Raw genomic sequence first — 144,179 nt, forward strand, 5'->3', positions numbered from 1 at the left:
AAGGAGAGGGTGAGGTAAAAGAAAGAGAAGACATTCAAAGACGAAAATGTAGCAAGTATTTCAAGGAGGAAGAGAATAGGAAAGAGGGAAGAAGGTATTGAGATGGGAAAGGGGAGGAGGAATTCTGATGAAGGGGTAACAAAGAAGAAGAGACAAAGAAGAAGAGAAATGAATGCTCCTTTTGTCTGACAGTACAGGGGATCTCAAGGCTAACAAAGATTTGTTTATTTGGTTTTGCTTTTAAAACACGTACCGACATGATCGATGATCGATTTAATATCTTATCACGGCTATGATCGCTGTTAAGAGAGAGAGAAAAAAAAAACCACAAGAAAATGAATTAATTGATAACTTCACGTACTAGTAATCATCGAGTACGTAAGTTCTGCGCGTGACTTTCGTCTGTGTGTGTACGTTTTCATGATACGCGTGCGTGTATAGTACTTATCGCTCGTAAACTATCGGGTCCAGTGAATCGATGCTGTTAAAAGGTGCTCGTACAACCCACTCTCATCTTTTGGTGCCTTCACATTGACATCATCTATAACAATGCGGAGAGCTGTGGAAACAAATATTTTTGCCCTTTTAACTTTCTTCGTCTTGCCACAGTCTTTAATCTTATACACAATATGCGTAAAGATGAATTATCAAAGACAGGTATACTATTTTGGCAGACCATGTAACTTGTTCATGTTGTCGATGACAAAGTATTGTCAGTGGCAGTAATTCTAACGGCGGGGGTTACCTGTGGGTGAACGGAGGGGCCACCGATATATCGATCTAAATCGCATGATTGTATCGAGGTAGGGATGTATCGTTACAAAGCGTCAACCCAACAAAAGATTGCACAAGACTATAGTGTTGTCCTTTTGCGGAGTCAGCAGGAAAGTTCTCAGAAAAAAAAAAGTTAGGAAATCTGTATATGACTATTGTATTTGTCATAATAGACAAAACGAGTTCTTGATTGGCAGTGGCCTTGATACACAAAAGTGTACTATGATCATTTCATCGCTTGTAGGACTGTAATCTGATTAGATTGAGATTCATGCTCATTCTTCTTTCTTAAATATTTGTCTCGTTAAATCTGGATATGCTCATGACAATGAAAAATATTCATCGTATTTTGTCTTGACAGAAGAGAATATATTTTAGATACCGAAACTTTGCCGCTAAAGCAAAAAGGAATTGATTCATATTGATAAGTCTCTTGTCATGTAAAACAATTAGCTCAATTGTCATCTATGGGGAAAACAATCTAAAGGAAGGACCTACAAATGAGTGCAATGAATGCATGGGCTCATTCCAAAAACAGCAGCAGACCATAATTCTCCAAATTCTCTCTTCCTGAAATCAAACCTTGATGAATTATTCATTTTGTAAAGTCTAGTCACCTTTCTACTGATTTGCTGTACTCGTCATTGTTGTCCACTCATTCCTCGGGGCAGAGAAGGCAGTAGTAATGAAACTATCGTAGACAACAGACCATATACGTCATTCGAACATACGACAATTGCGACGCTTATCTACGCCGCGTCATTGGCCAATATGACGTTGAAGCACGGCCCGAATGAAACCGTATTTTATGCTATCTGTATCGGGTAAAAACGGACAAGGGTAGACGAAGGGAGAGAGTACCACATCGTCTAGTTTACCCTTTATATCAGGGTTGAGGAATCCTTAGAGTTAGCTCTGACCAGCGATCCGGAAAGGTAGAAGAAACCCAAACACAGATTTGGTGACCTGCACTTTGGTCAAAATTTATCATAAGCATGATAAAAGAAATAAGCGTTTCGGATGCCGTCTTGAATTTCTATGAGCATGTTTTTGTCTTTGAAATTGCAAATTGAGTACCAGCTACATGCTTATGGGATAATGCCTAATTTTCATGTGTCATGAATTATTTATGTATCTTTGTGTATGTTTCTGCCATTATTACAGTATATGGATCATAATCGGGTTTTTTTCAGTAGGCCTACATACCGTATACGAAGTGCGTCAAGTGCGGGCAAAAAGAAGCTTAATGAATTTTTCAGGAACCCGTAAAGAAGGACATTCTTTTTTTATTGCATCTGATTGACAATTGCCTTCATCGACATAAAGAAACACCGATTATTCAGTATCTGGGTAATTGTCATGGTAGAAAATCATAGATGTACAAACTCGGGTGGGATTCGAACCCATGACCTGATTGCTAGATTGGCAACATATCCACTGGACTACCGAGCCTTCGCACGATAGCCAATGATGGCTCTTATCCCTTTAAACGCGGGTCCAGCATATCTATAGGGATTGATGATTCTCGCTTCGAATGGTTTCTTTTAGGCTGAAACTGATTGACAACTGCCCTCCATCGATAAAGGAAAAATTGTCAATTAGTTGCACTAATAAGAAAAACGTCTAAATAAAAGAAGCATTAATTAGCATAAAGACAAACTTGTTCGAAGGAAATTTTGTACAAAAGTAGTAACTGCATTTTTGAAGTATTCGATACCAAAACTCACAAATCGATCAATCTCTCGTGATATCACTGTCTAGGAGCATGTGTAGTGCACAAAGACAGTTCTGTTATGTAGGTCTACAGCTTGTACAGGGAGGATGATGTGATAGAATAGTATGTCCACTCCTAGCTTCATCGAAATACAGTAGTAAATTGAAAAAGAACAGAAAGTTTATGAACGATGATGAAGCAAGTGAAAAGTCAGCAAAATCAGTGATGACAACAAATCTAAAAATTGTCATTGAAATCTTCCAACAGAGATATCACATGACTGACTCACTGGGCCTCTTACTTCCCTAACATGTATTGCATGTCCCTACTGGAAAGAACACAGTGTCCCATAATGTGTTCACAGTGTGTTCACAGTGTGTTCACAGTACGTTCACATAGTCGACTATGTGAAAACGCTCGAATTTAACAGTGTGACAATTATTTCACACTGTGGTGTGGTTTTCACAAAGTGCTAATGTATAGTAATGCTTTGTTTCACACTGTGAATTGACGACTCACATTGTGTTAGATTTCACACTGTGTTCACACACTGTGGGACACTGTGTTTACACACAGTGGGACACTGCGTTCTTTCCAGCACGGGTGTCTTACACATAGTATTAGAAAGAAAACAATTTCTCTTTACTTCATCCCATCTCGGTGCTCCAAAATTTTGCTTCGTAGTTTGCTTTGCCTTAAAGTTAAGCAGAGGACAAAGTCAATGACGTAGGTGTCATGTGATTGAGATGACCAATCAAAGAATCCCATTCACTAGTCAAATAATATTTCATGCAGTCGTAAGATTTCTGCCACACTTGGTGAAGATTTTCAATTATTTGTGGCTTCTTGATTACAGTTTATCATGAGGGAGGAAACCGTATAAGTTTAAGCATCTATAACTACAACGTAACTATAAGTGCGTGGTCTCAACAGATTCTGACTCATCTGCTTTGTGAATGTCACAAGAAATGGTGAATTTTTCATGATGCAGAATTCTATAAGAACAAAATAGCGTTAATTCATGAAAGTTTCAACCGCTAGCATGTAACGCAGAGCAATGGGAAAAACAAACCGACAAACTACCTCTTGTCGAGACTATTTTCCCAGAAAGTGTTTATTGACAGATTTTCTACAAGTTTTTCCAAACCAACGAGTGCTGTGAAATTTGTGGAAATCCATGATGCCCTTGCCGCTAAGGTCTTATAATCACTGCCCATGCAGCACACATGACTCAACCTCCAGTAAGAAAGTACACTTTTGTTCACGCCATACACTGCACGTAGTTATCTTGTTAAGTCTTTCAGGCTTGTGGGCTGCGAAGGAAATAGACAGTACAGGAGCTGCTAATATCTTCCCCCTTTATATGTTATGTGCATGTAAGCGTCTCGCTTTCTTGAAGCACGCGTGCTCTTCATCACAATACATATTAGATAACCATTTTTCGTGGCTCTTGAAATGACAGACATGTCCATACAGGCTCTTTATATGCTGATGATGGGGCATGGTCGGCGTCTTTCTAGTGTCGTGGGAGTCAACTCCAAGTTGAACACAGACAAGGAAAGAGAAGGTGATAAAGAGAGAGAGAGAGAGAGAGGCGGGGGGAGAGAAGGGGAGAGAGAAATAAGGGGAAGAGAGAGGGAGATGATATACATGTCAGAAGATAAGCAATAATGCGTAAACAGGTTCGACTGACCAGCCCGTATTTCTATCATTAAGGGTGTATATGGTGATTGCAGATGCGCAAAAGATCCCCCACGGCAGAGAAACGGTGACACGTTCACAGGTAAGGTGTTTTATTGATACATATGACAACGTACCAAATAATCTTTTAAGTATTCATGCACGGCTTCTCCTTTCTATTATGTGGCTGGCACATTAAGTAGTGACATGGACCTCCAGAATCTACGCGTTCGCAGAAGTCTCACGGCGAACGCACGAATTCATAATGAATAGGTTAAAGACATTGTATCTCAGACACGAAGCAGACGTTACATTAGCACTGGGGATGAAAAGGGAAGACAATGAGGAATTCCAACCCTCCAGATTTCTCCCCTCCTCCCCTCAGTCCCTCATCACAAAGTGGTCTATCCTCAACTGGGTTGAGCGATGTGCCAAAACAAGACCACGTGAAGACGAAAGAGGAGACCACCTGTGCTGGAGTGTGACGGACGGTTAATATCCGTACAGAAATCTTGGGCACGGACAAAGGTGTGAGAATATTGGAAGACTTGGTACAGAGAGGGGGGAAACTGGAGAAAGAGGGAGAAGCCGATATCAATTTAAGTGACTACGTGGTTCGTTCGAAGCAGGAAAGGTGGAGGGTTTCTATTGAACGTGACCATTTTTTCGCACGAAATAAAGTTCCAAGCTTGAAATTTGTTAACAATTTTTACATTATGATGTGAAAACAAACAAGACAGAAAAATCAAAAAGTTTTCTTTTTTCTGTTTCACTCTAAGTGATATGGAAGTAAATTGTGTGCATGTAAGCTCGAAGGTTATAAAATAGGATTTCTTTTTTATCCTTCGGTGACTTATAACCTAGTTTGCACTCGGCAGACTGATTTCATTCAAGACGTCATTCTCCCTAGCTGGCGGACGTTGTTAGACGTCAATATTTGATTTTAGAGATACTCATTCGCTTGTACGTTGTGTCGCTGTTCGATAATGATCAACCTACGCTGTCGGCATATCTAAAGTATACTTTTCTCCTTGTGAAAACTCTACGATGATTCCATGGTATGTATCAAAGCCCCCCGGAAGATAACTCTTTTGTCATCGTCTCTGTCATCGTCATCAGTTTCATTATTGTCAGTCAGGATTTCCTTTTCTCGTCTTATCATGAGACAACTCACCTAATATCTACCGCACTCGCGCTGTCCGTGATTGTACCACATCCCCCGTCATGTTGACAGTATACAGTCCATCCAATCAACAAATGCACCAAACTGACACGCCAGCCATCGGAGGGTAACAGAGAGGTTTCATTTACTTAACGATTCAAAATCGCAAGCAAGACGCCAGTGCGTTCACAAATGATGAGTAAAGATAGAAACTCCTCCCTTCCCTCGTGCTTTTCAGATGATATAGATGTTAACGTGCCAAGTAACAAGTGACACTGACTTCACTAACGGGGTGATCACAGCTGTCGACAGAGCGATGAATATATCAGAGACAGACATTTGACAGAGATAAAAGATAAGAGCTTGTCCGAATGAATTATTCTTCTCATTGAGTTCTTCATCACTGGATTAGTTTATTATAAGGAAAATTATATATAAATGGGTGTTTCATTCAGAATACAAAACAAAACAAATAAAACAATGAAATGTATTATACTGTCCTTATTCTTAAGTGTGGGTTAAAGCGAAAGCGATTCTAAGCTTGATTTTTCTTCTTATTACAAATGTAAGTGCTTTTGCCTAAATCGGATCATTCCACACTGATCCTCTTTGGCGTATCTTTGCACTTATCGGGGTTGGGGCAGTCACTGGCAAACAAAAAGAAAGAAAAAAAAATAATAACCTGTTCCTTGAGGGAGACTATTTGGAGTAAAAAGCGGGCCACCTGTCCGCAAGTATTTCGTACTTGATGATTTCTTCGGAAATCGAAAATTAATTTAACATTTGATGTTTGCTCCTATTCCAACCGGGCAGCCAGAGGAGATTAGGCCATTTTTAGGCACTTTTATGGCAAGATGCAAGTACTTTTATCATGAAACAGATTTGGTCGTATTCAACCCTCGTGCACAAAATCGTGCAAATTTGTACTACATTTTGATACTGTCCTTGAACATGCCTATTCCTCGGCGACTAATTCACACGTCATTCAATATTGGTTTGCTACTACGGTGTATTTGACAAATTTATTGCATTGGGGTTTTTAGAATTATTAGGGCATGGAGTGTTAATCCTGATGATGTGTTGAAGTTGTGTGTGCGTGTGAGGAGAAAAGGGTAAATACATATAGAGTTTCATTATCATCACATGTGTACTAGTAAATGATTATTATACGGCAAACGAGGGGCACTTACAGAGCAAACATGTATAGTGGATACAGTTTGGGTGGAACATGACTATGAAGTGAAGTGACATTTGGAGGCAAAATTACAGGTGTTAAAATTTCAGCAATTATGATGGAGGAATTTATGAAAGATATTATCGTTGGTATACTGCGTATCGGTATTTCTAGGGAAGAAGGTATTATGCATTCGTATTTATGGGAAAACGTGAACACGTTTGATGACTGCAAGGTTTGAGATTAGGATGACGAATAAATGGTATGATAGTGAGTCTCATTGTTGGTAAAATATTTCAAATCTCTTCATGGAGTACGCTTCCCTCTAAAACAGAAATAGAATAGACCTTCGGTTTCCATGGCATGAAGTTGAAATCCCGTCTGTTCGTTTTATGCAATATACCTCAAAGTAGGTAGGGCCTAACTGCTTTTGTGTCGCCGCTTGAAATATCATTTTATTATTTAGTTGTGATATAAGTGTTTCATGATTTGTTCTTAGACGAAAGCCTCTTTCATATCTTAATAAATAATTCCATCATAGATTTAACGAAAGTACTTGTCCCTCTGAAAGCAGGTAATGTAGTACAACAGCCTTGCCTACCTGCGCGAGAAATGGATGAGCCTGCAGCTAGCTGACTGTGTATATCATCGAAGCACGCGACATGCCGCTGTCACACACGCCAAGGAAAAACGCGCGAAAACAATCAGTTTTGAGGAGCAGACCACCAACTGACAGCAGTCACACTTGAGGCACATGCTGGTCTTGATCGCTGGTTGTGAATCATTACTACCACCCTGAAAGAAGAAAGCTAGAATAAACTCCACGTCGCTAGACACTGAGGCATCTCAAAGGGCATCCTCCGCCAACCTTGCAGAAAGTGCTCTCCATCATCACTTTAGCTTCGTCTTGCATAAGGTAGGTATTTCAACTTGAATTTATAGCCTGGAATGGAGGTATATAGCACACGCCTTTCTCCAGTCAATGTTCGATGGACAGGCGATACTCTGGTATAACACGTTTAAACAAAGCCTTACATTTGAGATCGCGGTGCCATCTTTTATTTCAACAAAGTTATGACCTTTTTTTTTTCCAGAGATTTTAAATAGTGTTTGGTTTATTCTTTCATGTCTTGAAGTTGAAATGTCGTGATGGTCTTTAATTCACTCGTCACATACCTTGAGAACCAGATTATCCTAACGTTTTATTTGGAAATTTGCATCCAATTAGTAATAGTCCACGAAACAATGACAATCGTTCTATATAAACAAAACACATATAAACTGAAAAAATATATACATTTCATTTGTTACTTTATTTGTCACTTCTGCTTGACTCCAGATATGTTTTTATCTTACTTAAGCCTCTTCAAATGAAAGCGAAATTGCTTTTCAATTCCATATGGATGCAAAGGTTTTGCTTTTTTAAAAGATCAAGGATACATTCAGATAAGTCTAATTTTTTTTTTCACCAGATGATTGCATATAATTTACAGCTTCATCGAACGGGACAAGGGAACCTGAATTCGTCGTTCATACAGTAACTTCAGTTTATTGCCTAATTCATTCTTGGCGTCGCATAGTTTCGAAAGTGTAATTTTATTGGCATTAGTGATAATTGCGCAGCAGTGACAAAAAGTCTTGATATTAAGATGAAACCTTGGTCCAATAATACATCATTGTGTGCGTGCACATTTCGTTTGCTTCTTTGACAACGGTATTGACAGTAGTTTTCAAATTTAATGCGTCATTCTGAACTTAATGTCGTCGTCATCGTGATGGTGAGGAGGAATACATATCGATGATGATTACATGTATTATATGATTATAATGTTTATATATATATATATATATATATATATATATATACATTTATTTATTCATTTATGCTTGTGTTTGTTTGTGTGCAGGTTTTTTTTTTATGCGTGTGTATGTGTGTGCCTGTTCGTTTATGCGAATGCGGAGCAAAGATACAGAATTACAAGAAATTTAGAATCTCAGGGACACTTCGGCAGTGGTCATCTTGTCAAACTTGTTTGTTCCGGTCACTTATTGAATAACAATATTGCATACGTGTGGAGACAGCACCGCCGCCAAGATCTGATGTAATAAATTTCGATTTTCAAAGTAAATGTGGAATATCAAAATACCACTTCTTTCGGGCACTGAACGCGTGCCGGGTATATAGGTATTATGTTGAAACCTGCTTTGGAAATTTTGTTTCTTTGGACAGAGAAATACACCAATGCCATTCAGTAGACTCTATATATGGCGATGATTCTTTTTTTTTTCCTTCTTTTTTTTTCAATAGATAACGGGCAGAGATTATAGTGATGGTCGCCTCTCCCCTCATTCCTTAAACGTTTTTCTCTTTCTTGTTCTTTCCCTTCTCCCGCTTTCCCCTGTTCTTTCCCTATCTTTCATTTGTTTGCATATTCATCTTTATTATTTATAGCTTGCTCACATTACACTCATCATTTCCAACAGTTGATATCTCTCGTGCAAAAATAGCTTCTAACATGCAGACAATTCATACATTTTTCCTCAGTTCTTAATGATCGCGTTGCACCTTAAATCGCAAGTAGCAACGTGGATTTTTGTTCTTGAAAAGTTTCATTTCAAGCTAATTTGATTCTTCTGTCCTGGATTTAATTTGTACAAGGGAAAATGAACAAGCAGACAGATTACGCCTCACTTCACACCTGTTGCCATCCAAAATCATGTATGTCCATTGCAAAGTGTTTCTTTTTTTCTGATCATATGACCTGTATTTGGCTCTTTCGCGGAAGTCTGATACCCTAAATTGTCCTGATAACTCTAATACTTCAAGGCAAATATGCATCCTAGGTTTTGTCACGTATTTTTGTCCAATTTATTGGTGAGAGCGAGCTGCAGAAATACCATCAGATATGAAAAAGAAAAATGAACCGTGCAGAGTAAAGACAGAAAAAGTTACAAATTCTAGGGAGAATAATACAATTGCTCGAAGGGGATTGACGCTCACAATACTGAGCGGTCTGTAATCAATCATAGTATTTTTCTTTCTCAACTTATTTTGGAAGCACAGGTTGTCATCAAAAATAGTTCATGATGTCTGATTAAGAACGGAGACTTTCAACAAGTCTTGTAATAAAATCTTCTGAAACTAGTATAATGGTTATAGCGTGGTACGATTTCTTTACTTATCACGAGTGTGTTTTCCCCGGCCGGGAGTCCCTTTACCAGCACAGTATATCGGGGTGACGGATCAGTTACGGCATCGGGCGACATTCTTGCGGGGAAAATTTTACAGCATCAATGGTAACAATAGATTCTGTTTTATTTTTTCTTCTCCTTTCTTAACATCTGTATCCAGAACATGTTTCGGTAGCTGTTGTACGAGTGTCAAATCGCTTTGGGCTCCCACGCCTCGTGTAAATAGAACGATTCACATTACGCTACAGCATTTGGGGCAAATTACGTCAGAAAAAAAGAGAGGAAAAGGGATATTGAAGGAATGCGCGGAAGCACTCGCTCCGGAGTCGCGTTTGTTTATTCACAGCATAGATTGTGTACATGGGCAGGTAGAAAGACGGTAATACTTCTCTGTATTTCACGTTGCAATAAATTGTTTCGTTACAGTCAGTATCTCAGACATTCCCTCCCCCTTATACGCGGAAAAGGAACAGAGAAAAAAAATAGATAGTGCCTCGCGTGGTTCAGAGAGGACAATGATTTTAGCAAACTCCTATGATTTAGCAAATTCCAACGGCGCCGTGAAAAGCATCGACCACCGTACTTTCAACCTGATGTGATCTTATAGCCTTTCAGAGGTAAACATTCCGAAAGTTGTAAAACGCTTCTGTAGTATATCTACAAGCCTCGACACTAACTTTCTTTTTTTTGGGGTCTGGTTGCCCGTTTGGGCCCCTAAAATCTTCAAATCAAAATTGTAGTGGCCCGAAATGATATGTCGTGACCCGAAATAAAAGCAAAGGTAACAGTGTTTTGTTTTCGAATCAAAGTTACCCGATCGGGCCACCAAAAGACAAATTTGGTGGGCGAGACACCCATGTTTAGTGGCCCCGAGTCACTGGTCTACCGCTAATGTCGAGCCCTGGTGGGGCTTATATACATGTACACACACACACACACACACACACACACACACACAGACATATATATATATATATATATATATATATATATATATATATATATATATATATGTATATATATATATTGATATGTAACTTTCCTTCAGCCTCGAAACCATTATCTACAACAAGAAGAACTACCACTTTAAGGACATTAAAAGAAATAAAGAAGTAAACTTTACAAAGTAATTGGACAAGGAGGTATCCGTGGTTAAACGTGTTTGGATTAAAAGCCTAATTACTGATAGACAATCTATACGCCCCCCCCCCTCTTTCTCTCTTTCTCAATAGTCTTGTACGCAGACATTCCAACAAAGATAACTTATATACCCCATAAGTTGACTTTTTATGGCAGAGTATTACTTCAGACTGATATCTCAATTGAATGAAAAAATGTATTCCTATCGCAGATCTTGGTGGATCTTTTTGTTTTGCTCTCATATTTATTTTTTTTTCTTTTGGCTTTGTTGCTAGTAGGTGCAATCCTGTCGCTTCCCATGCGAATACTTAAAATGAAGTCGCTTTCATCTGTTGACCGATGAAAATACCGCCTCGAGTACACCATCCATCAGGCGTTAGTATTGGGTTTGACAATCCTTGCGATATTTACCTCGTATTTTTACCATGACAATTGACATATGTTGGTAAATAGACTTTCAAAGCTATCTACGGCTAGGAAAAAATGTTTACAATGTGATACAGGATGTAACATACTGACAGTAGCGTCAGTGACAATGTACATCCACGCGAATTTCATGATCGTCTATATACGTCAATCTTACAGACTAAACATTATAATACTTATAGTCTTGTATGCACAACATTGTCGTAATAGTAATGTAATATCATAATATCATCATGGGATAAAAAGATAATATCAATAGATACTGATAAATTTTACGACACCAAATCTTCTCTGACCTTGTCAAGGAATATCAAGAGAGAATGACAGAGGGCCCTACTGAAAAGAACAGTGTCCCACAGTGTATTCACAGTGTGTTCACTGTGTGTTCAGATAGTGTGATAGTAATGCGTTGTTTCCCGCTGAATTGATGACTCACATTGTGTTCACACTGTTAAAACTCTCGAATTTAACAATGTGAAGAGATTTCACATAAAGTGTTTCACACTATGTTTCTCACACTGTGAGACACTGTGTTCTTTCCAGGAAAGGGGAGGGGAGGGGGGGGGGAATCTTCGTGTCTGATTAGATGATTGCAAACATAGCTCCATTTCAATGCTAGTAAAGCAATTATACAATGATGTAAAAAAAGCCTAGAAACAAAAGACAGGGACAGCTTCTGGGCGATCATTTGTATGCAAATCGAATTGCTGAGTGGATATGCGTACCTTTACAGCATTTTCTTTATGATGTCTGTTGTTGAGAAAGCGATTTCTTGAATGTATCGCTCATTCTATCTTCCATAGTCAACTATCACATCCGTGATCTCTGCTTTAAACTCATCATGAGAAATCGGAGGTCGAACTTGTTTAAACTTCCAGTTACACATGGTAACTAGGTAAGGCAAATGGATTGTGGACTGTGCGTTTCTTTTATAAGTATAAAAGGGGATGAATCCAAACAGATAGAAAGAGAGAGAGAGAGGGGGGGGGGGGGGGGTAAGGGAAAGAGTGGAGTGGCCGATGGTTCTACCCAGATTCTGGGAATTAACCGTGACACTTTACTCCGTGCAAGTTATTTAGCCGATGTTTGACATCGAGACGTGGTTTGTTGTTTGTATCACCTTGTTAGAGCTGATTCTGTCGCGAGGCCTTCGCTATGTTCACTCGAATCCAAAATCGTTTTTAACACTATCGGTGTATAGACAAAACGATCTCTTTCGGAGGTCGCCAGAAATTAGTGTGGGCTAGGCTATGCTTTTTCCGAATAGTTTGAGATTTTCTCGCTACTACCGCGAAATTTATGTCCAATCGTTATCATGAGTGAAGATTCTAGAATTTTCATTAATGTGTTTCTTCCTGTCCGGTTCCACAATTGGGTTGAAATACGAGAAACATTAGGAACGATTGGCCAATCATAAGAAATCCATTAACCCTTTCTATGCCAGTGAGTCAAATGTGAACAAATTTCACGCACAAACCAAGGACAGGAAATAAACGTGATACCCAAAGAGTTAAGAAAAAACTGTGAAGAACATTAGATGTTTGGAAAGTCATCAAGATGATCCACAGTCTAATATATCGGCGTTTTTCTGTGTTTCATAAAACAGCAATGGTATTTTACCATCGTTTTCTATCGAGCATATCTTAATAAAACATGACACCGTTTCCTTTTGCATTAAAGATAATCAAAGGTGGCTGGTATAAGTAATGGGATTATAAGAAATTCATCCCACGAAAACTGTACAGGACGCTTTAGATACCCCGGGGAGAGTTTGCTAATTTACCTGACCAGCGGTGGAAGTGACGAGTATAATGGTGTTTCGTAGTTCAAGTACATGTACTGTTTTTTCACCGGCAAGGATAAGACTAATTAAGTTCATGAACGAGGCGTTATCATGGTGGCATTATATGAGCTTAGAAATACTTTTCGAAATAGTTTTTTTTTCAGGAATTGTCAACAGTTTATAATCAAAGGGCATAATGAATAATAAACACCCTACTTTTTTCCCCTCAAGAACGTCGTCCTTTTATAAAACATAACGTATAGATGTACCAAAGATGTCTACGAAATCTTTCAAGTAACACACCAATGTAAATGTATTTCTATAAAAGTCAACAACATCAAAACGTTAAAAAGGGAGCATCCCTTAATCTAAAAAGTGCAGACAAAGGACATATTGAACAAGAAAAAAAACACAAATAGAATAAGGCTCGATTTAGTGAAGAAGAGATGACGCACGGGGTTTGAAGTATGATACCGCTCTTGTGATATGATCGAATCAGCAGGAGATGAATCAATCCGTTACTAGACACTTTTATGAATAATCCACAAATTTTGTTTCATCTAGGAAGAAGAGGGAGATGTAATTTCCTCGTCAAACGCGTCGATTTACCTCAAATCCGTGACGAAACCTTTCTCTTATTATCGGTTTCTTGTCTCCCGTCGCTTATTTCTCTCGGGGTATTTTTTCATTCTTGAGGTATATATGGATATATGGGCATATATATATATATATATATATATATATATATATATATATATATATAATTATATATATATATATATATATATGTGTGTATATGTATATATATATGTATATATATATATGTATATATATATATATGTTTATATATATATATATATATATATATATACATATACAAAATACATATATCATATGTACGCATATATCGTTTTCAGTGATCACTAGTAATTCAGTAATCTATATTTGTGTATTTTCAGGTATAGTATCCCTCTACATTTTTTTTTTCTCTTCCGATATGGTATCAAACTCTTCTTTTTATTCCTTCCAGGACAAGTCTGTGTTTCCACCGTGTAGCTCCCACGGATAACTAGTCATTTAATGCACATAAGACACCAATTCCCATACCACTTTATATATTCTTCCGGAGTCAAGTTGCGCTGATTACGAATGTTCATGATTATTTTAAATCTTTTACATAATGCTCGTCGACTGTCATTTTTGCGTGACACAAAATTGAGCTGAATTTTGAGATTTCTACTATAAAAACTTTAAAAAATGTCATTCCTTGACATTCCTATACAGACTATAGCATTGAAACATATTGGAGAGCCCTCTTAAACACAAGTCATGTCAGCTACTTGAAGTATTTTTCACCTATTCTTTAATTATCAGTTCTCCTCCCTGGAAGGATCACCCTTTTAGCCACAGATTCTCAAAGTGATCTATTTACGTATATCATTACAACTCCTCGATGGCCGTTTGGATGATATTCTAGCCAACTGACGTACTGTCTCTAGCACATTGTCAATTAGACACCTCGTTCAAGTTTCCAACGTTATCTCCTCACACTCCTATAGATGTGTTTTGCGATCATTCTCTTCCATCTTTCACAATTCAAACGACGGAAAAGACAATGCATTTCACGTGTTTTTCATAAATGTATAAAGGTCATGAAGATGAAATACATAAATCATTCTTTTCTTCATGATTTACGGTATTTTTTTTTTTGTACAGAGCAGTTGAATAGTACTTGTGCAAAAGACGTAATATTACGTCACAGAGAAGTCTAATTTGAGTAACATACACTATGCGTATGTATGACCGAACGTTTACTGTGTTTTTTTCTTTGATCCGTCGGTTTTTTGTTTTGTTTTGTATGTTGCTCATCCTATGTTGTAATTTGACGGGTGATCAAGCTGATGTAATTTAGTTTATCTATCAATAGATAATTCACCCATCCAGGTGAAAAAGCAGACTGGAATGGTCATTACATGAAATAGACTTTTTATTGTGACGTTGTACATCTACTCTCTTGCTGTGTACTCTATTGTTCTTGAGAAACCTTTACCACATTTACGCGACCGACCAAGGTGGGCGCCCTTTACAGTAATTTGACATTGCCGCCAGCTCGTCCAGGTCATTAGTGCGGCAGCTGCCCTGCCGGGATCATCCCACAATGTCTTGACCGACATTCAAGTGGTCCATGTTGGCTGTTAAAGTGGACCCTAATCGCTCTGAGAGTAAAGAGACCGCGCTGTTAATCCAACAAAAGCAACATCAATACAAACACACGCACCCGGGCGCAAGTGGGAGGGGCAAGGGGATTCTATTTCGTTGTATAAAAATTTCGGCAGATTTAGAGATCTCTATGTCTATATCCTGTATGTAGTGTCCTATTGTTAGACTTAGAATTAGAATTAGAATAGTCTGTATGGCCTATATTAAATTATTTTGTTGATAAACGCTGGAAACACCGTTTCTATACGCTAGAAGTAGCTGCGAGTGGATAAAGATATACTTCTATCCTCACCGAAAGTCTGTTGAGCCAATCCTACGCATACCTTTCTCGCCACTCAATTTCCATCATATTCCTCACAGAGATTGAGTCAGAAGCTAGAAATGGATTAGGCACTTAGCCAGCCAGCCAACCAGGCAATCAACGCCTTCCTGCATATTCGTCAGTCTTAAGTGGCGCCAAATCAGTGGTTGTGGCAGCAACAGGATCGGGAGGGTGGTGCGATCGATTACCGGCCATAAGTGGCAGACAAGGGAGTTGCACTTTTTGGCTAACGATGCATGAAAAGTGCAATCTTAAAGTGAAATGTAGATCCATGTTTAAGTTTGCTTTCATTAACCTAGTAAACTCAAAGAAAGAGGGCCACTGGCAGCCGGGGTTTTGTTCCAGTCCGAAAACTTGTCTAAAATAAGAGAAGATGATTGAAGGATCTTAAGCTTCCGTTATCGCATTTATTAAAACATCGGAGTTCAGTGAACATGCTTAATGTTCGTTTTGGAAATTAAAAAAGCAAAAAAGTTTTGAAAACCCATCAATCGGTAATGACACAAGAAGGGGCTTGTCTTGCTTCTTCTGTATCTACTGAAAAAAAGCATTATCTTTTGTTTCTGGCATAAGAACAGCAGGAGACTTTTGAGGGGAAATAATATTTTGCTGTAAAGAAAAAGACAAATGTTTGTCAACAAGTTGTTGTTTTTTGTTATTGCACGTATTTATACCCAGCAAATGGCTTCTCCATTTTCTCCCTTCTATTTGTTCTCTTTGAAATTGAGATGCTTTAATTGCTGCGTTAAGAGCAGAGCACTGTGATTTTCTTCCCACTAGAATGCGTCAATTATTTTGGCAGTTCCACCGGCTTTGGGACAAACAAAAGTAGATAAGCGTGCGCTTCAGTTAAAAACGGACAGACACACCCACACACCCACTCACGCACACACACACATACAATCAATTTGATTTTGTCAGTAAGTTTCGAGTGTCCGTCCTTCCTTAAAATGTAGCAAGGCCAACGATTTATACATCCGCTGAATATCTTCCGCGATTTACTTCAAAATTAGTCGGCGTGAGAAATCATAGCTGAGACAGGAAGTGCATTTGTTTCATTTCAGGAGTGGTAGAACTATAAAGCAAAACCCTACAAGCTGTCCAGATAACTACAAGCTGTCCAGATTTAAACGCAAGTTTTAAATGGATTGTGACAGTGATATCCCTTGGAAATCTAAGGGTGAATATAATAATAAAAACAACAACAACACGATGCTTGTGATTATGTTGGTGATTGTGAAACCCATTTTGTTCTATAAGCCTTAGACCAAATTTTCATCATCAAATTATTTCGTGATAATATATAGAAATGTCACTGATATATCTCTACCTCTGAGTTGATTCTTTGCGATTTCATATTTGGAAAATAATCATAGGATACAGTTTCGTTGAAAACGTCCAGAACTCTGGGAATTTAGATTTTCAAGATGTTGAATTGACGTGCATTTTCTCCAGATATGGACACAATAAACAAGACCGTTATGATAATGATGACAGTCACATTCAATTCAGGTGTTGTTGGTTTTTTTTTCAATTCAATTCAAATTAATTCGTTTATTTCCATTTCAGGTCACAAACACACACACACACACACACACACGCACACACACAAACAACATTAAACATCCAGTGTTACAACATAAAACATACAAATAATCACACATATAAACACAACAACAACAACAACAACAACAACAAGATTACAGGCATAAATTGTTACAGATTACAACAGGAAATAGGTTTGTTTGTTTGTTTGTTTGTTAAAATATATTTATTCAGGATAAAAAGTTCAGCAAAAGCTGTTTTACAACAATGTCCTGTATCAAAACACATATAAAAACAGTCTCATACGCAGTTTCTAATGCAGTGGATTTCATGCATGTCATATGTAAATTGAATCGAATTATTCAAACTAAAATATCAATTGAGTGATTTTATAATAAAAGTAATCACTAAATTAGAAATTATCAAATAGGTAAAATGAAAAATGGTGTACACATAAAAAGCCAATAAGGCCTGTAAGCGCGCGTACACCGTTGTCAAGGTTATCTAAAAATGAAATTTAAACAGAGCAAATTATTTTATGAACTGGCATTTCTACTTTCTGACAGGGGATTTTGTTAGTTTTAAGGCAAATCAAATGCAATCGGTGACAATACAGATCTTAGCATTCATTGCTTACATCAAAGGAACTACAAAATGCAAATGCATGTTGACTTGTATTGACTCATGATACCCTGATCATCACAGTACGTGGCCAAATAGATATCGAAATGCTTAGCATCTACTTCACAATTTTTTTTTTTATTTCTGCAGATTACTTGGATACTCCCACAAAAAAAAAAGCAACCTTCCAAACCAAGGTTCTGCCAGCGACATCATCTGCCAATCATTGCTAAAGTACTAATATGATTAACAGAAGACATTGGAATACACCTTTCCCTAGACCTAGCAGAATTTCCCTCTTTCAATGTTACTAATATGATTAACAAAAGACACTGTATTTCAATTCCTCCCTGATCATTCTCACGTTGTCATAGCACTAGAAAGCAGCTTAGCAGCGTAAAAAGAGGGAACCTAGTAAACACAGTCGCATGACGAAATGTAGGCGCATTTTGCTCATGAATTGAATAGACGCGCAATGAGAAATTGCTAACGTTATGCGAAGATTCGTCTTGAATAGAACGAGCTTTCATGTGAAATGGTGTATTGATTTGGAAATCAGATACTACTAGCGAACATCACCAAGGATAATTATGACAGGAAACATAGGATATGTGTCTCCCAAGAGACAAAGGAGCTTTAACAGGCAGGATCAATAGTTTGATGCTAACTTAATCATTCCAGCTCAGTTCTGATGATGAACTATGAATTGCACTGCACTTCAGCAAATTCAGAAACTTTTAACTTTATCATGCGGTTATTATCATCTACCGATTGAAGGTGTCTAATATATGTTAGCAATTGTTTTTACTTGCAAAATTAAAAAGTTTCTTTTTGTGCAATATTTCCTATTTGCTTTGTTGTTTTGTTTGTTTATAATATACCTGTCAGGTGCCTGTTAAATATACGGAAAAAACACCTCATCGCAATCTGTGAGATCAATTTTGTAATATGCATAACATAGCTGAGATATTTATAAACATTTTTCCAATTCTAACGAAAGTGGGATTCTTTTTCTGCGCAGGAAAAAAATAATAAAGTCATATATCACTTCTGATGGCGTGGCTGCAAGGTAATGGATGAATGTTTGTATCAGTCGCGGATTTTAGGAACTGGTTCATATCTATGATTAAGAGTTCCATTTCAGATTATCTGCGACTCTTACTCAGTTCTGTGATCACCCGCTGCCCAGCTATTTATATTCAAGCCATTTCTCTTCCGTCTAGATTAAAAAGTAGGCTAATTTCTAATGATTTTATCTGTAACCATGGCAACTGGATCGGTGGTGGCAAATATCTTTAATCATTATCTGGGGGCATTCATTTTCGCCATCAGGGTCCAACGATGATCGCACTCAAGATGAGAAAAGCGACACCACTGCGTAAGAAGCCTGGAGTATTTTTTTTTTTTTTGGTGTGTGTGTGTGTGTGTGTGATGTGTGTGTGTGTGTGTGTGTGTGTGTGTGTGTGTGTGTGTGTGTGTGTGTGTGTGTGTTTTAGTGATGGTGGACGAACTCAGCTGATGTTACAGCGAGGGAGTTCGCCAGCAGGTCTAATTAACCTATCAGTAACGCATGGTCTCTATCTGAAAAGTAGTAAAACAGACATTATTTGGTGTCTGAGTGGCGTCCGTCACCTACATGGAGGTTAATGCAGGAAACACAAAAAATCAAATCAAATCAAATTAAATCAAATCAAATCAAATCAAATCAAATCAAAGCAAATCAAACTTCTCTCAACATTGCTCTTACTCAAATACGAACTGAGCAAGTGGAACAGGAACACAGTTCCAAAGGGGAAAACGGACTTGGTGAAATTATGTTCTTTTAGATGGGGAAAGTCGGTACTCGTAAAACCATGTCAGTTCAGTTGTTTGTTAATACATGAGTATTGCTGTACATGTCTTGATTTTACCGCATTCGTATATGTCCTAGATCTGAAACTAAACTGGATAGACTTTCAGTCATGTACGAAGGCAGCACAATTATATCATATTATCGCAATTTGTTGCAGATATCGAGTAATGAAAAGCAAAAGGAAAACAACAACGTTGCATTAACTTCAACAACGAATCTAACTTTGTTTTTATACATTGTTGTACAAAATGATTCACTCAAAAAAAATGTACTTATTGTGAATGAGCAGGATGTAGGATATTCATTTCTTTGTTATTTTTTTTCTAATTCAAAACCAAGGGAAAGCCTGAATATATTTCCTCTAACTCTAACTTTACTTACGAGCATTATATGCCTCTTAAACTGAAGCTAAATGAAATGATATTCATAGAACTATTCTTTACGCCGGCTATACGTAGGCTACCTGACATATTTTTGTATGTGTCTTACTCCACCTGTGTGTACTCTTTTATTTGTAATGTAAATTCATATGAAAAATAGGTACAATTTCCGCCAAGGTTGGAAGGATTTTGAAACATTAGTATGTTGAAGCATATGGAAATACATAAGAGAATGAACTTCTTCACTTTTTCCACTCTCTATATTATTTATTTATTCATTCGGATTTATTTACTTATTGAGAATACAGTGAAATTACGATAATGCTTAATGACAAACTGAGCACAAAATGAAGATTACAATGATTAATAAACATAAGCAATGGTTTCCAGTTTTTAACCCATGTTCATTATTCATACCTGACAGTGTGTTAATGATAGGCTGAGATTGTGTAATCAAGACACTACTGAAATCACTCAGAGTTACGTACTTCAAAACATTTCTCCCACGACCGTCTCTGACCTGTGTTCTGTATGCAGACAGTGATACTTCCTCATCAGCTCAATGTCTTAGTGATTTGTTTTGACGCTCAGTGAGAGGATTTCACTGATTAAGTATTATAGCCTCCAGTCCAGATGTTTCCTTTAATAGAAAGTTAACACCAAGCATGTACAAATATAGAACTGAGCATTAGAATATTCCACCCCGCTTTTCATTTTGTATCCTGCTGAGTTAAAGGTATATCGAGGCTATTGATATAATTTTTTTTTTGCCAATTACAACAAAATTTGTTAAAGGTTTACTCCCAAATCGGTAAGGGCATTAAGTTGTCACTAAACCCATAGTGCTCGAGACAACTTAACGCCCCTCTCATTCTCAGCTGACGTAATGATCATTCATTGCCAGATGATATACGTACTGTAATAATACATTAGATTATTCATGTTTTACCGATTCAATGATTTCTGTTGTACGAAAATAAAACTTAAAGCAACACAGTAACTAGGGTTACGCCATTTTGAAACGTGTAGGCAGGCAATAAATGCAGTTGGCTCAAGGCAGGTTCATGACCATTAATTGGTCATACACAGTACCCATCAAGGCACAAGCATATTCGCGCGCGCACACGTACAAGCACACTCATGTACACAGACATACAAATTTGTCCTCTTTTTTTCTGCTTCCTCCTGAAGTGTGTATTGCTGTATGTTTATACAGTTTCTGTTATGCTTCACTTACACATACCTGTAATATATTTGGAAAGTTTCTTGACCAACAACTGGATAAAGTAATAAAAAGGGGATGTCGTGTGATATGCAAATGTGCGGCTATTCTGTCGGGAAGCCGTGAAGTACAATTGCGGGCGTTCCTTACATTTTCATTACATCCCTTTTGCTTCCGAGAGCACCTCGAGTTGAAGTAACGAGCAACTGAGCTGTGTTTGCTATTGAATTATCGCATTAGCTTGCAAAAAGGGTACGTTTCTCCGAATCGTGACTACACATAAGTTTGCGAACTCCCAAACCGCTGCATCTCAAGATTTGATCGATTGAACATTACGACATGGCGAGAGGACTTGCTTTGTGCATTTTCTCCGGAACGATCAGACAGACCGTTATAGAAGCTAAAACCCAGATCTACATATCTTTTCCCGCTTTCTCTCCATCATGAATATTTCTTTCGATTATTAGAAACATATATCTTACAAATGACATCCCAACCTCAACGACACGCATCACTAGAGCTCGCCAATTGCTACTACACGGTCAGACACATTCAACATACTCGAATTATTCATGGCATGCTCCTTGGGAAATCTCGAAAGCATTAAAAGACGTCGCTGTTGTTGTTTTGTAGGGATTTAATCTTATCTTATCAAGAAATAGGTCAGCCATTCTTATGATGAAACCAACAAAGATCATGAGGATTAAATTTGAAATCCTGTGACGGAAATAAAAGAAAGACCAGCAAAAATATGACAAACAGTGGAGGAAGGAGTAAGAGGAAATTTGTGTGGGATAACAGTGAAAGTAAGACACGGGAAACGACTGGTTGCTATGGTGATGATAATGCTTGATAATTGATACCACTGGTAAAAGAAGGATTAGTGGTAAAAAAGGCTGGAGGCTCTTTAGAAGTGCAATTTCATTCCATGTTCAACTTTACTTGAATAAACATGGTAAATTCAGACGCACATAGTGCAGTAAAACTTAAATCAGACGAAAGTTTTATGACAGCACTTTACGGAATGTGAAAGGGGATGGCTAGTACCTGATCAGTGGGGGCCGTTAACGATCGCCCCGACACTGTACAGGCATGCTAACCTGGAAACATTAAGCTGCACATAACTTGAATATGAGACCATTCTGAAGCAAATAATTTTCCCACAACAATAGATATATAATGTACTCTTAAATGAATCCCACAAGGATTGGAACAATCATTCCCCAGCATTCCCACTGATTCCCACTGATCAGTTACTAGCCATCCCCTCTAAAGATTAACATGATTTTACCAAATAAAGATATCGATCGCAGCACATATCCAAATTGGGAGATGGATTATGCCATCAACGCACCGGTCACTTGTCATCTTTTGCACAAAAATAGATTCATGCGTTTTGTAGGAAAATTAGTTGCTGCAAGATATCTCTTTTTTCTGTCACTGTAAAAGTCATCGTTGCTTGCTCTCTGGAAATCTAATAAAGATTTTTGCGTCGACCAATCAGAGACACGCGAGCCATGACATCATCAATTGATTTGATATGCATTTCTAATGAATAAATTGTGTTACTCTACTGTAAGTAATACGTGAAGGGGTATTATGATTACTGTGCCGTTTTTTGCATAAGGTAGTTTTGGGAGAAGTGGTACAGGAAGAATATTTAACGCCAAAGGTGGTGGCAATCATGGAACAAAGATACTTGGGAAAAGTTGTAATTATGCTAATTCATATTGAATGTTTCACCCAAGAAAAATGATCGGGTTCTCAATTTGGACGAACGCAAACAATAAAAAAAAAACCCCAGACAAACACACACGCACATAAACATACACTCACAAACACTCGGTATGTTTATCGCAAAGACACTCAGCCATGATACTTACGATAATAACAAATTTTGGTAAGATAAAATACTTCCATACTATTTTACAATTCCGGGCACTTAGGCAACAGGGGCAGTTACTCATCACACCATTATGTTACACGAGAAACAGGGAATGTAATTGGAATATGCTCCTTCAACCCTGAATTCCACACACTCACCCACACTATCACACACACACAGAGTGTATTTCTTGGAGTGGATATTTGCACACAGGACACGGACTGTCGGAAACCCCTCTTAATCTTGTCGCCATACTCAGCCATGTAACACGAGAACGGTCACATATCAACTTAATACTAAGTGAGATAAAGAAAGAATCAAAATAGCACTGTAAAAGGGTGCTTTCTTTTTATGGTAGTAGCTCTCCCTTCCTTTGTTCTCTTTATTTTTTTCAAAATACCCCGGTGTTCGCCATTATACGTCATCCTTGTTATATTGTATGCGGCGATGGGAAAATGATAAAAGAAAATATGGTCGATTGACGGATTCATTCGTCTTTATAATTTTAATTTCAAAAGGAGAACTTCTTTCGCCACAGGCTGTTTTTCAGATGATCTGTGCCGATTGCCTTGAACTGAAAATAAAAAATCTGTTGAATGCTCAGAGCATTTCTCTGCTGAATAAAAGCTGAGATGGGCAAAACCATGAGAATAACGTTACATTGTTACAATGTCGTTACATTTTCAGCTACTACTATTACCTTTAAAGTCTACTTATGTCATTGAGAGTGTTGGTAACGCATCTTGCGTTCGAGAAAATGTCTTTTCTCCGTATTACTTTCACACTTCTTGCCAGTGACATTTAGAACTGAGGCACTTCTAAGGAGTGATGTCATTAGCCAGTCCAGCGTTGGTTTGTCTCTTTTTACCTACAAGAAATTAAGTCTAAAAAAGAATTCCTATCTAGGTCCCTTAATGAATAGTCCGAGAGAGCCGTGAGGTTCCTACGTGCTAAAATCAGCTGCCTCAGCCTCATAGAGACTGGTAGTGAATCACCTAGTTAGAAAGGGGCTCAAGATTCCGTCCTGTCTCTGTCATATACCCAACTATTCATGCAAGAAATTATTGCTCATTTGTTCCATTAGATCAATGTCGTTGAAAACAGGGATATGTTAAGACTTCCTCTTCAGTATGTAGAGACATGAAAATAAACTTAATAAGTCAGTCAAATTGCAGAATTGCCAACAAAAAAAGTTGTGATCAAAGTTCTCACAATACTTACATCCTTACATCCACTGTTCAGGAATATTGTGAAACGATTTTATAATTTGAGTGTGTGCGTGCGTTTTGTGTTTCGTAAAGGATCATTTATCATTCTCAAGGGTTTGCTCTATAAGCTTATTACAATGTATGATGTTTAAGACAGCCCAATTTGTTTGTCGTCACTCTGCTCTACACCACGGAGAAACTGACTACTAAGGAGAGCTACTAGTTCTCGTATGCCGATTTTTGCTCTAAGAGGGGTAAACGTGAATTGGATGCAACTTGTTGGAAAATATAAATGCTATGGCATGATCAATTATCACGTAACCTACCCACTATTGTAACGGGAGTGCTCTTCAGGAACAAAAATCGGGTACTCCAATCTAAATCATTGTACACATTTGGTCTCAAAATACACCAAAACAACTTATTATCCTGGCAAATCGCGTAAGACAGACAAGTTTCTTGGTAAACCTTGGAGAAAGACGAATTCTGAGTCCTCCTGAGAACAACTTTTTGCCTTAACACCGACTAGTGCATACGGTGTACGTGTTTGTTTAGATACTCATGTGTTGGCTTTCGTTCTGTTTGAATTTCAGTGATGTGTTATACGCATAAGGTTACACAATCAGCAATTAAGCAAGATACGGTTTTTCCTGAATTATTGATTTTTGATCAGCAAAGTTGTTTAAACTGCATGTTTTCTACTAATTGCATGTCAAGGTTCTATTAACAGGGCAGAGTTTCTGTTTGTCGTGTTTGTTGTCGTTGTTGTATGTTTTGATTTCTTGATAAGGTCCTTGGTCCTTTTTGGGATGCAGGAAAAGTTATCATTAAGTTGACATCATTTTTATATTTCGATTGTAATGACAGGAAGATGTAATCTTTTCTTAAGGGTAAAGAAACCGAATATTGCTATCCTTAGTTACCTTTACCGTTTTGGACTTATCTACATGAAATCTTGTACCTGTCACAAACATTAATAGCAGAAAGTTGCTAATGCGGTCGTGAATTGCTTTTCTCTTCATTATTTTCGCATTTATTGTTCCTTGGTTTGTATATTTTACGAATAAATATTTATTCTGCTTGTGGTTACATAAATGATGATTGCCATGAGGTGTGGAGAGAGTTGATTGCTAGGCTGCTGGGCCTTTTTTTTATGATTATTTGACAAGACGAGAACAGGAACCCACGGGCATTCGTAGTGTCAGCTCCCGAACTCTAATTGGGCAGAACCGTCTGTGAAATACAATTACTGCACACATCTAGCGCCTGTTTGCTGGCACGGCAACATACAAGAACGTGTTTCCTTGTATGACACGTTTGGATAGAAGTCCCGTGAAGATCGAGCTTCTTTACTAATACCATTAGTATAGATCTACTGACAGTGGATACGTTCATATCTTGGTAAGATTCCATGCCTGTTTTTTTTTTTTTCAGCTCCTCTGTAGGTTTTCCTTTTGAAACTGACAAAACCAAGCAGAAGCAAAAAAAAAAACAAAAAAACTAGGTTGCCGCTATGCTAATAAATAAAATGTACAACTGTGCAGCTAAAACAGAACCGTCAGAAGGAATAAAATAATTCTATTTTTAAAGTATCTGTCAATCCCGTACACTTGCCATCGATATGTGTTCCCTCTATCGTCAGCACGTTAACCCATATACTATGGAAATCCTTTTCCCCTCTCTTTGTTCAGTAAGATTTCTCTGCATGAAAAGAATTCTAAAAATCATGACCTTGTAAATCGCAAAGTAGAAGGGAAAATAGCTATGAGAATCTCAACAGTACTAAACCACACACACAAAAGGAATTTAGTTGGGGGAATAAATTCAGCATTTCCTATATGGAATTGAACAGAGCCCTGTTGCATAAAAAGACGCAATCAAACGTAAGTCAGAAAATTAAACGTAAGCGAGATATCAGCTAATCAGAATTGAGTATTCAGAGACTTTTGTATGATTTTCTGACTTATCTTTGATTTTCTGGCTTATCTCAACTTTTATACAGCAGGGCCATGAGCTCAATTCTGAAACCCCGGTTTTATTCATTTATTAATTCATTCGTTTGTTTATTTCTGTTCACCGGAATAAAGATTGTCTCCCATAAGGCCCGTTTAAATTTACACAAAACACATACTAGTATAAACTGTCTTATTAATGATTTTGATGTGTATATGATGGAAAATGGATGATTATTTCATACAGATATGAAAACCAGGAGACATAAAATACTAGGAGTCATTGGAGAAGTGCCGGTCTCATCTGTATACTTACAAGTTACCATGCAAATGGCTTGAATACAAACATTACTTTTCAGGAGTGCTAATGATGAAATTTGTCTTTGATATACTTTGTCTGTATGGATGATTAAAAAAATGATCCTGTGAGGCAGTGTGATATCAAATTGGTGCGAGTTTTGAGTTAAAAAGGATTTCACGGGCTGATTATCAGCAAAAAGAAGGAAAAAACCCGGGAAAAGCTAACTACGGATGACAAAAACAAAATGGAATGGGTGAATTCTTCAGCACTAGATGCATGAGATAATAAAGACTTTGAAGACAGATTAATTTCTAAAGTGGTTTTGTCTTTCTTTCATAGACTTGTAAATATATATATATATATATGTATATATATATATATATATATATATATATATATATATATAGTTATAAAATGTACTGGAAAGGTGACGCCACATTGTTACCGTGCATATATTGCTACCATTTCAAGATCTGAATTTATATGGAAAAGGTTACTTTCATGCCTCGCATTTCCTGCAGATAATAAACCGTGGGGAAGGCCTGGCACTCATTGTTTCCTCACGTCAGTGTCTTTAATAATGCATTTGGAGTCTCGTTGGCCTTAGAGTAGTCTGAACACAGAGTTATTGTTAATTCACTCCAGTCGTCAAAGCGATATGAAGCTCCAGTGGTAACGAAGATAAAAGGTGTCGGCGCCAGGAAGGAGAAAAAAAACACGTATTGATTGCTGCGGGAGAACTTTCAATAATCACTACCCCGCAGTTTTCGTGTAAAGTGTTTTGCACGATGTTACAAAACAGAATGTAAATTGGTGTGGCGTTCGTAAACGTGGTAGTAAACTAGTTACAGCGGTGCCAACACGAACCAGGCGGTGAATTTCCACCTCCACTAACCATCTCACATTTTCTTTGGCACGGTGTTATGATTCACAACGCACGACTGTCAGTCATCATTTAAAGACAATTAGAGAATTGAGGACGAACAAACGGGGGTGTGCGTCGTGAATTAGATACAAGCAGCTGACGTCAGCCTGTGTCTGGATGGAAGCAACTGGTGTGTGTATATATGATCGGACTAGCCATGGAAGACAAAATTATCGGTATATTGCCAATGGTTACGACAAGAACCATTCCATACCATATCTATTCCATGCAGAAGAGGGTATAATCATAGCTAAGATAACAGAACGTATCAATGTAGCCACCGGAAAAAAAAATATCCAAGTTTACGAAGACAAATGGTGTACACGATTTTAAAGGTCGTGCATGGTTATATAAGCGCTTCGCTTTTCGCACAAGCCTGCCCAAATACACCAGACTTAATAATTTTCGTCAATTCTTGTTCACATACACAGGTACCTTTCTCCCTCGCACAAACAAGCACACACCAGCACATTACCAAACCCTCCACCTCTATTGCAAATGGAAGAAGAAGACGAAAACGAAGAAGACATCATTGAGACTAAACTGACGTATATCCATCGCATTTTAATTTAATGTAAACAAAAAAGTAAAATTGACACATAAATGATATCAAATTCTGGTATGTCCTGCTGCTGGTCACAAAAGTGTGGCCCAAACCTTTGTTCATTTATACAATGTACTCCGTTTAGTTATATATAATGTTACGCAGCGTGTTAGTATGCCTGTCGTTGACTACAATAAGAATGAAACTAAATGAATGAAAACTTTTATAACCGTAGCCATTTCGAAACATTTATTTTTAATAAAGAAAGGTTTCGGATTTGACACTCCCGAGAACCGCTCAACTGCGCCACATCCGGATTTGAAAGAAATGCCAAGCCGTTCTTTCTTGACCTCAGGAAATCAACGTCGCGCCAAAGTCTGTCCCTCCCCCTCCCTAAATAAAAAAGAACTTTGCCATGATTTCCGCCCTTCCTGAAATCTATTCGAAGTATTCTTTCTTATGTCCGATTCAGCTGCATGTCAGTTCACACATGGTTCTGTTTGAAGCGCTGAGCAAGGAACAATACCGACATTTTCTAAAACCTGCCGTTCAGAAATACCCTGATTCGATTTAAGTAGAAAGTTTTTTTTTTTAATTTTTTGTACTTATCTATGTTCAGTTTGCTTATTTTCACTTACTTGATCATAAATATAGTGCATGGTAAATTATTGATTTATGATATATTCAAGAGAGAAGGAGAGTGGGCAGATGATTACAAAGACAGAAAGACAAGCGAATTGAGCTGTGACCGTATACAGCGATTTTTATTTTGTATTTATATATGAATGTATGTGTGTTTTGTGTGTTCGTGTGCGCCTGTGTGGGGGCACGTGTTGTTTTTTTGTATGAGTGTGGGTGTTTGTGTGTGTCTGTGTATCTGCATGTCTTTATAAGTGGATGTGTTTTTGTATTTGTGTGTGTGTGTGTGTGTGAGTGTACGTTTCTGTGCGTGCACGTGTTTTTGTATATTTGCGGGTGTATGTGTATTTTGTATGTGTGCATGTGTTTCCGTATGTTTGTGGGTGTGTCACGGAAACAGGTGTTAGAGATATCATTCTCCCAGTTCTTCCGCCTCCCCGCCAATCATCTCTAACCACGTAGAAGATATGAAAATCACCACCGCATCTACTATTTTTAATAAATCACCACTTCCTCTACTATCTTTAATAAATCACTACCAACCATCCAACTAACCAACCGACCAAGCCGTAGAATCACCACTGTATCTTTTAAAAGGAACACGAGTCCCGGGATATTAAACAGCTCTGACTCGAATTTATCCGGGCCATAAAGTTTGTATTTATTTTGTGCTTGAACCATTTCGGCAGACGTCCTTAAGAAGGCACTGTGATAATTTCGCGCACGACTCGTCCTGAAGATGTCTGCCAGTAATTTAACGGCCACGGCTCTCGTCAATCCAAAACGCGCCGCGCTGATGCAAACATAAATTAATCCTACTCAAGACAGATTCGGTGATTCTCTGATCCCTGTTAATCAGAGTGCAACTTTGCCCTTTGGCCATCCGAAACAGGTGCAAAGTGATATATTTCTGCTCTCCAGTCTTCATTTTGGCTAGCTAGAGGAGGATGTAGAAGATTTAAAAGACAATGATAGTTAATGAAGCCATGTTAATAAATCTTGCAACATGCAGACAAATGGAAATAAAAGATAATATATGTTTGAAAAACCTAACTAGCTACGATCTACGTTGCCATGCGAAACATTTTTACCTTTTTTGGGGGGTGGGGTGGGGTGAGAAATAAATGGTTCTTCTTCTTTTTTTATGGAGTTGCAGGAAGGGGAGGAGGACGTATGTCACGAGTTGTTAATTCTCCACTTTTTGAAAGACAGTGTTTTACTGCGTCTGGCTTTTTGCTGACTAGTATTTTCAGTCTTGTGTGAGTTTACTTAGCATTTTTTTTCCAATGATGGACGCCATTTGCTTTTGTGTTGTCAAAATCTTCAAAGAATTGTGACTCTTCACAACAATTTTATTTTCTTTCGTCTACGTATCATCTCATTCTTACCATGAAACATTCATCTGAGACTTTGAATAAGATAATAGTGTTAGTCAATGTAGATAATTGAATGTATGGTGCCACATGCAATATTTTTTACATAATTTATCTGTGGAGACGAAATCATCATCATCAGTCCCTGTTCTGATGTGCATATGGCGAAACCTGAAAACTGTGATACTTTTTTCATCCTGTCTGCTGCTTTCGAACAAACGCTGTTTAAATTTCTGGAGGGCTGCAAACGAAGGCTTCTCCCCTATCAACCCATTTAATAAATAAAGGATTTAATACAAAAACAGTGAACTCATTTGACAAAGACAAGATAGAAAATACAAAATATTTAAATATTCAGGGATTGATATTGTAATATTCGAGATCTTGAGGGAGAAAGGTTTGCAGTGACACCATTCGAGATTTTCTTTCCATATGGTTTCATTTTTTTTTTCTTCATTTCAGACTCCGGACAAAAATGTTTTGACTCTCTGTGTATAATCATTATGTTTTAATTGACTGTATTAGTTGCATGGAATGTTTCTTAAGCTCCTCTTTGGCTGGTAGATCAATCATTGGTACAAATAGAACAACAAATTAGTGCTGTTCAGTCTGTAATCTGCTAAGATAAAGTTAATGACAAATTGTATATATCTCCCTCTGCGCACAAGGTAATGGCGAAGACAGATATTTTTTTTTTCACAGCAGTTTTCAAAATTGTATTTACTCCGATAAATTCCCTTCGCTCTTCATTAATGTTTTTAAGAAAAAGACACATTTTTCATGGATATTGACAGAAATTAAATCTGAAAGACACGTGTGCTCGTTAGTCAACCGAGCTCGGCGTAATTTGTGAAAGATGGTATCTGCCCCCGGGCAATCAGGTGGATAAATGGCAGATTGCATCTTGCCGCTTCTGTCTGCTAAGCTGTGTTTACTATAAACGCTAGCGCTAGATAATTGCTCAGAGATATAGAAATAGTCAAAAAGGAAGAAGAAGAGAAGGAGAGATATAGTGAGAAAGAAAACGTTTTGTATTGAATCAAATCGTAACTAGACTATGGTCATCAATTTGCGCTCACCCGCCGGTCTTTGTTCTGTTTTGTTTTGTTTAGTAAACAGTCCGAATACCGAGATCGATCTTTTATCGGCCTGTACCAAGAAACGTCAGCATCTCTCTTTCTCTCTCCCTTATTCTCCGATCTCTGCTGTTACCCTGTATGGGAGGAAGGCCTCTGTGATCTGATTGAAGCACTTGTCAGTCTATGTGAAATAACCTAATTAACAAGAAAGCTTCAAACTGATGGACTGTGTAAGGGTAGCACAGGAAATTGAATTCCTTGAAATGAAGCTGGACATTGCTGACCCACATAATTCTTTCTTATAGACAAAAGGGGGCGTCGTGCAACAGGAAAAGGGGCAAGGAAGCACATTAATTTTGGAGGCAAGAGTGAGTTTGAAGTTCTTCTTTTAATAACATCACAGACGTTGATTAATATAGGAAACAAGGGAGTATAGCGAAAAAGAGAGGAAAAGTGAGGACTATAAAAGGCAACGGAAAGAATCACAGATCAATCTTTCTTCGTAATGACATAAAACACAGGACGTGGCACTGGCAGGCATTATAATACATGTATACACACACACACACACACACACACACACACACACACACATATATATATATATATATATATATGTGTGTGTGTGTGTGTGTGTGTGTGTGTACATTCTATGTAAATATGTAATCATCAAAACAGCCAAAGCACACAAAATTATACGAAGATCAGGCAAGATGCAAATAGGTCTATCATGATAAAATGTAATTTTCCGGTGTCTATATAGTTCATAATTGTAAAAATATAAGTTTTAGAAAGATGTGTTAATTTATAAAAAAGACACACACTAAAAAGAGGGAATGGAGGCTAGAGCCAAAGCAGATCAAGCCACTAAAATTAAAAGTCTGACATCAGATAGGACACGATATGCAATTTAAATTTTTTGGCAATATTTGCTTCTTCATTATGAAATATTCATCTTCGGTCTAACACTAATCACAATCAGGAAATGTAGTATCAGAAAATACTATTCTTGAAAACTGAAACACCTAAAAATGAAAGCAAGAATGAGAAAAGTGTATTTTTTGATCATCATCATAGACTAAAAATTATCGACGGAGCTTTTGATTAATTGATAGAAACAGCAGGAGACCACAATAACTGATCATATTCTTCTATTACAGTGCGGAAAAATACTTTGTCTGTATTGATTGAAAAGGAGAATTTCGTAGCAAAATACTTGTGATTAGCTTTGAAGCAATTCTTTTCCAAATTCAATGACAATGTAAGATTTACGTCAGCACAATTGAAGATTTATGGACAGAACTGGAACTTAGCGTCATTTTTATATCATGTATATATATATATATTATTGCCTGTATGCCAGTTCTGATTGTTTGAAAATGCGAGTGTTTGATTAATGTTTTTTGTTCCCTCTATTTGAACGCTTATGGCAAGTACGTCGCTCTAAAATCTTAAGCGTCATCAAACATAATCAATGAACTTTAGCGACTTTGCAATGTTCTGTTATTTTCCCCTTCTGCCCGATATTTTAGCAAACATGGCTAAAATAGAACCCCCGCGTCAGCAGCAATTGATATGTATCGTGATGCCTCTGGTTCAAGCCAATCAAAGTAACTGCTAAAGTGTGACTGATCGCCCGTGAGTTCTGAATACACGCACACACAGACCGACAGACAGCTGGCGCAGATTGTGCCCATGCAGCACCCTGGTCTGTGGATACTGTGGGTACTCGCAGCAGATTCTTATATTGGCTGACTGCTCGGGGGAGCCCGCGATTGAAACATCATCATTTAATGATGTAATGATGTTTACCCACTGCACACACAAGGGATAAAGCTCTCCGAATCGAGCTCGACCACGCACTTGACATTCCCGTTCTGTAGAGAAAGGATCAACTTTCGCCTTCTCATCATCCTCCACCATCCGCCGTATCACCAAGGAGACACGCTCCCATCTCAACTTGTGTTTGAGCGCTAGATGCTGCTACCATTTCGACACAAATGTTTACATTTACCGCCAGTTAAACGGTTTGTCCCCCTTTTTTCCGGTTTACGACGGTCATCTTGCAGCGGGAGTTTTCGTCGGCGATTAACCCAAGAAAGTTGATGGCTCAAGGTCCGCCAAGACTTTTGTTTGCCATTACTCCAATAAAGGAGGCATTCTACTGCCGAGATATATCTTGGGAGATAGTGTTTCCCCTATCTCTCTCTCCTCCTTCTTCAAACATATTCTTCCAAATCACTATTCATCACTCTTTCCTATCTCTATCAATATGTGCTCTCTTATATGTACTCTATATGTGAGTGCTTTGAATGCGGACGATGGGGATAAGAGATAAAGACTAGTGTGACCTAAAAACAACGTGAACAGGCGAGGCAAGTTTTATCTGCATGATATCTGTTTACACACATTTGGCACTGACACGTTTGTAGTAAATCTTTCCAGGTTATAATGATTTGTGCAAAGCAAAAAAAAAAAAGGAAAAAGAGTTCAACTTTGTCATGTTTGTAAAGAATGGCAGTACTTCTTGCGTCTATTCTTGCTGATGGTATAAGTTTGCAATATTACGGCCAAGTAAATCTAGCCAATGTAAGGTAGTCAGCCCCTGTTTACAGTGATTCAGAAAACTCCGTAATTACTCAGAGTTGTTGCTGAGTAATAATCTAGTACGCCATTACCTTTTGACCTCATACTCGCTTACAATCAATTCTGCAAGGGCATTCCCGATGTATTCGTTATGGGTTCACAAGTGCGCATACTCGATTAGAATCTAACGTGGTTCATTAGGGAGTTGTTTGTTCAAGTACTTTCCTTTTTTTCTCTAATTGTAATGGACAGTTGAAGGTAATTTTAGTCCTTGGAAAGTATCCAAAACAAACATGTATGTTTTTGAAGCTCATGTATCGATGTGTCTCCTTCATATTAGAAATTTACACTAATTCATATATTCTTTATTTTTTCAATGAAACAGTACCACTTTGAAAATAACAGTTTCCATCCCGCTCTAATGACATTCAGAGTTTAAAGTCGTTGAATCATGTTTCAAATTATAGTGTGCATGTTCACAAATTTCATAATTCTAAATGTCACCTAAATGTTTACCGCACACCCTTTAAGAATTTTAATCCGATTTTCGAGTAAAAACGCGAATTACGCGGGTGTAATTTAGCATACAGAAGCAGAGAAGTACACAGGTTATATCATGAGGCGTACACACCTAGTTTGATTTAATATCATTTACTATGTAAGCAAGCATAAAGTGGAGAAAAGCTGCTTATTTTCACATCAGTCATGCTCATTTCACGTTGGCGGCAAATTATTTGACGAACGCGAAGAATTGGAATGACCTACCTCTCTTCCAGTCCATAATTCCTTTTTCAATCTGCCGGGAGACAAATTGATAAACATATCTAAAAGTGGACTGAAAAAAAGTCAAACATTTTAACTCACCTAAGCCAAAAAAGTACCTGAAAAGTGCTTCAGATTTCACAATAGCAAATGTTAGTCATCATTCGATTTTTGACAAATTTTTACCAGACCAAGTCTCCCGACCATTTTCTGTCTCTCCGTCGACGTCATCCTTTTTTGCTCCTCTTTGCTTCTTGTCTCCAATTCATTTCCCCTGTCACCATAATTTCATATGTTCATTCATACTCTCTGCCGCTTACTTACTTGTGATATTACTTGCTTCCTCAGAGAAATCATTCAATTATCTAAGCCGGACCCAAGGGTCTCTCTCTTATCTCAAGTTTTCTCTCTTTTTTTCCTTTCTCTCAGTACCTTGTTCTCTATCACACTGCCGTGTACTTTGAAACGTGATGATTAAACAAAGAAAATAAGTGCATTCAAGAGACTTCTTCTCTTCGGCCGTGAAAACCTGCTCAAGTGGTCAGTTAGGCACATGTTGATTGTACAAACTAATACAACATAGTAGCAATACTATGCCACTATACTTTTGGCAAACTGAATCTACTGAGATATTCAACTATGAACTATACAACTGATGGCTTATTAAGTCTCCACAATCTATAATTTATATGAAATGGTAATCTACATTGAAATTAAGATCAATTAATCATCTTCTTTCGTATCGACGAGGCTGTTAAAGAGTATACTCGAATGATTCGATGACTACTAGAAAGTATCAAATCAAGCCCTGGCCTTGTTTCAAATGATGTTCGCAGGCAATTTACTTACAATGATTGCATTTAAAACAGCAACAACTAAAAAATTCTCAGTTAACAGCCTGTTGCGGAGCTGTTGCCATAGTAACGCAGCTATTTTAGGTTGAAATTAATGTAACGTGCGTTATGAAGTGGGGCACATTTATATTGGGTTTGGAAAGCAGCGGAAGCTCGTCGATAGGAATGTTTGGCTCCCCCCCCCCCTCAATTTGCAAACTGTAAATGAGAAAGAAAAATAGTTTGTTTATATGTTATCTTAATCATTTTTTTCTATAAATCATTCTGGAGTTTACGAACAGTATGTTTAGTGAATGCCTGGTAAATGGGTAGGTAAATAGATGGGTACTGTTGAAGGTCCAGTGACACAACGGGCAGTATAACAGCGACAGGTGTCTGGACTGATATTCGATACTCCATGTTCTGTCTACATCTTGCCCTCTCTCCTGAAGTATTAGGCCACTTTGAAATGTTAAGTTTGACTTTCACTAACAAATCTTCACAAGGAAAACGAGGACTTTGTTTCAATTTGCAAAAGAGCATCTCTGATCTTGCCCCTTTCTGATTATGACGTAATGGCTTATTCTTCAAGACGTTCTCAATTTGGTATCAACTTTCTTCCTGACAAACCAACAGTGCTTTGATTTCATTCCTTTTTAACGACAGATGTTACCATTGTTTATGTTATTTTGTGTGTGTGATATTCTGAAGGGGCTATCTGCAATCACTTTGCTCTTAACGAGATTAAGGGATTGAGATATAGACTTATCTTTTTGGAGGGGTACCGTCCATCATGAGGTCTCTTGAGTCATGTTTGCACTCCGAGGATCTGGAATCAGCTAAGAAAGGCAAGTTAAGAGCATTAATCATTGGTTTTAAGCGGCTCAATACGCATGAGCGCAATGTAACATTAGGACGAATTCTAAGAATTCACTTATCTCAACCCCCCCCCCCCCCCCATCATTAAAAGGGCGGGGGTGGAATTACATAAGATCAAAATATCCAACAGTGAATCATGTAGACCTCAATGCTAGTCACACATTACACAATGCTTGGCGTGTGTATGTCATTTAACTCAAGTTAGATCACAGTGTGTTCATATCTACCCCTGATCGCATGACTCCAGTATAGCTTCAGTAACTCAAATCCATTTTTAAAACGGAGGGCGACAGGAGGAAGAAAAGGGGAAAAGTTTAAAATTCAAATTCACCAAATTTAATCTGGTAACTAATATTAGATGGAAAGATACACTGTACGGAAGAAAATGCAATATAAGTAGTCTTTGAAGAGTTACAGTGAAAATACTTTGTCCTATAACAACTTTGTCATATTGCTGTCAGTACGTTGGGTGAGCATTACAGACGCAGTTTGCTTACTGCAAAGTCATTGCAACACATTTCTCACAAGGTGAGTGGTTCTATTCATGGTGAGCTGAAATCTACAGAAATTTGTGACTTCTTTTGACTTAAAGGGATGGTACAGTTTCGGTTGAGATGGGTCTTCAGGTTTCCAACATTTTTTGATGATCATTTCTTGAGATGATGAGAAACCTCTTACGAAATATGAAGAGCATATAACTCTTAGAGGAATTCAAAGTTTATTTGACGAAAATTTGTTTTGAAATGCCCAAGATATCCAAAACAAAGTGATCCTAATAAAAGGTGGGACCCCACCTTTTATTAGGATTGTTTTGTTCTACTTTGTGTTTGGATATCTCAGCCATTTCAAAACCGATTTCCATCACACAAACTTTGAATTCCTCTGTATTGTTTGCTCTTTAACATTTCATAAAGCGATTTCTTAGTATCTCGCAAAAAGTTAAAAGCTGCCCTCACCTCAACCAATACTATATCATCTCTTTAAGATGGCTAATATTTTTCATCTCACCTTGCATCAACACGCACGCGCACACACTCACACACACACACACACACACACACACACACACACGAAATGGTATATATCAAAGAGATACACGTGTACGTATTTCATAAGGAGACAAGGGCAGAATACAAGGTAAGCACAACAGTTTTACCTTAGCAAACAGTTTCCGTTAATGCCTTCAAAAGGTCACGGAAGAAACCCTGGGATTGAACAAAAACAGTTGCATCCTTCTGCTACAAATTCCATTAGTATCCAGGCCTGAGGCCGGACAAGGGAAAGCATGGAGACATTTGCAGCGGTCAAGAGTATAAAGTCCGAAATTATTTTTCGATAAAAAATGGGGGAAAAGGGAGAAACGATCTCTGTAGCCATTACAGCTTGACCAAAATTCGACCACTGATTAAAGTGGGGTGAATGATCTTTAGATCCTTTATTGGTAGCATGCTATATCTTGACTTTGGGGAGGCGCCCTGTAATGCTCTAACTGAATCACATGTAAAGACGTAAATTGGAACAGATGTTTATGTAGGAATTGTAGAGGTTGTCGAAGCAAACAAGCAAAGGAATATCTTAATTTTTTCCTTAGTTACCATTTCATAGGAAAGGGATTGATGTTAGTGATTGTGTGTATGTGTGTGCGTATGTGTGTGTGTTGAAAACACAGAATTTCACAAATGCTTCGTAATTTTATTCGATGGTAGAATCAAACGTTTAGTGATTTAACATCTAGACATATTTACAAAAGGTTTTTTCTTAAGTGCACAGTCGTATATATGATGTAGAATAATGGAAGCCATGGGATAAAAACTAACTAAAACAATACGTAAATGAGAGAAGGAGAGAAAATAAAAACCCAGAGAGTCGTTCAAGTGCGCTTTTTATCGAATCGTCCTTGGAGCAGTAAATATACATTGACCTTAGCCAAGCAAAGATTGACTGATTTCACCGGCAGGAAGCCAGAACACGAAAATTGAATTACATTGAAATGAGAAGGGACAAAAGACTCAGCATGCAAATCCGTAGACATCTCTCATAATTCTTTTCTGCAAACGCTGACATTTTAAAATCAGACACATGTGATCAAACGCTGGATGCTCTATGCGAGAAATCTTGATTGTGGCCACACATTTTCCTTCTTGTTCAGGACAGCTTAAGGATAGAGCACGTTAAATTAAACGTTGTTGCAATACGTACTGCACTAAGCAACACCTACCTAAGTATTAATTACGATTATAATGTATTGATTTTATATTTAATTTTCTTTCTCTTTATTTACTTGCCTCTGTGCATGCCTCCCCGTCCTTTCTATTCTTTTTGTCTCTTGTCTAGTTTCAGTTTACGTAGCAGGTGAACAAACGTTCCTAAGTTTAATACCACAAAGATCCCTACGTCGAAAAGAAGATACGATCAAAGGCAAAAGAAGAGGAATTCCTTCGGATTTTGACTCGCTATAGGCTGATACTCCAACAAACCAAATGTCAAAGTGTCAGCAAGACCGCAATGTCTTAGGCATTTTAACAAGGTTCTTGTCATTTCCTGCATGGAATAAAAACAAGTTCAAAGTTGTAACAGGAAGGAACAGAATATAAAAAACATCAAGCAGTATCTCCCTCACACACACACAGACACACACATACACACACACACACACACACACACACATACACACACACACTCACACACACACACTTACACTCGCACATACATACACACACACACACAAAGACAAACCACGTGCACACGTGATCGTTAATAGCATCTTGACGCTTGATATAACGTGGAACAATCAGGTGAATAGAATTGTACAGCTGCCCTCGCCTTCATAAGTCATAACACAACTGACCGAAAGCCGGAAACTGTCGCTGTTTTGACATAATGGTAGCTATTCTCACAGCATGGGCTGTCATATACACGATGTAATTGAATGTATATATGTACATCATTACTGTTATAATAATAATAATAGTAATAATAATAATAATGATAATAGTAATAATAATAATAATGATAATAGTAATAATAATAATAATGATAATTATAATAATGATAACAATAACAATAATATTTATTATATCATTATCATTATTATTATTATTATTATTATTATTATTATCATTATCGTTAGTGTTGTTATTGTTATCATTGCTTTATTTATTGCTTTTATTTTTCAAATAGAAAGCATTTCTAAACAGCTCAATAACCATGATAACTTTGCACATAGTTGATCAGTATTTTGTTTATACAAAGCTGAAACTATCGCGATAAAAACACCCCGTTGTGTGGGTGGCGCTGGGACAGATACAAAAATTTCATTCCATACAGACACCCACATAACAACAAACAACAAAAACAGCACAAACGTTGTCACAAGAAATTCACGGCAGGAGCCTGTGTATCTCGAGGCTGACCAAGCCAAGGTAATGATCTGCAGGGTGTCTGTTTTAAGCGCAGCGGAATCTCTCGTGGTGCGCCGGGTACTCCAACCCTCGATTGGGATGGCATGGCTGCGGGTATGGGCCTACTTCTTCTCACAAGAGAAACTCCCGTAATTCTCACTTGTTTTCTGCCCTCCAAAGCCTTAGCAATTCTTCCATTTATCGAAACAACAGGGAATTAAAAAACATCGGGGAAAGATTACAAACACACGTTCATATTGTACCACAAAGGAGTCGTTCAATAAAAAAAATGTTATACTTGGGAAGAGCGGAAGTTAAACTGGTTTTTCTTACCATAGTAAGGATGGCACCAAAAAACCCCGTTACATCATTGAGAAATGCTGACATGAAAAAAGCTGGAGCGAGGAGAGTGCCGTCTTAAGCACGGCTCTGAGCGACAGATACTCCGCAAAGGATGGAGAAATAATGATAATAGTAGAAATGAGATATTGAAAATAATTTTCGCAATAGCAATAATTGTATTATCATTGTGAAATGTATTAACGAGTAATGATGATGATGATACTAATAATAATAGTAATAAAAGTAATTATGATAATAATGATAATAACAATAATGATAATTATTGTTATCATTATTATTATTATTATTATTATTATTATTATTATTATTACTATTACTATTACTATTATTATCATCATTATTATTGCTATCATCATCATCATCATTACTATAGATAAATGACACTAGTATAATACAACTGTTACCAATAAGAGCATGGCCACATTACCAAAGTCTTGCCTCATCAGTAACAGCACTGCCGTCCCAAAGGGCTCCATGAAAGATAGAGGATCATAAATCGTAATATTTTTGAGAGAAAATGATTAATTAACGAAGGCCTTAAAAATGAGGGAGAAAAGAAATGATGAAGGGGGATACGATAAATTCATTGTATTACCAATTAGCAAGCTTTCATCATTCTAGAAATCATGGTTCTAGTACTTATAGCAGAATTACCTTTGTGATGTCGAGAGAAGCTGCAAATTATCAGTCATGATGATTTTGATTTTCAAGAATATAGTAAAAATTAGTCTTAAAGGAGATAATTAATGATTTACATACTGAAGCATGAGACCAACTTACAGGAAGTTTGTTTTGAGGACGTGAAAGAATTCAATGAAAGAAAGCGGGGGAACGAGACAAAAAAAAAAGTTAAGCTGCCTGATTGATCTTCAGGTTTCAATCTGAAAAAGAGGAAGAAAAACAAACACATGAACCATGACGAAAAAGAAAAACGTAGAGAGAAGACGGGCAGATGAAATTAGCAAGCTTTTTCTAGATTGATGAGTGGTAACATCATGAAAAAGAAAGGATGTTTGTTAAGAGTTGTCTTATCGTGATGGAGAAGTTTCCTTCTTGCAAAAGCTGACCACTTGCCATTTGTTTTGAGTTCAACAGAGACATGGGAGGCATGGAAAGACTTGCAATACAGTAAAGGGGTTAGAGACTTATAAGAAGAAGAAGAGAGAAAGTTTGTTTCAGAACAATAATTGTGTTAAAACGCGACGTAAACGTGATGATTTGATTTGTTGAAAAAAAATTTTATCTGTTGCAGACAGATATCCCATCATTTGAAAATCCTTTACGTAAAATATCAATACACAAACCAGAGAACATCCAGATGATTGTCATAATACAACGAGGAACTGTTAGGTTCAATCATGAATGATATATCACCCGCTCTCAGTGAAACTTTATGCCTGTAAACCATTCACTTTTACACGTCTCACTGACGTACGTATTCATCATCCTTCGTTTTGACTTGCCGCAGCAGATTTCTTGGGGAAAATATCAACAATAAGGAAGTGGCTTTTGGCAAGGCATACTTCCTTTATTTGCTGTAAAACACTGGCTACATCTTCACACATGTGTCGTCAAATACTTTGAGAGGAGGTGGAAAGCTAATACCGTCTAATTCAGGGTAGTCCGGTGGGACAGCCGCGGCGATGAGAAGAGTACGCTTGCTACAGATCGATGGTGTGCGAGAAAGCCGTCTCGATAATGACTGGGCACAAATTGTCTGCCGTCATAACATTCAGCAGGGAAATTAAGAAAGAGCGTTTTACATCAGTTTTGATATACGATGATTATTCTCACCTTTTCACATCTCATTAATGTCGCACTTAAAGCCGACTCTTATACAAATGAATGTTTTTGTCTAAAGGAAGCAAGAATGCAGTCGTAAATACTGTTTGTATAATCATCTAACTGGAGGAAAAAAGACAACATTAAATAACATGAAAGAAAAATGTTGACAAAAGGTAAAAGTTGAGGATTCTTTATTAGACTTGAAGGAATTTGTTGGTAATAACGGTTTTACTTTACACTTACAGACAATCTTCGACATCAAAATGACACTTACCATAATGATATTCTTTGTACAGACGTACTTTAGTACTGGATTAAGGAGAAAGTTATCACTAGTTTCACATCGGAACAACTGATATATATGCACATTTAAAGCTACTGAGATATCTTTTGGATTGCGTTTAGTTGTGTTTCTATCTATAAGCTAGCTAGCAAGAAAGCATCTAGCTGTCTCTCTCTCTCTCTTTCTGTCTTTCTTTTTCTGTATTAAATATATGGTCACGAGAGTTATATAAACACCGCAATACAATATACTAAACCAAATACTTCCGTTTACGTTATTTGTTTTGTTTACTCTCGACAGACGTGGAGTATATGAAAAACAAATATAATCGAATCATTGGGGTATGCCTGTACATATCGATTGCGTTCTGTATGAATGCCGCTTATATCTCCCATCAGAGTAACAACCATTCTGAAAATAAGTCTTATCTATCCGAAACAAAATCATTTTATGGCTCTCACATATAAAAGGAGAGAAGATTATGATTCCGAGATTACGTATTATGTGACGGTCAAATCCACCGCAGGGAAATAAGCGATTTCCCTTTTTAAACGCTCAGCGTATTTATAAGTAGTTGTTTTGTGTGGAATGGTATGCAATTGTCTCTGTTGGCTTATCTGTCTATTTTTTCTCTTTCTATTCATGATTAAATGTATAAAAATGTCAATTTTCACCCAGTACATACAAAATCAATACACCCGTTGCAGAATGTTACAAGAGATCGTTATGCTATAAGGATCAAACCTTTGTAATAATCTATCTCATATGGTGTTTTAGATTTTTTTTCTGTATTCAGAAACAAGTAGAATTTGGCCTATCAATTTTAAGATTGATCTTTTACTCATTTTAATGAATTATGATATGTTTTACATCCAAGCGATTCTTTCCATTTTAAAGCTCTACATTTTACAAATTTGCTTTTGATAGAATACTTTATTCAGTGCATTTATTTCTATGATATTAGTTACATTAGTGCCATTTTATACGTTCGTTGTTGGCTTTGTATACACTTTTCGTAATTTTTGCTCATTCTTGGTGTATTTTCAAAAAATATAATCTTGTTATGTTTGTTATTTGGTAGCTTTGTTTTACTTGTATTTCCGCGATTTTGAGTGTATGCATTTGTTTTTGGTATTGTGCAGGGCTCCTCAATCGGTAGAGCATATTTTTTTTGAGTTACAATGTATTTTCTGTTTTTGTTTTGTGGTTTTTTTTAGGCTGAAAGAGATACCCCGTGAAATACAACGAAAATTGTCTAATCTATGTAGTTATGTGCAAACACATTATTCATATGTGCACATTAGCATGATTAGTATAGGCCGTTCTGACAAATGAGGTCGACAAAATTTGAAAATTGATCAATTGAGTCAGCCCATTAAACAGTTAACTGTTTATCTCATTTTACATATGAATAATGTACACTTATGACATTCTTTGATTTGATTTGATTGATTTATTCTCAGTATGGCATCATCTACAATTTTTTATTCATTATAATCCAACATAATATATACAAATATGATACTCATTATAGCTGTGGTTTCTACAATTTCAACAATTTTAATTACACATACATCTGTGACAAAACTACAGTACATGTGTTATGAATTACCATACAGAACGGTCGCCAATGATAAGCTATAAGCTTGACCATTTGGCAACCGATGATACAATACGTTAATACAATAAGAGAAGGGGGGGGGGTCCATGATGCTCGTGGATGAGAGGGATAACAGGAGAGACAGAAAGAGAGGAAGATGATAAAAACCTTCCGATACCAGGCTTGCCAGATCAACTTTCTCGATGACTTTCACGACCAAACAGGGAGATAACCAGCAAGCTAGCTAGATATAGATAAATAGACAGAGATAGTGAGTGAGAGAGAGAGAGAGAGGGGGGGGGGATGGGGTATAGGGGAGCGCATCAATAAGAAGGAGAGTAAGAGAGATGCGTTTTCTGTAACCACGGTAACCGAATGCTTGTTAGGATTGCATCACAGATCACATTTCATGGGCAGTTGGTCAGTTTCAAGTTTCCGCGTTTTACAATGCAATTTAAGACCATTTAACCACTAATGATGAAGGCTGATGAAATAGTAGTACGCTCAATGGGTTTTGTTTACATCACCACAGACTCAGCATCGAGAGATATGTTCTCCCGTAATTCTTGGTGCAAAATTATTATTATTTTTTTTATAACTTTTTTTTCCACAAGCCGGTGATGGAGTCGATATTAAAAAAAAAACAACAATATTGTGGGGATATGGATATCGATGCTACCTTATGACAAGAATCTAACTTTCATAACGGCTAATTAAATGTCTCCCAAAAACTTGATAGAAGGTACACTTTTTCTCATGTTACCCCCAAAACCAATATGATTGCACTAAATAATTCTTAATTGCTAACCACTTTGAAAAGCACTCTATCTAAAGGCCGCCGTACACTATATGACTCTCGGTCGCACCACTGACCGACTTTGGATCCGAAATAAATCATGATAGCCTCAGAATAAACACGCTTGTTTATTACATATCCAAAGTCGGTCACTCGTGCGACCGAATATCGTATAGTGTGCGGTGGCCTTAACAATGCACAGTGAAAAGGAGGATGCTTTTTCTGCTGGCAAGTTTCAAAACACAACAACGTTTGGAACTTTATTGCGGAAATTATCCGCTTGATTTTTATTGATTAAATTTGGTGACAGAGTTTGCCTGCCAGTGCAATGTCAGCTTGAAAGTGTCATCCTACCATATCTGACGAAGGTTAAAACATTGCTGGCCTTAACCCTTCTCTAACCGACTACTTCAAAATGTTATAGCCAATGTTTGCAACCAGATTGACGATAAGTATGGCAGACTTAATGGAACTACGTGGGATGATGCGACAAAACTTGCAGTAATGCAATCCCTCAGTGAACAAAATTTCATGAATTACGATGCTTCTCTTCGCTAAAACGTAGTGTGAATCATCACTTTTCAAAGATTACTTCAGATAGGCCAAGTTATACTAAATAACGTTCAGCTGTGAATCCACTGTGTGACGTACAATTTTCTCTAGGTATGAAAAACGCACATACTGAGCTATCCATAATTTCCCAAAATGTGAATGAAAACTATAAAGGTCCAAAATAAAGTAAATGTACACATTAAAAAACAACGTTTAATAGGTCAGTAGGCAAATATTTTCCTCCCAAGTTATTTCAATGCAAGTGGAAAAAATCAGTTTCGTTTGTTTTCATTTTCGGCCTTTAATTGACCTACAAAAGGTGATATATATATACACGTGTATCTATATACATACATGTATATATATACATATATATATATATATATATATATATATATATATATGTATATGAAGGGGTCGGTGCAATATAGTGCTAACCCACACAATAGTCATTTAGAGATAATCGCTGTTGAATGTTTGGAAAGTCCATACTTTGTACATTAATGAAATATGAATGCATGCATTTTTACCCTCTTATAGGTTGAATTCAAATATGATATTTTCACGGAGGTTAGAGTGAAGGCTAAGGATTATGAAAATCCATGTAACTCAATTTTGACAAAAGTGTGGGTTAGCACTATGTTTCACCGACCCCTTCATATATATATATATATATATATATATATATATATATATGCTTATATATCCTATGTGAAAAATCTATACAAATAAAGAAAACAAGACCAATGAAAATGTATCTTTTGAGCTGAATAATATACAATCTCATGCTTCCTTCGTGTCCATTTGGAATTTCCGAATTGTGAACTGTTAAAAATAATACATCGGGAAAGATCATTACTTAAAGAGGATTCTGAAAAGAAACAATGATTCAGTAGCCAGGTGATCACAGAGTTCTAACATCGGAATCGCTTTGACTCAAGTTCCAGAACAATCAACCAGTTCTCCATTACGTTATTTCCAAGTTATTTTCGTTCCGTGACTATTGATCGTCACATGAAAGACAACGATACCCAATTCGGCAACACCACTCTGCTACACAACTCCAGCTCTCCTATACTTAAATTTGATTATCGTTCGGCGGGCTGGAATGTACGTTCTCACAAATAAGTTTGATTTTATTATGCAGTACTGTGCTATCAGTCTCTTCGGTTTTCAAGAACAAAATAACCGAGAGAAGCATCAGGGTTCAAGGAAAATAACAATATATACCTTTTTCGCAAACATGACTTAATGAAATTACCTAATTTTTTTTTCAAGATGTGTAAAATATGTTGTGTTACCTCTGACTTGAATGTGTAGCACGTTCTAGTAACAGAGGCTCATGATCGTAATGTTATTCTACGTTTCTGATAGATCAATATGTGGTGTATCGCCGGTGAGGTCGTCCCTCCTCTTCTTTTTCCCATCTCAGGGGCGGATCCTGGAATTCTGTAAAGGGGGGAGGGGGGCAAAAATATTTCTGGTACCACTTCCAGGTTTATTCAGCTTTCAAGCAAAAGAAAAAACAAAGAAAAAGGAATTCAGCGCAATTTTCTGGTGTCACTACAATCGCAAATCACCTGATGGCGCACGCGCTCCTTTCATGTTTGTTAATTTTCATTCCTTTTATTTTCAAAAAAAAAATAAAATAAAATAAAGGGGTCGCGCGCCCGGTGCCGCCCCCCCCCCCCCCCATCCGCCACTGCATCGGATCTCGCATCTCGTCACAATTCCCTGATTTATTGACCTAACACCACATCATTTTGTAGGCTATTGTTCGTTAACAATAGTTTAGTTTAACTCAACGCTGTCAGCAGGCGCAAAACTGTCCGAAGAGAATTCACAATATCGATGTCAAAACTACCCTTATAGAAAAAGTAAGAATGTAGCTTTCAGAGATTTCTATCCCTCTTTATATAAAGCTCGTTCGAAGCATCTCCTTAGGGTTTGAAATAAAAGCAAGAGTTCCACATTTCTCATTTTTGCTTGGGTAAATGTCGAGGGATCTGTCACTCTCATAACGTTTGTCTTAATAACGACTTTCTGTCTGCAATAAAAAAGCATTATCTTGGAAGGAGAGAGGGAGAGAGAAGAAGAGAGGAAGAGAGAGATATATGATGGAGAAAGAGAGAGGGCTAACTTAGGAATGGACATATTATTTAACTTCTGCTGAGTCCATGGTTGACATTCATCGGATTATATTGGCTAAACGTCTGTCAGGATTATGCTGTTAATTTCCTGCCGTAAAGCGAACGAGCAAGATCTTAGCACCTGCTGCAATAAGAGATATTCAGCCACAAGAGACAGACGAACAGACAGACAGACAGACAGACAGATGGAGAGGGAGAGAGAGAGGGAGATAGAATCTTTAACCAACTGCATGTGGTCAAACTTAAATCGAACGAAATGGGGAACTTTTTCTGAGCAATCAAAAATCGAGGACAGAGTTTCTTCACTGAATCTACAGACAAGCTCGCAGAGGTGGAGTTGTCATTATTCACCCCCGCTGCCTCCTTTAACGATTATAACCGCAATCCCGCACAATCGCTTGGGAACACCAGAAAATGTTAAGAAATCATTAACATGCATTTAATATTTCGAAATATTGTACGGCATCAAATCCGCTCTCAGTAGACCAAGCTTTTGCATCACCCCATTAAAAAATTCCCTTACTTTTTTAATGTGAATCACCCACTCTTCGATTCTTCCCTATCTACATCAATGTCAGTGTTCAATAGCATATGCAAACTGAATCGGACAGATAGTAACACAATACACTATAAGAATGCAATCTCTAAATTGCCAGAAAAGGGCCGCTTTGAATAGGTAAAGTTCAAGTCTAAATTGATCGAAGGCGAGCAAATTTCAGAGCGAAAAGCGGTCATTACGAAATATTGTCAATTTGTGACTGGACCTATCAAATTCTCTCCATGACAGAGAGCATAATATTGTTTAGATAGAATGGTCACTCCCTATACAAGGGTCGCGGAATGTTTGTGGGTTATATGCTTTTGTATGTGTGAGTTTGAGATGGGGGGGGGGGGGTGGAGGGGGTGACTAGCAGGCCAAAGGGAAGGGGAATGAAAAAGGGTGTTCGTCAGTGATTCTGCTACTGGTTAGATCATAGAAATAAACTAGAGAGACCGACATCATTCACATTACTTAATTTTATAATGAAACAGCAGACAATAAAAGTCTGTAGATTAACAGAAAGAAGAAATGAACGACAATGATAATGGTAACAGTAATAAAATGTAGATGTATTCATAAATAATGAATGAATTGAGACAGACAGGAAACAAATAGATAAAACGATATATGCATACATACAAACATACATACAAACATAGGTTGCGTAGTGTGTTTGTGTATGCGTATTGTAAAATGTCTTCATTTTCTTATTGTTTTGTGACGTGGACGGTCTTGATCATTTGAATATTTGATGAATCATTCGCCAAACTAGGAAACTTCACCTCTTTTTATATTTTTGTTCTCTCTTTTTTCCCCACTGCCTCATTTTTTTTCTATTTCTTCCCATTTCTTTTTACTACACTGCAAAAAGTCTGGTGTTGAATAGTGAACACCGAGCTGGTGTTAAATTTTCGGTGCTCATTTATGGTGTTAAATTAACACCTCCGGGTGTCATTTCCAAATTTTAAATTGTTTTTTGAAGAGTTTCTTTGTAACTGCACTTCTTGTTGATTTTTAATTTAAACAAGACGATCAAGAATTTTACATTAAAATACTAGATTTTTGAAAAAATGTGAAAATAAATTTACACCAAAGGAACACCAGCTGGTGTGGTCTCTTATTGAAGCTGGACGGGTGTTAAACCATTGATATTAACACCAGCAAATATCAAATCAACACCATGTGGTGTCATTTTTGAATTAACACCAGTACAGTGTCAAAATAACACCAGCAGTGTCAAATTAACACCACGAAGTGTCAGGTGAACACTTTTCAACACCATCACAGTGCATTTTTAACACCTGTGGATGTGGTCCTTTATTGAAGTTTGATCGGTGTTAGATTTAACACCCGCGGTGTTAAATCTAACACCAATGTTTTTACAGTGTATCCTCTATCTTCTCAACTTTTCTTAACAAGTATTTCAGTGGTTTTTGATGTTATTCTTGTTAGGTTGCTGTATAAATGCCGGTTGGCCTTGTTTGTTTGTTAGTTTGCTGTGTACTTGGAGCGGCAGGCACATTCAACTCATGTTTTAACATTACCTCCTAAGCCTTTTCTCTCTTTCGTCAAGCCTGTATTTCAAATAAATAAAAAAAAATCCCACCAACACTACCCTCACTTGTAGTGACGCGTTAAGTCTTTACGTCTTTATGTAAAAAAAAAGAAGCAATAAGATATCGATATTAAGCATTTAAGGAAAGCAAATGAAGGGACAGGAGGGTGTTTTGGGAGATAGGACACACGCATCAGTCAAGCTGTTCACGCAATTATTCAGGTCATGCTCTTGATAACTGGTACAGGTGTAACGTCTAGCTATGAAGGTGGGGAGGCGAAAATATTTCAACTCTTAAATCAGAAATGAAGTTTAATTACCCGTCGGGGGGTACCGCGTTCACATCCCATGGGATTTGAAACACCTTTCTCCCCAGATAATAATAATGATGTAGATTATGGCATTCTTTAAGCAGAGTAGCCTCTTTAGTGTTACCACTGCTCTCTACCAGAGGACACTGCCATTATTACCCTAGCATTACCAGGTTCTAATGTATACACCTGGGTCGGGGGGGGGGAGGGGTGGGGGGCACGGTGGGCAAAAAACATCTTGTCCAAGGATGAAGGGACTTGACGGGATTTGGAACTCCGATTGGAAGTCAATTTCTCCCAAGATTACAAAATCGGGAATATCCATCACGAGGAAGTTTAAAACCTGACAAAGATTATGTTACACTTTGTCAGCAATCTACAAGAACATATGTGACCCTGCACCACAAAACAAACAAATAGTCGCCAGGCATGAATTTTTAGTTAAGACCATATTCTGAAAGAGTAGACTTTAAGCTTTAAAATGATGTATAACTCAAATCAAATGGACTCTCCTAACCTATCTAAATATTGGAAATAAAGCACAAACTCAGGAAAAGTGTGAACTGAGAAAACAGGCTCTGAAGTACAGTGTCTATTCAAGCGCTTAATCTTTACCAAACCGTGCCGGCTGTGCAATGAATGGGACAAAAAACAGGAAGTAAACAATCCGAGTAACAACAATGGAGAGATTAACAGATTAAACTGAAATTAAGCATGCCTCATTAACACATTCTGTTCATAATTGATGCTAACTTTCAATGCAGTAGCACTATCTTTTCAAAAGTTATTAGAGTTGAAAGTGAGGAGTGTGTACAAGGTTTTTCAGAAATGAAATAGGGACTCTAAAGACACACCTAATCACACTATTCTACCAAAAATGTTCGAGATAAACTGCTAAAAAACACACTTTCCCGCCCGTTTTATGACCCCAAATTTTGGCATAATGTAAAATAAGACTTGTTCTTTCAGAAAATATGAAAAAGTCAAGATCGGCTTGGTTGACCCATTTCACTTATTTTCAGTCCTCACGCAAAATCAGTGTGTGCGACTTTTTGTTCGTTTTGTGATTGCACGGTCACATATTGGAAATATTGGAAGTATGACATAAAAAGTTATAGGAAAATTTCGACAAGATAAGAATTGAGGATGTTTCGTTATTTCTCCTTGTATATGTAATCACCATCCAAGAGGCGATGATCTTTAAACGAGAAACTACAGAGTAGGGTGATTTAACTGAAAATGAAAACTTTGGTTGAAATGTCTAAGTCTTTTTTTATCTTCTTCTGTGTTTTTTTGACCTTTTTATGTATCAAGTGCAACGCCTTGTACAAATAGAGATGTGCAATTGTTCTAATGGGAAATTTTCAGCTTTGTTCATTGTGCCTTCACGGATCCCTGTGATGGATACTAGAATGGGCAATATGAATCATTGTAGCAATATGCTACGGGAGGATGATGTCAGGACTGATGAACTTTTCTGGTGCCCCCTTGACTCAGAATAATGCCAGACTGATTTCTTTTCCATTAGAGAAGGAATGTTTGCTTTTTGGCAAGACATGTATATTGCAAGTGCCCATTTCAACCAACCCTCCGAAATAATGCCCATTAATCTTGGGGGAGATATCTTTCATCGTTTTGTCAATCTTTTATTGTTTTATTTCGTGCTTTTGAACGAGAAAGCATCGTAATGTGTTTCTTGGCAGTTTTATACAGAGCATCTACGACGCATTTTCCCCATACCCAATCTGGTCTCATTGCCGATGTTACTATTTTCTTTATTCGAATAAACGAAAAAACGATGCTTTTCTCGTGTAATAGTTAGCACTAGGCGTCAATTTGAGCAAAGTAATGGATAACCGATAGGACGAAACCAGTGAACGTTTTAGAGATGGTCGGAAATGTAATTTCAGAATACGGGCTATTTCAGTGCTTTTAAGGCGTCCAAGCTACTGCCCTGTCAAATCTGAAATAGATTAAAGTTTATGGTCCGTTTTTTCCAAAAGGGGTTGCAATTATAGCAGGGTATGATAGTTGGTATGCATTTGGACAGACATAATATGCGATAGAGTTTCCTATTTCGCATAAGCTCCAAACCAATCTAAATGCTGATAGTTGTTGTCATCCACGCTGTGCATATTCTGACCGAGATTTACCAGTGGATTTCATTTTCTTCTCTCTTTTATTACATGCTAGTGCTGTTATTGTGTAAAGACTTGTGACGCGCTAATGCCATTGGGGTATATCGCTTTAATGAATATATCATGAGAGGTCAGACACACACGTAGAGAGAGTCACAGAAACAGAGAAATCGACCAATTACGTCAGTCAAAGATCTATAACGTGTGGAGAAAAAAAAATCGACAATCAACGTATTTTTATTACCGGCGTGAATTGTATAACATTATCTGAAACGTACAGAACATGTACATGCGTGAATGATAAGGCCCACATGGGTAAACATATGTGTAGATATGTTTACAACGTCTTTACTTTGAATAAAATAACTCATTCTGAATGTCGTAACTTCAGTGGACATTTCACGCAACGAGCGGCTGATGGTCATGTATAGGCCACCTACCCCCATGTCGCCGGCTGCGTGAAGCCCACAGAACTCTACACACAGAGTGCGTGTAGAGTTCTGTGGTGAAGCCTAGCTGGTCGTGTAGCCACGTAAAAGTGTGAGATTGGTTATTGCCTAAAACGTAGTAACGCTTGATTGAACTTTGACACCACACCGATAGGTCAGATCCCTCACACTGTGGACTGTAAAAGCTGTTCGGGTGCAACAAGACGAGTGGATAAAGTCGGAAAAAGTGCAGGAATCCCTTGTTCAGAGAAGAAACGATCCGAACCACCAATATGTGTGTAAGATTTGATTTCAGAGTTCGTTAAGGATGTTGCCCTCGTGGCGATTGGATGTGATGAGCGGTGATTCGTAGCTGTATAGGTTTTGCTGTGTCTCTTATACACCTGATGAAAATAAACCTGAGTCACAATTTATCCTCTAAAATATTGGTATACTCGGAAATCTAGAAGAGCGAAAAATTTCAATCACTGTCAATGTTCTGAGTTGAGGGTTTCGTTTGTGGGTGGGGGAGAGTTGAAAAGGAAGTGTTGAGGTCAAGAGAATATTTTTTTTCTCTCTCTCTTTCGCTCTCTCTCTCTTTCTCTCTCTCTCTATCTATCTCTCTCTCTCTCTCTCTCTCTTTCAATATCCCCGGAATAGAGTGTGAATAATGAGGTGCTAAAATTGAGATTTCCTTCCCTTTTGCGAAGAGGAAGGCACCCCATCGGTTTACGCAAAGTAAGGGCTGCACGGATTGTTTTTGTTCTTTCTATACAGTGTTAACACATAATTACAGGGGACAACTTTTCGAAAATTGGGCAAGACATCCTGTGTTCCGGAGTGCATGGTTGAAACAGAAATATAATCAGCGGTAGTCCCGTTTCCGGAAGACAAAAAAAAAATGCAACCATATACTACCAATGAAGAGAAAAAGGAAGAACGTAGTCAGGGGCGCGCAGGCTATGCGGTGCGAGTTCGCGGGATCCTGTGAACCACGTTTGAGTGTTCTCAGAGGCGATACAGTGTGAGTAAGGTGTGGTAGAAGCAGCTTCAGTGGACACACAGATTTCATTTAGCTGCCTCGCTGAGGCGGTTTCACGAGCCAGCGGACAGCGTACACGGCCAGGCGGAATATCAAATGTTCCCATGGACAGCAAGTCTTGAGATTAAAACTTTGGATTACTGCGGTTACCATTCTCCCCACAAGTCTATCTTTCTTCCTATCTGTCTATTTGACTATCTGTCTATCTATCTCTCCATTTGTTCCTCTTCTACCCGGTTATCTGTTGGTCAAAGTACACACATTCAGCTTCATTTTCTTGTGCATTATAGTACTCTAACACCCTTACTTCGTTTTGTCGTTACATACGAATTACATTATCAGATGTTTCCTATTCTTGCCGACTTATTCTGCCTTACGGTATATTCAGTCGTTTTTGCTTTTGTATGATTGAATGAAATGGAGTCGATTTGAACCAAACTTTAAGGGAGTAATTTCGTATTATCTGTTTGTCTGTCTGTTAGTTTGTCTCTTTCTCTGTTAAATCGTCAGAGAAGTTCATTAGTACGTGAGTTAGATACAGATCCTTCGCTTCAATTTTTCGTGTTTTATATTTTTATGTCTTACTGATAAAACCAATTAAAAAATTCACACTTGCTCTCTTCGACAATGTCTTATAGATGCACCTGATTAAGATCCAATAACATAAAAGGCGTGATAAAGACGGATTTCTCTAATTTGATCATGACACTAATAAATTGAATTGCCCATTTTAATGGGGAAAAGACAAAATTTTGGACAAAAATCAAATATACGTTCAGGACTTTTTCTGCCCGAGCTGTCACAAAGATTGCAACATGAAGCACGTGATTTGATTAAGAGTCATTCTCAAGATCCAATTTGCGATATCATCTGTTTCAAAGGCGTGCACATGTATGCATCTTTCAGGTCATTATGATATTTGCCGTGCTCCAATCTCACAGTGAGTGACTAATAACATGTGATGTGACAAATGTTTCGAGAACAAACGGTTTTAATTTGGTTTTTAATATCTCCGGCAGTCTAAGGTCGGTTAAAACAAGGCTGAAGATAGTCAGTCTCTTTCTATTTGTTTTTATTCTAATATCAAAAGACATCAAACTAATTTGTGATTTTCGATCCGAAGAATTAAAGAAATAAATTGATTGAGAATGATTTAACCAATATTATCTATTCTGGAGTGAGCTTGATGACATCTAAATATACGAGCCTATATTCATCTCTTCTTGGAGAAAGCAGTACTAACAAGCCACAAATGCTATATCATTTACCAATTATTAATGCACATCGTATACTCTTTAAAAATTGGGTTATATATATTCATATATTTCCTAGTATATATTCCATCGCTCTATTCGAAAACTGTGTAAATACTTTTTCTTTTAATAGTGTAAGTACAGTAACTCTCCTTTAACTAAGGAAAAGCATCAATTTAAAATGAGTGAAAATGAAAGAACAAAGACGAAAAAAAAATTTCTAGCGATACCTGCGATGGATCTATATACCGTAGAGCAATACGTTATTCTTCGGAGATGTCATTAGAGCAATATGAAATATATCAACACACACATGAGGTGTTCATTTTAGAAGGGGTTACTGACATAAGGATCGGTCGTGAAGATGTTTTACAAAATCAATATCATCCTCAAATCTGTCTTCTGTTGTGACGTCATCTAATCCCTATGCCATTGATTCTAATAAAGGCTATATAGGTCATGATTAGTTACTGTTTATGATAGAATATCTCACGGCTGTAGATTTCATCAATTCTATAAAGCTGAAAAGTGAGCGCCTACGTACACATCTAAGTAAGATATACACAGTTGAGAATCACGCTAGAATAGGTCAATTTGGGATAGTAAAAGGATTGCTTTGAGTTTTTTCTCTTTCTCATATTGTTGCTCTTTCGGTAATTTTTAGTGTCAATATGTGTATATGGTGTGTGTGTGTGTGTGTGTGTGTGTGTGTGTGTGTGTGTGTGTGTGTGTGTGTCTGTGTCTGTGTCTGTGTGTGTACGGTACATGTTTGTACGACACTGCAGTGACTGCTTTATTTGAATATCTTTGCTGCTTTTCTGTCTGAAAATAGATTTATAAACTGAACACGTTTAGAAAAAAAAAGCTAGCGTTTATCATCGTATCAAGGACGATAGATGAGAAAGTGAATATCATAGATCTTGACATATATCAATCTAAACTATTGCTGATTCAGAGCTCATGCTTGAATATACATTTCGAATTTTAGAATACATTTGTACATGAAGTAGTTTGTATATCACATCTGATACGGATCTCATTTTTTTTTACTACTGAAGTAATTTCTTCTAAATTTGTGTATGTAGCATACAAAAGTGGTACACAACTGCAAAAACAAAGAAGAAAAGATGTAAATGATTAAATCTTTGAATACGAGACCTGATTATACAGTGTGCTTACTGTGAGCAGGGAGGTGCATTCTCTGCATTCTCTCACATCCCTGCTGTGAGGTGGTGAACAGTGTATGCCTACTGTGTGAATTAAGTTGTATTCCTTCCTTGATTACAATGACAACATATTGTATGATAGTATTTATTAAATTTTGTCTTTGTTTTTTTCAGTCACAATGTACACAAACGCCGTGCTGTTCCCTCTCTCGGTGGCAGTGATGCTGGTTGGTCTGGCCATCTTCCCAGGCATGCTTGCCGATGACAGGGTCGATCTGGCGGATGATGACCAGGTAACCAACGTGTGTCCGTGACGTAAATATGACGTCAGGCATATTGCCCTGAATCTACGGAGGTCCAACTTATACGTTTCGTAAACGCGAGATAGGCGTATCTCGCCACCGCACCAATGTATATATGAATTTTACACCAGCAGTACCACGCTCAGTTACGTGCTCAAAAATTTACTTAATCCATGGCATAAGTCAAAAATACCGTTGGGAATTCCCGCTATTGAATCCCAAATGTTTAAAAAAGTTTGAAGCTCAGCTTAAACTTTTTGTGTTAATATACGCCATGCACGCATGAACGCACGAGTCAATCGAGAATCATGTTCTTCTATTTCTCTTTAGTACTACATATGACTTTTTTTCTATTAGGTTGCTATGGATTATGACTTCAAAATAAAATAAAGAGTAAATTGTACTCCAAATGTTCGATTATCTGATAAGTACGAGTAAACAGATGGATAGATTGACTAATCGAATGATGTATTAATTCCAGACACTACTGAAGTATCATAACTTATTATGTTAAGAATACGCACCAGACTCTATACACTGACATGATAAACACTATATCTGGCAAAAGAAATAAATAAGGCAACGAAATCTATCTATTATAAATATATATATATATATATATATATATATATATATATATATATATATATACATGTATACAAATGTTTTCATTCTCCCCACTCCCCCCCCCCCCGGAAAATGCAGAAAATTGCTCTTTTGAAAACTTTGTAATAGGAAACAGTTGGAAATACGGAACGAAAAGAAAAAAAACCCTACGTATTTTGTTTATATTCTTGCTTAGAATTCTCTCGACAAGGCAAAATATGGGTATATATAATATTGCCCTCAAAACATAACAGCTTGACTTACCACAAGGCACAAATGACAGAACATACATGCATGTGTTCGGGCTACAAGGGAATCATCTCCAGCTCATGGTAAAAAATGAATGAAATAAATTTGTCCAATTATACCAATCAAATCGGATCCAATAATACTTAAAACTGTGCATTCTTTTTGAATGATTTCAAGAAATTAACACTTCATGAATTTAGAGAAAGTTAAGATTTATGATTGTTTGTTTGTTTGTTTGTTTTGCTTCGCCACATTTCTATCCTCCTTATTTTGCTGTATGCAATTTGCTGCACACAAGTTCCCAGACGATGTAAAAATACACATTTGATGTATAGTTACTAATATGTTCTATTTCAGTTGCTTCCGTGTTTGTTACTGCCTTTGTACCAGGTTTGTTTGACAATTTGATCGAATAGAACATTTCCAGCAGTATGTCTGCTTACCCGTTTGTTTTCTTTTTCTGTTACCATGGCAGCCAATGGATGTCATGGAAATACGGAGCCCGCCAAGCAACGACGTTGATCTCCGATATCTTCTGCAAAACTTCCTCGACAACCGTGAAGTTCGTGCCTGGAGCCCAATCAAAAGCCAGACCTCGTGTGTGTAAGTAGAACGCCCTCAGTTGGAGAGATACAACTCAGTGCAGTTCTTTGAATCTGTCTCGTCACTTTGGTATGGAAGTACCAACTGACGTACATAAACAGTGGATATTTGACTCTCTAACTATTTAACTCTCTAAACTCAACTTCCAATTATCTCGTTGTCTATTGGTTGTTGACAAAAATATATAATCTGATGAATCTTATAAATCATGTTACTAGTATACGAGATTACATTTACCACAGCTGCAATTGTCTACAAAGATAGATAAACAAAGAGATTAAAAGACAAGAAAGAAAGAAACCAAGATTCTGCGTGGGTGTGTGTGTGTGTGTGTGTGTGTATGTGAAGGAACTGAAGGAAATGAATTAAATACAACTAGTCAAAAAATCAGTCCATTTTCTCTTTTTGTGTGAATTTTAGGACATGAATTTTATATTGTTAATAATTAACTATTCATCTGATTTGATATTTCAATTACTGCAGCTGACTTGGATTTTATACTGATGACAATTCATTGTAATGATTGAAATTTTATTTGTATTTTTATGTTTTATCTCAGGACCTTGATGAAAAACAGCTCATGCTGATCAAGCTATCCTGAATAAATATGTTTCAATAAAATAAAATAAATAAAATGCGCGAAGTGCGCCCATTACTATGTTTCAACATCACAATGAAAGAACACAAATAACTGCTTGAAACCAATTGAAAGGAATAGTGTTGTGAGACGTTGAATTATAAGACTTTAACACCACTTTGCTTTTTCTGTCACAAAGTGGTGACAGGTGTAGGTACGCCTGGAAGCGGGGATTCGAGTCAGCCGTGCCGAGGATAAACTCCCGGGGAGCTCCCGCCTGGGCCACGTCCCAGTTCAGCAACGGAGGCTGCAGCGGAGCTTCATGTTTAGCCGGCTGGAAGCGGGGTTTCAGGGTGCTTCCTCAACGTGCGGTGGACGACGAAAACTGATGGGATTCCTCTTTAAATATTTGCAAACCACGCGTTTTAACTTGCACAGTACAATAGAAAACAAAATGAACTCTTTGTCGTCGGTCAAACAATTGCAGCATTCTGTAACTTTTCCCTATTTCCAGATTTTTTATTTATTTATTTTTTTGACTGGAGTCCGTTATCCTAAACCTGTATATAATAGCAAATGCCTGTAATCAAGTTAGCATTCGTTAAAAAAAATAACTAGCAGAAATCCTGGCGCAAAACTGTTGAGCCTGTTTAGACTTTGCTATGGAGATTAAACATTTTGTAGGGGTATGCTGGGTGCTAACATTTGCAACGTATTGTGACGTCACTCCCTAGTCCTTGCTCTGTCTGATCCCTTTAAATCATGTATGATGTATGATGTAGATGTCTGATGTATATTACATAGGCTTAAAATCATCTCTACTGCTTTTTTATTAGCGCCTTGTACATAACGCCTTGAGCCAATTCTAGCATACTCCTTGAATAATCTGTAAGGAGGGCACTAAGAATGTTAGTTCTACACGAGTGCTCTTCATAAAAAGCAAATACATCCATGCTTCCTGTTTGGAGTATATACTTCTTAGACTTTCTTCTAGATTCTTTTCCTGTTCGCTCACTTATTTGTTGGAATAATGCCAATCTCTTGGAACTATATGCTGTGAAGTTTTGAAAACTACATGATTTTTTTACACGATTATCCATCAGGGACCAATCCTGCGGACAATTATTCATTACCCGACGCTGTTTCCATTTTAATTTCACATTTTCCAGGGTAAACGACATGTTAATCATTCATAAATATCTAAGCAGTCAGACAAGTATCTTCCCCCTTGAGAATCAATCTATTATTCGCCTAGCACGGACCTGTGACATGGTCTATCAAGTGGAGGCACTCCTATTTTCAGCAGAGCTCTCTCCTGTCAGACGAGAGAGGGCGTGTGCCCTCTAGCTGAAGTGTTAGTATTCAACATACCCTCTTTCTCTTCCTCGAAACCTTGCATACTGATGTCTCTCTCTCGTTTTCATGAATGTTAGATTTTTGCCAGCCAAGGAACTTACTAAGCTCATTAATAATATCGGTGATACAGCGAACAAAGCAAGAAGTTACAAGGTTGGAGGAACATCAAACTACTAACACAAAGTGCAAAGATGCAACGAAATGCTGCATTCCTGTATATTTCATTCAGCCCCCCCCCTCTTCCCCTCCCCATCCCGAAGCGACTCTATAGTCACTGCATATAGCTGGACAAACATTTGCGCTGAGGTTGTGTAGCTCTCGTTTAGCGCTTTGTGTGGAGCAAAATTACACCATTGAAGAAAGTCTTCTACTTTGGGCCGTGTCAAGTAGCAAAATCTCTCTATCTATCTATCCCCAGCTATGCCTGCATGTTTACTGACGTTCGTCAGGAAGAATTCTGCCCAACACTCTCAACTTTGTCCCTTGCCCCACCCTTGTCCTAAATTGGAGTACTAGTAGATGGAAGAGTACAGCATGATCCCTATTCCGCATCTCATTTTCAGCCTCTGTTATTCTCATGAATCATGAGCCTGCAATGTACCAAGCTCTCTACAATGTCAAATGATTATTGAGCGAGCCTGACAGAAATAATTTATTTGTACAGTGTCTAAAATCAGAGCAACAATAAATGTATTAGATTTCATGAGTAAAAAAAAAAATGTGGGATCTTTTCCTCTTCTGTTTGAGTCGAAACTTTAACATGCACCTGGCGTGCATATCTACATCTGGCTATGGTAATGGTAATGATATCTGTATATTCGCTTACGTGTGTGTGTGTGTGTGTGTGTGTGTGTGTGTGTGTGTGCGTGTGTGTGCGCCTGTGATTTTTGTTTGTTTGTGTGACTGTGATGCCTAGATAATCCTACACATGCTAGTGTGCGTTTGTAGGTTGGAAAATTTCGTCTGTTCGCTAACATAATAAAGTGTTAGTGTTTTACGGTTTTCGGAGCAAACATGGTGGTGGGGCGATTTAGAGTAATGGACGAATGAATTTTAAGACTCAAGCCTCCCTTAGAGATACGTTGTGTCAAAGGACAGTGAGAGAGTCATCTCCACATTCCTCATCAATGAAATCATGCTAATGAAGAGGCAGATAATCACTGCAAGTATCACAGAAGTGCGTTCAATCCTGGCTTCCAGACCCTCTACTTGTACTATTTTGCTATACAGAAAATTGACGCCCTCAACGTCGAAAACAGGGCCCATTTTGGGGAAGGGACTACATAGGGCAAAGGGTCTGGAAACCAGACTACCCTGCGTGTGACTTTCTCACATCCGCATTTATACCATGCATCACTTTCATGTATACATCAGAACATAATGCCCCGAATTCACGAAGGCGGTACAAATGAAACCATGGTTTAAACCATGGTTTAAACCATGGACAAAAACCATGGAGCGCCAAGTGTCGCGCGGAATATTTCGTTACGAAATCAGTCATTTCGTCGATGAAATGATTATTTTGTAACGAAATGACAACATCTTGTAACTAGATGAACATTTTTGTCCACGAAATGATAATTTCGTTAACGAAACGGTCATTTTGTCGACGAAATGGCCAATTTCGTAACGAAATATTCCGTGCGACACTTGGCGCTCCATTTTTTTTGGTCCATGGTTTAAACCATGGTTTCATTTGTACCACCTTCGTGAATTCGGGCCAATAAGGGGAGGGGGGGGGGGGGGCGGGAGTATATAGAGAAAAATGATATTGAGCTCAACGTTGGGAGCTGGTGACGAACATTCCCAAAAGCTCTTACACATTATAAAACTTTATACTGGTATCTGCGAATACCGGTAATAGTTTACGGAAAAACTATGGCGCCCTCTAATCACTGTGATGAGTGAAAGTGGCCAATTTGAGTTGTAATTTAACTACATGCAATTTTATTGCCACATATATCTCAAGAGGGATTTGAGTTTTAAAGTTGGGAAGGCGAAGAAAATGAGAGGAGTAGGACCCTATCAATGTCTGCATGGGTAAAGAAGACTTTTTCTTTTGTATCTCCCAAACAGAAAAATCATGTGATAGATAGTACTGTACCATGCTCAACGTGGATGATGGATATCAAAGTAATAAGGAAAGAAAAATAAAGCTCTTCGGAATGCTGACAAACTAATTTGAAGAGATGGAAATTACATTTGCGATGAATCTGTTAAAGTTTTTCCTGTGATAATCACTCTACGAAAACTAAGTTCATCTTTGCACCTTTACCAGTGTCACACTGAGAGCATCTTTACTGGTGCAACTTTGCACCTTTCAGACCCGTGACCACAGTTAAAGGTGCAACTTTGCTCCTGACTAGTCTGAAGGTGCAAAGTTGCACCCGTACAAGGTGCTCCCAGTGTGATACTGTAATGAGCAAACTAGTACTAACCTATAGTTACTAGATTGTGCTGGGCCCTGTATATTCATCATTACTTGCTAATGAATACCTTCTTCAGACAATATGATTCCTAAATATTGTTGCATTATTATTTCTAATTGCATTTCATTTTCTTTTTTTTTTCTTTTTTTTTCTTTTTTTTTTTGGGGGGGGGGGGGGGGGGGGGGGGGGGGGGGGGGGGCGCTGTGGCATAGTGAATAAGACTCCTGACTCGCGATCGGAGGACCCGAGCTCGAATCCTTACCCAGTGCTTACGTCCTTGGACAAGATGTTTTTACCCACTATGTCCCTCTCGACCCAGGGGTATAAATGGGTACCTGGCAATGCTGGGGTAATAATGATAGCAGGACCCTCTGGTAGAGCAGTGGCAACACTGAAGAGGCTACCCTGGGTAAATAAGACCTTATTATTATCATTGTTATCATTATAAAATTGTGCAACAGAAACAACAACAACATGACCAAATATGGCGTTGGTAAGAATCAATAGCAAAGGAGGAATTCCCAAATGCCCTGTTGTTATCAAATATATGTTCCTCAACGACAAATGCACATCGTCAATTCTTTTGTTTTTTCCTTAAAAAAATGATTCTCTTACTTTCCTAAATCTCACACCCCTTACATTGATAGCCTGTTGATTCGCGGCTATGCATATAGCGCTTCATGCATTGTGCGGTTGTTCGTGTATATATCGTACGAGTCGTCGATTACCATGACGTCATCAAGGACTGCCCTACAACAGGAGACTGCATAAATTCCGTATCATTACTTGTTGCCCAAACTTATATCTGAAATTTACTACTATATTTCACTAATATCTGGAAATCATAAACCACATCTTATGAGCCCTAATCTAGATGAATAATGTCAGAGACGAAAGTTAACAGATAATAATATGATACACACAAAACATACATGCACACGCACCCACATTCACACACATATACATACCAATGCATACATATACATAATGATGATGATGATGATGATAATACTAGTAATAATAATGATAATGATAACAATAATAATAATAATAGTAATACTAATAATAATAATAATAAATAACAGTGCTTATAGCGCATAACAAATAGTGCATATGTCTCTATGCGCTCTATGGTACATTTACATGATTGAGCAAAATAAACAAATAAGTGAATAAATGAATGAATGCATAAATATATAATTAACACGTGTGTAAGTGTGTGCATCAGTGTGTGTATACCTCTCCATATGTGTTACATGAAACATCGACCTACATTAGCACTAACACAAAACACTGAAGGCAGTTATCTCTAGATTGTTGACATGGAACCATATCATTTAACATTAGGGAGCTTTAGATTTTGACGCGCGGACGTTTGAGCCGACGCTTGCGCTGGACGTTCTCCTCTCCCTGCGTCGTGTGGAAAAGTAGCTTTAGATTACGCTGGGACGCAACGAATAAAAAATAAAATCGCGCCCCCATATGATCAGTGCATGAAGAAGCTCTCTACGTCGCAAACTGTGCGGACGTGAAAATAGCCCAGTACGCGTAGTAAACAACTCAGGCGACGCAAGCTAAAAATAGATTGACTTTACGCGCGCTACTGCGCAAGCTCAGATCATGTTTTTTTCCTTTGAACGTCCGCGCGTCTAAAATCTAAAGCTCCCTATTAATTGACCACACTACTTCATGTCGTGATAATATGAAATAAAATAGAATAAAATAAAACAAAACAAAACAAAAACAAACCCAAGCCTGTTAAAGATGAATTAGAGAAGTATACAACCACCATTCCCTCCATTAATTTGAACATTTATAATTATTATCATTTGAGGACATGTGCAAAGTGTCTCATGAATCTGTCTTCGAAGGTTGTAATAAAGCCCACGATTACTAAAAGTGAAATTCCGGACCAGTTAAAACTAGTTTGAAGGGAAGAGTAAAAGTTTACAAGCACAACATTGAAAATTAGATCAAAATGGTTTTTGAAAAATAGGAAAGTTACAACTCGTGACCTTTTTTTTTTTATTTTTGCAAAACAGTTCCCCAACAGATACGAATATGCAAAATAGTTATTTGATGATGTCATCACCTCACACCTTTTCCGATCATGGAATACAAAACAAAATTGACGATCCGAATTCAAACACTATGGCAAGATATGAGGCGATGACGTCATCAACTCACACATTTGCATATTGATATTGACAATCCCAAAAGTGTTATGTTAAACTTAGCAAAAATTCACAATATTATATAGCTTCCTTGATTTTCACGCAAGTTTAATTACGTCCTTACTGCCAAGATTATTAATTTGTACTTTTTCTTGAAGATTAATTTTTAACTGATCCGGAGTTTTTTTTTTTTTTTTTTTTTTTTTTTTTTTATAAGCATGGTCCTCTCGCATCACTGATAGCCTACCGAGGTCAGGGACCGAAGTGAAATCCGAAAATCTCATTGTCCTTGAAAAGAAAAATGGTGAGAGGAAGAACTGTTACAGCTCGAAGTCAGATCCGACAATCTTATTAATTGTCTTTGAAAAAAAAAGACTTCGGTGAGGAGAAGAACAGTTACAGATCGAGGACTGCAAAACAAAACACAAATTAATAGATCGATCAGAACTCGTTACAATTTTGACAAAATAATATTACAAGTTCGTGTAACAGAACTTTTGCAGTTAGCTGAAAATGGTATTGTCATCTCCTGTCAGACAATAGGAGAGTAATCGTCTTCTGGAAGCCAAAAGACAAACCATCCTACAAAGAAGGTATGTATAAGCAGTCTTTTCAATTAAAAAAGCGAAACTGCTGTGGGTATTTAAAGTCTGTGAGTGAATTTAGGCTGCTAGAGTTCCAATTGTATACCACAGTTCCAATTATACAATTGTACAGCTGTTTTTTTATACGGTCAATAAGCACAAACAACCAATCTCCTCAATATAACTTTTATTATCGGTTTTACAACACTGTTAAAGTAAAATACTGTTGAAATTACATTAAATCACTAGCAACCCTGCAGCTGCGCAGTAATTAAGAGTAGTTGGATTTTACGTTAACTTACTGTAAGTCCTTCCGGCAGTACATTACTGTACATTTGGAATACTTACAGTAAAGTACTGACAACCATGTTGTACAGTAATTTACTGTAGTTTGATTCTACAATAAGGTACTGCAATTCCTTTCCACTTTACGGTACTAATACCATTGTACAATTGGAACTATAGTGTAATAAATGCATGCATAAACTTCACAAGGAAAGAGGGAGAGGATAAGGTAATGGTATTGTTTCTGTCAAAAACTCTCAGCAGTTTCATCTTTTTTTTTAATTGAAAAGACTGCTCATGCAGACCTTCTTTATACAAAAATGTTCTTTTGCGTCGAGAAGACAGTTGCTCTCCTATTGTTGGAAAGTTGATTTTCATTTCCTGGATTTACGTCAAAATTTATCCTATGTAGCATATTGAGTTGATTATTGATTCACTTGCATTACTCTGTGGAAGATATTACAAGGAAAATGCTTGTTTGATAGTCTGTTTTTTAAACCATTTTCTTTTTTTTCTGTTCCCATGATTCAATGGACACATGTGACCGTATATCAAGTGTTGTGTGACCTATGCTGATATGAATCCTCGCTGGAATAAAGTAGCCCTATACTTTCATTTCTTTCTTTTTCAAGAGGTAAGTTCCAGTTTCCGTTAAGATGGAATCAATAGTTTTGTCTCAAGCAATCACCCATAACTTCAGGGCATACATTGCAAACAATCACACTCTAGAAAAATGTGTGTTATTTTTTAAAGTGGTAATGGATGCAATTCCACGAAACTGATATTATTGATCACATGCAGCATTCTCCAGATACGGGCTAAAAGTTGCCGTCACCATGACCCATCCTCACATGTAACCATAACTGAACAGCAGGTGGAACCACATTTCATTTCATTTAGGTTTGTTCTTCATTTATTGTTTCTGCATGGCACATTTCTTAATCAATGAATCACTTTCGAAAACATACACATACAAACCACACTGACTATTTGACATAGAAGTACTTTTATATGCATAGTTATCAATGTAATGAATTTCGTAATTGGTGGTGTCATATTGACAAACATCTTCACAAGAAAAAAAAAGAGCACAATCTCCATCGAAATTATCAATGCAACAGTGCCACGATAAAAGGAAATATGAAAAGAATTCCGCATGTTGCTTTCCGAGAATGATAATAGAAAACTTTACTTTCCTCCTTCATTAGGGAAGGGGAAATATTTCTCACTTAACAGCTTAAAGGACATAGTAATTGTTATGTTCTATTAATATTTCTGTATTCTGTTGATCGACATTGCTAGGCACCCTATAGAGTTCATTTCAAACACAACTGCCTTTGATTCTAAGAGTATGATTATAGCATTATAAGGCAAGCAAAATTGTTCCAAAACCTGACGAAAGTTCACAAGGTAAAAGCACACTCACAGGCTCATATATCACCATGCATGAAAGAGGTTTACGACACTTCCTTTCTTCTTTTTTTTTCGTGTGTCCCGACCGAGGTTACATTTTGAATAGGGCTAGAGAACAAAGGTGTTAAGTAGCTGGCTAGATCATTACCTGCATTCCGAAATCTCTGAAAAGGCCTTATAAGTGCACGCTATAAAAAAAAAAGTATGACTCAAATCGCTAATAGTCAACACCTAACCGGTACAGGTAACTATTAAACCAACACTCATCCTCAAGCAAAACAACAAAAACGAAGAATGTGTGTTGATATCTTACGGTGTCTCTTCCAAAGCGAAGAACCTCATCTTAGGGTGCCCTTCTAACCCAGGTTTAGATAAACTTTGACAAAGTAAACTAAAAAAGAAAGAATGGTAGAAGTTCAGGTAGATCGGACTAGAACAAAAAGGTCATGGTATGAATTTTCACATGTTTTTAGGGAACAGAGTGATGCAAATTGACGTCTCTTTAAATCAAAGCAATGCGAATTTTCTGTATCCAGCGAAGCAAGCTATCTTGTGTTGTAATGAATAAGCAACACGGAATTTCAAGAGGCCTGAGATGTAGTTGCAAGAATATATCAACAGAGCTAAAATTATTGTATCAATATCCACACATGTATATATATATATATATATATATATATATATATATATATATATATATCAATTATTTATGTATGATATAACATATATATCTATCTAATATATATCTAATATATATGTATATATATATATGTATATATATGTATATATATATATATATATATATGTATATATATATATATATATATATATATATATATGACGAAGGAGAAGATGGTGCTTAGCTTTGAATTACCATCCCTCTTAGTCTTACTGAACCTACCTTTTTGGAAGGACAAGTTGAAAAATTGTTCTCCGCCGGGAATCGCCGGGAATTGAACCCGGGTTCGTCCCGGATACAGAAAACTGGAAACAGAAAACCTTATATATATATATATATATATATATATATATATATATATATATACATTATATATATATATATATATATATATATATATATATATATATGTATATATATATATATATATATTTACATTTACATATATATATATATATATATATATATATATATATATATATAATCGAGACAATAATGATGACAGAAGATGTCGCAGGATGCTGGTAGAAGCTTTCGACCTCAGGTCTTCGTCGGCTTTATTGTCTGTTTATACGAAATGAAATGGATGTTTTGAGCATAACAGATCATATTATGAAGTAATGAACATAATACATTGAGTACAATTTCAGCATGAGTTAACAGCTTCGGAGCACACTTGGCAACAAATTTAGCAATTGCAAAACATTCAACAATGCATTACTGTATAAAGTAAATATAAAATAATGGGTATATATTACATACAGGCATATCATACAATAAAAAACATCAAACAAAACTACACAACATATCATAACTATTAAACATAATGATGTAGTTACCCGTTTAAAGCAGACGTGTGTGTGTTTCTTGGGTTGCATTATGGCTGTCTGTGGCGGGATGAGAGTGATCATGTGATATATTTGGAGAGGTATGTCAGGCAGGAGTAGGGTCCGATGGTACAAAGAAATGGGTCCAGTGTTCATGCAAGCACTGGCAAGTGTGTCAGTGGAGGATTGTTTAAAAGTACAATACAATGAACATTCTCGTGGTCATTGCCGGTCTTTAACTCCTACAGCTGGTTTACAAACAATCACAATGGCAGGCATGGAACCAGGGTCCTGTAAAGAGTAGATGGTGTGTTGCCATAGGCACATAACACAAAAATACACAGTATACACATATATAATATATAACAAAATTAACTATTGCTGGCAAAATCTTTATGCACTTACTGCGTGATATAACAGGACTGTGTCGCACAGTGTACTATGCTGTTTTTCCTGTACACACCTCTATCTGTCTCTCTATCTATCTATATTCATATACTTCCTATACATATTATATTCATGCACCCATATACACATGATCACCAACATACATGTCATATAATGCGTATAGAAAATATCCATTCTATACGCATTATATGATAGCTGAATATATAACAGTACATGTACCTATTGATCAACCAATGCAACATCAAAAAAAAAAAAAACAATCCTTTATAAACGTTATATCTGTTCCAATAAATACCATCTCATCTCATACAGGAATAATAACATCATGTGTCAACACGCATTTATTCTGCAGGAGTCGAACTCGGAACCCCCGTTTCAAGGTCAACAGTATTTTCCACTACACCACAGAACCCCCCCCCCCCCCCCCCCCTGAGAGATTTGTAAGGCTATGACGATTTCGTCTAAAACTCCTTTATAACTTTCTCATTTTCTTTTAAATAAACAAAACAAGTGAAGGTTCGGCTTTTCTACTTATCTATTTTACATGGCTACAATCGTTACATAGAGCGGCATTCCACGTATCAGGTCTGTGCAACATCAAAACTTTCTTATTTCACACGAAACATGTTGGGGCTTGCGTGAGCGTGTCTTCACAACGTTCCAAAGGATGCAGACGGGAGAGTCACAACATTTTAGTATAGAATGACGTTCTTTTTCGAGTTTTCGAATTTTCGAGTGTTGTGATACAGGGGAATGAATCGACGGCGGAGAGGTACTTTTGTTATGGAAATTAGGTGATCAAGTAATTCGGAGAAGGCCATAGTCTACGATCTCAGACCTGAATTGCTACGTCAATTGCTTAAAGATCCATCAACAAGCATACCAGAATGATCCTCTGGTGTTTTCGATTAGGATGAACAGCCTAGGCTGCAGTACACACAGAACAAATTTTGGGTTGTTGAGATCATAATATAGTATTTGAGTGACGCTATTACTTTTAGCAAATACAAAAGTGGACAATTCTTCAGTGTTTTTAACGAAGAGTGTATAATCCTGGTCAACATGACAAAACAGGCACTTAGGTGTATAGGCCTACTACTTGCATGAATGTATGGCATACATTATGTTCATCTGTTGTTTGATGGGTTATACTGCACGTTAGCTGACCCACTTAATTAGTTTGTGGCGATAATTGCATTTACGTGGCGGGAACTGGGTCCTCTGACTCGATAGGCCCCTATACAGACCTGATAGGACTAAAAAAAAAAAAAATTGGAAGGCACTCCAGAATTGTACATGGAACTGTCTGTCCTTAGTGACAATATAATTGGGTAACTGTATCTCAGTTATGTTATCAGTTATCACTAGCACTCTACTCAGAGGTGTACCTGTTGTTAATACGAAGGGGTGGTTCTGAAAGCGTTAAAGCGATAACGGTACTTGCAAAGAAAATTGGAAACTCTTTGGAGCAACAAAGATCTGAGTGTGAGACTGGGAAAACTAAATAGTGGTAGTTGTAGTTGTAGTTGTAGTTGTAGTTGTAGTTGTAGCAGGTACTAAGCTCACCTAGTACATCAATGGTTGACTAGGGTAAGTAAAATAGGACAGGACGTTAGTGACTTGACCTGTGGATAAGACGAGCCGAGGTCTGAAGGCGGCGAACCAACTCGGGAGGGTCCCCTTTTCTTCCAGAAACAATACTCCCAAGAGGGTCTGTTTGAGCGACCACTCCCGTGGGTCCTGTGCCAAACTTTCCGGTCCAGCAGGCTCGCGTCAACACTGAGAAGACCAGTGACCAGTGGGAAGGAAACATAACGGGACCGGTCGTGTGTTCAATTTCTGTCCATCAAATCGCACAAAGGACGAAGGATGATCATCAGTCCATCACTGACCGCTCGTCCAGTCAGGAGGCCAGGCAAGTATCGTCTGCTAGTTTATGTTTTGTTTTCGCTCTGAGTCCAGGTCAGGGATCGCCACTGGTTCCAGAGGATGCCAGCACCTACTCACTGGCTCAAGGAATAACCTACACTCTGAGGACTTAACTCTCTTCCCGGTGGATCTTCTAATTTATGAGTGCACGCAACTCTCTGACGATCGACTTTTTTTTTTTGTCTGTACCATCATCGGATCACGGAGAGGGCTGAGGACAACTTTATTTCCCCCTTCCTCGTCCTTTTGTGAACGATGTTGTTTTGGAAAATGTTCGTCGGTGTCCTCTACTCGATCGGCATTTGTTTTGTTGCGTCGTCTCATGCTGGGGTAAGTGGCTGTCTGTTTACTGAGGGGGTCCAGCAGGTGTTACTAACAATAGACGCGCGGACTAGTGGAGAACTGCGGAATAGAGTCGTATGGCCAAAATAAAAGATGGGCTTTGTGCCAGGCATGCACCCATTTAAGTGACCTGATCATCTTCCTTCCTGATCAGTTTCAATATTTGATGCTCGCTCTGTTCACCTACGGCATAGATTTTTCCTTTTTTCTTATACTATTAAAAAACAATAAAAGTGTATACTCTTATCTCTTCTTTACCTTGAACTGATAATAGTTCATGAGTTTTGATCATCGCAACATTTTGTCAGTTGTATGTTCGGCCCTACATATTCATAAATATCTCATAGGTTGCGAAAGTCCAATTCCGTTCAATTCAGATCAGTTAATTTAATTAATTTAGTTGATTTATTCCCATCCAACAAAATGTAAAACATTAACAGCATACATTTCACGATTCACCTTGTTTGAGCAATTTGTAAGAAATACGTTTTGTATAAGGTTTATGCAAGAGTAAATTACCAAATATACGTACACATTAAACAAACGGTAAGAAAAACAAAACACACTTTGCAAGGTTGATAGAATAGGAAATTATTATAATGATGGAAGATATCTGGTAAGGCGGGGATAACTCAATAAATGAATGCATTCATTCATATCAATCATTATTACGTTCAGTAATAACGAAATAGTTAAATGCAGTTATTGTGACATGGTTTGTGCGTGCACTGAAATCGAGACAGCTAGATGCTGATCGAGAAAGTGAAAGCGCACCTGTTTACTCCGACTGGGCGCTAATGCGGTATGTAAGTCAATCGATCGGCTAGCTTGTAAGATGGCAAGAAGGAGAATGACCCATTTTGTTCGCTCCATTGTCGTCCTTGCAAGTCCTTTGTCTTTGCTGGTGTAGAGACAGGTGCGAACATATTTCGTCCGAAGGCCAGTGTGTGTGTGTGTGTGTGTGGCTCAGGTGTGATACTTTCTCAATGTATACATTACTATCATGCGTGAATGTATGCGTGTGTATGTGTGTGTGTGTGTGGGGGGGGGGCTGAAAGAGATAATAGATGTTTTAATCAATTATGACTCACCCTGCATGTATTGTTACATTCGAGTAGAAACGAAAGTTATCACACACGACTAGGCTGAATGTCACGTACGGTTTTGATCTGAAGGTGGCAGGACCATTCTCATTTCTTTTCTTTTTTTCATCAGAGTAGTGGATGAAGACAATGACAATCATTTCTCCTTCGAGTAACTATAGATTTTGTATCTTGATACAAATTACCATATTTGGAGGGAGGGAAGGGCGATATTTCATCTTATAAATGTTATTGAATTAAATTAAATGTTTCTGTTAGTAGCAGCACCTCACTTTCTTGAAGCTGCTTTTATCTTTTATGAAATTATGATTGCAATATTCCTATTCTGCGTGTTTTCATTAGTTGTTAGTCATAAGATGTTACACACATCAAATCTACAGTTCTGATTGCACTGGTTGTACAATTTTTAAACCTCTTCGTTTCTCAAAATCAATGTGCACAGCTAAGTTCGTGTTTGTGTATGTTTGAGCGTATGTGTGCTGTTTTTGTAGCAGAGTAAATCGATTTCGTATGGCTGCAGGCTCACCTAGAATATGGTTTATGGAACTATCAGCCTAACCGCGTTCACATGGATACTGTAGAAGGGTGTGTGACCCATTGTGTGTTGACGCAAGCAAACAAAATAAGTTTCTTCACAATTTCACGTTTGCACAGTAACCGTCACTTTCACGCTTCGCTCTTGAATCCCCATCCCCCTCAAATTAAAGTACCTCGGCAAACGTAGGTCGAGAGAACTGATTAAACAAAGAAACATGTGCGAAGCTTTCTGCCTCTGGGCACGGTTAGCTCTACACATTAATGAAAGGGACATGAAGTTTGGGGGATCTCGACATATCCCGCAAAATGAACCGCTTCTCCCCGGGCACCCCTGGATAATACCCAAAGGGTCTTCAATAAATTCTATATGTTATCACATCGTTGATTTTATGATACCAATGTAATGTGTTATTTCATAATAATATGCTTCCATCGGGGTTTGTTAATACAAGTTCAGTCCGTCAGGATTCCCTCATTCCGACAGCCACCGATGGTAGTGATCCGGACGGCAGCTCGAAAGCCTTGGTGTCCACAGAGCTGGACACCAGGACTATTAATTTCTCAGTCGAGGCGGGAAGTTACTCACCTCCCTGGTCGAGGCCAACCTACTTAACGACAGCGCTCTCTCTCTCACACCTCCCTGCTTCGACCTAGCCTGCCCCAATCGACGGTTTGGCTCTCCTTCGAGCTCGTGTACTTCTAGGAAACCATGCGAAGTGGCGCTTTGAAACTCATTGCTTATTTAGATTCCAATGTAGCATATAGAACAGATGGATATCATTGTCGTGTAGGCCGTAGGCTGACATTCAACATTATATAGTCATGTTAGTTGTGCTTCAATCAATCCACAAAATCGTGTAACAACTCTTTGCCCAGAAATCGTGACTGAAAAAACACAATTATAAGGTTCCTTCCTTTAGTTATTGTTCCTATACCTTTTTCAACTTTTCTTTACTTCAGAATCTTCATCAGCATGATTAGTCGACCAATCTTGTTTAGGGGTAATGCTGTTGTATTCGTTGCCAGTATTGTTTCGGCCATTCTGTTCGATGTAAGTCTCTTGTACGATGAGTGAATGACTCAGTGTGAGATGGTGATGGAAGTCAGTCACGTGTGCAAAGATTAGGGACGTAAGGACAAGGACGTCTCTTCATGGAACGTTACCCGTAAAAGAGTGCGTCACACGGGTTCAAGATTCATGGCCAAGTAACGCCACGTGGATATAGACAAAGTGCTTGGTGGATAAGGTTGACCGATGAAAGTAAACGGAAGATTTTTTAGAATACCGAGTAAAAGGCTGATCTTACGTCTCGTGAGCAGTTATACATAGCAAAGAACAAGAACCTGTAACCTGAACCTGTAGAGAGCAGCGATTATTCTACAGCACAAACTTTTAAGAGAGAACATGGCATTTGCACCTGCACAACAAAGATATGAGATTGGCAAGAAATTGATCGAAAACCTCGAAAAATAAAGCCTGAGGTCAACGGATCTATGAAATTGGCGCCAACAGACTGACACCTTGATTATAAGATAGCAACGATCATAAAACGTGGATCCATGATCTAGAAAGACTCGAGTGGCGTCTGATAAGCAACAAGCCAGGTAATTGAAGGAGACGTCCCTGATTAAAGCTAGGAAGTGGAATAGCAAACGATTTAAAGAAAGTCGGATTTGTCAACTTGATCCTGAGTCATCTGTACACAGTTCGAAAAGATCTTGATAGCATTGAAAGGGAGGAAGAAAAAATATAAAGACGAGTTTGAATGAATGACGAAATGATGAGATGATAACGATGTTTTTTTTCAATCATCTGTAGTCAACGTGAAAACGACAAGCAGGATCCGACTTCCATTGCACTAAGTGATCACGACCCTTTAGTCATACTTAACAACCAAAACATCACAGCGGATTAGAGTACTCGCTTGCATATGGTTTCGTTCTTGTTTTTCTTTGTTGACAATGCATGTCTGCTTCCGTGTGTGTGTTGTGTGTGTGTGTGGAAGTAAAAGCGAATTGAACTATAATGTTGTCCGTGTAGATCTTTTGACGGTCTCGCAAAACTTCACGACGCATGCCCCGACCTCCGTGCCATGTTATGAAAGAGTTGCGATCAACCGGAAAATCCACACTATAATCGTAACTCAATGTTTTGTCCTGCCAGCATTTTTAGTGATCTTCTGTTCTCATTCTGAGCCCTGAAAGCTGACTCGAATCGTGCAAATTTACCACCTAGTATCCTGATGATCACAGTCGTGAATTGTTTTCCATGTAGCCTAAATGCTCGTCATCATTCATAAACGCTCTTATAGCGCTATGTTGTAGAAGTTTTTGTTGAAAGTGTATGCTTCATTCTGACTGTCTGATCAAAGCTATTCTTCCACCCTTTTTGCTTCCTCCGTCCAAGATCCCCTTGTCGTACATTTTCCCTTTTCTCCAACGATGTCTTCACACTTTTCCTTCATTTGGCATCTTTGTTGATATCCATTTGTATGAGTAGGCGTGTTTAAACAAAGGTACGAATGTTTCGTCAAGACGTAGAGAACAATCTGCGTAGATGACTGTTTGAGACTAGAATATATCAACTTACAGATATAATTGGAGTGGTCCGCTGCTTTATTACTGGGTCTCCTTGTCCTTTGTTGGCTAAAGGTTGTTACGAGCACCTGGCAATTTAGCTTTTTCGTCAATAGTTAATCATGTCTTGTCTGTATTACAAGGCCCAAGATTGCTCTATATGTCATAAGAAGCCCACCGTCCATCGATCTTTCCAAAGACGAACGTTATCCGATCGACCTTGTAAAAAAGGGAGCTGATACCCCCCCCCCCCCCCACTTCTATTGTCTGCTTGTCCAACAATGAGGCACGTCTTTATAGGAAAGAACGCACGTGTACATTGCGCACATGGTGTGTGCTCGTGCGTAACGATCGGAGTCATGCCCTGAGCGATGTACTGTCACGTAGCTCGGCGCTATTCTCGGCGGCAGGGCATTGCTCCTTCGCGAAAAGCGATCGACATTTTACACGCGAGTTCCACTATTTTCTTTAAAGGACAAGTTCACCTTCATAAACATAAGGATTGAGAAAATGCAACAATATTAGTAGAACACATCAGTGAAAGTTTGAGGAAAATTGGACAATCGATGCAAAAGTTATGAATTTTTAAAATTTTTGTGTTGGAACCGCTGGATGAGGAGACTACTACAGCTTGTGAGTCATATGCGTACAACAGTATAAAGAAAATATAAAAGAATATTCAACATATTTTCACTTTTTTCGCATAATAAAAGAGCAATTGACTTGCCTCTTTCTAAAGGCAGGGGGAATGATATTATCCCCATAACATTTATCGGTAACGAGTCAGGGGAATGTGTATTTTTTTCAAAAGATGGAATTTTGTGAAATTCTCTTTATATTTTCCTTATATTGTTGTACGCATGTGACATCTAAGTTATTCATACACTGCAGTAGTCTTCTCATCCAGCGGGTACTGCAAAAAAAACTTCAAAAATTCATAACTTTTGAACGGATTGTCTGATTTTCCTCAAACTTTCAATGATGTGTTCTACTAATATTGCTACATTCTCTCAATCCTTATGTTTATGAAGGTGAACTTGTCCTTTAATCTTCAACGTTATCATTCGTATTTTCTTTGTAACATTAAAACCTTTGTAAAAACCAGACCCATATGCAGAGATTATGCTGTACATCGAGGTTGCGAGAGAAAAGGAAGTTTGAGTTGTCATAATTATCTTGTGTGTTTGTAAATGACTTTAATGAACTTCATTCAAGTGTTTATAAGGCCACTGTTGCTATGTTTAGAGTAAATCGACAGAAGACGACTTGATCACTTAAACACGACAAATACAAATGACTAAAATCTAAGTCGGGAGGGCAAATCCGCTATTCCTTAATACAGTGCAATTTGATACGGGCGACTTGGACCACAAATAAGTTTTTTTTTTTTTTTTTTTCGGAGATATTCTTCCCCCTCCTTTATTTTTTTACCAGATCCCTTTTCACGGCTAACACAGAAGAAGATCAGGCATAGGTTAGAAACACTCTATGACGATGAGATATCTTGGGAGAATAGTCACGAATATAGTGGCTGGGTTTGCAAAAGGAACGAGCGACCTTCAGTAACAAAGCAACAGCAACGCCCAAGGAAAAGTCCCGACGAATACTAAAAGAGAGTGAAAACGAGATAAGTTTAATTCTTCAATTGAAGTATCCTCACTTTATTGAGGCGTGTTTGCGGCGCCACAATATTAGCCAGTATACAGAAGAGAAATGGTGGTACGGCAATGAACCGTCTGCACTGTCTCTTTATTTTCTTTTATATCACGGTGACGACTAAAATACGCAGTTGTCTAGTAGTATAGGCTTACCAGCCAAAAATAAATACCTGAAAACAAAAGAGGAAGGTCTCGTATATCACCACATTAAACATCAGTGAGGGTCTTCGTGCGATGAACCTTTCTGCCTTAGAATAATCTTTGTTTGTTTGTTTGTTTCATTTTCCATCTAAGAAGATGGCTGGATAGCCCATATTCAGCTGTAATACAGTAGCTACTGGTCTTCCATGGCGTCCAGTTGGATGTAAGGCGGTACCACTTCACCGGGCCGGGTTAAACACCCTACTCTTTGCATGAGTTATTTTACAGTATGTCCTATCCGAGGAACAGAGTGTTTTGCCTCTTACTAGAGGGGACGGTATGATTACACACAACATTGCTCAGTGGGACCGGGGTATCGAACCGGGGTCCTAGGATCGTGAGGCCTGCAGACGCGCTACCGACTGAGCCAACTCACCGTCTGTGGGTCTTCGATAACATAATAGGTTAGATTACAGAAAGTCAGTAACAACTAATCATTGACACCATCATCTACGACGTAACATGGACGTCCATTATATATTTTTTTTGAATAAAATACAAGTAAATGCGTTTTTTTTTTTTGTATGACCACGTTCCATCATAAGAGGTGGAGATACGGGAAAGAGAGAAAGCAAGATTTTGAAATTGGGAAAGAATAAGCAGTTCTGGGGCAAGGTACTACACCTGATGGGGTGTTTCATAAAGCTGTTCGTAAAGTTTCGAACGACTTACGAACGACTGGTGATCAGTTCTTGTGCTGAATTATTGAAATTATGATAAGTATAGCACATCAGAACTGATCAACAGTCGTTCGTAGGTCGTTCGTAACTTTACGAACAGCTTCATGAATACAGGGCCCTGCTATGATACATTTTCAGGCAGAAAGACACAGAGAAAGAGGAAGGAAGAGGCTCTTCGGAAGGACGTGAATATCTCTGTTTGTTTTTTTTTTTTGCATCATCATTGATTACAAACGGGATTTGAATATCATGCCAAAGACCATCCGTATAATAACCAAACTCTCCATATAACCAACAATCCAAAAGTGAGCACTAACAAAATGTTCGCTTAAAGTCCTACCTCCATAAACTATAACATACATGCACTTACTTTCATGATTACCTCAGAGACATTCTGTTATGAGCTCTCCCTTTGGAACATTTTACTAAAGCATGATATTGTACACGTAATGATAAAAGTGTTTGAGCTCTTTATGATATCGCCTGATTTGATGTCAGTATTGTCTGGGGCAATTTAATTTTCAGTAGGGCCCCATTCATGTATTTCAATTATTTTTCGTAAACAAAAACAACAACAGGTACATTCCGTACGCTAACAAGAATTCGGTGTCCAACATGTGATTATGTCACTCGGTTACCGTGAGAGAGTGTGTTTGTCTGTAGCAAGGGTGGATAAACTGACAAATGCAGTGCCCGGTGTCCTATTTACTTGCGAATTTAGGGACAATACTGTGCTCAAATATTCACAAGTATCTCTGCCTGTATATAGCTGGTGACTCAATCTTGTTTAAATATGTGTCACACAGGGCTCTGTTTGGGAATTTGATGCAAATGGTCGTAGGTTTGATGCACCGACAGAGAAAATGAAAACGGATGACGTCAGAAAACGAGTCAGAGGCGCGATGACGAAAGAGCGATGACTAACTGATTTCCTATCATGCAATATCTGAACCACGGGCGAGTCATTTTATTTTTTACGCTCCGGGTTACGAAGTACCTGGTATCATTTCGAAGCTTCCGTTGTGTATGAATAGTAAAAAAAGAAGAAGAAGCGGGAATTCCTGAAGACTATCTGAAAGTGTTCACTTTTTATGATGCCTTTACACAACAAAGACTGCCTCATTCTCTTTTATCCTCCGGTGTTGTCGCAGGTCAAAGGTCAAGTCAAAATTTTAATAATTGTCGTTTATGACATGTAATAATAATATTATAGAATTACTTGATATTTTCCTATCGGACATAATTAGTACACAGTCATGTGGAGTGTGGTGGGACTGGTTTTTACTTCGTTGCAATTAATAATGTAATGAAGTGAGAGGGCACAAGAGTGATTAAAATTTTAGCCGTCAACGTTTGCGGAGGAGAATAGTTCATTAATATGTCAGAAAATATGTTGATTGTATTTAGTGGGACGAACAAACTGACTAATCAGATTTATGGACAACTTTTATGAGAGGGCGTCTTGAAATTTCACACCACAATGTGTATTCTCAAATCACTCATTTTCTGTGCTCCAAAGTAACGATCGTTACAAGATCATACAGAGCATAACTGTGTCGGGATAAGTGCTTACCTGCACTGAATTTATTGAAATCTGATAAAAGCTGTAAAAATGTTACGTACTTTGTAATTAACGCACAAGTTAGATATATTCACCATCTTCAATAAAAACTATCCATGTTTTAAACTCCCTCAGATAGTTGTCTCGCTGTTCGTTTGGAGAATAACGAATTTGGCCAGTGATGTAGATGAAGATAACAATTTGATCAGGATGACAAGCAAGAGATATCAATCATACAAAATGAGACAAGGCGTATAACCGACCAGCGAACAATCATTTCCTTATACGTCTTGATAATCAATGGGTGTTGTTGAAGTAGAAGTCCTGCAGTGTAGTGTGGTTCGTTTAATTAAAAAAACTGAATTTGTATTACTTTGCGATCTGGTTGGGCAATAATTGTAACAGTCAAAGTGCTTATAGACAAAGTTGGATGAAACCTGGAGAACTGAGACGATAGCGAAAATTGGCTCTCGGCTTAGAATAAACTGACATCTCCCCTGTCATTCACGACTAACAAGACTCAAACGTTCGGATTTTTCACTTCGTTACCTACCCGTCTCGGACCATTTAGCTTAGATCACTGGTCATGCAAACACCATCAACTTGACCATTGTCACCCAAAAGAGGCCAATAATTACCCGTCATTGTTTCACAGCTTAGGTATGACCGTTTGTCCACAGAAAAGTCGATGTTGACAACTTGACCAAGAAGTTGTCTTTGGTCTACTGACGGAGTGCATCGAGTACCATGTTATTCTTCCTGCCTCGGTGTTTGGTTAGGGACGCGGTGTACTTAATAGCGTCTTAGCTTGTCCAATTGTTCTATCAAAGACGAATGCATACACAGGTCCCACCTATAGGTTGCTTTTCTACTCCTTTTACTGTAACGCCTCGATGATTCTACCTTTATTACTACCCGTGATAAACCAATTGTTAGTTGGACAACGCCTGACATGTCTGAGAGTTTTTAAAGGGGGGGGGGGGGAATCGTTTGAATATCAATGTTGCGTTTAAAGCCACTGTGTGCGCAAGTTATTCTTTATTGATTTTTCACTTTTTTTGTCACCGATTCCATAACAGTCTGGCCATACAATCATGATGTTCATGACTAGGGGGTTTAGAGTACATGCACATGTATACAATGTTGCCTATTTCGATTATATGATTTTGATTGTAGATATCAATCGGACACCGCCACCTATCATAGGTTTTGTCGTCAGTACTCTGGGTTTGCCTTTGCTGTTTTGCCTGCAATAAAATAGTTTTGTATTATGCGAAAATATGAAGTACAAAGGGATTCCCCAAGTCTGCTCTAGCGTGTGTCAATTATGTGCTCTCACACGCAAAGCGGAACAAAGGGTCATTATAACAAGACCAAGAAGCATGTTGGGACAAACAATTACACAGTGAGAACTCTTTGAATAAAGGCTAAAGTCACCACTTAGGCCTTTTTTTCTTTTTTCTTTTTGCCCCTGTCTACACTAGAATATTTCTAACGAGGCAGCAAATATTGATATATCTCCCTAATAAGCCACTTTGCTCATGACCAGAAAAAAAAAGGTCATTCGCACCAACAGGCATGTTGGTTGTTGAATTCACCGGGATAAGCATCTGTGATGTAATGATCATTCATTTAATCCTTATGAATGCTGCTCGCCAGCACATCCACCTGACAGCAAAAGTAGTATTTGGCGATATCAATAGAAAGATGTATTGTTAATACATTCAATGCAAAATAATGAAATGGATGCTTTCCCAAGTGCTAATTGATGGATCATTCTGGTCATCTGGTTTACGCAAGTTCATCCTCAGCTTCAACATAACTGATGAATTCCATATATTGTTACGTCGCGCAAGCTTATGCATTATGTCGCTCTGAAAACGAATGAAGTGCCCTTATCCGACTGAGAAAAAATAAACGTCATTCGAACTAATGTGCCAATGAGCTAACTCCGAACTGGCTTATAATTGTGGTTTCTTTGCTAGTGTGTTTGTTTTGTCCAAGATCCACTGAAATTAATTTTGTTCTAGGCCAAATTTTCAGGCTACACGTTGTAGTTACTAATCACTACAAGAATAGCCCATAAGTAGAGGGTAGTGTGAACCAACTTGATCTACTTCTACAAAAAGTCCAAAACAAAGCTGCGAGATTAGTGCTGCATATACCCAGGCAGACCATTTTCTACGGCTGGTAACTTGCTGAACTGACTTGGATGGCAAAGTGTATACAAGAACGCCTATTGCCGTATGTGAAGTATTGAATGGATTAGTTCCATCCTATTTATGCCCTATGGCTACAATATAGGCGTCAAGTCACGTACAAAACAAGATGTGCCCTATATCTTGCCCATTGCTCATTCCCGAATCTAACACTGAATATACCCCCAACCAAAAAAAAAAGTTTTCTTACTTTAACTTATACTCTTTACCTTCAGTTTCAGCCAAATTTTAAAAGACAATTCGATCAACAATCTAAATAAGTATAATTAATAAATTAAAAAATTAAGTCTAGTATTCCATATGTCATGTTTGAACCATCAATCATTCATTGGTAGTCTGATCTTGTTATATCCGTATGCTTCCTTGTATGGGTTCGCATATTTTTGTACGTGATCTTATCGGCTGTATTTATCATATCGCATTTGGATGCTTTATATATGCTAGTGAGTTCCTATGCACAATGAGAATTTACCGCATACCTCTAATATTTGATATTGTTAACACTGATGACTTGAAAAGCAGGCCCCTGTCTTCTGAACATGATTACCCTGTTTGTTTGTATATCTTTTTTGATAATGCTAAATGAATGAAATGATTAGATGAATGAAAGGAATAAGATATAGTTGACTGTTTTCTTCCGAGTCAAGTCTTTATTCCGATCTCTTCATCTCCGTGTGAACTATATTTCTGCCATTTTGTTTCGATAATTGTAATTAATTGTGATGAAATATAAATTTGTAATGATGTATGTGTTTACTGTATTGTGAGTATGAATTATGCTTGTACGATTGTGTATATATATTGAAAATTGTATTTGTTTATATGTGTACATGTACATGAATGTACTTATGTATGTATGTATGTATGTATGTATGCAGATATTCCTATGTGTACACCCACATGCCAACAAGAAGAATTTCCTATATGGACAATAAATGAATCTGAATCTGAATCTGGATCTGATGTCTCGGCATCAGTATGACTGGCGTTCATCACTGATGTTTAATTATGAATTGGAAATACTTTCACATTTTCATTTCAAATACAGTATTTATGAAACGAATGAAACTCTGGTTTATCTTAATACTTTACATTTCCTCTTTGTCTCTTTCTTGCAGGATGCGTTTCTTACTGATGACGAATTAGAACATTATATCGGCAGTGAAAGGGGCTTGCTGGGTAAGTGGCTTTTTCTATACCTGCACATACACATACCAACAACACACTCGCATAAACTTGATATATATCATAGATTTAATACATCATAGACTTAATAGGTTACATGTTTAGTTTATAAAGACTGTTAGGTTTCCTTGCAAGTCCAGATTTGTAACGAAACGAGCAATTTTTATACTACACAAAATAGTAAGCCGAATATAGATCATTTAAAAAAAAAATTTTATAGATCCTATAAGTGCGTATTAAATATACCATCCCACTGTTGTGACACAAGGCGACACAGACCACAGCGAATCTATAGCCCCCCCCCCCGCCCAGATCCTGATGAGGTCGCACCGAAAGCTTGAATAAAGGAGCAAAACTTTTAGAGTAACGTCCGTCTCACACCTCATTTCTTTCGCATATCAACATGAACCATCGACTGCGCGCACATGCAGCTCATGCTTAACGTTAGAATGCCGCACTGCAAAAATTCATCAACGAGATTTGGGTAAATGATCTTATAATTGTACCTGTTAAATTATATTCCTTTATAGACAATAACGGACCCCAAATAGGCTATCTTTGTGGCGGAACGACAGAGAAGCAATAAGAACAAATGAAAACAAAGGAAGAGAGAGAAAAGCCAAAGAGCTCAAACTGCCACACGTTGTAAGATATGTCAGCATCCACCTATAAGTCTCGATCCAGTATACTGTTGACGTTTTTCCACGTGTTGTGTTGCGCGAGTTGATGTTGTTTACGCGTCCAAGAGGTTTCGGTCTTCTTTCTCTTCTAGAGGATTATCCCTAGATAGGACACTTGGTCACAAGTGGTGATTATCCTTGTTGTTGAAACCTTAATCTTGTGTACGAAACCACTGCGTTCTCCCAGCTTACTCTAGATGATCTATATTCCAACCACATAGGCGAGGGATTTGGGTAACCTTCCCAATTCATTCACTTTACTTTCCAATGGATATAAAATTTCTTAGCGGCGTTCCCCAAGAAAGAATTGCTGAAGTGATCCTCTTTGTTGTTAACGTTGAAGTGGAGAATGGGGTCGGGTGCTCTAGTTCAACAAACTGCTCAATTATCTTGTAATGGAGGGTGACAAAATGACACCGTCTGGTGTTGGCCAAACTCCATAAAGGATTCAGCTGAATAGAATCTTGCCAATGACCGTAATGAGACTTAGATATAGCGTACTCTACCGTCATGGACAGTTTTCCGCAAATTTAATGGAGCACATCGGCGCAGCAGAGCGGGAAGGACTCGAAGATCCTTGGTGTCTTAGAATTCCATTCCTATAGGAAAGAGAGTGCTTACGGCAAAATAACTTTCGCTTTCAAAGAGCGGACACCTCGTTGTGCAGTTTAAGAAAAAGTAAGGGAAACCGACTTTTTCTGAAAAATTAAAATTGCAATGCCGTAATGAATCTAATGATTTTATTGTATTTTGTTTAGTTTATACAAACCTGTATACGTAGATTCATGTAAGCCTATCTTAATGAGTGATATAGTACTGTTGACAGGCCAATACCGCATATATCATGTTAAAAAAAAAAAGACGTTTTATCATATGTTGTAATATAATATTAAGATACCTTGTTGGTTTAACGTACAGTGTTCCATACTGCACAGATTTCTATTTAAAAATGAAACGGAATCGGTGGCGATTTTTCAACAGATTTTCATATAGCAGAGCCCACGGAAGTCGGTGCGTCTTCAACTAGCGATGGACTCTATCATAACACTGATGGCACCGACAGAGTCTCGAGAAAGCCGAGGCAGGCTTCATCGGCCAAGAATTTACGTCAAATCGAATTCAAAGCTTTCGACGCCACCTATCAAATGGTCCTCCGCGGGGCCTCAGGGTTAATCAGGCAAGGTCTGGAGGCCGAGTTTCTGGGTCCGGACGGTCGGGTAGTGGACCGCAAAGCCATTGATGCTGAATGTTTCTATCACGGACAGCTGATTTCACCGGAACGATGGGGTGACCGGAATTCTACTGTGGCGATCAGCTTGTGCCGTGGTGTGGTGAGTTGTCCTATTACGGGTGAACCTTGGTTCAAGCAGTCGTTTAATCATGAATGACAGTCCCACAGAATGCATCTCACCACATACCAATAGGTTAACCTGTGTACTAATAATTTTAAAACGAAACTCTTTCCCACACACTGTCTTCTTTTTCTTCTTCGCTTCATCTTTCTTCTACTTTTTTACTTTCTTTTTTTCTTTGTCTGTCTTTCTCCCTTTCTTCTTATTTGTTCTTCATTTTCTTTTTTCTTTTCTTCATCGACTGATTGTTATTTTTTCCTGGCCTAGGCATCCAAAGGAGTAGTGCTGGCGCTAAAAAGACATGTCCCTGCTTACCATCCAAGCCTGTATACGGCAGAAAGAGATGTTGCTGTTTTCGAGTTGTATTTTAAGAACCCTTTCAAATATTAAGAAATACATAATATAAAATATCAGTACATGTATATACATCTGCACATCTTAATTTCCATTCATAAGAAATACTTCTGGGATTCTTGGAATTAATCCATTCATTTCACGTTCTCGTTGTTTAATTGGGTACGCTGTTTGGAAACACATGACTTTAATTACTAAAGTGAAGGTAATCCCTTCCAAATGAGACCTTACGAAGTATCGATTCTGTTTTCATAACTGTCATACTGCTAAATATACCTCAATAACATTTCAATTTCTTGTGATTCTTGTTTGTAAATGCACGAAAGTTTGACCTTGATCTGTGACAATCATATTTCATTTAAGTCAATTTTATTCCATCAGAGTGAAAGTTATATGCTTAACGGTCATATCTAAACTTAATGATTTTGTTCACATGGGCTCGTCTCTTTCTCAGACCGGCATAATAAGTACTCCAGAGTTTGACCTGGTGGTTCGGCCGCTGAAGAGAGAACACGCCACTCGATACCACTCAGACCGCGGGCAGCCATGGCGAGACGCTGGTCTCGTGAGGTCAGACACGGGTCGATTTCAGCCTCACATCATCATCAAGAGGGAGTCCCAAACAGACTTCGACTGGGAAGCCGGTAGGAGCTCGATTGTGGAGGACGACTTCGGCAGCAGTGATGAGACCGAACCCGACGATCTCGACGTCGATGATATCAATGTCGAGGTGGGCTTCGATGACGAGGAAGAACACTTCTGTGGGTTGGACACAAGTAAGTGTCTGACGAAAGGACATACTCTTTCCATTTTTTCTCAATTTACAAGAGACTTAATCATTGTAAGGATAACATCAACGTTTGAGGTATAATGCGCTATAGAGCTTTAGGTATTATTGTTATGTAGTACTTGAACATGACAACCTGATCAAGGGGGGAAAAAAAGAACAAGGAGAACGCCCTTACGGTCAATGACAGTTTATACGGTCCACTGCCCGAGTCAGCAGCGTCCAGCCGTAATCTAATAAAATGGGATAGAAATCGTCATGGTCACGATTGACAGTCTATAACGGTCTCCGAATTGTGATGACGTCACGTTCATCGTGCAATCTATAAATTTGGTGGGTGCGTCCATTCCTTTTTCTGATACAGAAGCACGTTGTTGTTGCTTTTTATAAGAAACAGTTAACCTACCTACGATTGACACGATATCATATGACGTGCAAGCAGGTTCCGAGATGTGGAAGATCGTTTTGGAGCCCTTCTGAAAACTATGTCTCGCCTTTAATCTGTTTTTTTTCTTGTATTATAATCTTATATTGTATTCAGTTCGTAATTATGTGTTATTATTATTGTAAGGTACTTTTGCAAGCAACTTTGTGGGTAACTTGTGTTATTCTTATGCAGGGCCCCTCTGTAAATCAGTTCTTTAACTGAAGAGCTATCATGTGAAAATAAGACGAAATTAATACAGATGAAAAGATGAAAACAACGGAGTCATCTCTCTAACGAAAGACTAAAACTTTCTTTTGTCCCAACTCCCTGTCCATAGGTTTCTTCCACACCATCTTCAATCACACAATGCCACTTCAGTCCGGGCAGACGGAGAATCCGACCAGGAAAAGGCGGGAAACCGACAAAGAGGCAAAGGCTATGGAACTACTCGTGGTCGCAGACAATCAGATGCGACTATACTATGGAACCGATGTCGTTCCTTATACCTTGACTCTCATTAACATCGTGAGTATACTTAGGCGATTTTGAGGAAGGAAAATAACATGTGAAATGTTTCAGTAAACCAGAGGACAAATCAGGAACATCGAATGACATGGAATGGTTGTAACGATATGTATGAACGTTCTGGATATACTTTAATATATTATCCATGCTTTGTTGTTGTTGTTGCTGTTGTTGTTGTTGTTGTGGGGATCTTATAGCAGTGCATTGGGTCTCGAAGTTGCATGTGTTCATAAATAGCTTTTCCTCTGACTGCAATGATTTTATTCTGATTAAACTCATTTAGCAAAGATGATGATAAATATGGACCATGATGTGATTCTGAGTTAAGCAAGTCGACAGCTTGCTGATAAACTGATAAGATTATTTACAAAAAAGGAAATGATGATTCTTCATTTATGTTGTCTTTGCATTATGTTTACAAGTTTACATTCTTATGATTTATGTGGATTGAAAGACTTATGTGCTTTTCTTTTTTTCACGGCGATGGTAAATTGATCTTGTGTAAATAATTTATGAGTGTTTTGTGTCGTATTGATGTGTAGATTTACTTTTCTCCCGTTAAAGGCAGCGGGGAGGTTCCGTCATGACAGTTTGGGGCGAGTCATCCACTTTCACATCGTTAGACTCCTTGTTCTCACCTCGGATTCGGTAAGTTGATATTCAATTAACCCTTTGAGTGCTCTGAGTTTTGATTGGCACAGAAAACCCCATAGCATTATACACACTGTCCTAAGATTCTGCCACAGAAAGGATTAACAAGTGATTGATTTTCTATAAAAAAAAGAAAAAATGTGATTTTAGTAATATTTTCAAAATAGCTTTTTCTTTTTAAAGTAAAATCATCATCAAATAGTAAGTAAATCTTTTCAATGATGCATGACAAGAATATATCAGTATGTCATTAAAATTATCTCATGATTCTTATCACTATCTTTGTTTTTTTAACATCTTTCATCTCAAATAGCCCAAGTTGATAGAAATGGAGGTGTCGAATTTTGCATTTAGCTTTTATAATTATATTCAGACTTTTCTCTTTTCATCTCTATTTTCTAATTTGCTTTAAGAGAAGTAAGAGCTACTATGTTGGATAAGCAATCTTCCTATTTTTTTAAGTTTTCTAATCAAATGTTACTGCAGATATACGTTAAGTATGTCCTTTTTAATTGAGCTCATATCAAAAGCACCTGATTATGCTGATAAAAGAACGAAACGTTCGTGTTTGGGATTCTTTTTCTGACTCGTTAGTTGATGTATGGATTAGACAGTCATGCATACCATCTCTATGAGGCCATTCGAATTCTATTGGGCTCAACCGTTGGGCTCAATCATTCGGCTCAACAGCTCATTCAACCAGTTCATAATTAGCTTGTGTGCACATTCGGACAAAATTACCCTTTTTTCTCAGTTGCTTAGACACTTCACTCGTTGTCAAGGCGACAGGATGCAAGACTTTGCTCGATGTAACAATCACTATGAAGTTCATATTCAAACATAGAATGAATCTGCGTAGTGGATGGCGAGAATCGCCGGTCAGTCTACACTCAGGCCTAAGCACCAAATTTCATTGTATTGCATTGGATTCAGTAGCAGACCTTTTCTATTAATTAGATTAAATAATTAGATCAATACTAGAATATTGCTGTCAGGTGGATGTGCTGGCAAGCTCGATTTACACTAATTACATGACCAGTCATTATACTGTATAACAAATGTTTATTTCACTTTTCATTACATGCATGTAATCGTAAATCACCGCTGTCTGATCATGGAGCTCCGAGCTGACTTTTATTTCTTCCTGTCCAGGTCGTGGCACCAGAGGGCGTAACTCTAGACGTGGTACTGGATGGTGAGATGACCCTGTCTAGCTTTTGCTGGTTTCAGTACTACACAAATAAACTGGACGATAGCCATAAAGATCACTGGGACAACGCGATCATGATTACAAGGTTTGTATAATTCACTATCTTTGCATGAAAATAATCCAAAACCAATCCTCACTTTATGACAAAAACGACTCCCCATCGGAGCCCAACCGTTTATGGAATATCAATTTAATCCAGTTTACGATAGTAGTGCTTCAAAGTTTGTGATGATAAAGTCCAGAGTGCCTTAATACTTGCGTTTTGTGTGTGTTTCCCGATCGCGTGTGTGCACGTAATATTGATTTTGCGTTTTACTTATGTAAAAGAACCCCCCCCCCCCCCCAAAAAAAAAAAAAAAATGATTTCGCTTGTTTGGAATGTGTTTTAAAATATGTACGAAACATAGGCTTACATTCAATCATTCATAAGCGCAATGGTCCATTGCGCAGAACCAAAATGACTCTTGATTAATGTTTGATTTCATCTTTTTTCATACCACATGGTCCTGGTTACTAGCTATTTAATGAAAAATGTAAGGATAACAATATTTTTCTTAGAAGCAACAACCAATCACGAAGCTTGAGTTTTGCCGTTACCATGACATTTGGACAATCCAGCAAGAGGTGCTGTTATATCATTTTTTTTAATCGGACTCTGTTCTCTCACCATCTTCCCGCCCCTCTTGCTCTATCCCTGCCCCCCCCCCCTCTCTCTCTCTCTCTATCTCCACAGATACGACATTGAATTAGAACAGAATAAATACTTGCTTGGCATTGCCAATGTGAGAGGCACCTGTTCGCTGACACATCAATGTTCTCTCAACGAGGATAACGGGTTATCCACCGGACTAATCATTGCTCATGAAATTGGCCACACGTGAGTTCTATTTCTACCTTCTACTCATTACGTCATGAATATGTGGACTGATGAAGGTTTACAAAATGTGAATTTTGGAGAGTGCTGTTACCGAGAAACTTTTCGTTAGTTTCTTGTATAGTTATTTCTTTCTTTTCCCCTCATGTTAAGATTTGTCGTGATTGCCACTATTCCTTTTGCATTTTTGATTGCTCTTTTGGTGTAATTGTACATAATCGGTAATACAAGGACAACTATCTATTACTTTTGTAGGAAATTGGATGTTGTTGTTATTTATTTTTTTTAATGATGGGACTGCATACAGCAGGTCCTGCTTGTTAGTCGTCCCCTCCAGGTCCAACAACTTTGTTACAGAATTTGTTATAAAACTTACAATATAACATTTGTATCTCAGTTCACATTTCCTTGTCTTTTATTACATTGTGGTAGGCCTACTGATCTCGTTGCATTATGTGTATTGAAATGTTTCATTGTAGCTATTTTGTTGGAAATGAAATAAACAATTAAAAATAACGAACGGAAAGAGCTCAACAAGATTCAGGGAGAATATTCGACCGGCAAGCAAGATAAAACCAAATATAGCGAAATTAAGATCTGGTTCAAATACTTTTTAGCATCACTACAGAGTCGTGTTATCCTGTGTGTAGGAAGGAAATCCATGTATTAATACATAAAACCACACTATTAAACTGATGAGCAGAACTTTCCATCTCATCGAAGCTAAGAGTGGGAATCCCTTTAAGCTATATGGTCGATAGTTACTCTATTTTGTTTTACTCCGCGGCCCTCAACTACTTAAGTACAATAAATATTTTGTTTTATAACCCAGTCCTCCGAGAAAGAAAACTATTAAACGTCTGCTAGATGTAAAGCAAGTTAAGGCTACATCAATATTGAGCTTCACATCCGTGCATGGCATGAATGGTCAGATTTGTGGATAAAGCAATTGGTGTATGATATAGGGAAAGTACGTATTTTGTGTAAAGTGTATGCATGCTAATTTCGTTATCATAATCGCTTATGACATTGTGTGCTACAAAATACATGCAGTTTTCTGAATGTCAGAACTTACTCAATTTATGCATGGTGTATGAGGCCTTGTGTGAATGGAATTCTGATAATTGCTTTTCTCTTCAGTTTAATTTCACCGTTGTAGTTTTGAGAAGCATGAGATAAGTTTGAATTGAAGTGCACTATACACACAGAAAATGTGGTTACCATAATGATGTAATAAGCATAAGTGGTAAAAGAGACAGGTTTCCTGACATTCGCTCGCAGACTCGGGATGTTGCACGATAAGGACGTCGGCTGTCCGCTAGGTACAAACATCATGTCAGCAAACCGAATAGGTGGGACTGGGGGCTTCGTCTGGTCGGAGTGTAGCAAAGATCAGCTCGAGATTTTTCTCAAGTATGTATATCTACGAAGTTTTCATGTGACTAATTCCGTCTTTTGATTTCTTTCTTCCTAGTACCTTCATCAACAATGTAACATTGGGCGAGCAGGGGATTTTATTAAGCCGTAGGGCTATGTAATTTTTCCCGGACAAATTTGCTCTTAGCCAATCAGATGCATGAGTTTCAGGGCCTTAATGCAATTTGTCAGAAAAAAAAAAATCTGACAAAACGCAGGATGAACTGCCCCCTGTGCTGTATATTTTCACCCGCGTGAAAGGTAGTAGAGCTATGATCGATTAATCAGAACTTGCTTAATTTAGTGGGATAATAAGCTATTCGAAACGTCATATTTAATGTCTTTGTATATTAAGCTTGAGTCAACATTTACAATCTTTCACAAAATAGTTGCAACGAATGTTCGTCATCAGGTTGCTTCTCTCTGGCAAAGGCTTCTTGCCAAGTGTAATTATGATTCTTTATAAATGGTGTTCTTGATTTTGGTAGGGAAAAACACTATAACGAAATTGAATTATTAGCTTAGCAGTAACTTCATTAACATCATTAAAAATAAATACATTTTCGTCCTTATTGATTACAACCAAACAGTGAGCCGAGTATTGATTGCCTCGATGACATCCCGGAAGATCTTGTCATCATCGACGGCAATCCACTTCCGGGTCAAATTTACGACGCCGATCAGCAATGTATTACGTTCTCAACGTACTTCAGCGGTATGTGTACGGACGTGGCGCTTCTCATTTATGGCGTTCAAGCAAGTATTTCAAAATAGCGAATATTTATCCCTAATCTGGCACAAAACTAACGTATTTAAGAAGAAATTCACTCGATTCGAAGTCGATGTAGCTGGTTTGAAGCATACACTAAGAACATATTTGAGGTAAAAGTAATTTTCTACACGCTTATTATTGCACTGACATAACATTGAAAGAAATCATTAAATAACAATTTATGTCCAATGTGATTGATATTAAATGAAAACATACTTATACAACTTCAAATTGCTGACGATTTCATCGTGCTCAGTTAAATATAAGGACATGGAAGACATTCATCCAGTTTGAATAATAAATGTTTACATTTTGATTTATCTTCAAAATAAACCAAAAAGCTTGCACATTGATAGGCAAGCGGTGATCGTGTTCTTTTCTGTTTGTTTTTATTTTGCTTTTAAGCATATTTCTTTCCAATTTGTTATAAACATATTACATAGGATTTCATAGCATGTTGATGAATAGTTATGCCTAATCTCGTTTCTTCTTTTTTTTTGAGCCGATAATGTTGCTTATAGTGGTAGTATCCCATATTTATCCTCAGTTACTATGGTTACATAAAATGTATGACACAGTGTATGATTTACTTTCCTGATATCTATTCGATCACTATCAATGAGTGAAAGAGCAAATTACAAAAATTCATCGTTGCAAAATCTACTTATTTATTACGAGAAGATATTGAGGCCTATATTACTGACTGTTAATTCTGAGGTCATTAGTTCGAATCCTTTGGCAACAGCGGTTTTACTCATTACTATAGCCAAGAAACGTTTTCCTAATTGCCCAGTCACTCTGAGGATACTTAAGGTCGTTGGTTCTGTGGTTACTTGCTTACAAGGCTATAGATACCTGCAAGGAGTGAACGCAACTCAATTCACTCCAGTTCAATTCCAAGTTCCCGGGGAGTGGCTCAACAAAACCCCATAATGTTACTTGCTTCGTTTGACGCAACACAGGACAGATGTCCTCAGATGTACTGCCGCTTTCCAAACGGACTTTGCTCACGGACGGGTGTTGCTTCCGCTGACGGCACCAACTGTGGCGCGGGAAAGGTAGGATCCCGTTATTTTCGTGATTCAGAGGTACAATGTACTCTCCATTCACACTGAGCAAAAAGTGGGTTCTGAAACCTCTTTAGGCAGCCTCAAGCAGCCTTTCAGCTTAGTGTAAACAGATAAAGTACGGAAATTGAGGTCAGGTACCAAACTATCGGGTTGGTTTCAGAGTCTTCTATATAGTATAAATGAAGTAATAGTGTTTCCGATGTGTAGGGTAAGACATACACCCTGTATGTCAGAACACATTTTACATATTATCTCTTTCCATTTAGATTTATGTCATGTTCTGAGTTATGATGTTTTATGTTTCGTCGTGCTGATTTCCGAAATAAGAGCTGAAATGAAGCTACATAAAAAAAAAATAATGCTTACCGTCATTGTATCGTCTTTGTATGACGTATATCGGGAAGTGGCCTCAGATTGATATGAAACCATCTTCAGTAGATGTTACAAATATAACACACTAAAATGATAGATATCTTTGTTAATATGTATCTATACAAGGGTGTAGAGATATAAGAGATGTTTATAAAACAGATGACGCACGTAAAATTAGCCCAATTTCTCAGCAAGCCTATTGGTTTCTTCTGTGATACCAGGAGCAACCCTATTTTGTGGTCATTATCTCTATTTCTCTCCACACTTCCCCAGTGGTGTATCGAAGGAGCGTGTGTGGAGAAGCCAGCCATGGTAATAGATGGGGGCTGGTCGGCGTGGGATGGCTCGTGGGGGGCTTGCTCCCGGACCTGCGGGGGAGGAGTTCGCCTCAGACACCGCTACTGCACGAACCCAATGTAAGCGCTTAGATTCAAGGATTTGTGATAACGAGTCTCGATCACATTATGCAACTGAGGCATAGCGATTATAATCGTTGCATTTCATTTTCCTGTTGCCTTATGAATAGGCCTTATAGATATTATGTAATACTCATTGTTTTCAACGTTGGACATTTCAAAGCTTCGCAAGCATTTCAGAATATATCATACCCATGTAATGTGCACTAAATGATTCGGAAGTTTTTTGTCATCTGGACATCTCGGAGGGAAATCTTCCAAATGCATAGTTTTCTACATAGTCGTTCGTACAATGGTCGTATAGGCAGGATTCGTAGATACAAGTGTGGAGGAAAGACAGCGATAACAAACTGCATTCGCAGCAATATCGCAGCATAATCTTATTTAAGAACTTAGAACGGTTTTATGGTTATGATGCATATTGCAATATATCAGCTTGCAAACATTGTTATCTTGTTAAGTACCAATATAAACATATTTTGAGACAAAACATTTCCCTAGTAGATAGGACAATTGTATGTACAACTCATAATTTGTATGATAAAAAGGCGAAAGAAAAAAAAAAAAGATAGAAAAGCATGTAAACTCGGCAGCCGTGTGACTGCCACATGATATAAAACGAGCCATATGTAGAAAATGTATGTGCTATACCCAATGGAATGAAATGCAATGGAATTCCACCTCATATTATGTTTATCCCTATCATTCGTTTGTTTGTTTGCTTTTTAACCTAGACCACAAAATGGCGGCGCTGGTTGTGAAGGAGACAGCATTGTGGCAGAAATGTGTAACACGCAGGTAGGGCCCTCGATCTACTGTATGTCCCCCCCCAAAAAAAAAAAAAAAACAACAACAAAAAAACAAAACAAAACAAAACAAACAAACAAACAACAAAACAAAACAAAAAACAAGACAAAACATTACAACGGGACCTTCCGCAATGATATCTTCAAAAATAGTGAATCAATCAAAATACAAATTCAGGGTATGAAACTATAACTCATTGCCCACATCTTACAGAAAACCCCATTCGATTTGCTTCAGTGGCCAAAGAGAAATGAGGAATTTTGTAGATGATGTCAAGAATCTCTTCCCTCCATTTTCTGTCTATTGTATTCACACACAAGAGCATCAAAGTGCTTAACTTGGAAGAATCAGACTCATGACATGCTTTACAACAATCCACATTTCTCAGTATCCGCTTAACCAAATTGAATGGGGTTTTCTGCAAAATAGAGCGAAGATGTTATATTTTAAGACTGAGGTAGAATTTAGACAGTTTAATCATACTGGGTGTTATCAATGCGAAAATTTGATTGTATTTTTATTGGGACATACTGTATAGGATCCTAGAGAGGTTCCTTCTTTTACGTACCACTCTTTGCAAGATTCAATCTGATCTTTTACCTATCGGTGTAGGGACGAGTAAACGGTCAATCATTCTGTTTTCATCAAAATATTCATATGAAATAATTCTTTTTATAAAATTCAACTTCCTAAAGGACGAAAGCACAATTTACATACGGCGAAGTATAGCCACGGCTATGAAAAACCTCATATAGAAGTAGTGACAGCAGTAGTGGTCGTTGAATTATATTAGTAGTAAAAGCAATAGTACTAGTACTAGCACTACTACTGCTACTACTACTACTACTACTACTACTACTACTACTACTAGTAGTAGTAGTAGTAGTAGTAGTAGTAGTAGTAGTAGTAGTAGTATATAGAGTGGTAAAAGAAGAAATGAGTATAGTCAAAAATTCTATTAAGAGTAACAATAGTAGCACCGGTAGTAACGATGGTTGTAGTGCTTATTGTGAACACTACCTGCAGGAGTAACATACGAGTAGTAGTTCTAACAGCAGCGGTATGACTACTTTTAAGATTCGAGTAACAATGAACTTGATGGAAGAAAAGTAGACTAAGTAATAATTGAGATGATCTCATGTTCTCACTACTAATATCGAACTATTCAGCATCATTTTCAAGGTCACCATTATAATTTCTTTTGTGTGTGTTTGTGTTGTTGGGTTTTTATCACATGTTGCAGGAGTGTGAGTCAACTCAGAGTGAGTTCAGAGACGAACAGTGCGGCATGACGAGTAGTGAGCCCTCTACCGGGGAAAACCTTGAATGGAAAGCTTACAACGAGAACTCGGAAGGTATGGAAACATCCACATCAAAGTTTGAAGGTCGCTCATTAAACAGGGGAAGTTGGAACGATAATCATATCATTTAGGAATGGCTTCTTATCCTATATATTGTCTGTGTACTTTTTTTTTTCTCATGCCGAATAGCCTAGCAACGGTTCGGGCTCATAAACCATACAGTTTAGCCCGTTTGAACTATATAACTTCTCATTTTCTTTTAACCCATCCATTGCGGGAGCTGATTGTACCAAACGTATATCTTAAGATATGTCTCGAACCTAGGCAAGGAGCGCTACTATTGATGTATAAGATGAAAAGGAGCAACATCGTAAATTGAAATAGTGCAGATCTTTGCCTATTTGTTTATTTCAGATATTGTTATTGTTATTTACTGTTAACAATTATGCACTGTGTTACATGTGGACATTTAAACTGACAATGGAATTCCCCCTCACATATTACTCCAACTACCAAACAACAACAAACACATGAAACATCGACAGGTGATCAGCTGTGCGAGATGTGGTGTCAGGCGGAAGTCGTTGCCGACGTCGACCAAAGTCTACGCATTGTCGAACGGCGGGGGGACAAGTTCGTTGACGGTACGCGCTGCTCCGTTGACTACGGCGAGACGCGGGTGTGCGTGCAGGGCACCTGCAGGGCGTTTGGTTGTGACGGCTACCAGTACTCGGGCGTGGCGCTGGATCCGTGCGGTGTGTGTGGGGGAGACTCGTCTACGTGCCGCTTGGTGTCCGCCTCCCTCCACATCAATCTGGCTGACCAACGTATGCTATTGAATTTTAACTTTTGATATATATATATTTATATTGATATATGTATATTGAATTTAAACTTTTGATATATATGACAATGGGGAGGAAAGGCATCTTGATTAATTTGTCTGGCGTTTGTCTAGAAAGAGAGAATTTACAGGTTAAAATGACAGAAAAACATGTTGACCGAAATTTTCATTGAGTTGTACAGCACAGTAGTGAAGGCAACAATGTCGTGTTAAAGGTTGTATACAACATAACGCATTATGTTCTCAATTATACCCTTAAAGACTAGCAAAATGACGCTGAATAGACTCAAATACAGACTTGTACCAGCCGATCGCATTTTCGCGACATGATGACGAGAAGAAAAAAAAACCCACACAAGGATGTATCCAGTAGAGGCCAAAGAAACAAAACCAACGAACGTAGTTTTGAGTCTTTAGTTGATGGCTAAATGCGTTAGCTGTAGTGATATTCTCATATTTCGTGTAACCGAAATTTACAAATTACGACATTCGAGCATCATGTCTATCCGTGTTGAGTGTTTATTTTCCCTATTTAACAATCTATTATTCTTTGTATTCATTGTTCTCTCATTTATTTTGTGTTAAAACTTTTCTCTTTTTCTTGACTCCCAGAATTTTCTCCGTTTCTAACGATCCCAGCTGGTGTAACGTCGATCACGGTTGCCAACTCGAACAACGCCACCTTTATGTGTAAGTACCCCCCCCCCGCCCTCTATCTATCTATCTATCTATCTATCTATCTATCTATCTATCTATCTATCTATCTTTCTATCTATCTATCTATCTATCTATCTATCTATCTATCTATCTATCTATCTATCTATATATATCTATCTATATCTATCGCTCTCCACGTCATAATACTGCGTGTGAGTACTGACATCACATCGGAAAACTGTGTTAATGCTTGCGAAAAGTGAAACATCTGATGAATATAGTCAGGAGATAGTACACACCCGCATCCAAAGACAAAGAAGCATTCATTCATACTTGACATTGTGTTTATCCACATCACATTTATAATTATACATTATATATTTACATATATTTGTTCACATAATGCCCAGTTTGCATAATCATACTGTGTATGAATCCATCTTTACCCATCTCACACGTAGGGGTGACTATCAACGGTCAGCTGGTGGTAGGAGGTGAGAGTCAGACCCGGTCATTGGACGGAGAGTACCGGGATCAGAATACCACTGTCTACTATACCACGTCAGCTGGACTAGAGAAGATAGAGTAAGTCATGACAAGAATAGAAAGAAAAGAAGCAAGAAGACAATCTCACTGTTGTCTTTAGCGCTATGCTAAAACACCGCTCACTACTTCCTTTCGGTGATTTGGCTCAGTCGGTAGCACGTCAGCATCCAGATCCATAAGACTCGGGTTCGATTCATGAGTCTAACTGAGCGATGTTGTGTGTAATCATGCCGTCCCCTCTACTATAAGAGGCAAAACTCTCGGATGTCCTTCGGATAGGACATAAAATAGAGGTCTCGCGTGTGAGAGAGTCACAACTCATGCATGTGAAAAAAAAAACACCCCGCTTCATTCATTCATCGCAAAGAGCAGGGTGTTTAACCCGGTGAAGTGGTCCCACCTCACACCCAACTGGACCCCATGGAAGACCAGCTAGTGCAGCTGTATTATGGGCTATCCAGCCATCTTCTTCTCAGATGGTAAAATGAAATAAACAAACATAGATCGAAAATGATGTGTGTTTTGATTAAATTGATTGCGTAGAATGCTTCGACCCATTATGAATAAATGATGTAATTTACTGACACGACTTTATTTAAATCAATCATTCTTGCACCGAGTTGTTCTTAATTGGAACTGATTGACAAATTGCCGTTCATCGACATAAATAAACACCGATTATTCAGTGTTTTAGTAGTAACCATGATAAAAATCATGGGCATAATAATACTAAAATTGGATTCGAACCATCACAGGTTATCGGGCGGAAGCGCGATATAGTCTGATGGATATGAGACCTGTCTAGCAATTAGGAGGTTGTTGGTTCGAGTCCAACCTGAGTATGTATGTCCATGATTTTCATCATGTCTTTTATTCAAGCACGGAATAATCGCTGTTTTATACGTCGATGTACATGGAATGGTGCAATATTACATTAGAGCCCCAGAATATGAGAATACTAGACAAAGAAGAGAATTGCAATGGTCTTAGATGCAAGTTTTAACGGATATTCATTTATCAATCTACTGGGTCAGTTTTGTATACTTGTTTCTTATTTCGTTTCATTTGACTGATAGAGTAAGAGGACCCACTGAGTATGATATCGAATTCAAGGTGTTCGCACAAGGTACTGGCAGCGTCTTCTCCAGTATTCACTACGAGTACTACGTGCAGGTCGACGCCAAGCTCACGTTGTCCACCCCGACACCGACCCCGACCGAGACAGACCTCTACATCTGGGCCAAGTCTGAGGGAGAGTGCAGCGTGACGTGTGGTGCCGGTTAGTAATACATGTGATTTAATCCGATATGGTTCAGTTTCTTCTGGATATGATATGATTTAGATTTGATTTAATTTAAAGTGACGGGACATGATATGATGTGAGAAATTAAGAGAAGAAATTGTCAGGTATTTCAGGTTAAGCACTATCGAGGTGTCTTTCTTTGATGTTATTAAACTTATACCCTATCCAAGTGGGCACGCTGTATACGATGTGTCATTTACTTAAGGATTGAAGTTGATATTTCATGAATCTCTTTTCATAGGATGGAAGATTCAAATGTGTACATTCGTGCCGCCGGCATCATACTACTCACTAACGGAGCATATTCATTTTTGCCCTATCATTATCACTCAATCATTTACTAGATATTTGTTTCTGATAACAGTACTCATGATGACGGCATGCATGATACAGAACTGCACAACAACAAATATGCAGTGATTCACATGCCATGTCGTTTATCATTGTATACAATGACAGAAGAAACTGTTATTGGAATTGGGCAGAAGCCTTCTTTGGGTGATTTTGGATGGTATGGTATGATATGGTATTTATTTCCGTATAAAAATAAAAACGGGTGGATTGCCCATATTCAGCGTTGCCAACATGGCAACGCTGTTCTTCCATGGGGGATGAGATAAGCTCTTTGAAATCACTGTCTTCCTCCTCAAACAGGAACTCGAATGGAAGTGGTGCGATGCGTAGACGTGATCAGCGTCCTGTTCGTTGACGACAGCCTATGTGATTTGGCGAGTCGACCAGTTCCTCTTGTGGAGAGCTGTGAACTAGATAATTGTCCACCAAGGTAAAGAACGACAACAACGATAGTGAATATGATAGTAACGGCGATATTTATAATCTATGTAATAATACGAATAAAAATCAACAATGACTAATTTTTCTTCATACTTTTCGTGACGCCCAATATCTTACATTCCTTGTTTAATAACTTACAAGATATAATGATAATTATTAGTACTCACTTTACCCATTATGTGTCTGTTGTTTTGAATTCAGTTCCATTGTTCAGTTACATTGTTACTTTGTACCTCTTCAAGGAACAATTTCACGATGTCATAGAAATATCAAGCAAAAGGATGACTAGCAGAGTAGTATTTTAACAATAAGGACCTTTTGAGGCAAAAATGCTAGCTCCCTAATGACATTTTGTAGGTGAACGTGAGATCTTGCATTCGGGTTTTTTTTATTTCATGGAGTTGCCTGAGCAATCGTGAGCCTCATACTGAAAACATCAAAATCTCAAATGGAGTACACGCTATTTTGATTCACAGGTGGTTTTTAGCCGACTTGAATAGTACGTGCAGCGCCACCTGCGGCGAAGGAGTGCGAACACGTGTCGTCGTGTGCCTGCAGTTTGGTATCGACGGGGTTCGGGTGGTCAGCGATGTTTTTTGCAATGACGACGATAAGCCGAGTGCTGCCGAACCATGTACAGGCCTACCGGATTGCCCTGGAACATGGGTGCTCAGTGCATGGTCTCCTGTAAGAGTGCAATGCCAACCCTTTATTCCATAAAGTATACATTCTTGAAACGGAGGAGGAAAGAGATGAAGAGTAAATGAGACAAGAAATAGCATCAGACAGAAAAAAGAATGTTTTTAAGAGAACTAGAATAGCGAAACAGAAAAAAGGGAAAGACAAAGAGGAGGGGAAGGGAAAATTAATCAGAGCAATTACAAAATTAAAAAGGAGTGGAATAAAGAAGTCGCAATGTGTTTATTGCTCACTCAAGAAGATTTTAGTAAAAACTTATAGCAGACTAGTAGTAAAGATAAGATTGGTAAGATTCATGATAACTTTATTGCAAAGGCGACATGTTATGAGAAGATGAGAAAGAAGACTATAATCTTGATAGTTACCATGAATCATGTTTTCTTATCATTATTTCTAAGTAAGGATATAATTGAATACGATCCTTTAAACTTAATTCTCACATATATCATTTTTCCGCCTCTTTCCTCTTTCATTCCCTTCCTCTCCCTCTTTCCTTCTCTCTCTGTCTCTTTACGTCTATCTATCTATCTGTCTATCTATATAATTTTATATATATGTATATACATATATATATATATATATATATATATATATATACATCCATTTATCTATGTATCTATCCATCTATCTATCTGTCCATTTATCTATGTATCTATCCATCTATCCATCCAGCTACCTATATATCTATATGTCTATTTATTTATCTATTTATCTATCTATCTATTTATCTATCGATCTATCTATCTATCTATCTATCTATCTATGTATCTATCCATCCATCTACCTATCTGTCTATCTATCTATCTATCTATCTATCTTTCTATCTATCTATCTATCTATCATTCATATTCTCGTGTTGTTCTGTCCGTCTGTCTGCCTCTGTATCACCCTCACGGCAGTGTAAGCCCTGCATGAATCGCACCCGCCTGGTTCTATGTCGCTCGGGGGAAGATTTCCTCACTGAGCTGGATGACTCCCAGTGCCCCGAACCCAAGCCCGCCACGTGGGAGGAGTGCGAATGCGTTGCCACGACAACAGCCGTCACACATACGGGTCCGACGACAACGCCTCTCACTGGCGGGGATGCCCCGTCATCTGAAGCGAACCCTACTCTTACTCCAGGTACAACTACCTTACTTAAAAGCATAGTACACTTTACATTACTGTAGAAAGGTTTTTATTGGATGATTATCTTGACGTTAAAATATTCATTTAACTGAGCAATAACCATGCCTATTCAGTCACATATGCTCATTCACGTCATTCACATGTCATTACGAAGTGATTTGTTAATTTGTACCGTGCAGAAATGATAAATAAAATTAAACAGTCAGGAAATAGATGAAACAAGTTAGATACTATATTATATATTTCATATTGTTCATTTATTCACACCAATTCAATTCATTTATTTTCTTTCCTTTTTTTTTCAACAAAACATAACCAGAATGAATCAGGTGATAAGCATAAACATTCGAGTTTGCAAAGGATAAATGATACGATGATTTACGACTGGGAGTCTTTCGTAATTGAAAGAGCCAAGCAATATTTGGTTGTTAACATAACCGGGTTACTTCTTTTGGACTATTGATGATAGTTCCAATGCTGTCAAAATATTAGTAATCATAAAATGTCATGATAATGTGCAGAGAATAAGCATGACACATTAGTGTAAACAACAACAACAAAAATTTTGGTATTCATGCAGTGGCAGAAACGATGAGACGCGCATGTGCAACAAAGGAGCTTAACGAAGAACTTTGCTTGATATTACACGAAATCTCGTTCAGTTTTTACCACTTTCTGACCCACGTACCCACACGCTACCACTGTGTACTCTGAATGCAGATGGCAACTTCCTAACGACGGAGGCAGAAGGTACCATTGACAGAGTCGGTTCTACAGGGAGCGCTCTAACCAGCATTGTCATTGTGGCACCGCTTGGTCACGTGATTTCTGTCACTTTCAAAGTCGTCAAGGTCATTTGTCCCTTGGGTAAGTGCTCGTCAGCAATGAGCAATTCAAGTTAAAATTTGTCGGATATTGATGCCCTAGCTGATTGTCTTTATAAAAGAAAACAACTTATTTTAAAGATGATACAAATTCTCTTTTTTTATGCAGCAAGCACACATAACTACAGCAAGAGCAGAAACACTATGGGAGGCATGCAAATGCGATCCATTTGACAACTGATGAGAAATCAGTGGAGTGAAACTAGAAAATAATAACTTTGTATACAAATAAAAAGAACACAATGTCCAGATATTGACGATCAGTGTGCTTGACAATGCGCTCCATTTTGACATAAGAACAGAGTGGGTCCTACTTGACTTAAGAATCGAAGTTATCGACTTGACGTTATGAATGAACCGTAAGACCTCTATAGAAAGTAACTTACAGACTTTGAATCATATTTATTGCTTACTGATGATAAATACGGGAAGAGCAGCTCTACAGGGCAATTATGTTAGAAATGGAATTTCTTCATCTTTTAGGTTAATGGAATACTTCTGAATAATTTGATTTCCTATAGTGTAATCGCGAAGTCAAGAGGAAGTCACGTTCATTATTTGACAACAAAATCTTTGCTGATGCCGAATACCATACTTAGAGCAAGATTTAGATTGATTCAAAACAGGTCTACCAATCCATTGATTTGGGATGTGACATGGCTGTGTTCTCTTTTCGCAGGTGATTCATTCCGCGTTAAAGATGGCGAGAACGTGTACAGCGCCTGTAGCTTCTTTACCAACTTCAACTGGACCTCATCGAGTAACATTGTCCAGTTTGACCTGTTGACCAACGGTGAGGACAGGGGCTACTCGCTGTCCTACCAATTCATCCAGTCCGTGGTGCCGTATTCCGGTTAGTAGTAGGCCTATAGTAACATTGATCATGATAACAATGGAAGTAAGTGTTAGTTTCATGAATACTATATAATACTAATACTATAGATTTCTAGGTCAATTTCATACTTGTATCATTCCAATTCATGAATGTGCATTCAAATTAACACAGCGCATCCACGCGAAAATATTCGGACATTCAATTTCAGAATCCGAGCGATTAGTTTCTTTTATGGCAGCTCTATTTCGTTTCAAATTTCAAATCAAATTCATGCATGAGCCTTATTTCCAAATGCGAGCACTGCATTCCGTACTTCTGCATTCAAATTCACTTTCAGGTAATCAGTTTCGTACTTCGTGAAATCAATTTCATGAAGAAAATGGAATAGATTTTTGAAAGAAGGGGTAATAGGGTGAGGGGGGGGGGGAGAGGAGAAAGGGGCAACATTTTCTTTTGAAACAAGTACACAGGTATACACAACCCAGAAAGGCTTGCATATAATTAAGATTGTTTAAAGGTTCCATGTTGTTCTGTGTTCATGTATTCTTGGTTTTTCATTTCAAGAAATTTTACATTGTAAGGTCCAATCAGCAGTGCTTCCAAACAACGTAGTTTGTAGTAGTAGCAGCAGCAGAAGAGGTAGTAGTAGTATTGATGATGATGGTAGTAGTAGTAGTAGAATGGGAGTAGTAGTACCAGCAGGAGGAGGAGAGGTAGGAGAAGTAGAATTCCTTATTTTATTTTTTCTAGTTGCTTTTCCAACTATCGCAATTATCAAGATTGTCATCACCGTCGTGAATTCAGTACTATTGTCAGCAATTCAAGTGTTACAATTTCTGTGATTAGATTTTAGCATATTTTTGTTATTATATCTATAAAGAAGAAAAAAATATTTCAACCTTCTTTTCTTTTTTTCACCAGGTTGTGACCAACTACACCTGCAATCATCAGGGGTGGTGACAAGCCCAAACTACCCGTCATATTACCCACCAAGCCAGGAGTGTGTGTTCTATATCATCGCCCCACCCCAGAACAGGATAAACTTGTATTTCGATGAATTCGATTTACACGTGGATGATGCAATATCGTGTTCGACCGTACGAGACCATGTGCAGGTGGGTGCTAATCATTTCCCTCTAATATTAGTTTAATTTTCTTTTTCTTCATTTCTTTTGTTAATGATTCTCCAACACGTCATGCAGTTGCTAACATACATAAACGAACATAGAAACGAACTGAATATGATGTATAGAATATATTCATTTATCTATATACCATGCCCAGTAGAACAAAAGCCAGGGTGAGTACTAGAACATTGATTTTCTGATCTCGATTTGGTTTCATGCGAATTGAATTCATTTCAACTTTGTGTTCACGAAAACAAAAAGCAAACAAAAATTGATTTACAGTGATTTTCACAGTATATGGTACAATTGTATTTTGTTCGTGACGTAAAAGATATAACGGTTAATTAAGCATCAAAATGAAATGCAAATTTTTGATAAGGACAAAAGTGGGGAAGCGCCTATTAAAAGCACAACCTGTAGTAGGCCCGATGAATATGAACAGTTTGTAGGCAGACAACATCCTGTTTCAAGGTAAATGAAGTGAATTAGACTGTCTTGTTGGATAATCATATATGAACAAAAATGCTTTTAGCAAACATTTTTGATAATGTTATTGGAAGGTGATTGCAACTAAATTTGTGCATGAGTTTCCCCATTAAACTGGAAATCACATAAGTCTTGAATTTCCCGCATTTCATGGTCATGATTTTGGTAACTTTAAATTCTTCAGACTCTGAGTTTTCAAGTAATGTGTCAGTTTGCCAAACTTTCTTTCATTGAAGACATGTTTATGCATGAATAATCATCAACAATAACCATTTTTTTCCTCTGTGATATCCGACCAAGGTCAAGGATATGGATCAACGATACTACAGCAGCATATACTGCGGGCAGCATGCTCCCTTCGGCTATGTGTCATTTGGAAACCGGTTACGGATATCCTTCTTCAGTGACTCGGTTTATTCCTCGCTCGGTTTCTCAGCCACGTACACCTTTGTTGATTGAACCTGGCTCTCTTAATAATGGACAGCTCAGCCGATGTTGTCTGACGAAGTGATGTGCATGTGTTATCGCTGGCTCCAAACTGGAATCATCTGGATCCATCGCGAGTGAACATTTAATTCATGCACACGGCAAACACTCTACGAAATCTGACACACCTTGCATAGTCCTATTTATGTGAATTTTTAATCCATGAAATATTTTATCTATCGACACTATTTTGATGGCTATAAGCGCGTTTCCTATAATTACCTTTGGAATGTGAAAGAGTTTTACACATGCTACAGACACACTTTTCTATGCATGTCTGATGGGGACTCTTATCTTGCATCGAAATTGCTGACAAAGGAATATAGTTATGCATGTTATAAGTCAGATTTGATACTTTTAGATACCGTTTACGGTAGGGACGAACTAAGGTTAAAGACTTAAGTTTGAATCAAACCGCCCGCAAGTGGAGAACAATGCAATCAACATTGCCATAGATACAGCCCCTTATCAATAAGCACTTATCTTCAACTTGCTGTTTATTCGATGGGTGACATTACTTTATCTTACTCTAAATCGTGTGGAAAGTGATTACTCTGTTATTCACATCTATCCTGAATTTGTCAATTTCTGCATTATTTCTAGGGTTGTTTTAACGAGATAATGGCGAGCTTTATACATGCTACGGGAATGTAAACACGACGCTATTTAGGCTATAAGTGGTGTTTTGCATTTGCACGAGACAGCTGTTTCCATTGTCTAACTGGAAAGGCTGCGTCGTCTTAGCGTTCGCGTCGCAAATCTAGAGCTTGTTGTAATGTGTTAGACTTGCACGATGACAGTCTCAGCGAAAGACTTGATGAAGGGGACTGTCAAAGACCAAGGAAACTGTTAAGGGTCGTGGTCAGCCTAGCTCATGGTGACAAATGGCCATCATTAAAGGAGTGACATCTTCTTCCGGATGTTACACCCCTATTCACGTCATCGCAATCGTGCCATTTCTGCCATTATTCCTATCACCAAAGTCAAATTGTGTTCTTATCACCTCCACAGTTTCTTAATATCTCAGATGCTTTATAACTTTTTTTAACGATTATTCAGTTGAATTGTTAATGGAAAGGGTTAAAGATAATGAAACGTAAAGTTGGTAGTAGAAACATTTGAACTGTCATTTCTTCAGCCACAAGTCAGCGAGAGAGAGAGAGAGAGAGGGGGGGGGGGGAGGGGGAGAAGGGGAGGCAGAACGACTCTGTCCAGACCTCCCCCTTCCATTCCCCGCCTAGTCCCCCCCCCCCCCCCCCCCCCCCCCCCATAAACCAAAAGGTAAAATCTCTTGTACGTGTCAGTCTGCACGTCTGCTCACTGGAATAGCAGTACAGACCGGATTACTAACGACTAGTATACTCAAATCTAGCATGACTTTATAAAGTGTGTACTCATGACAACTAATAGCTTGCCAGATATTTGCCCGACATATCAACAATTATTGCATGCAACCTAGGCTCCAAAATATGGAAGTGAATCTGATATGAAGATTCGACTTCATTCGACTAAAGCGCTCATTACTATAGGTCCTGAGGGATATCAATGGAATAAATTTGAATACACTTGACAACTGGCCAATGTCGTTGGCTGTTTGTGGCATAGCACTTTGGTGACTAAGTAAACCTGAACTCGATGATGCCAGCAAGACATGACGTCAGTTAACAAGTAGACTTCTGCAACAGGTGGTGCTGTCACAGTGTTATGCAACGACCATTAAAATAGGATGTCTTCTTACTCATCATTATCTTATACTGGGTTTTTCCCTGCTTAATTTCCAACTAGTGGATGTGTGCCATGGGGAAGATAATTCGGTCATATCATCACGAGAAGATTCTGTTTAATTGTTTGCGCCGTGCGACAGGTGAAATAACTCTCACCATTGGAGGAGGGGTGATGGATGGTACAGGGAAATTGAGACAATTTGAGTTGTTCAACCCTACTCAGTGGAGCCAGAGTAATCAAAATATGCCAATTTACTAGTGTCGGAATGTATTCGTTGAAAAAGCAAGACAAAACAGACGAATGAAAGTTGATCAGAGCCTACCCAAATCTTTCGAGCAGAGAATCATAAGGTGATGGCTTGGAAGTTAGCTTTATGGACATCAATTCTTTGTCATGGCATTCGTGCTGTGTTTGTGATCCAAGCACTTCGTGGAATAATCTTCCACTTCTTAAAATGATAATTAACATGTTGTCATTGCTTATTTGTACACATAAGTCCATCATAACAATACATTGTTGCACAGGAGGATGATTTATCTCTGTTGTGAAGTTACTGGTGGCTTCTTCTTCAACCCTGAGAAACGAGCTTCTAGATTTACCTTAACCGACTAGCTATTGCAGATTGCACTAGAGTGAATGCATCACTTGTAACGAAAGTCAGGAACTTTCTTACGTTTTCTAACAATGAACATGTGCAGAAACGTCGAAATATTAGTACATTGTAAATGTCTAGTCAAACTGGTCAGGTTACATTATACACTTACATCCTGGAAAATTGTCAGTTTTTTTTTTTTATACTTCTATTTCTGATATTATCGACGTAAAATATCAAAGCCAAGTCATTTTCATAGTCTAGATACCAGGCTGCGAGAGCCATTTATTGTCCCCGCCGAACGAGTTCGAGCAGGGGACTATGAAATGGGCTCCGTACGTGTGTGTGTCCGTGTGTCCGTCCGTCCGTCTGTCTGTCTGTCTGTGCGTCCGTGTGTGATCAAAATGTTCAATTTGCTACTTCTCTGTCATTTATGAGCCAATTTTGATTCTGTTTGCTTTATATGATAGCACTACATGGGAGCTTTGAAACTTCTACACAGAATTTCAGTTGTGACCTTTGACCTTGACCTTTGACCTATATTGTACATTTTGCTTCAAAATGCTACTCCTTCGCCATTTCTAACCCGATTTCGATTCCGTTTGCTTTATGTGATGGCACTAGGTGAGGGCTTCAAAACTTCTACACAGAATTTTGACCTTTGATTTCTTTGACTTTTGACCTTGATTTTTGACCTATATTGTACATTGGCTACAAAATGCTACTCATTCGCCATTTCTAACCCGATTTCGATTCCGTTTGCTTTATGTGATGGCACTAGGTGAGGGCTTCAAAACTTCTACACAGAATTTTGACCTTTGACTTCTTTTACCTTTGACCTTGATTTTTGACCTATATTGTACATTGGCTACAAAATGCTACTCCTTCGCCATTTCTAACCCGATTTCGATTCCGTTTGCTTTATGTGATGGCACTAGGTGAGGGCTTCAAAACTTCTACACAGAATTTTGACCTTTGACTTCTTTTACCTTTGACCTTGATTTTTGACCTATATTGTACATTGGCTACAGAATGCTACTCCTTCGCCATTTCTAACCCGATTTCGATTCCGTTTGCTTTATGTGATGGCACTAGGTGAGGGCTTCAAAACTTCTACACAGAATTTTGACCTTTGACTTCTTTGACCTTTGACCTTGATTTTTTTCCTATATTGTACATTTTGCTAAATGCTACTTCCGGCGGGGACATATATTACGCACCGCGTAATTTCTACTTTTCCTTGTTTGTATTCGAACTTTTCTTACTCCCTGTTCCTGGTAATGACTAATATGGTAACTTCTTATTCACCTTTCTTCTCTCTGGCCAAAACAAGTTATAAAAACGTGGAAAGCATTCCCCAAGGGCACGTGTTTACATCATTCAAAGTGTTCATGACAATACGCATTTTGAAGTGTGGGGAGAGTCATTAGAAAAGTGAATACATTGAGCATCACCTGTTTTGAGAGCAAAAGAAGTGACGGAAATTAACGTCACAAAAAAGGGGATGGAATAACGTTGAGCCTGGAATGAGGCTATTGTGGATAACTGTTCCCTGTGTGAGAACCAATGCTGCTATCGTTACGCTATCGTTGTGACAATGCACTTAATGAGACGTGTAAATGTACATATCAGTATAGTCCTTTGTAAAAGGCACATTTAATCGATATGCAAAAGCTATTTAAATTATGTAATGTATGAAAGTAAAGATACATCGAATAAAGAGCAAACATGTAAAACAGCAATACATTTCGCCCACTGTGTTTCATTTAGTTCTCTTACCAACTAGGTGTGAAGTTTAGCTGTAATAAAGGCCTACTCTTTGAGTAATCAGTGCTAAGCTGTTTATGTCCTATAATGGTGAAATTCTTTGATTGAAATATACACTATCTGTCGTATTTGTGAATTTAGGATTACAATGAAATACATGACTACACAGATTTAAAGTTCATAGGTAGATAAGTGTATAACGTATATGAAATGATATAAGATTCATATTTTCTTACTACCTTATGGAAATAAATTTTCAATGCGATATTTCAGATTCAATTTCAATTTCAATTTATTTCTCAAGCATTCACATATGAATCAGCATTTACATACACACGCCGCGGGAACATGTTCGTGGTATTACAATGTATATCAATTACACAATTGCAGCAGGCTATTTATGTGTACATAAAATGTTGCATGAGACCTTGCAAAAGTACAAACAAGGTCACCAAAATTACAGAAAACTATTATGCAGATGAGTGAAAATTATATTGCAGGAGGAAAGATTGAGATGAGAAACCAAAACAAGTGGGAGATGGGGAAGGGAGAAAAGGGGAGGGAGTTGTGAAATAGGATTATGTGGCTACTGACATAATAAATGCATTTGTGAATAAAATGTACACTTATTGACCATTAATCAAACTCACTTAAAATTAATCACTATAGTTTGCAAGGAGGTGTATTATAAGTTTCTGCTTGAATACAGATAAATTGGGACAGATCTAACGTCAAATTGCAAATCATTTCAAAGCTTAGGATCAGAATCACTAACAGTGATTTGTTTCTTGCAAAAGGCTCGAATCAAAGTTATAGATCTCACTGACGTCTCTGTTTCCATTTAATGAGGAAGACCTTCTATTGCATATGTTTGAAAGTCATCCTATAGGTAACAAAAATGACAATTAAGAAAAAATCCAGTAAATGCCTTCCATTTGGGTAAATATGGTTGTTTTTTATGAATTATTCTTAGTATTTTTACAAGAAGAGTCTTGAAGATAATATCTATACGCTTTAAAAAAAAAGGTTTACCAAGAACACGAAAACCGCCTCGCATGTCACTTCGTTAGTTTATCTGCTCAAATTGTTTACTTAGTTACTGGAAGCCTTGCCTGTTATAGCAACAGTTGAAAATCAATCAAAAATTTGAGCCTCGGTAGCCATTCATTCCTTTAATAGTGATGTTATTGAGGCAGTTATTGCCCGTATATTATCCACATTCATCACCCTTTCCGTATACCAGAAAGCAGGCTTTCCCGACGTAGCAGCAGTCTACCAAGTACCATGTATTTAACTACTTTGAAGTACATGCTAAATACGGTTTCTCTTTTCCATCACCATCATCTTTATTCTTCGATATCATCATCATGATGATCACAATGATCATCTTCACCATCACTACCATCATCATCGTCACCACCACCACCACCACCGTCATCATCACCACCACCATCATCATCATCACCGCCACCATCATCATCATCACCACCATCATCAGGATTATCACGGCCACGACCACCATCATAATCATCATCACCATCATCATCATCATCATCATCAATACCACCACCACCATCATCACCATCACCCTCATCACCACCATCATCATCATCATCACTACCACCATCATCATCATCATCACCACCGCCACCATCGTCATCATCACCACCATCATCATCATCATCACCACCATTGTCACCACCACCACCATCATCATCTCATCACTACCATCATCTATTAAACTATTCATTCATCTATCATCTATAGTATGACATATGGTTCTATGTATATATTTCTAAATGCGTGATGAGACCGTCTGTGTGTCTGCTAAAGCACGGATCATGAGTGTCCGGTTATTGTCTCTAATACTACGCAAACAAAGTGATAATGATAAAACGTGTGAAGCCAAACTTGTGTTACATCTGCCATTTTCTGCCGAGGGATCATATCATGGTGAGTTCATGTTATACCTCTCTAGGACAATAAAGTGAAACGTTCCATGGTTCTTATCTACATTAATGTTTAACGAATCGAGGTACTGCTGGGATGGTTTGATCGAAAGGTAATAGTAATTGTAACATTTCCAAGTCGCATTCAAGAGGAGACTTCTTTGGAGGAAGGCACACAAGCTTCACTCGTCTCAATCAAATTGAAGGTATTCTCTTTTTGTCATTGACGAGTTTATTCCAAGCCCTTGTCTTAATTTTCTATTTTGGTTACTTTGTATTATACCATTATCAAACAAACGCGTAGATGAGAAATTAAAGCTGTTGATAATTACAGACGCTTGTACTTCATCTATCAATGTCAGCTAAAGTGTCTATTGCTCAAAACATTGCACTGACTTTGACTTACTCTCGGCAATGTTCGACGGTTGGAATTCTCATTGTATTTTCTTTGCAAGACCGATGCAAACTGACTGGCATCTAAATAGAAGAGTTTAAAATGTAATAAAAAAATAAAGACCGATTTCATTTTTATCAAGTTTATATACATGTACTTGAGATTCAATCTGCTTAAGAACAGAGAAAATGACTGAAATATTTGTGATAATTTTTATTTATATAATAGCTTTAAAATGTTTCTTGTTATGTAGTGAATGCATGCAGTATCAGGAGAAAGATTCTATTATTTTTCTATTGTTTTGATAATGACCTTGCTTATAAAATAATTAGAATAGCATTCATCTGTTCTTGCATTCAAACTATTCATACATTTCATTCTAGTCTCTCTCTATCCCTTTCTCTCTCTCTCACTCTATCTCTTCTCTTCTTGTGTCCCTCCTCTCATTTCTTCCTTCTGTCTCTCCTCTCCTACTTTTCTATCTTCAAGCTTCTTCTTTCTCTCTCTCTGTGTATCAATCTGTGTGCATCAATCAATCAATAAATCAATCAATCAATCAATCAATCAATCAATCAATCACTCACTCACTCACTCAATCAATCAATCACTCACTCACTCACTCACTCAATCAATCAATCAATCAATCACTCACTCACTCAATCAATCAATCAATCACTTAATCAATCAATCAGTCAATCAATCAATCAATCAATCAATCAATCAATCAATCAATCAACTAGTCAATCAATCAGTTAATCAATCAATCATACAATCAATAGGGCCTATTCCAGTCCCAATTTACATTGAAATAGAACACGGGTTTGGTTTTGTTCATGATAATTCTGTCACTTCCACCTCCAGAAGCAGAGATATCGCTTTCTGCAGGGAAGGCATTATTTGGTTGAAGAAAGAGAGACTGTCTTGCCTTGCCAGCATGAATGACCTTTTGGCATTTTCGATATGTCTCTTCGCACTTATCGGGAGCGCGGCGTCTACTGGTGAGCACCCAAGTCCTTTTATCTACCATTGTAGATGCTTTAATTGACACCTTTATACCTACGTGTTTTCGTGCAGGCAATTCTTCCAACCTTTTACTGCTGACTTACACCTTCTTTTTTTCACGTTTTCTTGAATAGAGAAAGATAACCATCAAAATGCTATTCAAATTGGTGAAATTTTTGCGTCTTTTTGTTTTTTCTTTGAAACTGATTGTCAATATATTAGTTGCGTCGCAATATTAGGGGCTTGCTTAAAATTTGAGATGAAAGATTTCAATGGCAGATGGAAGTTTGGAACAGGTTTTCACATTTTCATTTCTTGCAGCCACATACCAGTACATTGAAATGAGAAAAGAGAATCATTACACCCACCCACAAGTCTCTCCCGAAACCTGCTCATGAATTTTTCTCCAATAATTTTCCGTCTTTCCAAAGCTAATAAAGGAAAATGACCAAGTTCCCTTGACAATAAGCTATTGCAGCGAAAGAAACTGAGAATTATGAATTTTGTCAAAGAAAGGGATGTGCCTATTTTCATGTGTTATCAACCAAAAAGTGACTTTTACAATGACTTCCCTTAGAAGATGTATGAAGTTTTGTTCACCATCACCTAATCAAATTCGCACTTCCGATTCTGAGCAATATCATTGCTTTGTAGTCACACACGAAGCTTCAAAATTCAATGCCAAATACTTATAACCGGAGGGCCAAACCCCAAAAAGTCGCTTACTTAACGAGTGAGTTGCACTCTCTCTACAAACTAAGTAGACCATGCTTATTTTCAAGTTTTCATTGTAACAAACAACATTCCACTGGTCTACCTCAAAAAATTTGTTGCGAAAGCCTCCAAATCCAAGATGGCGTCCAAGATGGCCGCCATATTTACTGAATTTGTTATTTGAAAGATAGAATTTGATTGAAACGTCAGATTTCAACAAATTTGATGTCATATGAAAGAGAATAAAATTGTCTACAAGTTGATACCATTTTTGTGGGTTATTGTGATATGTGGATTGAGATTTTAAGGAAAAAACACTCATTTTTTGATATTTTTCTGAAAAAAGGAAAATCATGAAAATGCTTGATTCATCATAAATCAAAGAAAGACTGAAGGATTATCTTGAAACATCTCAAGAATTTTGTTTGACATATGATTAATATTTGGTGAAAATTTGGGGTCAGTACCATTTTCGGTTCAGGAGTTATAATGTCTCAAACTTGAAAACTCACTATGTAAAAATGGCCACTTTAGTTGTGACAAGACTTTGTTGGTCGTAAAAAAAGCATGAGCGCGCCAAGACTACTACACGCACCACTGGCACTGGCGCTGGTAGCAGCGCCAGTGGTGCGTGTAGTAGTCTTGGCAAACGCAGACTTTTTCTTTGACAAACAAGGGTTTGTGCCTGCAAACTAACTTTTCATACTAAGTGGTAGCTCAGGTGACGCTGATTGCTATCATTTCAAAGTAGATTGTTCTGAAGCAGATGAGATGAAGCAAAAAAATATCTTTCAAATAGAGGTAGAAGCTTGAAATAACCTTGCTATAGAAAGTTTAAAACAAAATTTGGATCAATCACTCAAAAAATTCAAGATTGCAGGCCATCAAAGCTGACATAGTGTATTGCGCCAAAGTAAATGTATCATTTCGATTTTTATACAATTTTGTCTGTTTTGGTGTCTATTTATATGGTTTTTATATATTCTGAACATTTTAATGCTATTTCAAACCATTTTAGGTTTTTATGGAGACATTTTTCAGAATGCACCATGAATATTTCTCTAAAAAGTTACAAAAAATTAAATAAAAAATGTTTATGAAAACCATGCAGAAATTAAAATCTTTCCCATATAATCAATATTTGGAGGTCAGTATTGTATTTGGTTCAGGAGTTATAATGTCTCAAACTTGAAATCCCATTTTACATAATATGTATTTGCACGCATCTATTCCCAAAGACGTCACAGAGGGTCAAATCCAAGATCGTGCTTACTTTTCGAGTTCCACTCTCTCTATTTAAGCAATGTTCCGTAAGTACACCTCAGTAGATTTGTTGCAAAAACCTCCAAAGTACAGATGCGGTCCAATATGGCCGCCATTTTTATTGAATTTAACATTTCAAACATAAAATTTGATAGAGACATTGGATTGCAATAAATTTGATGTCATATGAAGGAGAGCAAAACTTCCTAAAAGTTGATGCCACTTTAGCTGTGTATTGTGATAAATGGGGGGGGGGGGTGTTTGCTTCTCTTTTTTTTGGGGGGGGGAATCCATCTTTTTATATTCTTTTGAAAAAAAGGAAGAAATGTAAAAATGCATGATTTAGTATTTATCAAAGAAGAACTGAAGAATTATTTTGAAACCTGCGATTGAGATTGAGATTTACTGAGATTGAGACATAATTCATATTTCTGGAATTACAGGCAATATCATACACTGTTGACGAGTTAACATCTAAGACTTGAAAAATATATTCATGCATTATGAATTTTGCATACAATGTGTTTACATGGTCACATGTAATACTGTAATGGTCTAGTGACTTGCAAGTACCTGCATGCTAAGTAACTTATCATGCCAAGTGGTAGGTGACGCTGGTCGCTATTACTGTAGCATTTCATCATAGTAGATTGTTCTGAGGCAGATAAGATTGAACAGAAAGTATTTTCCAAAAAGAGATAGGAGCTTGGAATTTGGCACAAATTTTTCCAATGTGTAATAATTAGCGATAAAAACAGTATCCACACAAAATTCAAGATGGCGGTAATTAATCGAGGTTGTCGTTCAAGGCATTATTTCCCATTAGTGCACGTAAAACAAAAACCCAGCTTTACTTAATTCCTCAAGCTAGTTCTAAACTGTGAGTTAGGGATAGAACTAATGTACAAACTTAAATCATTATATTTAATGCTAAATATTGTTAGATGTACCATAAATAGATCTGACAAGAATGTTTTTTTTTATATAATTCAAATTCAAATTCAAATTCAAATACTAAATTGTTAACAGTTATCATGGTTATGGTTTCTTGAAAAGAAATGGTGACATCTCCATATGTTTTAGGCTTTATTATGATTTTTTTACATGGTAGAATGTTTTGTAATCGGGTGGGATTTCACGGAGCACGCGAACGATTTGCGAAGGACGCGAATGACAAAATCCAACATTCGGAAAAGTTTTTCTCCGAATGTTTTCCGACAATGAAGCCGAAAACTATTCTTGCGCAATTTGTGCGAAGTTCCCACGACGTATGTGCGATTGTCGTGTGTATCATTGCTAAAGTACAGCATGTTACGTACACGAAGAACACGCGACGGAAATGCGAACAACGAAACATTTTCAATAATCATGGGAGAAAATGTAGCAAGGAGAGGTGGAAGCAAGAAAAAAATCAACTCAAAAAGCTTTCTTGAGTTGATTTTTTTTTCTTTCCTGTATTTCTCCTTTCTTTTTCTCTCATTTCTCTATCGTGTGTTTGCCTACATTTTTTTCCCCCTAGGACGTATCTCCACTAGTAAAGCATTTGTTCCTTCTTTTTTTTTTTTTGCAGTTCCTCCAACACATAATCTCTATAGTTCAAATGAAATTTACATACTTAAAGGGAAGGTAAACCCAAAGAACAATGTGGAGTGAGTGAAAGCAGCAACATTAGTAGAACACATCAGTGAAAGTTTGAGGAAAATCGGACAATCGATGCAAAAGTTATGAATTTTTAAAGTTTTGGTGTTGGAACCGCGGGATGAGGAGACTACTAGAGGATATGACGTATGAATGGACAACAATACAAAGAAAATATAAAGGAAATTCAACAAAAATTCACTTTTCTAGAATTATGAAAGAGCAATGGACCAACCGCTTTCAGAAAGCAGGAAGAATAATTGCTACCCTTAACATATGTCAATATCAAGTTGATGGAATTTGTAATTTTCATGAAAAATGGATTTTTGCAGAATTTTCTTTATATTTTCTTGGTATTGTTGTCCACTCATACGTCATAACCTCTAGTAGTCTCCTCATCCAGCAGTTCCAACATCAAAACTTTAAAAATTCATAACTTTTGCATCGATTGTCCGATTTTCCTCAAACTTTCACTGATGTGTTCTACTAATGCTGCTGCTTTCACTCAATCCACATTGCTCTTGGGGTTTACCTTCCCTTTAAGATTGATTTTAAGTGTATTCTGCGATTTTTTTTTTGTATATCAAATATTCTTTCTCTTTGCTAGTCTTTAATTTCTTCCGTTACTATAGTTGTTAATATTTAATTGTTTGATGTTTAGATGTATACTACGATTTTTATTTGTAGAAAACGTACAGGACATACATCCCTCAAACGTGCGCAAAACGTTCGCGAGAATGTCTCAAAAGGTACGCGAACAGTTCGCGATTACGTCGTAAAATGATCGGAAAAACTTCGCAGATTTCGCGTAACATACGCGAGACATTCTCCGAAGTTTCGGAGTCTGTTTGGGGTTTCACGAACATTTTGCGAACATCGCGCGTGTCTTGCGAAGGTCTTGCGCATATGACGAAGCTTTAAAGACACTTTCGAGAACAATTCACGAGCAAATCCCGACTAAGTGTGCGGAAAAGGTTCGCAAAAAATTTCAAACTTTTTTGAAATTATCGCCGAAGTAAAAACGACATTCGCGAACAATTGACGACGCTTCCGAACCCTCACGTTTGTTTGGCGATCTTTTGCAGACTAAAATGCGAATGCTGGATTTTGCCATTCGCGTCATTCGCAAATCGTTCGCGTGCTCCGTGAAATCCCACCCTTAACCTGCACATATAAATCGAATGTGGTATCTCTCCCAATGGCAAACAATGCCTTAAGTGTGTTGCGTCAAAGTTAAATGTCAACCTATAACTTATAATTTGATATATATTTTTAATCTTCTTATCTTTCTGTCTATTACATGTTTCTATGCATCCGAACGATATTGTACTAGTGTAAACCATATTGAGGGTCTTTTTTTTGGGGGGGGGGGGGGTGGAGCTCATTCCAGTGTTTGGGTAAGGCCCAATCTTTGATAAAAAAAAGAAATGCTTCTGTATCAAAGATAATATATGCTTCTTTACTTGTATGTTACTCTGCTGTTATAGAAACGTGAATGATGATGGTAAATGTGTAATAATGTCTGATCCGTAGATGTCCTTGAAAGCCCTTCTGATCCGACCCCCCCCCCCCCACAAAAAAGAAAAAATCCGACATGGCGGCAATTTCTCAACTTTGCTCTTAAATGTGTTGTGCGAAATTACTTTTCAGTATATTGTTCGAATAAAATTTTCCAAATTGATTATTCGTGCTGTATATTCACATTTACAAATAAGCATGCTGAAACTGTATTTACTGTTATCAGATTTTTCTTACATTGTTTTTGGGCTGATTTCATGTGGGTTATAGTGTCACAATTGATCTGAACTTATGCCATTAGTAGATGCTTTCCCATATTAGATATCAGGATCACTCGAGAGTGAAAATGTTCATTTTCATATTTTAGAGTGACCTCGGGGATCACTCGAAGAGTGACGAGTGATCCCTATTCAAAGGCAGGGCTCGACACTAACGTTGGTCCGGTGGCCCGGGGCCACCAAAAACGCACGTCGGGCCACCCAAATGTCAGAAATGAAGAATTTGGTGGCCTGATCGGGGCACCAAAAATGGTCGGATATTTGCCTTTGGGCCACCAAAAATAAAAGTTAGTGTGGAGCCCTGCCTAAGGTCACTCTAAAATGAGTGAAAATGAACATTTTCACTCAAAAGTCACTCCAATTTCACTCTAAATTCACCGTTTTCTGTTATTCACTCCTCACATCAAAAGTAAAAACTTCCACTCGATTTGTTTTTTTCTTTTTCGGAGAGTAGAATATCGCTGGTTTTAAAAATGTGTCCATAAGAACCTAAGACGGTTTAAGATATCACAACAGACAAAATTGTATCAAAATCGAAATAATACATTTAATTTGGCGCAATACACTATGTCAACTTTGATGGCTGTCATCTTGATTTTTTTTTTGAGCGTTTGATCTAAATTGTGTCTTAAACTATATAACAAGATTGGTGCCAAGTTTCAAGCTATTACCTCTATTTGAAATTTTGCTTGCTTCATCTCATCTACTTCAGAACCATCTACTTTGAAATAATAGCGATCAGTATCACCTGAGCTACCACTTAGTATGAAAAGTTAGTTTGCAGGCACAAACCCTTGTTTGTCAAAGAAACCCTTGTTTGTCAAAGAAAAAGTCTGCATTTGCCAAGACTACTACACGCACTACTGGCGCTGCTACCGGCGCCAGTGCCAGTGGTGCGTGTAGTAGTCTTGGCGCGCGCAGACTTTTTTATGACAACAAGGTCTTGGTCACGGCCATTCTTACGTAGTGAGTTTTCAAGTTTGAGACATTATAACTCCTGAACCAAAAATGGTACTGACCCCTAATTTTCTCCAAATATTAATTATATGTCAAACAAAATTCTTGAAATATTTCAAGATAATCCTTCAGTCTTTCTCTGATTTATGCTGAATCAAGCTTTTTCATGATTTTCCTTTTTTCAGAAAAATATCAAAAAATGAGTGTTTTTTCCTTAAAATCTCAATCCACTTATCACAATAACCCACAAAAATGGTATCAACTTGTAGACAATTTTATTCTCTTTCATATGACATCAAATTTGTTGAAATCTGACGTTTCAATCAAATTCTATCTTTCAAATAACAAATTCAGTAAATATGGCGGCCATCTTGGACGCCATCTTGGATTTGGAGGCTTTCGCAACAAATTTTTTGAGGTAGACCAGTGGAATGTTGTTTGTTACAATAAAAACTTGAAAATAAGCATGGTCTACTTAGTTTGTAGAGAGAGTGCAACTCGACCTCTGTTTTTAGCTTTTGGCCCCCCGGTTACTTATGCAACTTCAAGTGTACTGTTTTTACTGTCCCAATCTCTCCGTGAGAGTCAATTTGAAGACTGAGGGATTGGCAGAGTACATTAAATGACGTCAGGCAGAATTTCAACAACTTTTCTCAAGGCTTGATTTAGCATCAGCCAGAGTTCACTGGTATACACCCCATGCGATACTTGAGGGGCATCTCTTCTCACCTAAACATTGTTCTTTCGCCCTCCCGCACACCCCTCAATTAATAGTGCCTTTGTTAGCTTTGTCTTGATTTGCATTCCTTGTACTTTAGAATAGTTACCACTGGTTGTTCATTATAATGATGATGTTCTTGTCAATGTTTGTTGTACACTAATTCATGATGGGTGATATTTAGTTACATGTTACGAGTGAGGCGATCCATGTTTTACAAGCTTTGCTCTTTTAATGGACCATTTTTCCATTGTTATAGTTTTTTGTCAACTTTGCAAAGTATTCATTGCTATTGTTAGTTATTCTACGTAATTGCACATATATTTTATCATTTGACGTTAACATTATGTTTTTCTGTTAAAAAATGATAAAATAATAATTTGTGCAAAGTATGCTTTGTATTTTGTTTCAACTGTTGTTAGATCGAAATGAATTACAATTGAATAGAAATGAATAGAATTGAATTGAATTGAATTGAATTGAATTGAAGAGAATACAATGAAATTGAATTAAATTGATTGAATCGAATTAAATCGAATTGAATCGAATTAAATAGAATTGAATTGAAATGAATTTGATTTAATCTATTGAATTGAACAGAATAGAATACAATTGAATTGAATTGAATTGATTTGAAGAGAATACAATGAAATTAGATTAAATTGATTGAATAGAATGAAATAGAATATAATATAATAGAATAGGATTGAATTGAATTGAATTGAATTGAATTGGAAACCATCAGGCTGCACTCGTCCCTCTGTCGGCGATCACGTGATCTTGAATCCTGACACACCGACGTATCCTCCATGGACCATGGTCTCCCTCTCCTGTGCACCTGGTTACACATCAAACGGTGGTCAGACCTACAGCTATTGTTACTCCTCGTCAATCTATTACTGGTATCCCACCGAAGCCGATATGCTCTCATGCGTTCCAGGTGAGTCCATACTCACAGCACTATTTTAATCTCTGGAATAATTTCAATTTGAGGAAAATGTCTATATAATTAATGAGCCTGAGAAGAAAGTTGAAACAAAAATCCCATATCCTATCATTTCACAAAGATTTACCAAATTATGCTTCTGTCCTCTGTCACAATAACTACGTGCATATTACCTGTGAATGAAATTATTCTTTGTGCTTTGTTTCATGTAGTATAGGATTTCTATTTCTAACGTAAGAAGTAAGCAGTAATATTTTTCTGTTTCTCCCTTTAAACATTATCTCTTCTGTGTTTGTTTGTGTGTGTGCGAGTGTGCGTTTGTTTAATGGAATGGAATTAAATGATAATATAGAACGTGAAGTTTACAAGAACATGTTATATAAGCGCAATTCTATGCCATGTTCAAGTTCTATTGGCTTTTTACAATAGAGTAAAGTCAGACGAACAAGCTAGAATAACATTTTCATCAAAGTCAGACCGAAATCATCAAGTCGTGGAGTTTCAGGGCTTCATGATGTGTTTTTACCAGATAGTGATCTACATCGCAACCACTTATGCAAATTTCAGCTGATGACGTCATTACATTCTTTAAGTAAGTTCACTTTTAGCAAAAAGGGCAGCAATGTGGCCCAGTGGTTAGCGCGTCCATGCCTTGCAATCAACAGACTCGGGTTCGATTCCTACTGAGTCTAGCTGAAAATTATTGTATGTAATCATGTCGCCCCTATAGTAAAATGGAAAAACATTTAAATGGATGTCATGTGTGTGAGCAGGGAGGTGATTATCTCCTTGGTATGAGGGAGTCACGACTGATGCACGTAAAATATTTCCCTCTTCATTCATTCATCCCAAAGAGCAGTCCTCCCCTCCCCTCCCCTCGCCTCATGCTTGCACTAGAAAAACAAGACAAACAAAACAAAAAATTGTGAATGATGCCGACTCATCGCGGTTCGGATAAGGCGGCTACCGATAGTCAGCAAACGGTATCAACCAGGCACGTTGTGCCTCACCACGACGAAGGTGCTAGTAGTACCTCACTGGCCTTGAAAACAAGAAGTCTGCAGGCAATGGTTTGCAATGAAGTTGAACTTATGAAGTAGACGAAGGAGGTATCATTTTACCACTTTGAGTAGATTGAACGTTGTTAGCATATAGCCTACTGAGGAACGGTTCAGTGGTATGAACGAATGAGGAGCGTCTCAAGTCCTTCATGGACAATAAACGATGCAAAATATACAACGCCTTCGAGACTTTACACCTGTTGTAACATTGCAATGCTATAGTCTTCTGTATTGTAGTCTAAAAGACCAATTTTCTCTAATTTTCCAGTCATATACTTGTATGCAACGTTGGTGAGATTCAGTAATGTTTGGTAAAGCAAAGGGTTTGAAAAGTTTCTGTCAATATCTTTTTCTAATATTGAACTCACTGATCTGTTTATCACAGTGGGATGGACGAGTGAACCACCAACATCTTTTGAAGGTATCTAGTATATGTCGTGATGAAATGGAATGATCCAAAATGTATGAATTTTCTCATGTAATAACATTGACATAAGTACCCGTCTAGATAAAATTTAGTCGCATGCGGTTATTCTGAAAGCCTAGAAAAATAAAGATAGAATAAGAAAACATCTGCGCCACTTTTATGTTCTGTCATTTAAAATATCATAGTCATGGTAATACTTCAAGCAATTTATTACCGCAGTGTTTATGAATATCTGTAGAGAAAGAACAAGTACTTTTCTGTGATGCATAGAGTGTTTTGTACCATATCTCAAAACACTTTGAATTTCTGTTTCATCCTATACTTATATAGAGTAATCCCCACTTACTTTAGAACATTTTTCCATCGCCAATCCTCTTTCATCGGATTGGCATTACTTTGATTTTGTTTTTCAGATGTCTACACACTTTTCCATTTGTCTTTGGCAATAGTGAGGGTAAACAATTGCTCTCTTTTCTACCTTACATTTGCCTTCTATATGGACACAACTGTCACATCATTGAAATGCCATAGTAGAGATGAAATATATATGTATGTATGTATGTATCATTAATAATTCTGAATTGTAGCCTTCAACACCAATTTTCTCTCGTTTCTCCAGCCATGCAAAGGTGATGAGATGCAGTAGTCTTTGGGAAAGCAAATGATTTGAAAGTTACCTGTCATCCCTCTTCTCATATAGGTTCCACTGATATGTTTACCAGTGAGCCAACACCATTTTTCGAAGGTATGATTATGTCGTGCGAATTTCCTCTTATCATCACTTTAACATAAGTGTCCAACGAGAAACACTTAATAGTTACATACGGGTATCAATTTTGGCAAGAAAACTGGTCTAGAAAACTAAAGAAAGAATAAGAAAGCATTTATGTTGATCTAAAGTTTTATTGTTTAAGAATATCATGGTATTAGTTTGTGGATTTGTCTGGGTGTTTGTCTTTGGCTAGTTAGGTTTTCATTCATAGTTTTTGTAATTCTTTTTGCAAATTTAGTCTCATGAGCTAAGTAGAAGATCAATGATATAAGGTGTCACTATATGTTTGGGGGGAATGCACCCTACAAGCCTTGCTTCTTCAGCATTCCTCCCCATCTCTTGCATTTTCTTAACTCAGAATGTTTTTTGTGTTTTCTCCTTTTTCACCATATTTGTATATCCATAAATTCCATTCATCATATTTTATAATATTGACATATATGTATCTATATTTTATGTGGATGGAAAAAAATAAATGAAATGAAATGAAAAAAAAAATCATGGTCATGCTTAATCTTCAAGTGATTTATCATCACAACCTCTTAAAGTGTTACAGAAAAAGAACAAATATTTCTCTGTGATATGTGATATGTGCCATATATTATCGAATAATACTTTTTTTTTCATCCTACTTCAACGATCATATTCGATCATCTATTTTTATTTTTAGAACAATTTCCACAGTCGATCATCTGTAGGGATTAGCATTATTGTATTGGTTTAAAAATTTCTGCAGTCTAATTGTCCGTTTGGCTTTTGGAATAGTCGGATTAGATATCATACCTTGCTTCCCTGTTCTGCCTTACTTTTGCCTTAAATAGCCACGACTGCCACAGGTTCGTGTGAAGGGAGTTGCTGTGTGAACTCAAGCGTGTGGGATTGCTTTGAACACAACTGCTACTGTGACCGTGTTTGCGTGTACCACGGGGACTGCTGCCCTGACTTTCATTATGTGTGTGACTATGAAGTTTCTACAGTGCAAGAAGGTCGGTGCAGCTCAACAAATAGTAATATCATTATCATAATTCTCAGTCCACGACTATTATAAATCACAAAACTGGAAAGGGAACTTAGGTCGTGCGACGTTTCTCCGATTAACAAGTTTCTTCTGGCGTCCCTCCAGTGGAAGAATGGTCCTTATTTGTAAAAAGTCGTGGAGGAATTTCACACACTGATGCGCTTTCAGCACGGCACGACTTCATACATCTAAGGACCATACATTTTAAATTAAGTCTTCAAACTTTTCAAATGATAAATTTCCCCACAAAATGTTTTAAAACAGCGCTCGATTAAAAAAATGCATTCATTCAATTTCGAGTAAATTTAAACATGTTGAAAGATCATTGCACTCAACATTCAAAAAGGTAACGATTTCATAAGCATGCGATTTCATTACGATCTCGCATAAGCGTGTAAAAAACGTGTTCAAAAGAAATTCAAATTCACGCCTTGGAGGTAAACATTTACAGCCTTACGGCCCATGAGTCCGACATTGAAAAAAAAAGAAGGTCAATAAGCCTACCGTAAGACGCTCGGCGGAAAAAAGGCCTACGAGTCCGACACAAGGAAAATAAGGCCCACAAGACCGGAACTGCATGCATTTAAGCCCCGTGATCATGGTGATGTAGGGCCTAATGAGTGTCGGACTTATGGGCCTTATTTAGTGTCGGAATGATGGACGTTTTGGGGACAAGTATCCGTATTGAAAATTGTCATTTTGATGACGTATATATCTGTTTATTCTATTGTTTGTGCTCCTCTACCTGACTTCGGCTTCTCATAAAAAAGACACGTCAACGGTTGTGGTTACTGATGAAGGTATAATAAATAATTCGTCAGTCTTCTTTCCTATCTTTTTTGTTGTATATTTTCACATTGAAAAACAGGGCTTTTAGTAATTGCTGTATCTTCTTTATTTGGACGTTACTCTGTTTTCAAGTTCTAATGCTACCCTCACCTCACTGACTTTCTTAACCTCATGAATATTTTAAAGAATGATTTCTTCATTGTTTTGTTCAATTTCTTGACAGCAATGCGTAGACTTACTGACTGCTAATGTAAGCATGTATTGTTCAGTAAGATTTAAAATATTTTTAAACATGTATATAACAGTCTTATAGTGCTGAAATATATACATATAACCCTACGCATTTTGTTTTATCTCGAAATGAAGTAGATACGTCGTACTTGATTGTCAAAATTTACAATCGAGACTTTTGAAATGAACCACTTGATCGCAGACAATGGTAGATGAAATCGGTGACGGAAAAAAAAACAAATACAATTTTGAATATGCCGCAACCTTCAGACGTAAGCGGCTTTGCATGTCTGCTTTCATGTAATTAAAATGAGCGTGTTACCTAATCAAATATTGATGTTTTTTAGTGCATTTTTTATCAAGCATCGTAATACCCATTTTTTCACTCGTTGATTGCCCATCAGCCTAGAACACAGTTGATCCCTTCATCCTTGTTTCTTATTGCCTATTTTGTTCAGGAAAACCAAATTTTGACAAGCTTGGATGCTATGCTTTATAAAAGTCTGACATAGAATAATAGATTTTGTCCCAGTAATTTTTGTTGTCTTTTGACCTTACTCATTCTTGGCTTTATTTTGATTTTTCCATTGATTTGAATTATTGATTATACAAAGTGTATACTGTAAATTGTCATTGAAAAGAAATGAGTGCCTGTAAGAAGGGCTAGACAAACGATGTCTTGCCCAGGGCCACAAATCGCCGCAGCCGTGGACTCAAACCCAGGACAAGGAATCAATCGAAAGTCCTGGGTCTTATAGATATCCACTGGACTTAAACAGCTCCTCAACATTTTGAACTTCAGACCCTATCTGAAATAACGTTTTCTTTGTTCATTTCATGTTACTATATTAAATGAACAAGGCCTCGTACGGCTGTTGTACTTGAACATGAATTAGGTATGTAATGAATATTCTTTGTTGTTGTTGTTGTTCTTCTTCTTCTATCCAGGCACTACGGAAGAAGAGTCCATTGAAGGTAGCGATTAAATTCATTAAAAAAAACTGTATTATTTCCCAGTTTTCTCACTATTTGCAACATTTTCTTTTAGCGCGATGACTTTATAAAACGGAAGGGGAAATGATGGCAACATGATTACCGAATGATTATAATTGCAATAGCATGCTAGGAGAAATAGTGGAAGAGTTATTTGCATTACTTTTCTTTGATTTTAGATTGATTTATCTTCGAGCACTAGGCGCAAGGTGAAATTTATTAGAGTTTATTGAAGTCGGAGAAAGTTCAAATGTTATAATGTGTTCTCATAATTAATCATATAGAATTAAAAAAAATTTGTATGAAATAAACATGCTCCTATTATAATAGTAATCACTATAATAGAAGATTTGCTGAGGATATTTCACTCTCTCACTACTACGTGTATATTTACATTTGTATGTCAAAAGTCACACAAATTTCGAGAACATAGATTTCACTTATACGCAGCAAACGCATAATGTACATTTAGGTAGATTGTTATTTATAAAAACTGCGTCAAGTATCTTCTGGCTTCACGACAAAAAAAGAAAGATAATTGCTATGCAGCAAACAATAATAATATTGAAAATAATTCACAATATTTATAAAGCGCTTATCACATTAAAATGTCTCTAAGCGCTGAGCAGAAAGAGAAAAGGAAAGAAGAAGGTACATTTTCAGAATGTTCAAACACATTTAACGAATTACTAGTTACAAATGATGAGGAAATAAACTATTGAATGAACAGATAACCTTGCGTCCTTTCACCGTGCTCAATATTGCCTCTCACTTGAATTCTTCTTCTTTTTTTTCATTTCTAAAGGTGATGACATTCTACTTGTAGCTGATGACACCAGGATAGTTTCTGCGAATCTCGCAAACGCCAACCTTTACTCATTGATATTCAGCGAATTACCCATATCTTCCTTCACCGAGAGCTATGTGATAGCGCTTGCCTACCACCCAGCATATCGCATGGTGTTTTGGACGGAGATCAACGGCGCGATCAAACGAGCCGGCATCGACGGATCCAACCCTATTTCGATACGGGGATTTACTGGCAGTACGTATTCATAAGCCTTCATGTATTCACTTGCATCTACTGAAGGCAGACAAAATTACGGGGTGAAGTATGCCTTTCATATACTCATGCACCTGTCTTATAAATCACAATACATAAAGCACTATTTCAAATTCAAGACAACCTCCGATTTCACACGTTATGGTTAGTATGAAGAGAGATTGGATTCTCGCATTGAAACGAATTTTTTCACATTTTATTTCGTTTTGGCTGCTGCTTTTGAAACATTTTGGAACACATTATCTATTTTGTCTTTCGTAAGTTTCATGATCATGTAAACCAAAGAAAACGATTTAGACGTGAAAGTATGAAATTGAAGCTCTGAAAGAACTTTTTTTGGGGGAAAATCTATCATTAACGTAATTGTTTTAATTATAATCTTTGTATATGTGTCTCTGTTAATTGTTTTGTTGTTCAATCAGGAGCCGAGGGACTTGCAATTGACCTAGCAGCAGACAAATTGTACTGGACAGATCAATTCTTGAACGCGATTTTCTGCGCAAATTTGGATGGAACAGGGCAGGAGGAAATTATCAACACGACTTTGGATTCCCCACGGGCCATTGTTATACATCAAGAAGAAAGGTATCTATACAGTGTCATTTGAAACAGTGTGTATGCCACAAATCTAAGAGGCATTGTTGTACTCCTCTGTTTCATATTAGTTACGTTGAGACGGTGATCCTTAACCGCCGGATGCGTGTTTTTTTTAGACGGCACAGATTAGGGAAACTAAAAATCTATCGGGGACCCTATCCCTAAACCTAACCCTAATTCTAATCCTAACCCTAACCATCAAACCCTAACCCTAACCCTAACCCTAACCCTAACCCTAACCCCAACCCTAACCCTAACCCTAACCATAACCAAAAACCCTAACCCAACGTTTTCCCATAGGTTTAACACGCGCCATGCCCCAATCTGTGCCGTCTTAAAAAAAAACGCCCGCCGGATAGCTAACCTCAAGGATAAGTTCTATGGGTCGCCAAGTGTCGCACGATTGATTTCGTTACGATATCAGTCATTTTGTCGACGAAATGACCATTTAATCGAAGGTGCTCCGTCGAAGGTGCTCCGAACCCCTATAGGCATAATGCAATGTGAGAAAAGCTGATTTCGCAAACTCATGACCGCCAACCAAACCCAGCACAATTGAAACTCATTCTGTATTTGGCAATATTTTTTTTGGAGACTAGGTTATTGTATTATTTAATATTTGCTTTATTTCATCTTTTGAGGATTATGTTCTGGACTGACTGGGGTGTCGATGATAAGATCGAAAGGGCTAACCTGGATGGGTCGGAGAGGATGGTTATAGTCAACTCGACTCTGTTTTATAACAACGGTTTGACTCTCAGTGGTAAGTAATCCTACACAAGCTTGTACTCCACTCATCAACGTGTGCTGAGCGATTTTAGTATCATTTTTATACTCATTGCACCATGGAATAATAGCTGTGTGATTGTTAAATCGATATAAAGAATCAAGTAGACTCTGAATTGAAGTATTCAAATCAATTTCCATTCTCAATCACTAAATACTGATAATGATGTGAAATCACTGATAATGGAGATGATGGCAATATCTACGTATACATATGCCTACTTTTAATTCATTCATTACCTCTAATTTTCCATGTCGACATGGCGAAGTACACTTTTTAGGAAGTCGACTTGACGAGATAAGCTACAATATGTTGCCATGTCGACTTACAGCTGTATTAAAGTTGATAACGAATGGTAGGTTACATAACTTGACATGTCGAGATAATATAACATATGTAAATATTGAAATGACTTGACAAGATAAAGCATCTCCCCATTCCGTCAGGTAAAATGGCACTTAAAAGCTTCCGCAGATTATGCAAACATGTTATCAACGTGCAATATGATTTTCTTATTGCAGGCTCTCGATTGTACTGGTGTGAAGCCTACTACGATAGGATCGAATCATGCGACTTCTGGGGTGGGGACAGAACGGTGGTTTTATCGATTCCCGGCGCTCATCCATTCGATCTCGTTGTCGTTGATGACGTCATTCTTTGGACTGATTGGAATAACGTCGCCCTCGGGATCGAGGGAAACAACGGATCTTATGGATACTACTATCACAGCGTCTTCAGCAATCCAACTGGAATCGTGACGTATCGTGGTGAGACTAAACACGTGTTCACCTTACGATGGACACAATAGCATTGCTTTCATACGTCTTATTCGATAGGCCACGTCTCTATTGAACGAGCCCCTCGCCCTCCCCCGGTATTTTTTGTGTTTATTATCATTCTTATTATTCTTGTAACAATAATCATGACAGAATATGATGTAATGCAAATTTTACACTATTCAAGTCTTACCAGATTTAAGCCACGTGATCTTTTTGAATCCCCCCGTCACTCGCCCCCTTAACTGATAAGATAAATCGCTTTTCTTTGGCAGGTAGAACAATAATGAACCATTTTCCGTTCTCTCTTTTGATAATTCTTGATTAGTTTTTTATCTAATTTTTATCTGATTATGACTTATCGCTTTTCTTTGGCAGGTAGAACAATAATGGGTTCATGATACCGAAATTTTAATTCATGTAAAAAGAATAAACAGACCATATAGCTGTCGAGAGTTACCGTCATTCATTTTCCTATTCTTATTGAGAGTTTTTTTTTTTTCTACGAAGTGCATTGTCCAGTCGTACGTTTCTTCGCCTTGCCATTATTATCCTGTTTCTTTCCCAGACGTGTCTTCAACAGAAGCGCCACCATCGACAGATGATCACGTTATAACTGAAGACGGTAAAGATCTCCCCCCCCCTCTCTCTCTCTCTCTCTCTCTTTCCTACCATTTTTCCGTTCTCTCTTTTACTAGTTCTTGATTAGTTTTTGATCTGATTTTGTTAGGGTAAGATCACCGTAATCATCTATTTGTACAATAATATCGTGAATATGGACATCCGAAGAAGAGAAGTAGCTGCACTATACAAAGGAAAAATAACAAAAATAAATAATACCCAATGCCAATGGATCGTCAGCAGACAACAGGGATGATCTGGGAATTTCTACTTCTATTAACTGTAAAATACTTTACAGTAAACAAGAAATGATTATCAATGATGGGAGTGATTTTAAGGCATGCGAAGATATTTGTTTCCGAAGTGGAGAGGCCGCATAGAATTATAGATATTATTATAGATATGAGATATCATTTTGCTTACAAAAAAAGGCAACACTTGCTCGACAGGATTTTATCCCCTTGATTGTACTTTCAGTCAAGTCTAAATCTCTAATAAAAGTTGTAATAATAGTAATGATAATAGTAATAGTAATAATAATGATGATAATAATAATAATAATAATAATGATAATAACAATAATAACAATAATGTCTTCTTTATCCATTGTAGTCTCTTCAGTGTTGTCACTGTTATACCAGAGGGCCCTACTATTATTATTACCCTAGCGTTGCCAGATAGCCATTTATACACCTGGCTCGAGAGGGACATGGTGGGTAAAACATCTTCTCCATAACAGGATCGCGAATCTAAGCATTGGGCGGGAGTCGGGAGTCTTATCCAACTTGCCACAGCACCCCCTTTTATTCCTATGAATAGACTGAGATTAGTATTGTGAACCAGAACGACTTTACAAGTGAGCATCCAGACACGCAAGCTGTACCACTTTAGTTTAAAAAAAATCAACAAATGAAAAGGCTTATGCTAACAAATTTGTTTTCCGCACACTGGAGAAAGCGGTAAACTTATTATGCAGTTATCCGATGCGGGAAATACTTCGTGAAAACATTTTCGCGAAGATTCTAACACAATCATGAGTAAGTTTTGACTAAAATCGTACATTTGTTGTTCCTTCACGCATGCCAGGTACAACGGTGAGGCTTCCCACGACCCCGGAGATTATCACTATTGGAGACCCAGGTATTTAATCTACTGAAGTTACTAAAACAAAAACAACAATGAGATTAACAACAAAAATGAATGAAAGTGAATATTTAATTGAAATAGCTATTCTTCAGTTTATTTTGAAGGGAATTTGTATTCAACATTCTTCAATTTCCTTTGAAATTGTTATCATAAGTGCTTTTCTAGTAATTGTTAATTTTGGATTATGTGTAATTGTACAGTTCTAACGATAGCAAAGAATTGCTCATTATATTTATCAGTAAATAATGGTCAAAATGACAGCCATAAAAGCTTGACATTGCATGCAATGACACTGAAATGTACGAAGTGATCTGCATAGACAGTGCCTCTTGTCTGCATCAAAACAGGAAGGCGGACAGCAAACACGGCAAAGGAAAAATAATGTGTGAAATTATCTATGTGCTTCTTTCCTTTTAGAAGAATTTGTGTCTAACAAGATACTTTTTCTTGAAACTATTTTTGTTTTAAAAAATTAATTGTTTTTCGGTTTTAAATTTCGTTTCTATATATTTTGCGAACTGAATATAGACAGCTGGCAGTAACAATGAGCGATGTTCAATCACGGAACATCATGGGGGTCTCTAGTCGAAATTGACAAATAGCTGCTCAACTGAGGAACCTATCACTTAATGTGTCGCAGCGTTTAAATAAAGGCGCTAACTGAAACTCGGCAGTCATACTGCAGGATTATGTACATGTATCTTAAGGCGACAAACAAAAAAGCTTAAAACGTTTAAAAAGCAGCACAGATAAAATGACGAGTTATACATAGAGCTATAATGTGTCATACTTTGGGCAGGGACGTTGTATTGATTTACCTCTTCCGTTAGCTTGTTTCTTTACAATTTAACAACTACATAAACTATATTTATATTGATTTTCTTGTTCAGAGGGCCCATAATATAATATAACAAGCACCGTACTTTCAGGGGGTCCCTCCATTTTTTGTAGCTTGCATATTTTTCGTCTTATAGTTATTTATTCCAACGTTTTGTTATTGTAGAATGATGTTTTATAATGTTTCGCTATTGTTCTGTACTCTGTTCATTTCACAATGTATCGCTTACATTATTCTTTGTTTTAAGAATATAATAAACAGGTATATGGTGAAGTATATGTTGCTACGTTTTGTCGAAAAGTGAAAATGAATCTGAATTGAACTGTATATGCAATTCTCTCCCTTTCTATTGGAATGGGAGAGGAAAACTGACTCTAACGTGCTCTTCAAATGAGTGCTACATATTTTCAGGGTCCACAGTGAGGCTGGTGAACGGCTCAAGTTCTCGCCACGGGCGAGTGGAGGTCTACTATGATGGAGTTTGGGGCACTGTATGCGACGATTTTTGGGACTTAAACGACGCCCGAGTAGTCTGCCGGAGTCTTGGCTTTGACGGAGCCTCGGAAGCCATCCACATGTTTGGTGGGGGAACTGGTCCGATCTATCTTGATAACGTACATTGTAATGGATATGAAGACAGCATCTTTGACTGTCCTCAAAATAGCATAGGACACCATGACTGCTCGCACTATGAAGATGCCGGAGTGCGATGCTATTCTTATGATGGTGAGGAATTAGGTGCATGCGTCATTTTGATGTATATGAGTCTCGGCCATTTGATCACCTCCTACATGCTTTGTTTGTTTGTTTGTTTGCTTGTTTGTTTGTGAGGATTTAATCGAGTATCTACGTCATCGTGATGTAGATAGACAATGTCAATATTACCCAACTTCTCCCGTAGTTTGTTCTTATGGTGAGGAATTACTCAAATGTATACGTCATATTCATGTTGAGAAATATTGGTCATTTGACCATATATCGCAGTTAAACTCTCATGATGATGAATATCTAAAGTTCATATTTTACATCGTTTTGATGCATACAGATATTTGTCATTTACCAATCTCCTCATAGGTTACTTTTAAAGGGTGTGTACAGTTCTGGTCAAGGTGAAGATTTAGCTTTTAACTTTTTGTGAGATATTCAGAAACCACTCTATGAGATGTCAAAGAGCATGCAGTTCTAAGGGGTATCAAAAGTTTAATCGATGAAAATCGGTTTTGAAATGGCTGAGATATCCAAACACAAGGTGAAACAAAGAGATACTATATAATAAAGTTGGGGCATGTCGCCTTTTATCATTATCACTTTTTTGATATCTCAGCCATTTGAAAACCAATTTTCATCAAATAAACGTTGAATCCTTCTTAAAAGTACATGCTGTTTCATATTTCATAAGAGGCTTTTCATTATCTCACTTAAGAATGTTCAAAACATGAATCCCTACCTCAACCAGTACTGTACTGTAAGTGATGTATTACTCAAGCTGGATTACTTCGATCATATAAATATTGGAGTATTCACTGGTCTTCCATTACATTTTGTTTGTTGGAAATGATATTTGGACAGCGCATAAGCATTTAGGCAGCAAAAAAAGTAAAGTATTCTCCAAACACTCTCGATGGAAATAAGTGAAAGAAAGGACAGAAAAATCTTACTTACGTTTGGTCAGCTCTCTTAGTAGATGTAAGAAAATTGTTTCTTTGTGTGTTATATAGGGGAATTATTTTTTTTTCTTATGATGGTTAATACAATGAATAATGTGACCTGCGTTTGTTTACAATATTGTTTGTTTTGTTTCAAAATTATCAGACACAACTCCACGCGAAGTGTTCACTGACGTCACAGTGACGGAATATCCAGGTGTGGTGTTCAAGTGACATCTAGTCCGATTCACGGCATATCTACAGACCAATTTGACAGAGTTCGTTTAAAACCATGTGTGCACACAAGCGCCACTGTCGTTTCAAAACGAGCAATATTGTGATAATGGAGGGTGTTTTTTTTTTAATTTCTATTTTCATGCACCAGAGTGATGATATATGTTCTTATACACTTAAGCACAGACTGTCTGCTCAGAAAACGGCCACCACGCTCCCATTATCGGGTAGCGCTGAATTAGTTAGGTGGATGAGGGCTCGAACTCTTAAAGAATAGGTCCCAGTTTCGAATTTTGCTGTGTTTGGACACTCCTGTAAAAAAAAAAAAAAAAAAAAAAAAAATGTTTTACCTAAACACCATGTCCCTTTTTGCAAGGTGTAGAGGGGTAACTAGCAATATTTAGGTAATAAAGCAACGCTCTGTGGGAGAGCAACGCTAACACCGAAATGGCTTTCCTAAGTTAGTAGGCCGTAATTATCTTCCCGCCCCTCCTGGATCAGAGGGACCGCATGCATGTTCCCTAAATCTCTGGTCACGGGGTGTTTTTCGTGCGACGAACTCTGCACCGAAAACTTTCATCCGGAGATTTCGTTTACAAACATGACAAAAGAGGCCATATTTCTATAACGAAATTTAACAAACATTTACGTCATGAGATTTTTATTTTTTTCTGATGAGTTCTGATATTACATCTTGAACACAAAAGAATATTTCCTTATGTCTTGAAATGACAGCCTACCTGAGATGAGATTGAGGTGTCTGTCTCTTGAGGTTGGGGGTTGGAACTTAAAGCTGACCTGAAGTAGGGGGTGCATTGAGCATTGTTCCGGATTTAGGGGATCTCCCAGGCTGGAAAAGCCTGCAAAAAGCCCGCGAAAATGGGGATTCAGAAATGTTGGCAGTCCTGGGCCCTGTTTTATAAAGCTGTTCGTAAAGTTACGAACAACTTACGAGCGACTGGTGATCAGTACTTCTGCTGAATTATGGAAATTCTGATAGGTATAGCACATCAAAACTGATCATCAGTCGCTCGTAAGTTGTTCGTAACTTTATGAACAGCTTTATGAAACACCCGCTGAGGTGGGAAGGGGGGGGGGGAGGGAGAGTTCAAAGGAAGGGAACGAACATTTAATTTATATGCGTACCCTAAATAATAGTGAGTTGGGCTGGGGTAAATATCACTTCATCGTCATTATCTAACAGGGTCATTTCAACAGCCAAATATCGATGTCTATGTAGTTTATGTTGCTACATTTCCCGCCTTATATTTTTTAGGCAATGAAATCGTCTGCGACAGCACATCGATGACGCTGTATGTTGACAGATCGCTTCTTGATAGCCAGGACGGCCCCGGCGACATCCACTTCATTGATGACAACTGCATTGGCTACTATCACGACTACGATCACGTTGCCATCACCACTCGATACGATCGATGTGGAACGATCCAGGAGGTGGGTATAAGGGGGTAACAATGTGTCCCTGATATCCCAAAGCCAAAAAAAAAAATCAAGATAGAATTTAAGATGACGTGATTCAGTACTGCATGTTGAACAAAGGGGATTCAAATTTCCATAGATAGCATAATGCATCCCGGCACGCTCATGGAGCATCTTCTATTGACGATTCCCACAAGGTAGTAATGCTGTCACAAACAATTTTCCTTTTTTTCGCAAGTTTCTGTGGGGAGGGAGGGGGGATGTACATTCACATGTGTCGTGTTAGTGCAAATGAACAAAAACTAGTAAAATGCAAAAAAAAAAAATAATAATAAATAAACCGCATCATACAATGGTAACCTATATCTATAAAGCTGTTAGGGGACTTCCCATACTCATCTTATAGCTTTCAATCTCATAGTTCTTTCAACTTCTCATAGCTTTCCATCTGGATTTTAAAAAATATGTAAATGGTAAATTCGTCAGAACATGCTGTCACCGCCCCAATCATCACTGTTGAACGGAAATGTGTTTTAAGGTCTACTACATACTTAAAAATGGACGCAAGCGATACTGGTGAGTTTCTATTATGCACAGTCCTAAATGGAAATAAATGGAAACAAATGCATCCAATCAATCCTCGCAAAAATACGATCTTCGTGGATCATGTTATGCACGAAATGATTAACTGTCACTTGGAAGACAGTAGGGCCTACTTTCTCAACATTTGCATGATTTCTCTCCCTTACTCTACCAGTAATTTAGGGTAGTTTCTGGGATTTGTTGTTTACTTTAACTCAAATCAGAGTTTAAATCCACATATCTTGATTAAAGTTGGCGGTCATATTGTTTCATTTTGCTTGCAGCAAGAAGCAGACTACATCAAGTTCTACAACAAAGTTACGTACTACACGCCGCGCGATCGTAGTGGAACCAATCAGATCATTACACGTGAACATATTTTGCAAATCAACGTCACGTGCCGATTGGAGCGGGAGGAGACGTTGAGCGAGATATTCTATCCAATCAGAGACTCCGTTACAGCATCAGAGGTAACCAATAAGAGCGTTTGTTATGAAAATGGACATGACCGGATTGTGTAACCACTCCCCCTCATATTCTCATTCAGACATCAGAGTATCACAAACTTTCGAACATTCACCAGCAGTACTTTCAAACTATCTGTTTTGTTTTTATGACGAATTTTGTTATGAGGATGATTCATTTGAATGAATATACAGAGTGTAGGCCCTATATACAGAAGTATATTAGCAGATAATCTGAGATCTTAGTAGTCACATGATGATTACGTCATAATAAGGAAAGTTATACAATTATAGTTGTACAAGAGTACTCTGAGGGAAATACTGCAAAAGACGTCACTACAGACCTATAGAGAGGAAGCCTAACCAGCAGGTAATACGTCAGCAACAAAGGACAAAAAAATCTAATCATCAGATTTGATTGTTGTGACTATTATCATAATGGCATGTCATTACATGAACTGTTATATGGAGCAATATTGCTAGTCACATTAACATCAATATTCGTCGATAATGCAGCGTTTGTAAAACAAGATGAGCACGATACACAGATAAATATACACGCAAAATTGCTGTTGCCTAATTCAATTCCTGATTTATCACTGCTGGTACTAGTAGAGTGATTCCATGTACTTCTGAATGAACCTCAAACCCTGCCTCACCATCCTGATCACAATCTGTCATCACCGTGGTAATTGGTTGCAGCTTGGATACGGCGAGTTCACCATCACTATGGAGCGGTACACCGACTGGACGTTCAACTGGGAGGCCGCTGATTCGGCCCTGGTAGAGTTAGGCCAAGAGCTCTACTTCGGCGTGAAGCTGGTAGCCTACAGCGATCTGACACTCTTCATAGAATCCTGCTGGGCTACTCGAAACGCGAACCCACTGGACGCCATAAGATACTCTCTCATTGACGATGGGTAGGAGTTTACAAAGGCTCTTTAACGAAGTCATTCATTGATGTATTCATTTATGTTCATATTTCTAGTAGGAAAACCACTTGTAGATACAGAGCTTATCACTTCCACGATTGGTACGTGGTGTGTATATTGCAGTTTAAAACCGAATGACGCCATGAAGCAAACGAATCCCGTTCCGTATTTTTCGGGTTCATATAGGTAAATTACAGTTAACAAGTTAGCAGAGAAATATTAGAGAAACAATGTGAGGCCGTTGGAGAATAAATTCATGATAAACCTAAAAGGAATTATATAGATAGAGGTTTTGAGTAAGCTCGTGCGTAAGTCCAAACTGAGGTCGTATACTGGAAAGCGGATAAAACAATATGTGCCAAAGACAGTGGAGAATAATTTGAATGTGAAAAAAGTTCTTTAAAAGTTTTTAATATCCAGCAGTCGATTTTGTTTTCGTCTGTGTCAAGCATTGTCTATGATAATTTCCATTATTCTTTCGTTTATATATGAGAGGAGGGAAATGTATTAATGTTACGGCAACATCCGTTTTGGCACTAAATTTTGCTCATTGATAATTCATTGCGCACATGCAGAAGAAAAAAGCAAAGAAGAGAAAACAGCGTAGAGAAAGGATTGTAACGTATTTTGATAAGGAAAAATAAACAAAGCCAGAGCTTTCTACTTAAACACTTGACAAATTTACCATGAAAGCAGGGTGCGGAGATTGAAAGTTGTTGGAGTCATTTTTATCCCAATTTTGTCTGAACTCGTGTAGGTGTGCCGAAGACTCGACGGTGACCTTCCGTAACTTGGGTCAGCTGTTTAAAGGTTTCACGGTTGATGCATTTACATTTATCGGAGATTACGAACAGGTTTGTAAAAACTTTGTCTATCTTTTCGAAGGTCCTAGCACAAACACTTTTGCATATTAACACAATTCATTTCGGAATAACTACGCGAATTTTTGTTTTTGTCTTTGTTTTTGTTTTACGTACGTCACCCTGTGCCCTGCGTGTTGTTTCCGAGGTCAGTTTTAGTTGTCATTAGCTTAGTATCATCATTTATTTGTTGGTTTTGTTTTGCAGATACTTTTCTGCATTTTTTTTTTCATTACAATTAGATGTTGCGAACAGTATTTTGGTATAAATGACAAAGTGATATGGTGATAAACAAAATTATAAAATGTTCATGGATGTATTCAATATAAAGCCTTGCTACATAAGACAAATACAAATTGAGGGTTAAATGCAAAGGACGAGACTATCATAAGCAAGTGTTCGGAGGGATAGTAGCCCCAAAATGCATCGATTAAGGTCCAAGTAATAATAATTTACCACTTAGTATAGTGTCAAAGGAAATTATATACGTTTGTACTGTGCGTGCGCGCGTCCATTCTTGAAATGAAATGAACAATACAGGAATTGTGTCCGGCAGCCGACATTATTCACTGCTCCTTAGGTTTGATACTAGCATACCCGGTCCCCAAGCAATGGCTTTGGATCAACCCCAATAAGTTTCCACAGTTACTAAACTATGGCATATGACAAGCATATACCTGACTATGCAAACCTTTACTACATCTTAAACAGTATCCAAGGATTGTGTTGATAGCGTATAATCATTTCCGGGTCTAGGGCAATTGCCCCCTGGGCAATTACCCCGCACCCTTCCCCTGGCCCTAATCCTAATCCTGAACTTAACCCTAACCCTAACCCAAACTCCTAACCCTAAACCTAGCCCTAACCCTAATCTTTTCTCTAACCTTAGCACTAACCAGTATTTGGCCGGGGGGGGGGGGGGGGGTAATTGCCCTCCGGGGTTAATTGCCCGGATACGGTTCATGCTACACGCATGTACTATGAACGGGGGTCTTTTTTGACACATGATTATGTGCATCTTGATGAGTATATTCAGATATTTGGACAATGACAATTGTGTAATCGTGTATCGTCACTGACAAAAGAACTGTTTCCCTCATTTCGGTTTTATGTCGCTGAGGTGCCTTTTCAGACTTAACTGCCTTTGGAAAATCGACAATGATGGGGAGCAGCAAACCTCAAATCATGACAAATTTCGTGTCACAAAATTAGTAATTACTGAAGTGGACGCTTTTGGACGCGTCACATGTAACGTTGCTTAAAATGGTAAGACATACATGTCGTCTACCATTACTGTCCATATTTACTCTGAAACAATGTGCGAAAAATAAAATTAGATTACAAATTACAACCAACCTGCCGAAATACTAATTGCTTTCTCTCGTAAAGTACGTGCATTTCTCAAATGAAACTAGAGAGGGGCCGCCAAAGGCGGCAGACCCACGCCTTGTAGTACAAAGTCCGGGTAAACATAATGTGCATTCGGTCATCTACCAGAATTCGGTCACTTAATTGCCAGTGTGCTTTATCACCAGCCAGTGAGTTCTACCAAAGATTGTACACTGAAGTGTACGATCTTTGGGTCTACAGTCACATCACACGCAAATCACATCATTTCACATACGGTAACACTCATTCACAGCAGGAAAGTCCTTTAGTCTCCTCCAAAAATCCATCGAAAATCCCAAATACCACCGTCAAAAGTGCAGAATCAGAACTTTTCCAAGCGCGCGCGAATTAAGTCCAGTTTTAAGAGTATGTTGTCTACGCGACGGGTCGCCGAAAAAGCAATAAAAATCGAGAAATACGCCGTTTTCTTGCGGGATATTTTGCTCATAGCAAGCCGAGAGTGTGATGATATCAAAGGTCGTATGAGTGTACGATCTTTGATGGTATCCACAAAAGTGCAAAAGAAAAACAAAATTTACGTACTCCCTAAGCAATTACCCCTATGATTAGTGTCTACGGAAATTATTCAATGCAAGGGTTGAATGCAAATGTCTACTGCACCAGTATTCGGTCACCAACGAGCGCCGCAACGTCCCCGATGCAATTTTGCACCAACAGTGTAGAGCGCGATGCATTTTCAGCGGCCTTGCACACGCATTGACATTGAGCGCGCATATCGTGCAGTGTAACTGACCGAGCAAATGCTCCTCCAACGAAAAAAACAATCAATGTTAATTTGAAAAATCATCAAAATACGGGCCAGTTTGTGACGACGGAGAACGAACTTTCATAAATCCAGAAGGACATAGTCCCTCAAATAGGCCTAAACGTAAATTTCGGAATTCTTACGAACATTTGAGCAGCGAAGTCGGATCGTTTGGGAGTTTATGTGTTCGTATGGTAGCGGAAAATCGCAAAGTGAGAAACGGGAAATTTTCGGAGTGGTCACTATATCATGGGGTCAAAACTTCAAGGTCACACAGAATTTGCAAGGGTCAACCGATTATCACCAAAATCTAATCGATTCTTTCCTGCCATTATCCAAACATCCCCTGAATATTTCGTGCAAATCCGTTTACCCGTTCTCTTGTTATCTTGTACACAAACAAACAAACAAACAAACAAACAAACAAACAAACAAACATACGGAACCCTTTACATAACCCCCTGCCGATTTTCATCGGCGTGGGTAATTAACTGAGCGATGATCGATTTCCCAATGTATACTACAACTGGACATGCATTTCTCCTGATTTAAGAGAGTTATTATCTTCTGCGTTTGTAGTTTTTAGATATCTCAAAGCGCCGTCTTGTTTGTAATCCAGGCTGGCTGTTGGGGATGCACGATGAGATTAAAGCAGTAAAGCATCTTTAAAATGTTGTGACGCTTTTCACAGAAAGAGATGTTTGAATTAATAAACGAGCGATGTATGTCCAGGTGTGGTAGGTCCATAGTATAATGAGAGGTGTTTTTTTTTCTTCTCCCCCAAGGTGTATGTTCACTGCGACATCCTCGTGTGTGACAATGGTGAATGGAACTCACGCTGCTCCCAGGGCTGTGTGTCAAGGGCCAAACGAGACGTCCAGTCCACAGGCTCCCAGTCCAACCCGCACACCGTCTCACACGGACCGCTCTCTGCAGCCAACGTGGAAGGTGGGAATTCACGCGGAGCAGCGGGTACGTACACACTTTGGGGAATGAAGAACCACACTTTTGCAGGAATAAAAAGGAATAAGAGAGTCATCGTGAAAAAAAAAAAGTGGAAAGAAGTTTAGGAAATTTCAGAAATGAAGCAAAAACAAAAATAGCAACAACAATCAGGCAGTCGAGTTGCATATATAATTCGTCTGATGATTTGACACAAAGTGCGAACTGTAAAAATGTAATACTTGCGTGAAAAAAAAGAGAACTATAAAACCTGCCTTGGCGTTACTGACGTGCTGCCAGTCTGATTTTCGCCCAGCAGATGATATGTGTATTTGTTTGTAATAAGTTCAAGCCATTACCTCTCTCCTTTCATACCATTAAGCTAGGTTTTGTAGGTAGGGCCTATACTTAGTTAGGAACAATACTTGCATCCATTGCATACAACAAATGGTAGTGGTCCAAAGCGTGAAAAAAAAATCTATGGATTTTGCTTTATTAGTATTTTGTTGATAGCCATGTGATGAGGATAAAAAGTGTTATCTACATTTCCAATTTGAAACGTTTTTCAGTTATTTCTTATTGGTGGCACGTGTTAACCCATTGCCTATGACGAGACCTTGCTGGTTCTGTACAAGTATAGATGGATTTCAGAAGCGCGTTAGATTGTTTACGTCATTCTTCCTTTCTTACAGACACATCGGCTTCATCGTTTAGTTACCTGGTGATCGTGGCAATCGGTTCTGTCGGTATCTTTATCGCCATGATCGTTGTTCTTGGTCTCGTGGTGAGGAAGCGCAGGAGCGCTAGACCCGAGTCGCTTGGATATCGTCGAGTTGGCGTTGCCTTACATGGGGAGGAGTAGGTGGGCTTTAATCAGGCTACAGCGACATTCCATTTTTTTTTCGTCTCCCGTATCTTTCTGCACTTCTCTTTTCGCTTAAAGTATCATGAGTTAAGCCGAGCCCATAGATCTATAATCGAAATGATGTGTCATATCTGCAGATATATGAGCAATGTTGGATTCAGTGTGGGTGTAGCACAGATATATTTCCACGAATAAGAGGAGGAATTTCAAACATTAAATGCCAGTGTCTTTTTCCTCCAATCAACAGAATTCTGTTACAATATATCACTGAAATGCCACCAACCAAGCGTGCTACTTGACTCTTCATAGAATGAAATCAAATAAACAAACTTTGGCTCCATTACAATAGGATATGGAATAACTAAGTAATGAAATGTAAGGACTCTCTTGTTTTCATGAAATTGTCATATGCTTGGCAACCACGAAAAGTTTTGGCATTATTATCCCATGGGTTTGTATATGAATAATATGCTAAGGAAATCACTTTGTTATTTCATGATTGAGCATCTACAGCCTGGTTCTTCATATGACCCTTTCCGTTCATTATTTGATTTATATCCAACTGTTTCCTCCTTTCGATTCCATTCTGATAAAGTGATCTTTTTTTTTGGGGGGGGGGGATAGGTCAATGAGAGATTCATCAGAATCAAATCGAATTAATGTCCGATTTTATGGCAACTTATGTTACTCAGTTTGTTTTTGGTTGCTTAATTCTGCAAAGTTAGGTAGAAAGTGGTGTGAAATGCGACATTTCATTAAAGGAATAGAAAGTAGGAGAGATGAATATTTAGTGTAATCCCCTAAATATTATGACAATAATTTCTTGCCAGTTATACATCTGTTTTGCAATGAATACCCTGCCTCCTGTTTTGCGTTATTTTTCTCCTAAAAACTCATTTCGAAATTAAAAAGAAATTTGAAATAAGAATCATTTCACATGATTACTCAAAGGAAAATGCTTGTTACTTCAGTCAAATATGAGTTTATTCTCGCTATAAACGACAATGGTTAAAGGATAATGTGATGGACTGTATCTTTATTTGAATCAGTATATCATCATCAGAGTACATAATTAACTTGTGAATGATTGTCTGAGACATAATCCACCGAAGAGTCCGCATGTTGTTGATTTTGTCTTAGTTGTAGACTTTATCTTAAGTTCATCTATCAAAATATCACCCATTTCGTAGTGATATGATTTCAAATATTTTTCCATCACTTTCATAACTTTAATTTGTGCATGGGTTTACAAAAGCTACATATGTTTTTGCTTCAAAAGTATTTGTCATTTAGCTAAACTTTCATCTCCAGGAAAATGGTGGTATTGCTCTTTCACTCTTACATTCACTGAAGTATTTTTAATACAACAGACTAATGTGTGCTGTCATGCTCTTGAGCGCTTTACATCTTCTTTCTTCATCGCTACTTACAAAACAAAACAAAAAATAGTCCGATAAGGAAGAGATACTGTTATCAAAATTGACATCACTTTTTGCTCTTGCTACGGAATAAATGAATCAACTCAGAGAAATACAGGCTGCATTTTTGTCTTGAACGATTGCGTGTTCTGAGCTCACTTGAAGTTTGTACGGCTCAATATGTTTGTTTTTGATGAATATGGATCAGCACTGACGGGAGAAAAAAGAATATATATATAATATAGGCCTAATATAATTTATGATATAACATAATATATATATATATATATATATATATATATATATATATATATATATATATGTATATATATATATATATGTGTATATATATATATATATATATATATATATATATATATATTTATATATATATACATGTATATATATATATATATATGTAGTGAAATGATACTGACATTTTTACCGAACGCTTCTGTCATCTTGGGAAGAATGATATAATTGAGACAAAAAAGACGATAGATGTCGCACGATGCCGGCTGCTGGCAGAAGCTTTCGACCTCAGGTCTTCGTCAGCTTTATTGTCTGTTTATACGAAATGGAACAGAGATTATGAGCATAACAAAACATATGGAGTAATGAACATAATACACTGAGTATTTTTGCATAACTTATGTTGAAACTGTACTCGATGTATTATGTTCATTACTCTATATGGTTTGTTATGCTCAAAATCTCTATTCCGTTTCGTATAAACAGACAATAAAGCTAATGAAGACCTGAGGTAGAAAGCTTCTACCAGCAGCCGGCATTGTGCAACATCTACTGTCTTCTTTGTCTCAATCATATATATATATATATATATATATATATATATATGCGTGTGTGTGTGTGTGTGTGTGTGTGTTTGTGTGTACAAATACATACAGTACTGATTAATGTAAATATTATATATATATATATATATATATATATATATATATATATATATATATAATATACATATAACATTGGTTTGATGCTGATGTTTTTATCAAACTCTTTTGTCAAGTTGCGAAGGATGATAATTTTGTGACAACGAAGACAATCGATGGCACGATGCCGGTTGGGTGGTAGAAGCTTTCAACCTTCAGTCTTCCTTAGCTTTATTGGAATAGAAGTCTTGAGCACAACAAACTATAAATGAACATGATAAATTGAGTGTGATTTCAGCATGAGTTGACCACTTCAGGACATACTTGGCAACATATCTGGAAA

General features: G+C 37.7%; 3 protein-coding genes and 1 long non-coding RNA gene across 4 annotated transcripts; all 4 read left to right on the forward strand.

Moving 5' to 3' along the window:
• Nucleotides 1–7,193: 7,193 nt before the first annotated feature.
• Nucleotides 7,194–59,274, forward strand: LOC139724195 (uncharacterized). Its single transcript, XM_071635340.1, has 4 exons — nt 7,194–7,420; nt 55,712–55,830; nt 57,170–57,297; nt 58,074–59,274. The coding sequence occupies exons 2-4, from the start codon at nt 55,717–55,719 to the stop codon at nt 58,261–58,263; spliced, it is 432 nt and encodes a 143-aa protein (XP_071491441.1). The 5' UTR covers nt 7,194–7,420; nt 55,712–55,716; the 3' UTR covers nt 58,264–59,274.
• A 2,869-nt stretch (nt 59,275–62,143) lies between these two features.
• LOC139724224 (A disintegrin and metalloproteinase with thrombospondin motifs 1-like) lies at nt 62,144–104,798 on the forward strand. The gene is made up of 26 exons (XM_071635367.1): nt 62,144–62,152; nt 81,955–82,015; nt 83,683–84,032; nt 84,862–85,022; nt 85,086–85,183; nt 85,959–86,146; nt 86,711–86,794; nt 87,950–88,092; nt 88,741–88,884; nt 90,163–90,298; nt 90,892–91,053; nt 92,032–92,127; nt 92,785–92,927; nt 93,662–93,725; nt 94,978–95,089; nt 95,581–95,862; nt 96,492–96,569; nt 96,998–97,121; nt 98,159–98,361; nt 99,040–99,169; nt 99,657–99,867; nt 100,779–101,001; nt 101,728–101,874; nt 102,571–102,744; nt 103,648–103,841; nt 104,640–104,798. The coding sequence occupies exons 1-26, from the start codon at nt 62,144–62,146 to the stop codon at nt 104,796–104,798; spliced, it is 3,876 nt and encodes a 1,291-aa protein (XP_071491468.1).
• Nucleotides 104,799–127,164: 22,366 nt separating this feature from the next.
• Nucleotides 127,165–128,641, forward strand: LOC139724196 (uncharacterized). Its single transcript, XR_011710457.1, has 3 exons — nt 127,165–127,225; nt 127,879–128,000; nt 128,546–128,641. It is a non-coding gene; the product is annotated as an uncharacterized lncRNA (long non-coding RNA).
• Nucleotides 128,642–130,500: 1,859 nt separating this feature from the next.
• On the forward strand, nt 130,501–141,522 carry LOC139724225 (oncoprotein-induced transcript 3 protein-like). Its single transcript, XM_071635368.1, has 8 exons — nt 130,501–130,561; nt 131,817–131,987; nt 134,562–134,740; nt 135,592–135,777; nt 136,474–136,691; nt 137,461–137,557; nt 140,504–140,666; nt 141,353–141,522. The coding sequence occupies exons 1-8, from the start codon at nt 130,501–130,503 to the stop codon at nt 141,520–141,522; spliced, it is 1,245 nt and encodes a 414-aa protein (XP_071491469.1).
• Nucleotides 141,523–144,179: the final 2,657 nt, after the last annotated feature.

Source organism: Diadema antillarum, unplaced genomic scaffold, assembly GCF_040938485.1.
Source record: "Diadema antillarum isolate AM-2024a unplaced genomic scaffold, OU_Dant_1.0 scf00000208, whole genome shotgun sequence".
Lineage (NCBI taxonomy): Eukaryota > Metazoa > Echinodermata > Echinoidea > Diadematoida > Diadematidae > Diadema > Diadema antillarum.

Coding starts and splice junctions, on each gene's coding strand:
- LOC139724195 (XM_071635340.1), top strand. CDS start 55,717: ATGTACACAAACGCCGTGCTGTTCCCTCTCTCGGTGGCAGTGATGCTG. Junction 55,831..57,169: donor ATCTGGCGGATGATGACCAG/GTAACCAACGTG, acceptor TTACCATGGCAG/CCAATGGATGTCATGGAAAT. Junction 57,298..58,073: donor AAAAGCCAGACCTCGTGTGT/GTAAGTAGAACG, acceptor TCTGTCACAAAG/TGGTGACAGGTGTAGGTACG.
- LOC139724224 (XM_071635367.1), top strand. Junction 86,147..86,710: donor CCTTGACTCTCATTAACATC/GTGAGTATACTT, acceptor CTCCCGTTAAAG/GCAGCGGGGAGGTTCCGTCA. Junction 90,299..90,891: donor TCGAGATTTTTCTCAAGTAT/GTATATCTACGA, acceptor CCAAACAGTGAG/CCGAGTATTGATTGCCTCGA.
- LOC139724225 (XM_071635368.1), top strand. CDS start 130,501: ATGCCAGGTACAACGGTGAGGCTTCCCACGACCCCGGAGATTATCACT. Junction 135,778..136,473: donor ACTCCGTTACAGCATCAGAG/GTAACCAATAAG, acceptor AATTGGTTGCAG/CTTGGATACGGCGAGTTCAC. Junction 140,667..141,352: donor CTCTGCAGCCAACGTGGAAG/GTGGGAATTCAC, acceptor CCTTTCTTACAG/ACACATCGGCTTCATCGTTT.